Source organism: Solanum dulcamara, chromosome 2, assembly GCF_947179165.1.
Source record: "Solanum dulcamara chromosome 2, daSolDulc1.2, whole genome shotgun sequence".
NCBI classification, from domain to species: domain Eukaryota; kingdom Viridiplantae; phylum Streptophyta; class Magnoliopsida; order Solanales; family Solanaceae; genus Solanum; species Solanum dulcamara.
Genome location: NC_077238.1, coordinates 5,911,674 through 6,055,852, shown reverse-complemented (window position 1 = coordinate 6,055,852; position 144,179 = coordinate 5,911,674). Strand labels below are relative to the sequence as shown.

The 144,179-nt window shown below is 32.6% G+C and overlaps 13 protein-coding genes, 1 non-coding gene and 1 pseudogene across 22 annotated transcripts; 6 read left to right on the top strand and 9 right to left on the bottom strand.

The window, feature by feature from the left end:
- Nucleotides 1-2,329: 2,329 nt before the first annotated feature.
- LOC129880116 (uncharacterized) lies at nucleotides 2,330-9,947 on the bottom strand. 2 transcript variants are annotated; one of them, XM_055953998.1, is made up of 6 exons: nucleotides 9,710-9,947; nucleotides 7,079-7,368; nucleotides 6,769-6,947; nucleotides 5,822-6,030; nucleotides 4,710-5,523; nucleotides 2,330-4,617 (listed from the first exon to the last, which is right to left on the bottom strand). In XM_055953998.1, exons 4-6 carry the CDS (start codon nucleotides 6,026-6,028, stop codon nucleotides 2,417-2,419), a joined length of 3,222 nt encoding a protein of 1,073 aa, XP_055809973.1. In that variant the 5' UTR covers nucleotides 6,029-6,030; nucleotides 6,769-6,947; nucleotides 7,079-7,368; nucleotides 9,710-9,947; the 3' UTR covers nucleotides 2,330-2,416. The 2 variants fall into 2 exon arrangements, with proteins under 2 accessions (XP_055809973.1, XP_055809971.1); XM_055953996.1 differs by lacking the exon at nucleotides 7,079-7,368.
- An 11,146-nt stretch (nucleotides 9,948-21,093) lies between these two features.
- On the top strand, nucleotides 21,094-28,767 carry LOC129880114 (uncharacterized; annotated as a pseudogene).
- Nucleotides 28,768-30,310: 1,543 nt separating this feature from the next.
- Nucleotides 30,311-33,719, bottom strand: LOC129880115 (putative pentatricopeptide repeat-containing protein At1g69350, mitochondrial). Its single transcript, XM_055953995.1, has one exon. The coding sequence runs from the start codon at nucleotides 33,398-33,400 to the stop codon at nucleotides 31,139-31,141; it is 2,262 nt and encodes a 753-aa protein (XP_055809970.1). The 5' UTR covers nucleotides 33,401-33,719; the 3' UTR covers nucleotides 30,311-31,138.
- A 241-nt stretch (nucleotides 33,720-33,960) lies between these two features.
- Nucleotides 33,961-39,244, bottom strand: LOC129880112 (clp protease adapter protein ClpF, chloroplastic). Of its 4 annotated transcripts, none has more exons than XM_055953992.1 (9): nucleotides 39,060-39,244; nucleotides 37,649-38,053; nucleotides 37,484-37,543; nucleotides 37,191-37,285; nucleotides 36,867-37,039; nucleotides 36,208-36,320; nucleotides 35,436-35,481; nucleotides 34,590-34,630; nucleotides 33,961-34,507 (listed from the first exon to the last, which is right to left on the bottom strand). In XM_055953992.1, exons 2-9 carry the CDS (start codon nucleotides 37,973-37,975, stop codon nucleotides 34,352-34,354), a joined length of 1,011 nt encoding a protein of 336 aa, XP_055809967.1. In that variant the 5' UTR covers nucleotides 37,976-38,053; nucleotides 39,060-39,244; the 3' UTR covers nucleotides 33,961-34,351. The 4 variants fall into 4 exon arrangements, with proteins under 4 accessions (XP_055809967.1, XP_055809968.1, XP_055809969.1 ...); XM_055953993.1 differs by having other exon boundaries at nucleotides 37,649-38,034; XM_055953994.1 differs by having other exon boundaries at nucleotides 37,649-38,031.
- Nucleotides 39,245-40,032: 788 nt separating this feature from the next.
- On the bottom strand, nucleotides 40,033-49,340 carry LOC129880111 (uncharacterized). The gene is made up of 15 exons (XM_055953990.1): nucleotides 49,141-49,340; nucleotides 48,283-48,729; nucleotides 47,107-47,184; nucleotides 46,770-46,825; nucleotides 45,258-45,377; nucleotides 45,033-45,103; nucleotides 44,741-44,834; nucleotides 44,429-44,638; nucleotides 43,123-43,374; nucleotides 42,776-42,884; nucleotides 42,580-42,647; nucleotides 41,943-42,012; nucleotides 41,762-41,836; nucleotides 41,551-41,642; nucleotides 40,033-40,350 (listed from the first exon to the last, which is right to left on the bottom strand). The coding sequence occupies exons 2-15, from the start codon at nucleotides 48,580-48,582 to the stop codon at nucleotides 40,275-40,277; spliced, it is 1,671 nt and encodes a 556-aa protein (XP_055809965.1). The 5' UTR covers nucleotides 48,583-48,729; nucleotides 49,141-49,340; the 3' UTR covers nucleotides 40,033-40,274.
- Nucleotides 49,341-49,912: 572 nt separating this feature from the next.
- On the bottom strand, nucleotides 49,913-53,409 carry LOC129880110 (uncharacterized). Its single transcript, XM_055953989.1, has 4 exons — nucleotides 53,101-53,409; nucleotides 51,557-51,646; nucleotides 51,376-51,472; nucleotides 49,913-50,345 (listed from the first exon to the last, which is right to left on the bottom strand). The coding sequence occupies exons 1-4, from the start codon at nucleotides 53,402-53,404 to the stop codon at nucleotides 50,207-50,209; spliced, it is 630 nt and encodes a 209-aa protein (XP_055809964.1). The 5' UTR covers nucleotides 53,405-53,409; the 3' UTR covers nucleotides 49,913-50,206.
- Nucleotides 53,410-60,621: 7,212 nt separating this feature from the next.
- Nucleotides 60,622-64,760, bottom strand: LOC129880109 (uncharacterized). The gene is made up of 5 exons (XM_055953988.1): nucleotides 64,560-64,760; nucleotides 63,472-63,604; nucleotides 62,627-62,751; nucleotides 62,359-62,505; nucleotides 60,622-60,964 (listed from the first exon to the last, which is right to left on the bottom strand). The coding sequence occupies exons 1-5, from the start codon at nucleotides 64,737-64,739 to the stop codon at nucleotides 60,830-60,832; spliced, it is 720 nt and encodes a 239-aa protein (XP_055809963.1). The 5' UTR covers nucleotides 64,740-64,760; the 3' UTR covers nucleotides 60,622-60,829.
- Nucleotides 64,761-76,020: 11,260 nt separating this feature from the next.
- LOC129880108 (nodulin-related protein 2-like) lies at nucleotides 76,021-76,875 on the top strand. The gene has a single exon (XM_055953987.1). The coding sequence runs from the start codon at nucleotides 76,094-76,096 to the stop codon at nucleotides 76,595-76,597; it is 504 nt and encodes a 167-aa protein (XP_055809962.1). The 5' UTR covers nucleotides 76,021-76,093; the 3' UTR covers nucleotides 76,598-76,875.
- Nucleotides 76,876-79,671: 2,796 nt separating this feature from the next.
- LOC129874725 (uncharacterized) lies at nucleotides 79,672-81,722 on the top strand. Its single transcript, XM_055950066.1, has 2 exons — nucleotides 79,672-80,982; nucleotides 81,158-81,722. The coding sequence occupies exons 1-2, from the start codon at nucleotides 80,205-80,207 to the stop codon at nucleotides 81,505-81,507; spliced, it is 1,128 nt and encodes a 375-aa protein (XP_055806041.1). The 5' UTR covers nucleotides 79,672-80,204; the 3' UTR covers nucleotides 81,508-81,722.
- Nucleotides 81,723-84,610: 2,888 nt separating this feature from the next.
- Nucleotides 84,611-87,663, top strand: LOC129880107 (uncharacterized). The gene is made up of 2 exons (XM_055953985.1): nucleotides 84,611-84,763; nucleotides 86,689-87,663. The coding sequence occupies exon 2, from the start codon at nucleotides 86,760-86,762 to the stop codon at nucleotides 87,555-87,557; it is 798 nt and encodes a 265-aa protein (XP_055809960.1). The 5' UTR covers nucleotides 84,611-84,763; nucleotides 86,689-86,759; the 3' UTR covers nucleotides 87,558-87,663.
- Nucleotides 87,664-87,796: 133 nt separating this feature from the next.
- LOC129880106 (remorin-like) lies at nucleotides 87,797-90,040 on the bottom strand. 5 transcript variants are annotated; one of them, XM_055953980.1, is made up of 6 exons: nucleotides 89,906-90,040; nucleotides 89,725-89,825; nucleotides 89,409-89,648; nucleotides 88,549-88,993; nucleotides 88,294-88,375; nucleotides 87,797-88,214 (listed from the first exon to the last, which is right to left on the bottom strand). In XM_055953980.1, the coding sequence occupies exons 1-6, from the start codon at nucleotides 89,926-89,928 to the stop codon at nucleotides 87,987-87,989; spliced, it is 1,119 nt and encodes a 372-aa protein (XP_055809955.1). In that variant the 5' UTR covers nucleotides 89,929-90,040; the 3' UTR covers nucleotides 87,797-87,986. The 5 variants fall into 5 exon arrangements, with proteins under 5 accessions (XP_055809955.1, XP_055809957.1, XP_055809956.1 ...); XM_055953982.1 differs by having other exon boundaries at nucleotides 87,797-88,178; XM_055953981.1 differs by having other exon boundaries at nucleotides 89,728-89,825.
- A 362-nt stretch (nucleotides 90,041-90,402) lies between these two features.
- LOC129880105 (heparanase-like protein 2) lies at nucleotides 90,403-93,916 on the bottom strand. The gene is made up of 9 exons (XM_055953979.1): nucleotides 93,633-93,916; nucleotides 93,393-93,429; nucleotides 92,602-92,785; nucleotides 92,146-92,303; nucleotides 91,806-92,039; nucleotides 91,527-91,716; nucleotides 91,302-91,427; nucleotides 91,111-91,210; nucleotides 90,403-90,908 (listed from the first exon to the last, which is right to left on the bottom strand). Exons 1-9 carry the CDS (start codon nucleotides 93,849-93,851, stop codon nucleotides 90,567-90,569), a joined length of 1,590 nt encoding a protein of 529 aa, XP_055809954.1. The 5' UTR covers nucleotides 93,852-93,916; the 3' UTR covers nucleotides 90,403-90,566.
- A 13,802-nt stretch (nucleotides 93,917-107,718) lies between these two features.
- On the bottom strand, nucleotides 107,719-109,958 carry LOC129874719 (putative SNAP25 homologous protein SNAP30). The gene is made up of 5 exons (XM_055950056.1): nucleotides 109,560-109,958; nucleotides 108,926-109,019; nucleotides 108,603-108,730; nucleotides 108,406-108,503; nucleotides 107,719-107,818 (listed from the first exon to the last, which is right to left on the bottom strand). Exons 1-5 carry the CDS (start codon nucleotides 109,956-109,958, stop codon nucleotides 107,719-107,721), a joined length of 819 nt encoding a protein of 272 aa, XP_055806031.1.
- Nucleotides 109,959-111,944: 1,986 nt separating this feature from the next.
- LOC129879816 (alpha-1,4 glucan phosphorylase L-2 isozyme, chloroplastic/amyloplastic) lies at nucleotides 111,945-119,158 on the top strand. The gene is made up of 14 exons (XM_055953545.1): nucleotides 111,945-112,177; nucleotides 113,188-113,420; nucleotides 113,513-113,614; nucleotides 114,240-114,416; nucleotides 114,760-115,029; nucleotides 115,446-115,720; nucleotides 115,862-115,979; nucleotides 116,154-116,588; nucleotides 116,688-116,840; nucleotides 117,333-117,698; nucleotides 117,852-117,928; nucleotides 118,310-118,496; nucleotides 118,708-118,906; nucleotides 119,040-119,158. The coding sequence occupies exons 1-14, from the start codon at nucleotides 111,979-111,981 to the stop codon at nucleotides 119,156-119,158; spliced, it is 2,910 nt and encodes a 969-aa protein (XP_055809520.1). The 5' UTR covers nucleotides 111,945-111,978.
- LOC129881321 (U4 spliceosomal RNA) lies at nucleotides 113,669-113,817 on the top strand. The gene has a single exon (XR_008765548.1). It is a non-coding gene; the product is annotated as a U4 spliceosomal RNA (small nuclear RNA).
- Nucleotides 119,159-144,179: the final 25,021 nt, after the last annotated feature.

Sequence of the window (144,179 nt, the reverse complement as noted above, 5' to 3'; positions counted from 1 at the left end):
AATTTAATTCACTTTACTCTTGAAAAAAAAACCTAAATTAACGTAGCTTTATGCTTGAATGGATTAAAAGCGTAGACTTTAATAGTTAGCATTTATATTCACTTTTGACTCTTTTGCTTACACAAATTTAGATGTGTATTACACGATGTGATGGGAGAATATCATGATATTTTTTAAAAAATATTAAAAAGACAAATTTTAGAAATTACGAGCAAAACAAAAACATGTTCCAACAGTAAAAAAATGTTGTTCAAAGTACAGAATTTGCCAAAATTCAGAAAATTTGATGCAAATCCCTTGAATATGTACATATAATAAACTTCAGAACTCAAAAATTTTCCATTCAAATTAAAACACGTCTCCACTTAAATATTATTTTTAATTAATTAGCTGCTTTTTTGAGAACTTTTATGATTCCAAATAACCTCTTAGTTGGAACAAGGGGCGGAGATGGAAAATTATATATTATATATATAAAACTAAATTATTCTTTTATATACATGATTGATTTGAATTTTCTGGACCCTTTTTATGCGTTTTTATTTTTTTAATATTTTGAATCCTATTTCAAAATTTTGACTCCTCTATCGATTAAATCCTTCTTTATCTTCTAGAGGGCATGATATGCACATGGAGTATAACATACGTGGAAGCTTCTGTAACGCATAACATTGATACTCATTCCGTCTCTTTTTAGTTGTCAGGATAAGATTTGACATAATTTTTTAAAAAAAATTAATTAGAAGTATTGTTTAACTAATGATCTCTTATTAATTATTTCCTCCGTCCAACGATATTTGTCCACTATTGACTTTTCACAATTCTTAAGAAACTATAAATAAAAAAATAATTTTACCATATCAACCTTTGAATATAATAAATACAAAGTCTTGAAAAATATAATAGGAAAATGACTATTAATTAATGATAAGGGTAAATTAGAAACTAAGTTAAAATTATCTCTTGATTTCGTAAATTGGACATCTATTTTTAGTATAATGAATAAGTAAAGATGAACGGAGAGAGTATTTAATTTTTATCATATATGTACTTTTTAATTCTAGAATAATTAATGCTATAATAAAGTAAAAGGAATTAGACTATTTTCAAACAAATATTTTTAATATACATGATAACTAAAAAGGGACGGAGAGATTATTTAATTAGTTTAAACTATACTATGATAGGGTAAAAGGAATAATCCAAATACCTAAACATTAATTGATAAGTCGTAATCATCAATTAGGTCTGCCTAGTTGTAGGCGTCATTAATTATTTAAAGCTGATTTTCTCAATATTCACGAATCATTCGATATTTTAATTCATGGTTATGAAAATTCAGAGGCAAATTTAAATTATAAGTTTTTGTAGTGATCTCAAAATGTATACATAAAAATTGAGTTTACCGTTAAATATTTATATATATTTAATAATTTTTCAAAATATATAATTTGAACAATTAAAAGAAAATTTTAATCGAATTAATAAAGTTGTGATCATGTGGCTAAAAGGTAACATATTCAAGTGTGAAATAATCACTTGCAAAAATACTAGACCCTTATAATCCGACATATTTCATAGTTTCATGCATAGTAAAAGGTTAATACACTAAATTGTCTTTTTTATTATGCATAGTTTAAACAAGGGAAAAGACTCAAATATACCATCCAATTTTGAGAAAAGGTTCATCGATGCCATCCGCTAAAAGTTTGGCTTATTTATGTCATTTTCGTTTAAGAAAAGGCTTATCCATGCCATTATTTGTTAACTGAAATGACATAAATTAGCAAAACTTTTAACAGATGGCATAGATGAGTCTTATCTCAAAGTTCGATAACATATTTGAACCTTTTCTATTTTAAATAATAATTTAATTAATGATGTGGACGAATAATAATTCACCGCATATACAAAATAATTTTGCAAAACGAAAAATATTTTTAATTTACAAATAATAACATGGATGAACCTTTTCTCATACGAAAATGGCATAAATGAGCCAAATTTTTAACAGATAGCATAGATAACCCTTTTGTCAATGGCATATTTAAGTTTTTTCCCTTTAAACAATAATATTATGTTCACGGTAGATCTGCTTTTGTGGAAACTTCAAGACAAAAGTGTAAATTTAGAAAGGAATCATGTTGTTCCCAGTAGACCCTCGGCCTAAGGTAAAAAAAAAAACAATATGAAACGAAATACCTTAGTGAAAATCTGCAGAGTGAAACCCATCATCATTACTGAATATAGCACAAGACATTATGCAGCATCTTGCTGAATATAAGGTGAGTAAATCCAATGGAAGAAGCACAATAATGGGGGATCCAAATTATGGAGTAAGAACAAAAACATGTAAAATGACACCTGAAATTCATTAACAAAGCTCCCTAAACTCGTTAATCGATTAATGTCATCTCTATAAATGATGAATGGATGAAATTACAGCCTCGCTTTGTCCCTTGTTTAAAGTTAACAGGACAGCCGGAGGATTGCCTGCAGGGCATCTTTGTCTCCGAGGGCGTCTAGGTGTCTTTCCCCACCCTGTTAGGCTTTTAGTATCTTCCAAACTGACTTCAATGTTATTAAGTTGGAGCATTAGTGGAGAGCTCGTCGTTGTTGTGGTCAACACCGGGGTAGGGGTACTGATGTCCACAACTTTTTTCCGCCTTCCCCTAGTACCTCCATTTCTTGTCCCATTCCTTCTTGTCAAACTGGAGTTCCAAGTATGGCCTGTTGCTCTCATCAACCCTCCGAATATCTGAATGTCTTCGGCAACCTCATGCCTTGACAATGAAGCTAGGCCAGGAAGGATATCCCTTTGGAAGTCCCTCCGTTGTCTTCCCCTCCTTGCATTCCCTCTTCGGGGTCGGTTTGTTAGTGAACTGCCCCCTGCATCTTCCACTGTTTGGACTTCAGGGACAACAGGCTTGGGCATGTAATCTTCCTCCTTGGTCTCTGTTAGTTGCAATGTCATTGCTTCAAAGTAATCTATTTCCTTAAAAGCAACCATCATCTTGTTGTTCTTGCCTGAAATTTCTTTACCAGACGGAGTACTATCAAGCTTGGCTGCACAAGAAGAGACCACATCAACAAACCATCGTAGAGATTCCAGAGGATCATCAGACGGATCACTGTGTGTTTCCCCTATTGCGGTGCAATGAGTGGATGATGAGATGGCAACTATTGCTTCTGCTGCAGTCCTGAGAAATTCCTCCTGTGTGCGCTGCGAGGATGCCTCACGTTGCTGGTCATCAGCTTCTCCAGGCAAATTATCTTGTTCAATGTCCATAACTACAGGGGCTTCCAGATCTATATCCAGAATAGTCTTCATATTGGCCTTATCAGTTTCAGAAGAAACTGGTTCTTCATCCTCAGTAATACATGAATTCAAATCAAAGTGATTCCTGATGTTGATAGTTTTTGTCTCCATCACTTTCTCAGTAACGATTTGTTCTGCAGCATCAGGTTCCTCGGGCTCAACCATATCACAAGCCACATTAATGTCGATCACCATACTCCTCTCATGTCTGATAGTCTTTCTCTGTGGAGACGAATGAAGATTAGCAGAGAAGGAAACAAGTGACGATGACGACTCATTTCTGGAAGTAACGGGAATATCGAGGATTGGAACACCAAGAATTTTTCTTACATGTCGCGTCTCGCCCACTTCTTTCGTGGTCTTCATATGGTGATGTTCCAAAGCTGATGGATCACTCTGGCAAAAAGGAGGGTTAGAGTAAGCCTGGACAAAGCCAGAATTTGCTGAAGTTCCATCTATCCTAGTATTGACGCCCTCATTTTTACCATTTGCTTTAGCTTTAAGCCACGGCAACACTGTCACAGGGTCTTGACACTCTCTCTTTCCATTACCAAACTCAATATCTTGCCTGGGAGGTTCCTCGCTGAGTGCACTTGTGGCTAGCACATTTAAGTTGAATCCTTTAGCAGATTTCACATCTGTATTGTTAGAGCTAATGACAAAATTCTCCCAAGCATTATTAGAGGAACGTTCAGATGTAAATCGGTCCCCCTTAATGTAGCTCAAAGAGTCAAAAGGAGCTGAAGGGATATGAATTGGTGATTCTTTTGTCCCAGATGAGGACCCATGGTAGAAACCACTCCGGATGGGTAGCTCACCGGCACAACCTGGATGCAACCTAGAACTGCTGCCATTAGTGTGCCAATAGTCTCCAATTTGGCTCTGAGATGACTGTGAACCCTTACCAACTGCTGCAGATGAGTTGAAGAATGAGCTCGTACGCAAAGAGGATAACCTATGAGTAAAGCTACCATTTGGCTTCTCCCAAGAAGAGACAGAATGTGGCCATGAACTGCTGAATTCGGAGGATCTTGCACATGGATATGGACTAGCCATCTTGGAAGTAACAAATGGTCCCACTTTAGTATAGTTAGACTGCTCACCATTTCTGTGAGACATATCTAAACTATGTCCCGTTCTATCTTTCCAAATGCCATTCTTATTAATATGGTGAACTAGATGAGCTCCCGGAGCTTGATAGGCTCTGTTAATCTTTACCGTTGCTTGATGGGAAGCTGCAGGTATCTTGTCTTCTTCAAGACCTCTTAGTAATGAAGCTGAGCTACCTTTGATGCCACCTGCAATTTGAAGCAACTCAAGATAAGGACAAATGAATTCCGGAAGCTGCTAAACTCGAGTAATATACAAAAGTTTCGGAAGGAACTGCTACCTGTTTCATATAAATATGCTGAAGCCAACCACTCCCTCTCTTTGCCTCTACTACAATCGTACAGGTTGCTTAAAGACTCATTTGGGCCTGCACAATTGGAATTCCAAGGCAAAGCTACAAACGACGGATTTGATTTTGCAGAAGCATTTATGCTTCTAGTCTCTTTATGATTATTACTACCATAACCAAGAAAATCAACAGGATCGGTTGCTTCATCAAGCTGCGCTGGTTCATTTAGGTCAGCCAACCCAATTGAGCTTCTCAAACACGAATTGGATGTTGAAGAATTTTTTCGGTTATCACCCTTTGCACCACCACCAAGAAACAATTTTGTTCCACTCTTTTCAAGAGCTACATAATTTTCATTAGCAGAATAACTGGGATGTAAAAATCCTGAATTATCTTCCCGCAACTGCCCACCTTCTTCTGTATCTATGTATTCATCGGCTGGAAGGTGAAGATCAAACAACTTTTTTCTGACCTTTGAGGGCCTAGCCTCTAAAACATCAGAGGCTTTTGAAGAATCACCATTTTGCATTTGAACTCGACCAGGCTGTACACCATCCAATTTAGAAGAATTAAAGGGAGAATTAACAATTTCAGTTCCAGATGTAGATGGTCTAGTATAACTAGAATTTTCCAAGGGAAAGTTTGTGATGTGCCATTTCCAGACATCCTCAGATGGTACTTGAGATCCTAGGTGACTGGATGAACATGATGGCTCCATTGATGAGCGAAGTTTATGCATTTCCTTCCTACTAAGGTCGTCCATCATGTCCCTTTGAATCCTGTAAAGGCGATGAAGTTCCACCACCTACAAGCAAACCATTGCATAAGTATATTTTTGTAACGTTGTTGACACTAGGCAGAAAAGGGACTATGTGGTTACATGGCAGATGAAGATATTTTGAAGCAGGAGGGTCCAAGAGACCACGGCCTTTAGGCTATGTAGAACCATACGGAAAACCAAAATTTCCAACTAACTTTTCAACAACAACAACATACCCAGTGAAAACCCACAAAATGGGGTCTGGGGAGGGTAGAGTGTACGTAGGCCTTACCACTACCTCTCCGAGGTTCCAACTAACTTCTCCAGAAAAGAAAAGCATTACCTGATCCCTGAATATGGCCTCGTGTTCAAGCATTTTCTGCTTTAGAATGTCCTTATCATATCTTGGATATGCATCAGTTATAGTCCTCGGCGTGAAACCATTACAATATTGCCCGTTTGGTAGGGTCTTATCTCCATAAAATAGAGGCCAACTGCTGCTGTTAGCATCCTCATTAAGGTCCCTCATAGAGTGCACTTGTGTTCCCATTCCTGCCAAGATTTGGCATCAAAGAATTTAATTAAAACCGAACAGTTAATTCTGAATAAACTTCGAAATTGTTCTCAAAAGATGAGATATTCAGAACCTACACATCTATTAACAACATATGATCCCAACACATTACAGCAAACACCAACGGCATTTCAAACTCCTGTAGGCATAATGTAAAGCACATCTATTTTGAGAGGGCCAACATTTCCTTGCACGTTTAGCAAAATGAAGGTTAAGCGAGACTAGACAGGACTTTGGTATCTAAATGCAGATATGCAAATATCTAATTCCAGGAGGATTAAAAGAAAAATTTTATCCAAGAAAAAGGAGACTATAATGATACATGAAAACATACATAGTATCAAAATAGCCATGCAATACAGGAGTGCTATAGGAGCGCCATACAAAGATACTAACAAAGTGAAAGTCAAATTCAACAGAATGACTTCAGAAAAAGATGTTCTGTAGCACACAAAGATGATAAATTGAGGGAACGAGCCTAAGATGGTTTAACAATATCCTACGTAGACCTCCAAATACATTGGTTTACATGTGCAACACCACGATGATTGAAAATAATAAAAAAAGGACTTAGATCTAAATAACATAAAGAAAGTTGTATCAATAGACCTACCATATCTTGAAATGATTGCTGGATTAGCTAAAAAGTAAACACAACAGGTTCGAGAATCGATAGCACAAGTAGATATTTAAGACTAAGTTGCTGTTACACTTACTTAAAGGCCAGTGTTCCTCAAGAGTCTTTTAGTTATGCGTTGAGACCTGTATGTTCGTGTAGAGGTAACTCTGAGAATTAGAGATTCTCTAATTTGAGAGAACTCCTAACTTGCCTTGAAAGACGAATTATTTTTGCCAACTAGTGGATATCTTCATTGACGGTCCCATGGGTTATACCCTAAAACAGAAACAAGAACATCAGGACGTGTTGAAGAATTTTATGAAGAGAAAATCAATTGAAATGATATTGTCATGACGAAGTCTTTTTAGGTTTTTCCCAAAAAGGGGAAACGAAAAGAAAAAAACTACCCTGCTTCAAGTACATCTTTCAAAATCTAACTTCGATGACTTTCCCTTTACACATAAATCAGCAATTAATGCTTTTAAAAGTTCCACGTAACCGGTTGTACAGATCACAAATTAATGATGCCGGATTAGCACGTGCAAGATTATCTCCAGGAGTAGAAGAGTTTGCACACACATGTCTGAACTTGTGAACTTCTCTTTTGCACTCTTTCCTATGTTTAACATGCGACAATTCTTGGATACTGGAGCATGTACTTCGCATCGAAAGACAACTATGTTTAATCCAAATAGACCTGTGAAAAATATTCTTAGAAACCTCACCATCATGATTTTCAAAGGACAAATTGCACCAGAGAAACCCAATTATTGCACGCACTCTGCACGATTCTCATCAGCAATATGGGGAAAAACTCCTCGCTTACATCAAACTACTTAAAAAATAGAATCAAACAATACAACAATGTAATACACAAGTCAGGATAAGAAAGTGGATGATCGAATAACTGACAAATGATACGAGTACTGCTATCTGAAGCTTAGAAACAGAATTTCCAATGATATCTTCCTCCATTTCTTTCTTACCCTATTTCTTTAAAAGTTCTTTTACACAGATAGAGAGAGAGGGCAGAGGAATAGAGGAAAGATGAGAAATAGACTCACAAGATGTAAGACGACTTTCTCTATTTAAAGCCACCATACATGACAACAACCTTCAAAGATGTATCACAATGGAAAATGATAGTTAATGAACTATTCCTTGATTGATTAGTTAATGTAATTCTCTTGAGTCGAATTTAACATGCGATGATTGTTGGATATTGGAGCATGTAGTCAGCATCGAAAGATAATGTGTTTCTACCAAGTAAAACAATTCCAAATAGACCTGCCAAAAATATTCTTAGAAACCTCACCAACGTGATTTTTAATGGACAAATTGTAACAAAGCAACCTAATTATTGCACGCACTCTGCACGATTCTCATCGGCAACAAGGACAAAATAACTCCTAGCTTTTTTTCTCCTAGAGAACACTTTCAAAATCCAATATGTGAGACTTCCGTGGACATTTTGAATTACTGTTTTGTTAAAGTTGTGTTCACACACAACGGCTTCAAGACTTAAAATTAATTGCTCCCTATAGCATGCATACAGTAACAAGGAACCAATTCGCCTTGTCCATCGTTAATTAGAACCACAATGCAGTGCACAAGGATACAAGAGGAAACAAACAAGACAACAGACACGGGTCAAGATTGCAATTAATTTAGAAATTTGTCTCTAAGCAACACCAAATCCAAACTCTCCAATTACCGTAATCTACTAATGAAGACAAACAAGACGCCTCAAAGAATTTTATGAAGAGAAGACTCTTTCAGGATTTTTTTCCCAAAAAGAGGAAACGGTAAAAACTATCCTGCTTCAAGTATATTCTTTCAAAAGCTTAACTTTGACGGCTTTCCCTTTACATAAATCAGTAATTAATGCTTTGTTAACATTTCCATGTAATTGGTTGTATAGATTACAAATTAATGACACCGGATCAGCACATGCAAGATTATCTCCAGTAGTAGAATACTTTGCACGCAACGTGTGGAGTTCTCTTTTGTACTCTTTCCTAAGCTTAACATGTGACAATTCTTAGATACAGGAACATGTAGTCGGCATCGAAAGATAACTGTGTTTCTACCAAGCCCTTGTAAAACAAAATTTAAAAAACTGTGTTTCTACCAAGTATAATAATCCCAAACAGACCTATTAAAAATATTCTTAGAAACATCACCATCATGATTTTCAAAGGACAAATTGCACCAGAGCAGCCCAAGTAATGCACTTACTTTACACGTTTCTCACGACTCACGAGCAACATGTGGAAAAATCCTAACTTTTTTTCTCCTAGAGCGCACATTCAACAACACACGAGACTTTCATGGACATTTTCAGTTACTGTTTTGTTAAAGTTGCGTTCACACGCTCCCTATAGCATACAGTTACGAGAAACCAACTCGTATTGTCCATCATTAATTAGAACCACAATGTAGTGCACAAGGATACAAGAGGAAACAAACAACACAGCGGACAATGGTCGAGATTGCAATTAATCAAGAAATTCATCTCTAAGCCACACGAAAATCCTCGACTCTCTAATTATCATAATCTGCTAATGAAGACAAGCAACCAATCTTGTACGAGCACACAAAATTGGATCTTAATGTACTATTGGATTTTAATAACTAGTATATGTCTTTCTTCTAATAAAGTCTCAATCTTTACTCATGCAATTCAAAGTTTCAACCTTTATCCAAGACAAATCACTTTATAAGCAACAAAGTTCCAATCTTTTTCACTTGATAAGAGTAAATGAAGCAGAAATCATAAACACAAAAGCCAGAAAAAAATATCCCAAATAGAGAGGATCACTAGTAAAATTCAAGAACTTAATCAAATCTGCAAATAACACAAGAAATACTTTATATATCATAAGAAAATGTATAAACACAATTACACATAAAATCCAAAACTTGTTAAACAAAGCCAAAAATAAATAACTAAAAATAGAAATATTCTGCTCTTGGGTCTTTGAAGTCAAATAAGAATAAATCTTTAAAAAAAAGAAGCAAAATATACAAGAATTTACCTCAACCCCACATCTTGTAAACACTTGTTCTCAACACCCTTTTTCATGGATTGAACAATGAACAACACTTGCAGCAATTCAACAAATTCAAGAATCATTAAGAATTGAGTTACCCCAAAAAAGAAGCAGCAGAGGAACAAAAGTGGACAAAGTAATAAATAGTATAATAACAAGTACTCCCTACTTTCCAACTAAATATAAAAATGTGTAATAATAATTAATTAAGAAAGAATTAGATGGAAAGAACAAAAAGGTAGTTTGATAACACCATTGAAGAAGCTCAGATACTCATAAAAATGAAAAAAGATTGGAGATTTCAATATGCTGGGGCCACAAATTCTCAGAAAGAAAGAAAAAAAAGGTTTTTTTTTTTTAGAGAGAGGGGAAAATCAAGAAGAAGAGAGAGAAAGACAGACAGAAGTTCTATGAGACTTCAAAGGTTGTGTTGTTGTACTATATTTATTGTAAAATAGGAAGAAAGAAAAGAGAGCTCCCACATAAGAAAATCTTTCACACAAACAAACGAGGCTTCTATAACAACAGTGACATGAAATTTGTCAACATCATGTCCTCCTTTTTATTCCTTGTATACATCAAATTTCTTTATAACGATATATTTTATTTATGCATATTTGATATCTTAACTGGTCCTCATTATATTAATTGAACATTTTAATTTATAAAAAATTATTTAGATATTTTTAAAATTTATGTATCACATCACATTGAAGTATTCACATAATAAAAACAAATTGAAATATTTAGCTATCGATTGAGTAAATTAAGGTGTCTAGTTATATAAATTCAAAATTGATATAGTTATTTATCAGGTAAATACAAGTTTAAGTTTAAGTGCATGTATTATGATTATAAAAAATTAATTTGAAAAGAAAAGTTAGTCATTATTCTTTCCGATCAAATTTACTCGTCATGTTTTGCTTTTACACCACACATTAAGCAAATCTTAATTAATAAAAAAGGTAATTAACTAATTTTTTCTTATTTATTATTTTATCTAAATTACACTCTCTCTCTAGCTCTACATTCATTGAATAAAGATAAAAATGAAAATTAATAATCAGTTATATAATATTATAAAAAAATAATCTAAAATAATAATTATTTCTAATGAGTTATTTTTAATAAGCACGATAAATAAAATGAATAAAAAATATAATAAATTATTAACTTATTATAGAAAATGAGTTATTTGAGTAGGAATACTCCCCTTTCTCTATCTTTAATGATTTCCTTGTTGTCATTATAAACTATAAATAAATAAAATGTGTGTGTTTTTTAGCAAATGAAAAAGAAATGGACATTTTCTAGATTCTCTCCACCTTCCTTGCTTTTGGTACAGATATTAATGAGAGAAAAACTAAAGATATAATATATAAATATATTTTTAATTTAATTTTATTTATCAAAACATTAAAGCAAATAAAAAAAATAGCGCACAATTATTTTGAATCTTTGAGGAAAAAGTGACTAATTTTTAACTATAATATAGACGTCAAATGTTGAGGAGTTTAGGGTCAGTCGGTCAATTGACTGATTTGCCACCAAAAGTCATTAATTTAATGGAGTTCTCTATTCTATTTATGATAAGATAAAAAAAATTATTCGATGTTTGATATTCATATTGAAGTCTCTATTAATGTAGATTTACCTTGTAAGAATCATTTAACGAAGAAAAAACATTTTATTCACTAATAACTGGCATACTTCCAAACAAGATTTTTTTTATATTCCGAACTTGAATTTGAGACATTTATTGAGGGTAGATAATAGTATGTACTATTTTGCAACTTAAAAAAATGATGGGATTTAATTCAAGTTACTCTTTTAATATTGTACATAATTAATACTTAGATGTTATAGGATATTTTGCATTTTAGTATTTGTACGTTACACTAACTTCAAATTATGAACTTTCTAATTATGCATCTATGTTGTAATGTGCTGGATTGCTCTCACAAATTTAGTGATGTAATTTATGTTGCAAATTTGAGCTTACATATTATAAGAAAAATCCTGTATTGTATCATGTAACAAAAAAATGGGATTTTTTATTTGGTGTTCAATATATTTATGTTGAATTTGATTAATTTGTATTCACGTTGTATAAGATTCATTAAAAAATGAAAATCAATCGCTATCAAAAAAAATATTGTATTAATTTAGAGTTTGAACAAAAGATCTCTAACTTTCCTTTCATATTCAATACATGATTTTTGGCTCCGACTAATCTAAATGCACGTCTCATTAGACTCATTAAAGGAAAAATCATTTTCTTATTGGAAATTTTTCTGTAGCCCAAATTCAAAATTTATGTGCTATGATTAAGACATGAAGGATTTTATCAATCTCACGATAATCTTTTATGATGTGAATGACTAAAATAATCAAGATTATTAGAATGTTAAAAGTTACATTACAAAATTTATCATTAAGTTCATTCTCGCATAACTCCTTAACAAATTGTTAAGACAACCAACTTGATTAACCATCCAAGCTAGTTGGTAATCATAATTTAGAAGAGTAGTAAGTATTTTAAATAATTTAATAATTGTAAGGTATATATAAATGAGGCAAAATATATATATATATATATTTTTGCCATTTTAAGTGTTGTTTTAATTATCTAAATAGAGTACTTAATTTACTAAGAAAATCAGATAAAAATGGGACCCACTGACACTGTGTATAGATGAGGTTTCTATAAAAAGATGTTATTTTTTTATTTTTTATTTTTTCTAGGGCTTAGTATTTTTGCTAAAATAGCCCTCAGCATTTAGGTATATTTACTGAAATAGGGAGAAAAAAATAATATTTTTTTGTGCTTCTGATTGTGTCTGATTGGTTGATACAGTACTGTACTAGTGTAAATAAAAAAATAGAAACAAAGTACTGTACAAAATACCATTAGATTTTAGAAGTATTTTTGTTGCAGCACAAGGACTTGGAAAAAAAAATCCCAACACCACCCCAAAAGGACTTTTTGAAAATAAAAATAAAAACTGTTTGATGAAATTATTTGACTTAAAATAATTTGATGAAATATAAATTGTAACACTAATGGACCCCCTTTTTATATAACTGTATGTATTGTTATTTCTATGGTGTTAAAGATTTTGGTAGAATAGTAAGTACTTTTTCATTCTTAATTAAATATTTTATATTTGAATACTAAATATAAAGTCATCAAATCAGGCTTCAAATCGAGTACCAAATACAAGGTGAGAACTGAAAAAAAAAGTATTGCTATTTTCACGATCAATTCTTTTCTTTTTTTTTGAATATTCTTCTTAATGCGCTTAGTTATTAGTAATTGTTGTAATTTTTGTATTCTGTTTGTTCCAATTTATTTGTTTTACTTTTTTTTAAGTTAGTCTAAAAAAGAATTATTTCTTTCATATTTTGATAATTTTTTTAATTTTATATTTTCACACGACATATTTAAGAATACATAATTAAATAATATTTTAATATATTTTAAATATTTTTAATTTAAAATCATAAAATTCAAAAAAGAATTTACTTTATTAAATCTTATATCAAATTAAATCAAGACAATTAAATTGATCGGAGAAAACGATAATTTTGTGTTTTTTTTTTAAATAAATAGTTCTAGTGTAACTTTCAGATTTAAAACATAATAGATATTGGCGTTGAGTTTCCAACATAAACTTTTGTTTTCTTTTTGGACACGTGGTATAGAATTTGTGACATGTAAGAATATATTTCAGCTCTGTATAATTTCAATTGATAATATTCTGAATTAATCTCGAACTTTATCTTAATGAAAACTTAATTAGTTTTGGAACTAAAGTGGTTGACTTTTGCTATAATTAAATATTTAGATTCTACTTGATCTAATTATAAATAATCATTATTTGATTAATTTTTTCATTTACTTTTTGTTTAGTTGGATGTTTAAAGTTTTCTCTAAATGACTAAAATCTTAGATGGTGACTTTTGACCTAAACTAAAAGACGAAGTTAAAAGTATTCATACATCATATTTGTAGCTTTTTTTTGTCACGACCCAAAATGGACCGTGAGTGGCACCCACACTTAACCTCCTGGGTGGGAGAACCAACGATACAAACCCCAACTAATAAATATAACAATAATGCGGAAGCTTAAATAAATACGTTTTTCCCAAAACCTGAAAGTCATCACATCAAGGACATATAATTCTAAATACTAAGTCTAGAATGTCAAACACTAATATAAAATAAGTGACATAGTTCATGTCCGAACACTAAGGACATCATGTCATGACTAAGAGAATCCATCACGAGCTAGAAGGATAGCTCACCCTTAAATCCGATGAACTTGAGACGGACTAGAGCTGAGATCGAGTCGAAATCTGTGGAACACTCGCTGCACTCCACAAAATAAAACAAAGAAAGATACAAGTAGGGGTCAGTACAGGACAACATGTACTGAGTAGGTATCATCGGCCGACTCAAAATAAGAATCAATATGCAATAAGTAATAGCGGGAAATCAACCGTAACACTTAACAGGTGTCAACCAACAAGATCAAGATCAAGTGACAACACAATGAACCATTTCATAACCAATCAACAATATTAAGATCACACATGAGGACTCAAGCCTCCATATCATACCTTTTTGGAAAATGAGTTATTGGAGATTGGGTAGTATTATGTCATTTTAATTTATTTTCCTTTAATATTACCGTGCCGGAACGTGACACCCGATCCAAATATACCGTGTCGGAACGTGACACCCGATCCAAATATACTGTGTCGGAACGTGACACCCGATCCAAATATACCGTGTCGGAACGTGACACCCGATCCAAATATACCGTGTCGGAACGTGACACCCGATCCAAATATAATTAATTTATCATTCTTCATGATTACATTCCACTTCATTAACAATATTTCATCAAGCCTTCTTTATTCAAGGCACCATTTTTGATAGGGCAAGTTCAAGGTTATGGATTTCATGGCCTCGGGATTTCAGACCAATCATAACAACATATCAACCATTCAAACCACAACAATTAAATGCGTAGTAAATTTCACACATTACTCAATGAATATCAATCACTATTAAGAGTTTATCTATGATATAGAATAAAACCATAACCTACCTCAACCGAAGAACTAAAGTTAAGCAAGCTAATTCACCAATGTTTTTCCCTTCTTCGTAGCCTCACGTTTCCAATCTATCAAATATACAATATTCGTAAGCAGACTAATCCGTAGATGCTAATATTATACATATGTTTAATCTAACCCAACAACTCACCCAACTCTATAATCAATTTCTTAAAACTCAAACTTAGGGTTAAGCCCCAATTCCTCCAATATCATAACTCTAATAATTTTCATATAATACAATACACCTAATATTTAATTATTTATCTCAATATATCATCTACCTAATAAATAAAAATATATCATCTACACCTAATCATTAATTAATGATAGAAACTAAAATTCGGTGCCCTCAGAACACCCAAAACAATTAGAACGTTAAAATAACCATGAAAAGTTTGCACTTTCAATTTCTCATCCACTTCAATTATTAATATAATAATACTATGACCATTTATCCATATATAAAATCATAGGGATTAGGAATTGGTTATATATATATATATATATATATATATATATATATATATATATATTCCTTTACCTGAAGAAGCCTTCAATTGTTCCTAATAAAGAAAACTAAAATTTGTTCCTATCCTAAAACCAAAAACGAGCAGTGACTACTTTAGCACCTAAAATTTCTTAGATTTTTTGTTCCTTTTTCCCTCAAGTCAACAATACAACATACTAATACATCCTTATAACATTACACGGATTTCAGTGGTTACCTTGGGCTGCTTCCGTCGTCCGCAGGTATGTTTCTTCTTCTCTCTTTTCTCGTTTCAGTTTTGTGTAGTAATGAACAATTAAAATATTAAACCTTATTCCACTTTATTTTAAATAAATATAGAATAAGTGGTATAGAGTACTAATTAAATTATCAACTTAGCCCATTAATTAAATTAGTTATTTAAATTTATCCCTTAATTAAATAACCTTAGTTATCAATTAGTCCAAAGTATCCACTAAAAATTTACGGGATGAGTCTTTTATGAAATAAAAAGTCATAGTATACAAAACGACCTAAAGGGTCGTTACATTTTTCTTTTCAGCTAGCAACGTTAGATTTTGTCTGATCGTAAGGCTATTAAAGCAATTGCTTCGGATCTAAATTTTTTAGGGCCTCTAATTTTTTTTAAGGAATATATATATAATATTTATTTACTTTATTTAATGTGAAAGTCGTTGTAATAATTGAGAAATTATAACATTTTTTAAAAGTGGATACCTATTTTATTAACTTATTTATATTTTGTGATTATCATGAACCCACATTACAATTCTTGCATTTACCTTTTTTATTCTCCAGTCAATTTTTATTATCTCATTATTAAATATTTTAATGTCTAACAAAGAGTCAAACCTTTTGCATTATGCAAAATCTATTGTTTTGTGTTTATAAAAAGATCAATTTTTTTTGATGTATTCTTTAAATTTTAAGCACTGCAACAGATTCATTCTAGTATCATTATATAAACTTTTTAAATTTTGAGTCTGATTCTATTATTCTAACTTTATATTATATTTCTTTATTAAATATTTTCATTGTTAACATTCTTATTTCATAAGGTATACGTACATCCTACCTTCTCGGGACTTCACTTGTAGGATTACATTGAGTATGTTATAGTTATTCAATTTACATATGACAACTAAAAGAAAAAGGTCTCTGTATGAAGTTTGGCTTTAGGCTCCCGAACTTGTTGAGACGACCTTGAAGGCCGATACAACTTATCTACACTCGATATTTAAATAAAATTATATGATTTTTCTGTCTCATTTGACGTGAGACTCTTTTCTTTTTAGTCCGTCTCCAAAAAAATCACGTTACTATAATTAGAAATAATTTAATTTTAAAATTTCTCTTTTACAACCATGCAAGTATCTGAGAATTGTTTTAGACCATAAGTTTCAAAAATGATTTTGGCGACAATTAATTAACGTCAATAATTTAATTGTCGTTAAATATATATTTTTAGAGGCAATTAGTATTTTTTCTAAATGTCCATAAAGCCTATAGCGATATTGGATTCAATAACAATTAATTAATATTGGTAAAGGCTTTACCACTTTTGTTAATGTACATATTTACTGCCGCTAAAAGTTGTTTTTGTTGTAATGTTGATTCTTTAATTTAATGGAAAATTTTGGAATTTAATAGAAAAAAACCAACAACATATACTTAGAATCTCGAAAATTGGTTATTCATTTTTTCATCTCTATTTCTGCAAATAATTTAGCAAAGTTTATGTCACGATCCAAAATGGGCCGTGAGTGGCACCCACACTTAACCTCCTAGGTGGGAGAACAAACTATACAAACCCCAACTAATAAATATAACAATAACGCGGAAGCTTAAATAAATACGTTTTCCCCAAAACCTGAAAGTCATCACATGAAGGACATCTAAATTCTAAAACTAGGTCTGAAAATATCAACACCAGAATAAACAAGTAACATAGTGTGTCCGAAGACTAAGGACGTCATGCCATGACAACAGATTCCATCGCCAGCTAGAAAGGTACCTCACCCTACAATCCGATGAACTGGAGACTGACTAGAACTGAAGTCGAGTCGAAGCCGATGGAAGACTCGCTGCACTCCACAAAATTTAATAAGAAAAAATACAAGTAGGGGTCAGTACAGGACAACATGTACTGAGTAGGTATCATCGGCCAACTCAAAATAGAAATTAATATACATAAAATAATAGTGAAAAATCAACAACAACACTTAACAGGTGGCAACCAATGAACAATTACATAACCAATCAATAATATCAAGATCACACATAAGGACTCAAGCCTCCACATCACACTCTTTTGAAATATGAGTTTTTGGAGATTGGGTAGTATTAAGTCATTTTAAATTTATTTCCCTTTAATATTATCGTGTCGGAATATGACACCCGATCCAAATATACCGTATCGGAACGTGATATCCGATCCAAATATAATTAATTTATCATTCCTTATGATTACATTCCACTTCATTAACAATATTTCATCAAGTCTTCTTTATTCAAGGCACCATTTTTGATAGGGCAAGTTCAAGATTATGAATTTCATGGCCTCGGAATTTTAGACCAATCACAACAACATATCAACCATCCAAACCACAACAATTAAATGCGTAGTAAACTTCACACATATTACTCAATGAATATCAATCACTATTCAGAGTCTATCTATGATATAGAATAAAAACCATAACCTACCTCAACCGAAGAACCGAAGTAAAGCAAGCTAATCCACCAATGTCTTTCCTTTCTTCAATGCCTCAGACCAATTTCAATCAATCAATATATAATATTTATAAGTAAACTAATCCGTAAACACCAATATTATATATATGTTTAACCTAGACTCAATAACTCACCTAATTCTATAAATACGTTCCTAATCTTGATGCCACTTAACATGTCAACTCCCATATTTTCTGAATTTCAAAACTAGGGTTAAATCTCAATTAAATTAAATAATCACTTTAAAACTTGAGTTTTTCGTAATTCTTCCGAACGATCAAAATCTGTTCAAATACATAATCTTCATAAAAATACGAATCCAATGACACCCATATAGCTATATTTATTTTCGGATCAAAAATTGGGTCAAAAAGTCGTTCCGAGTCATTGAAGTCAAATCTGAAATTTTCTTTCCGATTATGTTCACTCATGATAAAATAAATTCACATGTCAAATTTCAGCTAAAACGGATCGTTATTCGACCCCCAAATCAAGATTTTATGTGAAGAACCCTAAGGTCATATTTCCTTATTTTAGCATTATTTCTCCACCAATATACCCTAAAAATATATTCATAATCACATAAAAATTTAATCGAAAGGATGAGAATAATTACCTTGACGCTTTGGAATGAAAATTTCTATTTTTCTCTTCTCCTTTATTTTTCTTTTCCCCTTTCTTTTCTTTCTTCCTCCGTATTTTTTTTTCTTCTTCTAGTTTCTGCGTTTTCTCGTTTTCTCGTTACATCTGATGGTGCCATCAGATTTTATATATATAATATATATATTTTTCTTTTCTTTTTCTATTTTTCTCTTCTTTTTTTTCTTTTCTGAATCAAAATTAATAAACCATATCCTTTTTCTTTAATAATTGGTATAAAATATTAAGTAAAATACCAACTTAGCCCACTAATTAAATTAGTTATTTAAATTTACCCCTCAACTAAATAAATATGGTTATCGAATAGTCTAAAGTACTCATAAAAATATACGGAATGCGTCTTTTATGAAATAAAAAGCTCTATTTCTCAAAACGACATAATGGGTCGTTACAGTTTATGATAAATTATGACATGCTAAGAATATGGAATTAATAGTAATTTATACAAGCAAGACGTACTAAATTCACTGAATGTGACACCTCTAGGTATCTCACCCACAAGTTGTATAACAATTAAGAAAGGACGAATAAATAAATCAACAAAAGGAAAAATGAAAAAAAAACTAGCACTTTTATTTTTTTTAAAATCAAAATGAAAAAAAAGAAAACTTGATCAAATAGTTCATATCGAAAACTTTCTAGCTTAAGTAGTATTAGTCTATTTATAACTTGTTTTGCTATTGCTGGGTACTGCTTGAAGTACGAGAATTAGTCAAATTATGCTTCGGAGTCAATTGACAAAACAGGGGAGAAATGGCTGAGATTCTGTCTCGCCCTTTCCCGCTTTGGCAAGCCCGCCTTAGAGGAATCAACGGTGAAGCCAGGATTCTAAATAAGAGGATTCAAAATCTGAATAAGTAGACATACAGACAAGTCGAAGGGAATTCGATATCTATTTTATATACATTAAAAAATATTTTAACCACATATATATAATATAATTTTTTGCCGAAGAAGATTCGAATGAACCCACTCGACATAAGGTGGCTCCGTCACTGGGCGGGGTAATCCAGCCATAGGAGTGAACACGAGATCAATTTCCAAGAGTACTTTTTTGGGAGTGCTTCATGTTTCTAAAGTTCTTTATTGACCCCTAGAGTCATGATTTAGTTCAAATTTGATTCCCCTAACGGAATTTCAACGAGTTCTATCTCAGAGTCGAACCCAACACTACACATTCAAATAGCTTTCCTCCTGTTATCTTGGCACAACAACCAATACACTTCATACACCATATGCCTACTGATCACTGGGGGAAAACAAGTCACAAGACAGGTCTAAGGAATCATTTAGAATAATTTATTTGGAAAATGCCCATTTATTTTTCATTTCCTAAAAAACACACACATATTTTATTTATTTATAATGACAATAAGGAAATCATTAAAGATAGTATTCCTACTCCAATAACTCATTTTCTATAATAGGTTAATATTTATATATTATTTTATTTATTTTAATTATCGTGCTTATAAAAATAATTCATTAAAATAATAATTATTTTAGAAAATATTATATAATTAATTATTAATTTACATCTTTATCTTTATTAATAAATGTAGAGAGAGAGAGAGTAATATAATTAAAAAAAGAATAATAATAAATTTAGATAAAATAATAAATAAGAAAAAATTAGTTAATTACCTTTTTAATTAAGATTTGCTTAAAGGCATTGGTGTAAAAGGAAAACATGGCAAGTAAATTTGATCGGAAAGAGTAATGACTAACTTTTTATAAGCATAATACACATATTTAGAGCCCGTTTGGATAGATTTAAGTTGCTAATAAGTTATTTTTAATTTTTTTAAGTGTTTGACTGGTCAACTTAAAGTCATTTTGTGCTTAAAATAAACTCAAAAAAATAATTGGATCTGTTTGACTTAGCTTATCTAAAATAATTTATAAAATGAAAATAAATTCTAAGCCAAAAAAATAAGTTGGGCTATCCCAACTTAATTTTTTCTTGGTTTATAAAACTCTTTAAATAAGTTTAGTCAAACATACACTTAAATTTGTCTTCAGCTGGTAAATAACTGTCTCAATTTTGAGATTGTATATCTTGACACATCAATTTACTCAACCGACAATTAAATACTTCAACTTATTTTTACTATTTTTTGTGAATACTTCACGTTGATGTGACAAAAAATTTTAAAATATTTAACCGATTATTTTGTAAGTTAAAATGCTCAACTGATATAATAAGGATGAATTAAGGTATCTCCGAGGGAATTGGCTGGAATATAAATGGAAAAAAAAGAAGAAAAAAGCAGAGGAATAAAAGAGGACCGGATGTTGACAAATTTCATGTCACTGTTGTTAAGAAGCCTCTTTTGTTTGTGTGAAGAAAATCTGGGATCTCTCTTTTACAAAAAAATATAGAACTTCTCTCTCTCTCTCTTCTTGATTTTCCCCTCTCTCTAAAAAAAAGCTCTTTTTTTTTTCTCTCTTTCTGAGAATTTGTGGCCCCAGCAGATTGAAATCTCCAATCTTTTTTCAGTTTTATGAGTATCTGAGCTTCTTCAATGGTGTTATCAAACTACCCTCTTTTTTTTATACTATTTATTATTACTTTGTCCTCTTTTGTTCCTCTGCTTCTTGCTTTTCGGGGTCACTTAATTCTCCATGATTCTTGAATTTGCTGAATTGCTGCAAGTGTTGTTCATTGTTCAATCCATGAAAAAGGGTGTTGAGAACAAGTGTTTACAAGGGGTTGAGGTAAATTCTTGTATATTTTTTTTTAAGATTTATTCTTATTTGACTTCAAAGACCCAAGAACAGAATATTTCTATTCGTTTATTTTTGGCTTTGTTTAACAAGTTTTGGATTTTATGGGTAATTGTGTTTATACATTCTCTTATGGTAAAGGTTTAAACTTTGAATTGCATGAGTAAAGATTGAGACTTTATTAGAAGAAAGACATATACTAGTTATTAAAATCCAATAGTACATTAAGATCCAATTTTGTGTGCTCGTACAAGATTGGTTGCTTGTCTTCATTAGCAGATTGTGATAATTAGAGAGTCGAGGATTTTCGTGTGGCTTAGAGATGAATTTCTTGATTAATTGCAATCTCGACCATTGTCCGTTGTGTTGTTTGTTTCCTCTTGTATCCTTGTGCACTACATTGTGGTTCTAATTCATGATGGACAATACAAGTTGGTTTCTTGTTACTGTATGCTATAGGGAGCGTGTGAACGCAACTTTAACAAAACAGTAATTGAAAATGTCCACGAAAGTCTCGTGTTGTTGAATGTGCTCTAGGAGACAAAAAGGTTAGGATTTTTTCCACATGTTGCTCGTGAGTCGTGAGAATCGTGTAAAGTGCGTGCATTACTTGGGCTTCTCAGGTGCAATTTGTCCTTTGAAAATCATGATGGCGAGGTTTCTAAGAATATTTTTAATAGGTCCATTTGGGATTATTTTACTTGGTAGAAACACAGTTATCTTTCGATGCTGACTACATGTTCCCGTATCTAAGCATTGTCACATGTTAAGCTTAGGAAAGAGTACAAAAGAGAACTCCACACGTTCGCACGTTGGGTGCAAAGTCTTCTACTACTGGAGATAATCTTGCATGTGCTCATCCGGTGTCATTAATTTGTAATCTATACAACCAATTACATGGAAATGTTAACAAAGCATTAGTTACTGAGTTACGTAAAGGGAAAGCTGTCAAAGTTAAGCTTTTGAAAGAATATACTTGAAGCAGGATAGTTTTTACCATTTCCTCTTTTTGGGAAAAAATCCTGAAAGAGTCTTCTCTTTGTAAAATTCTTTGAGGCGTCTTGTTTCTGTCTTCATTAGTAGATTACGGTAATTGGAGCGTTTGGATTTTGGTGCTGCTTAGAGACAAATTTCCAAATTAATTGCAATCTTGACCGGTGTCCGTTGTCTTGTTTGTTTCCTCTTGTATCCTTGGGCACTACATTGTGGTTCTAATTAACAATGGACAAGACGAGTTGGTTCCTCGTTACTCTATGCTATAGGGAGCAATTAATTTTAAGTCTTGAAGCCGTTGTGTGTGAACACAACTTTAACAAAACTGTAATTCAAAATGTCCACGGAAGTCTCACATATTGGATTTTGAAAGTGTTCTCTTGGAGAAAAAAGCTAGGAGTTTTTTTTGTCCTTGTTGCCGATGAGAATCGTGCAGAGTGGGTGCAATAATTAGGTTGCTTTGGTACAATTTGTCCATTGAAAATCACATCGGTGAGGTTTCTAAGAATATTTTTGGCTGGTCTACTTGGAATTGTTTTACTTGGTAGAAACACATTTATCTTTCGATGCTGACTACATGCTCCAATATCCAACAATCATCGCATGTTAAACTCGACGCAAGAGAAGTACATTAACTAATCAATCAAGTAAGGAATAGTTCATTAACTATCATTTTCCATTGTGATACATCTCTATAGGTTGTTGTCATGTATGGTGGCTTTAAATAGAGAAAGTCGTCTTACATCTTGTGAGTCTATTTCTCATCTTTCCTCTATTCCTCCGCCCCCTCTCTCTATCTGTGTAAAAGAACTTTTAAAGAAATAGGGTAAGAAAGAAATGGAGGAAGATATCATTGGAGATTCTGTTTCTAAGCTTCAGATAGCAGTACTCGTATCATTTGTCAGTTATTCGATCATTCACTTTCTTATCCTGACTTGTGTATTACATTGTTGTATTGTTTGATTCTATTTTTTAAGTAGTTTGATGTAAGCGAGGAGTTTTTCCCCATATTGCTGATGAGAATCGTGCAGAGTGCGTGCAATAATTGGGTTTCTCTGGTGCAATTTGTCCTTTGAAAATCCTGATGGTGAGGTTTCTAAGAATATTTTTAACAGGTCTATTTGGATTGTTTTACTTGGTATAAACATAGTTGTCTTTTGATGCTGAGTACATGCTCCAGTATCCAAGAATTGTCGCATGTTAAACATAGGAAAGAGTGCAAAAGAGAAGTTCACAAGTTCAGAAATGTGCGTGCAAACTCTTCTACTCCTGGAGATAATCTTGCATGTGCTAATCGCATCATTAATTTGTAATCTGTACAACCGGTTACATGGAACTTTTAATAAAGCATTAATTGCTGATTTATGTGTTAAGGGAAAGTCATCGAAGTTAGATTTTGAAAGATGTACTTGAAGCAGAATAGTTTTTCTTTCCGTTTCCTCTTTTTGGGAAAAACCTAAAAAGACTTCGTCATGACAGTATCTGTTCAATTGATTTTCTCTTCATAAAATTCAACAAAACGTTCTGTTGTTCTTGTTTCTGTTTTAGGGTATAACCCATGGGACCGTCAATGAAGATATCCACTAGATGGCAAAAATAATTTGTCTTTCTAGGCAAGTTAGGAGTTCTTCTCAAATTAGAGAATCTCTCATTCTCATAGTTACCCCTACACGAACATACAAGTCTCAACGCATAACTAAAAGTCTCTTGAGGAACACCGGCCTTTAAGTAAGTGTAACAGCAACTTAGTCTTAAATCTCTACTCGTGCTATCGATTATCGAACATGTTGTGTTTACTTTTTAGCTAACTGCGCAATCATTTCAAGATACGGTATGTCTATTGATACAACTTTCTTTAGGTTATTTAGATCTAAGTCCTTTTTAATTATTTTCAATCATCATGGTTTTGCACCTGTAAACCGATGCATATGTAGGTCTACGTAGGATATAGTTAAACCATCTTTGGCTAGTTCCCTCAATTTATCATCTTTGTGTGCTACAGAACATCTTTTTTTGAAGTCATTCTGTTGCATTTGACTCACTTTGTTAGTATCTTTGTATGGCGCTTCCATAGCACTCCTCTATTGCACGGCTATTTTGATACTATGTATGTTTTCATGTATCATGTTAGTCTCCTTTTTCTTGTATAAAATTTGTCTTTTAATCCTCCTGGAATTAGATATTTGAATTATCTGCATTTAGATACCAAAGTCCTGTCTAGTCTCGCTTAACCTTCATTTTGCTAAACGTGTAAGGATATGTTGGTCCTCTCAAAATAGATGTGCTTTACATTATGCCTACAGGAGTTTGAAATGCCGTTAGTGTTTGCTGTAATGTGTTGGGATCATATGTTTGTTAGTAGATATGTAGGTTCTGAATATCTCATCTTTTAAGAACAGTTTCAAAGTTTATTCAGAATAAACTGTTTGGTTTTAATTAAATTCTTTGATGCCAAATCTTGGCAGGAATGGTAACACAAGTGCACTCTATGAGGGACCTTAATGAGGATGCTAACAGCAGCAGTTGGCCCCTATTTTATGGAGATAAGACCTTACCAAACGGGCAATATTGTAATGGTTTCACGCCGAGGACTATAACTGATGCATATCCAGGATATGATAAGGACATTCTAAAGCAGAAAATGCTTGAACACGAGGCCATATTCAGGAATCAGGTAATGCTTTTCTTTTCTGGAGAAGTTAGTTGGAACCTCGGAGAGGTAGTGGTAAGGCCTGCGTACAATCTACCCTCCCCAGACCCCATTTTGTGGGTTTTCACTGGGTATGTTGTTGTTGTTGAAAAGTTAGTTGGAATTTTTGGTTTTCCGTATTGTTCTACATATCCTAAAAGGCCACGGTCTCTTGGACCCTCCTGCTTCAAAATATCTTCATCTGCCATGTAACCACATAGTCCCTTTTTCTGCCTAGTGTCAACAACGTTACAAAAATTTACTTATGCAATGGTTTGCTTGTAGGTGGTGGAACTTCATCGCCTTTACAGAATTCAAAGGGACATGATGGACGAATTTAGAAGGAAGGAAATGCATAAACTTCGCTCATCAATGGAGCCATCATGTTCATCCAGTCACCTAGGATCTCAAGTACCATCTGAGGATGTCCGGAAATGGCACATCACAAACTTTCCCTTGGAAAATTGTAGTTATACTAGACCATCTACATCTGGTACTGAAATTGTTAATTCTCCCTTTAGTTCTTCAAAAGGGGATGGTGTACAGCCTGGTCGAGTTCAAATGCAAAATGATTATTCTTCAAAAGCCTCTGATGTTTTGGAGGCTAGGCCCTCAAAGGTGAGAAAAAAGTTGTTTGATCTTCACCTTCCAGCCGATGATCACATAGATACAGAAGAAGGTGGGCAGTTGCGAGAGGATAATGCAGGATCCTTACATCCCAGTTATTCTGCTAATGGAAATTATGTAGCTCTTCAAGAGAGTGGAACAAAATTGTTTCTTCGTGGTGGTGCAAAGGGTGATAACCGAAAAGATGCTTCAACATCCAATTCGTGTTTGAGAAGCTCAATTGGGTTGGCTGACCTAAATGAACCAGCGCAGCTTGATGAAGCAACCGATCCTGTTGATTTTCTTGGTTATGGTAGTAATAATCATAAAGAGACTAGAAGCATAAATGCTTCTGCAAAATCAGATCCATCGTTTGTGGCTTTGCCTTGGAATTCCAATTGTGCAGGCCCAAATGAGTCTTTAAGTAACGTGTACGATTGTAGTAGAGGCAAAGAGAGGGAGTGGTTGGCTTCGGCATATGAAATAGGTAGTAGTTCCTTCAGAAACTTTTGTATATTACTCGAGTTTAGTAGCTTCCGGAATTCATTTGTCCTTATCTTGAGTTGCTTCAATTTGCAGGTAACATCAAAGGTAGCTCAGCTTCATTACCAAGAGGTCTTGAAGAAGACAAGATACCTTCAGCTTCCCATCAAGCACCAGTAATGATTAGCAAAGCCTATCAAGCTCCGGGAGCTCATCTAGTTCACCATATTAAGAATGGCATTTGGAAAGATAGAACGGGACATAGTTTAGATATGTCTCACAGAAATGGTGAGCAGTCTAACTATACTCAAGTGGGACCATTTGTCACTTCCAAGATGGCTAGTCCATATCCATATGCAAGTTCCTCCGAATTCAGCAGTTCGTGGCCACATTCTGTCTCTTCTTGGGAGAAGCCAAATGGTAGCTTTACTCAGAGATTATCCTCGTTGCATACAAACTCATTCTTCAACTCATCTGCAGCAGTTGGTAAGGGTTCACAGTCATTTCAGAGCCAAATTGGAGACTATTGGCACACTAATGGTGGCAGTTCTAGGTTGCGTCCAGGTTGTGCCGGTGAGCTACCCATCCGGAGTGGTTTCTACCATGGGTCCTCATCTGGGACAAAAGAATCACCAATTCACATCCCTTCAGCTGCTTTTAACTCTTTGAGCTACATTAAGGGGGGCCATTTTACATCTGAACGTTCCTCTAATAGTGCTTGCAAGAATTTTCTCATTAGCTCTAACAATACGGATGTGAAATCTGCTAAAGGCTTCGACTTAAATGTGCTAGCAACGAGTGCACTCAGCGAGGAACCTCCCAGGCGAGATATTGAGTTTGGTAATGAAAAAAGAGAGCGTCAAGACCCTGTGACAGTGTTACCGTGGCTCAAAGCTAAAGCAAGTGGTAAAAATGAGGGCGTCAACACTAGGATAGGTGGAACTTCAGCAAATTCTGGCTTTGTCCAGGCTTACTCAAACCCTCCTTTATGCCGGAGTGATCCATCAGCTTTGGAACATCACCATATGAAGATCACAAAAGAAGTGGGCGAGACACGACATGTAAGAAAAATTCTTGGTGTTCCAATCCTCGATATTCCCGTTGCTTCCAGAAATGAGTCGTCATCATCACTTGTTTCCGCTTCTGCTAATCTTCATTCCTCTCCTGAAAGAAAGACTATCAGACATGAGAGGAGTATGGTGATCGACATTAATGTGGCTTGTGATATGGTTGAGCCCGAGGAACCTGATGCTGTAGAACATATTGTTGCTGAGAAAGTGATGGAGACAAAAGCTATCAACATCAGGAATCAGTTTGATTTGAATTCATGTATTACTGAGGATGAAGAACCAGTTTCTTCTGAAACTGATAAGGCCAATGTGAAGACTATTCTGGATATAGATCTGGAAGCCCCTGTAGTTATGGACAGTGAACAAGATAATTTGCCTAGAGAAGATGATGACAAGCAATGTGAGGCATCTTCGCAGCACACACAGGAGGAATTACTCAGGACTGCAGCAGAAGCAATAGTTGCCATCTCATCATCCACTCATTGCACCGAAATAGGGGAAACACACAGTGATGTGTCTGATGATCCTCTGGAATCTCTACGATGGTTTGTTGATGTGGTCTCTTCTTGTGCAGCCGAGCTTGATAGTACTCCATCTGGTAAAGAAATTACAGGCAAGAACAACAAGATGATGGTTGCTTTTAAGGAAATAGATTACTTTGAAGCAATGACATTGCAACTAACAGAGACCAAGGAGGTAGATTACATGCCCAAGCCTGTTGTCCCTGAAGTCCAAACAGTGGAAGATGCAGGGGGCAGTTCACTAACAAACCGACCCCGAAGAGGGAATGCAAGGAGGGGAAGACAACGGAGGGACTTCCAAAGGGATATCCTTCCCGGTCTAGCTTCATTGTCAAGGCATGAGGTGACCGAAGACATTCAGATATTCGGAGGGTTGATGAGAGCAACAGGCCATACTTGGAACACCAGTTTGACAAGAAGGAATGGGACAAGAAATGGAGGTAGTAGGGGAAGGCGGAAAAAAGTTGTGGACACCAGTATCCCTGCCCCGGTGTTGACCACAACAACGACGAGCTCTCCACTAATGCACCAACTTAATAACATTGAAGTCAGTCTGGAAGACAATAAAAGCCTAACAGGGTGGGGAAAGACACCTAGACGCCCTCGGAGACAAAGATGCCCTGCAGGAATCCTCCGGCTGTCCTGTTAACTTAAAACACAGGACAAAACGAGGCTGTAATTTCATCCATTCATCATTTATAGAGATGACATTAACCGATTAACGAGTTTAGGGAGCTTTGTTAATGAATTTCAGGAGTGAATTTTTAGCTACATGGGGATTGTCATTGTACATGTCTTTGTTCTTACTCCATAATTTGGAGCCCCCATTATTGTGCCTCTTCCATTGGATTTACTGACCTTATATTCAGCAAGATGCTGCATAATGTCTTGTGCTATTAGCATTTATTAATGCTATTCAGTGATGATGTTGGGTTTCATTCTGCATATTTTCACTAAGGTATTTTCTTTCCATATTTTCTTTTTACTTAGGCCGGGGGTTTATTGGAAATAACTTGTTTACCTTCACAAGATAAAGCTGCTTATACACCATTCTCCCTAAACTCTACTTGCAGAACTGCACAGTGTATGTGGTTGTATTCATGATAAGTGGAAATTCAATAGTAACCAGAGAATATTTGTGGAGGCTAAAACAATTGTTTGTTTGAATAGTATATATTACCAGTGGTACAAAAATTTACGGTCCGATTAAATTGACTTACGATAACAAGCAACTTATTTTATACAATAATAACATATCTAGTGTAATTTTATAAGTGGGGTCAGAGAAGGGTAGAGAGTCTGCCAAACCTTACCCCTTCCTCGTAAAGGTAGAGAGGTTGTTTCTGAAAGAACCCAACTCAAGTAATACATAACAAAGAGAGGTTGTTTCTGAAAGAACCTCAGCTCAAGTAACACATAACAAATCAGTTGGAAAAGGAAAAATACAAAGGTTAAGTGGATACATCAATTAGCATACAAAGCTTTCAAAAAACAAGAACAATAACAATAGTCAAATAATGCGATAACTGAAACACATGAGATGATATAAAATACAACAATTATAGGATAAGGAACTACGAGAATAATGTTATTAGTGCTATGAACAAAGATGTTACTAACTCTATAGTTGGAAGAATAATAGGATGGAGTAAACTAAGACTAACATGATCAGTAAAAATTAGCCGAAAGATCACCTATTTATTTTATTTCCTTTCTTGTTTTTGTTATTGCAATGAATAAACAATGACAACACCTTGTTTAAAAGTCTTGTTGAAAAGATTTCATGTTTGGGCCTACCAAACAAACTATGTTATTCCACAAAATTGGACATTTCGGATTCAACAGATATGTCGAAACTTGCCACGAAGGCTGTTTCGACAATACGTGGCCTCACGCCCAAGGCTCCATTTTAGACTCGGTTGGACTATGTACTCTCACGTTCTGTCCATTGTTTGGTTCTACACTCACACTTAATTCCCATCACAAGAAGAATAAAATAATATGATCGTGCTCGATCAGTGACAGAATCAGAAATTTAAATAAAAAAATTTTAAATAATAAAATTATGCCTAAAGGATTCAACAAGTTGTATATTTGCAAGAAAATTTATTTTTATCCTATTTACCTATTTTAAATTTTAACGAGAAGTGTTCAATTGAACTCCCTTACACCCTTCTGCTTCCTATGGGACCACAAAAGTCTCTTTCTATAGAATATTTTTCACATGGAAAAATATATATATTTTTTATAATAATAATAATAATACAATGTTTTGATGAAACCTTGAGTACTAGAAAATAATAACAATGTCTAAGTATTAGTTGGAAGGAGTACTATGAATTTAAAAGTTTAAGATATTTAACAAAAAATGACATTATCATAGAAATGTTTTCTTGTAAAATGATTTCAGAATCAAACTTAGAGAATTGTGTAATAATTTACATATATAACTTCAATTTGATACTCCTTCCATATTAGATTAGATTAGTTCAATATTTAAAATCTAAAATCTAGATAATGAAACTTATTTATCCTCAAAACACCTAGCATTTCATGTCGCTAACATTGGCTTCACACTTGCAGCAACTAGTTGGAAGACACAGCAAGGTTGTGTTTAGTCAGGTTTTCTCAATGCTTCAAGTAAAAAAGTTAGCATAGTGCTGTCTGAAGTCCAAGGCAAGTTGGAGCTGAAAAGTGGGCTCTGTATCGAGTTTTTGCTCTATCCATGAGACTAGCTACTTGACAGAAAGAGAATGCCAGTATCGAGCTCCATAGCAGACATAATTCAGCGTTGAGTGGCCGTTGGAGAAAACTTTCTGATGAACCAGAAACAGCTATGTATCCTCTCTTAGGAGAAAACATTCCGATGAACCAGAAACAGCTATGTATCCTCTCTTAGCCAGTTTTTGGCGGATCAGCAATCATTTCCAGTTCAGGGCCTGTAAAGGCAGCCCGGTGCACTAAGTTCCCGCTATGGGTGGGCTCTAGGGAAGGGTCGGGCTATAAGGGTCTATTATACAAAAATCTTACCTGCATTTCTGCAAAAGGTTGTTTTCACATCTTGAATTTGTGACCTCCTAGTTACATGACAACAACTTTACCGGTTACACAAAGGCTCCCCTTCCCCATTCAGAGCCTGTATGAAATGGATATTGCATATTCCCAGGCTAATCAGTTCTTTTGAGTCCAAAACAATGGAAGCAGCTACTTCCAATAACAGAACATCAATCCCAATGCAATAACCAGCCAAATCTAGGAACTTCTCTTTTATGCAAATGAAGTATTGAGTCATTTGCTTTACGCTGGTATTCTTTTCTCAACTTCAATCATACTATAGCCATCGACCTTTTTTAAACCTAAATTTCGCATCTTTGACCTCACCATTCTAGATTCATTCCATTCTTCCCCTTCTGCATATATGTTGGATAATAAGGTATAGTATCCAGTATCATCTGTTTGCATGTTTTCAAGCCTTTTTCGAATCATCCTGATAATATCCATTCTTTTGTGAATTCTACATCCATTTACTAGGGCACCCCAAATGCTAACATCTGCAGGAAATGGCATTGAAGTGATGACTTCATATGCTTTATCAATATCGCCAGCTCGACTAAGAAGATCAACTAGACATGCAAAGTGTTCAGGTTTGGGCTCAATGCTCAAGCTAATCATCAAGTTAAAGAAATATTTCCCTTCGTTCAGATAACCAGAATGACTGCAAGCAGACAGAATATTTGTTAAAATGATGTCATTTGGTTTTATTCCACTATTTACCATTTCATGAAAGAGTGAGATGGCATCATTGATTTGACCGTGCATTCCATAACCACCAATCATGGCACTCCAAGATATAATGCTCCTTTCCAACATACTATCAAAAACTCTTCGAGCCGTCCCGAGATCTCCACATTTAGCATACATATCTGTCAGAGCAGTATCGATATACATTTCACGCCTCACACCAAAAATGGTTAACTTGTGGTGAACCCATTTTCCCTTCTCCAGCCATCCTATAGTCGAGCATGCTTGAATTGCAGCCAAGAAGGTCACTTCATCCATTTTGCTCATGTTTGAGTATATCTCATCAAAGAGACTGATAGCTTCACGAGATAAACCATTTTGGATAAGTCCACACATCATTGAATTCCAAGTCACAACACTTCTTTCTTGTGTATCCTTGAATATCATGAGTGCATAGTCCACGAGTCCACATTTACTGTACATGTCAATCAGGGAATTCTGGACAAACTCCGTTGAAAAGCCAGTCCTAATAACGTGGCTATGAATTTGATACCCAAATTCAGAAAACCCAACATCTCCAGAAGCTGAGAGGACACTTGCCAGAGTATATGAGTCTGGCAATATTCCTTTTCTTACCATATCCACAAAAAGCGTCAATGCCTTATCAGAAAATCCTTCCTGCATATAACCTGATATAAGCATATTCCACGAGACGATATGTCTGTCTTGAGATGAACCAAATACCTTGTGGCAATCCCTTAGCTTGCCACAGTTAGCATACAAGTCAACCAAGGCTGAGCCTAGAAGATCACTGCCACAATCAAAAGCATTTCTAACTATAAAACCATGTATCGACTTCCCTTCCTTTAGCCAACCTAACCTAGCACAAGAACATAAAACAGCCATAAGAGTAACTTCATTGTATTCCACATCAGACTCAGGCATCTTAACAAACAGCGCCAACGCTTCATTATAGCAACCATTTTGATTGTAGCAGGACATCATTGCTGTCCAAGTATAAGTACTCTTATCAACAACATTATGGAAAATCAATTCTGCACTACACGTATCACCACATTTTCCATACATCGCAACAAGCGAGTTTATCAAAGACCCATCACTCTGAATATTCTTTCTCAATATATAACCATGAATAGATTTCCCTACTCTCCATACACCTAACTCACCACAACCCTCAACTGCACTAAGCAAAGCCACTGAATCAATTTCAACACCTTCCTTAACCAAATCCCCAAAAATCTCCAATCCTTCCTTAACTTGCCCATTACGTACATAGCTCGAAATAATCGAACTCCATGAAACAATATCCTTCACAGACATTTCATCAAACACTTTCCTTGCATAAATTGTCCACCCAAGTTCACCATACATACTCAACAACGCGGTCTCAACAACAGAATCCGACTCAAACCCACATTTCAAAATCCTCCCATGAACCTTTCGACCGACACCCAGATCACCAATTGCAGAAATAGCCCTCAAGACCGAAGGATAAATGAAACTACTGATTTCAGATAGTTGACAAAGCATACTGTGGTAAAGAAAAATGGATTCTTGAAAGCAGCTATTCCAAACATGGCATTTGATTATGACACCCCACATGAAAGAATCTGGATTTGGGAATGTGTCAAAGACGAGTCTTGAAGTTTTGAGGGAACTCATTTGGGCATAGGACTCTATAAGCTTGGTGGAGGCAAGTGGGTCTTTGCGGAGACCATTGATGATGAGATGTGCGTGGAGTTGTGCTACTGATCTTGAGTTTGAAAATGATCTGAACAGTGGCATATACTGTATCATTCTTGAATTTTAGTTCTTGAAGGTCGATGAGTTTCATTTTTGGTTAGAGTTTTGGGGGAACATATGTGAGCTTATATAAGAGCGGTTCATTATCTTCAACACTAATTTGTGTCGCCACAGCCTCTTGGCAAGTTGGGCATGCATCATCTCGTCCACAACCTCTTCGGTAAGTTGTCATGTCTCGTCTAATCACCTTTCTCTCCTTGAATGCTTCTTCAATCTCCCTCTCCTAAAACTATCAATAGCCACCCCGAATGCTTCTTCACTCTTCCTCCCCCTCTCCTAAAACTATCAATAGCCAAACTCTGGCGCCTCCATGCTGGGAAGCATTCATATATCTCCTCTTTACATACCCAAATGTAGCTTGTCCTTGACTAAATCCAAACCACCTCATCCCGAATATTTTTTACCCCTCTCTCCTAGAATTAAAAATTGCCGGTTAAACTCTTAAGTGGGGATTAATAATTTGATTTAAATTATTGAAATTTATTAATGCTAATTTAACTTTTAAAAATTCATATTTGGTTCAAACTTCATCAAATGTAATTTGCGTCGTTCATTTCCAATCAACAACACTAAATAGAGTTGACAATTTGGTATCACTCTCAACATGAACACTTGGGAGTTTGGACTTCATTATTGAAAGATTTTCATCTGTTGTACTTGAGATGAAATTTTTTTTAATAAAAAAAAAGGAAAATATAAAGGAGAATTGAAGTAAAACATCAATATACATTGACCATTTTCTGTTGAAACTGGCTGACAATAACAGAAGCCCCATCTAGTTTGGTCATGGTCATCCAAAATCTCCAGAACTATACAAGAGCCTCCACAATTGTATTCTGTATTCTGAGGATATTGTGCAGTCTTTCAAAATGAGGTAAACCCCACCATAATGGAATTTCTCATATATTCAAATCTTGCCTATAGGAGAACATCTCCTGGTCACATCTAGGAACTTTCTCCACTCTTCCCGTTGTCCGGATCGTAAGGCACCTCATGCCGAGGTTTGTTGTACTTCTCGCGCAGCTGCTTGATTGGTATGAAATCTCCGGCAGTATCCACCCCATAAAATAAGAATGAGGCGTAGGGATGATCAAATCGATCCTACAAAAAATTGCATTTTTCACCAAGTTAGAGATTGAATGACGAGTTTTGAGTTGTAATTTTAGATTATTTGTATACATACCTTATCTGGTTCGTTAGGCACCACTAAACTTTCCTCGGGTACTGCATGATGAACAATTATCAGATTAATGAGTCACAATCAGCAAAGAAAATTTGCAAAAAGTTCTAAGAAGTGATATAGAGCCCGTTTGGATTGACTTTAAGTTGGTCAAAACCAACTTAAAGTCCCTTTTTAGCTTTTGGACGTGTTTGCCTAATGCTGACTTTAAGCCATAAAGTTCTTAAAGTCAGTCAAAAATGAAAAGTTAGGATTCCTAACTTTTTTTTCCAAAGTGCTTAAAGTCATTTTCTTTGACCATGAAAATTACTTTTATATCCCTTATATTTTAACTAAATTCTCAAACTACTTTTTTTTATTCTTTTAACCCTAAAATTCTCATCATAAGCACTTTTATCCAAACACTCAACTGCTTATTTATAAAAATAACTTTCAGCACTTCAAAGTTCTAAAAGCACTTCATACATAAAAGCTACTTTTTTTAAGCCCATCCAAACGGGCTCATAGTATGATTCCACACAGTATATATGACCTTCCTTAGGTCACACTAGATTATCTAGTTACTCCCTCCGTTTCAAATAGTTTATCTTTTCTTTTTAGTCCATTTCAAAAGAATGCCTCTTTTCCTTTCAGCAACTCTTTAATTCCAACTTCTCCACAGGACATGTTTAAGACCACAAGATTAAAGGGTATTTTGGTACATTCTACACATCTTTAGTTTAAGACCACAATATTCAAAAGTCTTCTTTACTTTCTTAAACTCTGTGTCAAGTCAAAATTAGACAAATAAATTGAAACGGAGGGAGGGAGTGTTAGAAATGCTTATTCATGGTCGCAAATTTCACTTACCATATGCTACTAACAGATTGGGATCTGCTTGTACATCCACCAGCACCTGAAAATATATTTCCATTTAGTCAAACTAAAAAGATCAGAAGTAATAACTAAAGAAATATCACTTGGAGCAGGCACCACTTTCAGTCCTCTAATGCAGCAGAAATGAGAGCTGAAGTTTGAAATATGGGATTAAAATCAGGAACTTGCACAGCATGCATAAGAAGTTCACCAAACAATTCTTTTGATTATATCAGGAAAATGTTTCTTAGATGAAGCTCATACAGTCATTTGCTCTGGAGGTCCTCATTCTTGCACCTAACTCTAAAAGACAGCAAATTTCTACACCATTTAGGATCGTTCTTTGAGCTTGTATATTTTTGCTAAAATGAGGGCCTAGAGGTAACTGTACTTTCCTGTGTTTGTAAACGGGTTGAAAAAATGTCATGTATACTCAAGGCTACAGTAGCTATTTGATAAGTAGTTGCTAGAGGACCACATTGAAGTTTGATAAATTATCAGGTCAATGCACAGTACATATGCAAGATTTCGCCAGGAAGTGGAACTCTACAGTATAAGCAGTAAATTTCAGATATAAGGAGGATAGGGGACTACAAAAAGTAGTTGACAATTTGACATATACAGCTAGAAAATTATTTGGTCCTTCTCTGGGACGTGGGTGCAAGGCATTACTGTTGATACCAGACCATGTTCAGATAGATAAATTGAATTATTCTTTGTTTGCAATAGATGAAACCTATTTTTATGTTACAAGATCCAGAAAAACCTGATAAAATGGTTGATCAGAACCACGAGTCAACTTTTCTACTCGAGCATTTTCCATCCATGAATTTGATTCACAACATATTGGGTCCATCCCACATATAACACCACGATATCCTGAAGTCACAAGATAAGGTTCAATACTATAAATAACTTGAGTAACATTTACTAATCCAGCTAAATCTAGGGGTTCCATGAATGTCAGTCAAGGGAATGTATTTTCCCAAAAGGAAGCAATGTATCAGGAAGAATAGTTATGTCATTCGATACATTGAGCCACAAGATGTCCATTCAAGGTACAGCACATCACCAAAAGAAAGATATTGAAGGCACTTCCTGATTATGTATCCTCATTAAGTCAACACCAGAAATAAGCAAGGGTTGATCACTCAGTGAGGTTCAGTCAAGTAGTTCATGTAGTTACAATGTAAAAACTTCTGCCATCAATGACTGCGAATTAATCAAATCATCAAGATTTGACAATCCTACCAGGAAACTTCATAAAGGCTCTCAAATTTATATATCACTTTTAACTGCAACTTAATTATATGGAGAACATATGCGGATTTGTGTATCTGGTTTTTGGTTTTTACATTTGGTTATCTTTTAAATTAGACCGAGGCTGTTCCTTCCACTCCAAACAATTAGTTAAAGGCTCCATACCAAAATTCTTGTGCTTCACTTTCTGGCCTAATCGAAATGCATATTGAGCATTTTCATATGCCTGAGCTCTTATTGATGCAGTCAGAGATTCTGCCTCTATCTTGGAAATTTCATCTCGTAATTTAGCTGCCAAATCATAATTTTCACTCTGAACTGCATTCTGCAGGTCTGCACTGAATGAAGCAAAAGCTGATCAGAGGTGCTTCAAAGGTGCCTTTGGAACATACTAAAGGTAGAATCTTTATAATCAATTCAAGAAATAGCTTGATATTCAGCACTCAAAGCTCATGACAAAAAGAACAAAAAGAATGTGAGTATGCTTACCGTAGACGCAAGATGCTTATAGCCATATCTTGAGCTTCACTCTTTGAGGCTGATCCCCTTCTGGATTCCTGCTGCCTCAAAACCTCTGATTCCACCTTCATTAGCATATAAGAAGCACGCTGATTCTAGTCAGTAAACAATTCTCATCTATCTATTGAGCTTGTTCAATTTCGGAGAACCAAAATCCAATAAAATCACAAGAAGAATAGTGGCAACAGTTGCTTGAAGTTAATAATGGAAAATAAGTAAAAGATGAGATGAAAACAGGACATTTAATATCTCCATAAACTAACCTCAGTGAGCTTCTCTCTTAGTTGTTGTGCAATTTCATACTGCTCCACATTCAAAGCATACTGTGTATAAAGCAGGATAGACAACTCGTAAAGCAATGATTGCGTAAAGCAATGATTGAAGGTATAGCAAATAAACTACAGTAAATAACAGAGCTAGATGGCAACCTGCACGCGTGTAGCCAGGTCCAGCTGGAAAAAGAACATCAATATATCTTCATTGGCATTCTCGCTACGCTCAATGCTTGCTTCTGAGCTTTGGTCACCTCCTTTAAACAACCATCCAGCTTGAACTCTCAAATTCCTCGGCTTTAGCATATCAATGTGGGTTGCAAAGGACAAGCTTTTCCGATGATCATTCCAAACAAATTGACTTTCCCCAAAACCTATCGTGGTTTCTTTTATTTGTCCAAACTGCCTCCTCAAACAGGTGTATCCACAAACTCCGCAATATCTAGAAGTTGCAAGAGTGCTCATTGACATACTTTGCACCATGGCTACTGTTCAGGACAACCCCTCCTTCAAAGAACCTATTTTCCTTTCCGTTCAATCTACTTCTGAAATAAAGTTAATCTTTTCAAAATTTTCAACTTCATCATCTCTGTAGTCAATTCAGGGAACTTAAATTTGTATACTGACTTTTAGAAAGGTTCAAAAAAGAAAATAAAGGAAAAAAACCTTGTCAAAACTTCACAAAACCCCTAAATGTTTACCATTTAAACTACAAAATACTTTGGGTAGACTACATGAATCCTTTATATCCATACCCTGCTATTTGGGTTCATTTAATCCAACATCTAAATGTTTATTGCAGTTCCAAACATAACTAAATTCACATTCATTGAGCAAATTCAAGCCAAAGAAAGAACTTCTAGATTGCAATTCGAGCATTTCTGCAATCACTTCCAATAACAACATACCGGTGCAATCCCACAAGTGGGCTCTGGGGAGGGTAGCATGTCCTTATTCTTACCTTTGCAAGGTAGAGAGACTATTTTCGATAGACTCTTGGCTCAAAAGAAAACCAGATAAAAAGTAAATGAAGCAACAGATAGTAATAAACACTTAGGAACAAAGAAACTATGTAATTCCTAAATAATAATACTAATAAGGACAAACGGAGAGGAGCCTAGCCCCCTGCCTCTCCCACATGAATGAAGTGCACAAACACTCTGCTGCCTACTAACCTCCAATGTCTTCCTATCTAGGGTCATGCCCTTATTAAGCTGAAAACTGTGTCAAATCCTACTAATCACCTCCCCAGTTCTTCAAAACTCCTAGAAGGAAATAAATGTATGGTCTCATCTTCACAACTAAGAAACTAGAGCTAATTCGCCTGTAAACCAGACAATCCCGTCAAAAATTAATACTACACAGGAATTTCTCATTTTCTAATTCCAATTCACCTTTTGATTATTTAGTTTCGAATCATATTAATTTGCTCAGGATGCTCTCTTTATTCTATAATTAAACATGAACTTCCAATATAATGCAAATCCTATAACTCGCATTTCTAGTAATTGATTTTGAAATATACGTAAGTGTATTAATATATAAAACTGAGTAAAAGCGTACTCACTTGCAGAAATATCACCGGAGAAGAAGATCGGAGTTTTACGGACGCACCGGAAAGTTGTGTTTTCTGCCGGACGGTGGTCACTGGTCACTGTTGATTGATAAATAGTGTCCACTAATTTTTCATTCTACCCACCATTGATATTTTGCTTTCTTTTTGTTTTTTTGTGTGATTTTATAGTTCACTGCCACTTGACAATTTCAATTCGAATCAAGGGATTTGACAATTTCAATTCGAATTGACTAAATTGAATTCTTATTATTGTGTGATTAGAAAGTCATGTGTTCAAACAATCTTCGATAAAAATGTAAAATAAAACCACTACAATAGGCCTTTATGGCCAGATTTCTTCTCTTAATCCTGCACATTACGAAAAGTTTCATACATAGACTGTTCTTATATTCTTCACGAAGAAACTTTCTACTTATGAATCGGGTATAGAACCAATGATGCTCACAATTTTTGATTCCATTATTATATGTAGGTACTTATTAAGCATTTGAAGAAAAATAAATATGAAATTTCATGTCCACTTCGTTTTTTTTTTCCTTCTTCACTATCTCAACAAAGTATTCCTGAAGCGCAACAGAAAACAAAGAAAGTATTCCTCAACAAATTATTTTGAGTTTCCTTTTGATCCAAAGAGGATAATATGCTAAAACTTTTTAGTAAAAGTATTTGAAAGAATGTGAAATAAAAAAGTCCCACGTTCACACAGGGTCAAGGAAGGACCGCATCCCAAAAGATGTAATGTAAACAGTCTATCGTAATACAACAACAACAATATGCACAGTGAAATTCCACAAATGAGATCTGAGGAGCGTGGAATGTACGCAGACCTTACTACTTTTCCAAGATAGAGAGACTGTTTCGGAAAGACCCTTGACTCAAGAAAAGGTCTACCGTAATGCAAGTATTAATGACCCCGAAATATTAAATCAAATTCTAAAAATAAATACATACATTACATGGAAAATGTTACAGAGGGGAACATTTTATTGCCACAGAGAGACGAGAAAACATTGTCTGCACAAATAAATAAACAAATAAAATTACAAAGTAAAAGAGAAATAAACAAATGCCACTAAAATAACAACCAATTACTACCTCATGATTAGACATTAAAATAAGAGATTAACAAGCTTCATTATCTTGCAACTTGCTCCCAAGTAGCTTTAACTGATGAATCTTGAATTGAAGCTCTCATGGATATGGACACTAAGGTCTCTGATAAACATATTTTGTTCTAGGATCAACGATTAGGCCCTTTCCTCCATTCACTTCCAAATCATGCCTGCAAGCACAAGATGACAAGTAGTTCAAGTACATGTTACATGAAGGGAACCGAGATGACCATTGCTACAAAGGCAGATTCATGATTTAAACTGGTGATGAGTTCTTATCTTTATGTAAGTAGTTCAAGTACACGTTACATGAATGGAGATGACTGTTGCTACAGAGACAAATCTAAGATTTAAGCTGGTAGGTTTTATCTTTATGTAAAATAGTTCAATCACACGTTACACAAAGGGAGATGACCGTAACTCTTTCTAGTATGCTTCCTCTATAAGAACACTGAACGCCCAGCTTCGCAGAGCAGCTATCTCCCCAGCCCACAGCATAGTGTGGAATCTGGATTTCCTTTACTGCCTATGCTCACGAAAGACAAAGCCACTCACACGAATCCATGGACCCCTTACTGCTGGCTTTGAGCTTTCTTGCTTGCTATCCGCCAGCTAGAGGAAGACTTTACCGAATGCGCCAACTAACCTCTGGTGGCAACTCCAATAGAGGCAGATGGGTTCTATCTTTATGTAAGTAGTTCAAGTATACGTTACAAGAAGGGAGATTACTGTTGCTACAGAGAGAAAACCAGGATTTAAACTTGATGAGTTCCATCTTTATGTCCTTACCACTCGGGTCGTTTGGTATGCAGGATGGGATAAGCAAGGATATCCCACCGGATTATTTTCTTGAGCTGTTTTTTTTGGGTCACTGATGTAAATCTTTTTGGTGGTTGCCAGCATACCCTTATTGCTGAGGAATACAACTTTACCTTTTGTCAAAAAAAAAAATGGGACAAAATTAATCCTAAATTTTATCCCATAATTATAATCCTTATCCCATGTAGGAAACGATTTAATACATTGCATGACTGAGATTATGGGTTTGGAATATAATATTTAATGAAGTTTTAGTGATTATGCACGTATATATCTAAGCTCCGTGTCGGATATGTTAGGTTCAGCTGAACCCATGGAACCATATTGCATCTGCCTCTGAGTTGCAACATGTGAAAGCGTCAAAACTCGAGAAGAAATCCAGACTATAATGAGACAGTAGACAGCCTAAAATCAAGACAAGCAAGTAGGAACTATTATCTTCCCACCCAATAGAGCGAAATTATGGACAACGCCAAGTAATATGACATGTTGCTCTCAACTCTCAGACATTCTGACATGATAAATGAAGGATTGTGGTATGATAACTTAACTGGAATACAAAATCTGGAATGGTTAGTTGTTCACGAGGAACATAGCGGAATAGCTGTAGAAGACGATCAAGATATACTACTTTTTTCCACACCTGCAGGTTAGTTACCCAAAGAGAAGGATTCATCAGAGAAAATGGACTGGAGTTTGTTTACAAGTAATAATGGGATTAGATAAAAAGAAAAAAAAGGAAGGTGCTAAGAAAATAGGTACCACATTATCGACGAAGAGTTGCAAAGCAAAAATTGCAGACTTCAGTCCAAAGGTAGGGTGAAGCACATATATTGCCTGCTCACAGAAAAATGAGATTTAGAAAAACCAAAGAAACGGGAATAATGTCCAGCTTTGGGAAACATTGCAGAGGACAAGAAAAATGGGTGAAGGCATTGCATACATGAAGATTACGCTGGTGTTTCCGTCCAAGTATTTGTTCTAATCTCTTCATCCATCCCAGATCTGGTTGCCTGTTTTTATACAATGAAACAAAGTCCAGAAGCATCTAAGAAAAAATATTGCCAAATTTGAGGTACAAAAAAACCCAGTGACACCAAAAGTAAGGAACACATTTTGCATGTCAACTTCCCCTGATCTGATTTTGGTCAAACACAACTGAACCACCAAAGTAAAACAAAACAAAAGTTTATTAATCAGCATTATAAAGGATTCTTTCAGTGACTCAACCGCATTGAATCAAAAGAAAAAGGTGGAGTGGATCTATTTTGTATATTTCATGATCTTCATCAATCATATGGACACGGAGAGCTGTAGATAAAAGGATCCTCAAAGCAAAATGACTCAGAAAGGAAAATAATGATGTCCGGCAATGTATACAAATTAGCTCTGGAGCTCATTCAAGATGTTTTGGAGATAGTGAAGATCTTCTATCATTCTGATCAGAGAAAGATCTAAATCCAAATTATTGATTATTTTCACTTATACTAATCAACAAACTTCATCACGAGCTCTATGACGAGGTCTATCCATCATAAGGACATGAGCCAATGAAAATACGGCCAGAAGATAAAACTTACATCTGTAAAGACGCTGCAGAATGAAAATACACTATTGAGTAAGGCTTCTGAATCACAGGCTCGAACTCCTGAAATGTGACAAGCAGAATAACTATTTACTGCCAAATCATGCAGGAAAAATTTGAAATAAAACAAACTATGAATCATACAATTGCTACGGATAGATCTCATGCAATCTAGCAAAAATTATCACTACCTTTATTACGTACAGAATAAATCTCTCAAGATCAAGACATCTTAGCAGGAAATGTGCTCCCACAACTACCATAACTGGACGACCCTCACTATCAACCCCTCCTCGGTAACTGAAAACACAGCCAATGAGAAACATAAGTTTAACATAAACGAGGTGAAGCGAGGCTTATTCATGGATATGTTGATAACAATTCAGTTATCTAGTAGTCATGTTAATTTAACAAATCACTCTATTCAAGTGCATATCTGAGGCTCCAAACACTTGGATGCAGGTATTCTCATTCATATGACAAGAGCATGGACCAAAAACAATGAAAGCAAAGACATAATTTAAAGAAAGATTCTTACACGATTTTCATTTCCGCAATTTCTGAAAGATTCAAAGAATTTGCTTTTGCAAGATATCTAGAATGAAGGGTATATTCTTCTGCAGCTGATAAAGCAGGTCCCCCAAGGTCACCATATCCAAGCATTTTAAAGCAGTTCCAACTATTTTGTGCTTGGGCTGTTTTTTCCCATTGTTCTCTACGTCGCTGATCTGGGTCTTTGATCAGGGACATAAAAGCAGGATCCAAAAATGCACCCAAGTAGGATGAACTCCTGTTTAAGAAAACTTTTTCAGTCTGGCTTAACGATATATAATCAAAAGTCATATGCTACACAAATATGACTTCAACATGTAGAAACTAGATAAGAAACAACAATATTGGAACTATTAATCAAATAATATTACAATATAAAAGTAACAGGAAGTATCTTTCTTAATGTAATCTCCTCTTGATTACAATTTACAACCAGAGTTCACTGCAGCAATATGATCAGAAATAGCATGAAAACCAAAAAATTCCTGGACTATTTGTTAAGAATAATAAATTATGGTTTTCATTAATGAGCAAACAGAATGATGAGCTGTAAGTACAAAAGTGCTTTAGTTTGACTCTTATACTGGCATGGAAACACATGAATGTGGAGTGATCTCCAAAGTCCTTAATAATGGAAGCTGATACCATCTGGACAAAAATGTACTTAAAGATAGTCAATTAAGATATATAACCTAATCTTTTTGTTTAGCGATCATGCTTTATTTCTTTTTCAAGGCCAAGAGAGAGAAGAACTTCCACCATCAAAGGATTCAATCAAGTGGAATGCAAGCTAAATTTCCAGCAAAACAATGGTGGAGAAGTTCATCCAACTAAAACTCATAGAATGCAGCACTATGTTCAACCACAAAATTGTTTAATCACACCTAAATAAGGCTTCCTTCAGAAGGCCCTTCTTATTACACAGGTATAATGGAATCATAAAAAAAAACATGTCAGTTGTTTTAGCATCTTCGCTTTTGAAAGGTCTGGTCATAAACCTTGAGCGCTAATTAATTTGTTTCAAATAGGACACTCAAAGTCGAATGGTAGTGATATTATAAAGCGACAGCAAAAAGCTTGGGGCTACCAGGGGCTATTCTTTATGTAAACAATAATTTCCTTTGTCGATTTCGTTCTACTGTAATACACATAGATTAAAAAAGTCGGGGGGAGATATGAGCATTGAAACCAGTTTTCAAGTTCTAACTAACTTTAACACTTCAAACTGTATCCTGCAAGCCCACTGTTCACATGATATTTATTGTGAATGAACTGCTTAATTCAACACTAACCTTCTGGACAAACCAAGATTACTGATAGATAGATCAACAGAGGCTTGGGGGGTCCTTGGACTAGAAACTTTTGCATTTGGCAATGGTTTTATTCTTATTTTACGTTCAGCTGTAGTTGTCTCTCCATTCTCATCCCCAACATCTGCAGGAAGTTTTAACCGGGCAATTTGCTCCTCATGATTATCCCGAGGGAAGTAGAGAGGAAGCAATCTGCAAAATTAAAGATACTGTGAATTTTAACAGCAAAAACAATATACACAGAATTCTTGCTTCCTCTCAAGTATATGTCAGAAAACAATGTACCGAGTATACCTTTTATATATCTCCGTATCGGATGACGTAGTTGTACAGAATACGATTGCCTCTATTTTATCTTTTTGTTTCTCAAGAAACCGCCGTACAGTTCCTAATCAAAGCAACAATAGATGGAGTTACATTCAACAACTGGCAGATAGAACATTTAAACAAATATAGTAAATATACGGAATCTTTCTGATGGAGATGTCAGTTCTTTTCAGTCTCAGCACAGAAAGAATTATCTTTATCTTTAATTTGAAAATCAAATAACGAACAAATAAGCACTTGATTAAGAAAACAGACTCACTTATTGCAACATGAGCAGCTGGTTCTCGCGGATAATTTTTGGCTTCGGTATAGATACAGCCCATCGCAATGCTGCACTACATAAATCAACATTGTAAGTAGCGTTTTAAATATTTGAAACCCTAAAATAAAAAGGAAATTAAGGGACTGGCTATCCCTTTTTCCTTTTAATAAACAAAATCACGACATTAATAACAAACTGCAGAATATATGACCATTAGACAACCTCTGCAGTCCATTTTCTATAAGAAGTTCAAGGCAAGAGCGATAGCAATGACTTAGAGCATTCTCGGCAGCAGTGTGGTATTTTACCGCATACTTCGGACCAACAGTATGAATGACCCTCCTGCACATGAAATTCAATCAGCAGTACGTCAAAGGCTTATGATTATGCTGCATTTGTTCCCATGCTAAAATTGTGATGAAATATCATGAACTAAGTTCAAAGGGGAAGAGATTATTGAATATTTCTTTTTCTTTTTTCATACCTTAATTAACTGTAATTTATTTATTTCTTTTTTTAAAAAAAATAGTTTTAATTTACTATTAACAAAATATGATGATATAGGAATGCATTTACTACTACTACTGTTCAACAGTCAACACCCTGCCATCACCATTCAAATAAAAATTGTTAAGCGGCATGACGATTTAACTTATTTGGAAAGTGTAAAAAGTAAGATATAGGAGCTTGATGACTTCAGCTCTCATCAGTTGCTCTGGAAAAAACATTATAGTTAGGCTAATGGCATTGAATTGAGATATGTCGTACTGCCTCCTAACCATGATGTCAACGAACAAGATTGAATATTTGTTTAGACTCTCACATTATCGGATCATTATTTAGATAATCCAACACAAATACGATCACATTGTTCGTGATCATGAAACAACTTATCATTATGCCAGAATATAATTGCAACCTGGCTTCATATAGCAATTCCATAACCAACTCATACACCATGTATTATGAGATTTCGGTGAATTAGACAAGGTCATGGATATCCCTCAGTGGTATACAGGTCATACTTCAAAATACATATGCTCTTTTTTTTCCTACTGAAGACCAGCTTAGCTGTTCACAGATACCACCCCTATTTCTTTTACTGTGTGAATATACTCGAAAAGTGGATAAACAGCTAAATTTCTTATGGAGAGCTCCAAATATGCTGGTCGATAGGTGTTTTCTCTTTTGGATAAGGACACCGGTCCATAGGTGTGATACCATGATCATTGAAGGTATTAAAAAAGGGCCAAAAATCACATGAAGGAAAGTTGTCTCAAAAGACATAATTTCTTTGAATTCTTGCAGATTTAGCGAATAATAGAACACAATGAAAGCAAAGCATCCGTATAGGCAACCCCAACCAGTTGCAGTTAAGGTTAGTTGTAGTTGGTGCATTTACACAGAGCCCGATTTTTTGCAGAAATCGTTTAAGTTTGGTTCAGACCATATGACGATGCAGGGACAGATGTGAGATTGAGAAAATCACTAATTTTTAAGAATCCATGATTTATCCTATAAGACAAATAATTGAGTACTGAATGAACTATGCCTTAATGGAGTAGAATAGATGTAGGGTATTCACATAGCTGACTTTGACTAGTTTGGGATTTACTAGTGATCGTTATTGCATATGTAAAGATAAGGTATTGCTAATCAACTAAAAAGGGAGTCAGTTACAAACATACTCAACAATAATGCACAAAGTTTATAAAAATAACCCGAATCACCCACCTAGCAGGAAGATCATAAGCATTGGTAACTTTTGCCATTCCTGTCCGGCATCCTCCCTATGAAACAACGTAAACCATACATAAATCTTTCTAGTGTCACCATCATAGGTTGAATACAAAGGGTAAACAGTTGGAAAAGGAGTTATATAGAATCCTTAAGCTGGAACAAACAGAAAATACAGAAATAAATGGAAAGAAACTGCTCCCATAAAAAATGTAAGGAAACTGTTTGAGGTTAAATTGGTTGCCACAAGTTATGCTTCTGACCCTATTTGTGAACCCGCCGGGAATTAAGTTATGAAAAGTCTGGAAAACATATGACACATTGAGGAACATACGAGAGTGGCACACTCCTCTGCAAGTCCAGGTCCAGCAGCAGCATGCAATCCAGGGCTGCTGTGTGCTTCATCTAAATTCTGTAGAACACAAAATTGGAGTATAATTGTCAAAAATTCCATTGACAGAAAAGTGTTTTCTTGATGTAGTTCCTTGCAACAATCAAATTAGCACTGGAGAACATTCTTACTGAAATTGCACAAATAAAACAAGCGCAGACATATCTTAAATGGATGGTATGTATGGAAACAATTCAATCATCACACTGGTCGACCTTATAATCTTTTGGGAAGATGTCAAGTAAAACACATATCGCCCGGAAAAACAGACGATATTATCCAACAGCCTACATATACATGCTTCAGTTTCTAGGTACTTCCCGATTATGATATACTTGCAAAGTAGAAATAGAATGCAAATTTGAATAGATCTTCCTCCTTCCATTGTTTGTGGAATCAAAATACTTCCACTTATACCACTTTTTATGGATAAAGTACCCCAACCACACTTACCCCGTCCCTTAAAAGAAATAGAAACAGGATTGAAATATATTCTACCTTTGTGGATTTTTAAAGTCGTCTTCTCCCCGTCCCTTAGGAGTAAGGTCTGCGTACATTCTACCCTCCCCAGACCCCATGTTGTGGGATTTCACTGGGTTGTTGTTGTTGTTGTTGTTGTTCTTTTTTTTATAACAGTGGAGTCCGGGACAACTACACGCACCTCAACTATTCCACCGTGTACCTGCTACCTCCCCCCAATATATATATAAGGTAACTCTACCCACCAAGGCTTAGGTAGATGACAGGAGATCATCCAGGGTTTTTTGTATTTGAGTTTTGAACCCACTTCATTGACCATGATCACTAGCTCAAGAGTAAGCATATAACTTGAAGCATCCCCTATTCCCCACTGTATTTACTTGAGTCAGACCAAAAAATACGCTACTTGGAACTCAATATTTTCAATGAAAAATTTGTTGGCTACAAGTTCATGTTTCTGCCACCATCTCAGATGAACCGATGCAAGCACACATACTATTTAATCTCTTACACTCCACACTTAAAAACAAAATATGCACATTGTTGATCCACACAAGAAGCAAATAACGCATGTCAAGAAACCAAATAATCAAAAAAACAAAGAGCACAACATAGAATTATCTAGAAGTTACTTCTTACCTCATTTGTAGAGTTAACAACAGCATCTACCTCGAGATTCCAGGGGTCTCCTCTCCACAGGTATATCCTGGAGTTAATCTCATGATCCACAGGAAACTTAGAAACGATACCATTTGCATTTCCCTCAGACCCTGAAGCAGATGACAAAGGATCTGCATAGTCGGAATTAGGATCTTCATTCTCATACAAGTACCTAACGTCAGAATCAATCCAACGCGGAACTTGGTCTAATGTCACAACAGAATCTCCACTATCCGTAGGTACCCCGCCTCGGGTAGTAATTGCTACAGGACGATACATAATTTGCTTCTCTTAACTCCGAATTTCACTTCCTATTCCTTCATAAAGAATAGAACATTCTCCTTTTATCGATTACAGCTAAAGTCAAACACATACTGAAGAAATTTCAGTAACCCCACGTTTATTCCGCCAAAAGAATCGAATTCCCTGAAAAGAACACAAAGTACTACAAAACTTTATACACAGGAGAAAACACCACAAAAATTAGGCTGGAAATAAGTATATTTCCCAATAAAAATCGAATCTTTACATCTAAAACTGCTCATCATACTGAACTAATCCTCAATACCCACAAATTCAATTGAGAAATACATCATTATTACAACATCAAAATCAACAACCAAAAAGCAATCCCATTTAAAAAAATTAAACCAAGAAACTATATCATTCATCAAACTTTGCAAAACCCAATTCAGAAGTTCTTCACCCGGATTTAAGAATCACATTTCCATAACCCCACCAAGAAAAAAGACAAAAAAAAACTAAAATACCAACAAAATCATCAACAAAAACACATAAAATAAATGTACCCTTTTCAGAATTCTTCAAGAAAATTACCTGTAAATCGATGTGAAATTTCAAGAAAACAACAAGCTAGGTTGGCAATACGAGGGAATTGTGCTGGATGGGGTGGGGAGTGGGGGTGGGGTCTTAATAAGCTATAGCCAATATCGAGACTCCCTTAGAGGAGATGGGGGAGTGGATTTTAGAATTTGTGGAATTTTTTTAGCTTTAACTTATCATTGTGGGTTGTTTTGTCATTTTCTGTTCTTTGTAATCTGTGTGAAATAATTTTTCTTTAATTTGTCAGGTGCCCTCTGAATTCTTGTCAGAGTTTTAAATAAGGACCTTTGTGAATATTTCTCCTTTTGTTTTTTATTTTATTTTATTTTTTGGGTAGATGAAAGAGAGAATTTCATAAATGACTTAGTTTAGAGTGCAATTACGAAATATAGTTACAATTTGATAATCAATGTATCATATGAAAGAGTTGTATCACATAGGTAACAATTGTATGTTGTATTCAGGTGGCGGATATTAACTATATTAGCCGGATGTTAGTTGTATGAGTCGAAAACGCACGCGAAAGAGTTTTGTCGACACGTGGATAGTCTATTTGCTCTAAGATTCAAAATATAGTTATGTTTAGTAACTTTTTTGAAATTATAACTATGCATCATAAATACAATCCAAATATTTATCACGTCGTGTATTTTTTCCTAGATTTAGATTATAATCATAATCATATCATTCATCACAAAATACATTCCATATATGCATGTGAGTGTTGGTAAATACGGACAGCAAAATTAGTAAAGATAACCACAAGTAAAAGTGCAAAAACTTCACTATTAATATCAATATGCCACTGTCAAGCTCATTTTACTAATGCAGTGTATTTACAAGCTATAGAACAATGGAAGAATGGCCCTTGAAATGTTCTGCTGCTTATACTAAAAGCTTCTAATGTCTTGGAGATTCAATCAAACTCCACGTCTGATAACGCGAACTTTCACCATTAATGTTCAATCTTCACTCTTTGCATCATCCATTTGCATTCTTGAAAGTTCGATGAGTGAAAATTGGAACCAACATTGGTGATAAAGGTTACATAGTTGCGCGTTCATTCTACACCAGCCTTCTGCTTCAACATGGCAATGAAGCTGTCTCTATCTTCTTGTGTCATTCCTGCTGTAGAACAATCTCCAACTCCCCACTCAGCTCCTCGTAAACAATACTTGTCTTCAATTGATTTTTTGTTCCTGAAAAATACGCGAACAATTACCATTTGGTTGATGCTTGATGTGATCCAAGTCAGTTCTTTTTATATATACTTCAAGAAACTGAAAGGACAACACATGCAACCTTACGAGACAGGATGAAAGCGGACAATCAACTTTCACTTCTCACCAAGGGTGGAGCTATATAGGTATCCCTTTATCGAAAAATTATACTGCAGAAATTCTCTTGACATAATCACGGAAGAATGAATCGTTAAAAAACTTATGACTGCACTAACTACAAGAAAAGACCTTACTTTTCGCTCCACGTTCAAACCCCACATTGACTTTTTTCTGAATCCCTTTGTTAGAATACCTAGTTCCTCTTCTGCCTATACTGCTTAAATTACCACAAGACATGGAAATGTATAGAAGTTAGTAACCCCCCCCCCCCCTCCAAAGCAAACTCATCAAATGACTAGTAGAAACAAAGGTACAGGGGCGGAGGGAGAGAGTCTGATCTGATCTTTTCTTTCCTGGGTGTGGACTGAAAGAAGACTTCCATCTCCAAGTTTAACTCAGACGTAGCTCCCTTCTTTTTTGGGGGATGTGAAGCAGTGTCAAACCAAAATACCCTACAAGCATTAGCTCTCCCTGAAAAGGAGGTGATCCAGCCGCACCTTCCAGTACGGCTACGGAAGTGTCTATTCTACCAAACCACGGGACGGAGCTCCCTTAACTCTTCTTCTGGGATGTTTCAAGTTTCGATCGATATTTGCGGAGTTGATCATCCCTCTCGAAAACAAAGATTTGAAGTACAGGTTCAGACGAATCCAATAACTTTTGTTAAGACTTTGTATTTGTCTAGGAAATTCATTAATTATGAACCTAGTAACTATGATGACTATGAGTTCGGTTGTAAGTTCAGAAACGAAAGTCTCCAAGTTTAACCATTATGCTGAAATAAGCATATTGTAATAATATTAGCATATAAAATATGAGAAATGTAATATAATCTATTAACCAAAAAGCTAATCATTCTGAAGGATAGTCAATGCAAGGATGATATTACTTCTCTTTGTTTTGCTTGGATTTCTCAAGTAACTGTTTAAGCAAAGGCGACTCTTTGAATTTTGCATCAAGTTCTGCATACTTTTTCTGATTATCATCTGCAAAAAAGAGCCAATCTTCACATATTATCTTACTGCATAATGACTGCAGAAACTTTTTTACAATGTTATTTGTGAACATACCGTTCCAGCGATTAAGAAAATCAATCTTAGGTAATTCAGGGCCAGGAACTGATTCTATTCCATTTGAACCCGAAAGAAATCCAGCATTAGCTGCAATTGAAGCACAATAACATCTTTATTAGCATTCAAGCATTGACAATTGAAGAAACAAAAGGATCATGTAAATTCGTTATCACGAGTCACGTTCTATTGAAATACTATCCAACAAAAACTAAGAGAATCGATTGAAGCAACAAAACAGTTTATCAACTGTCAAACAAGGTGTGTAGATTTTGACATGGTTCGAGATATTCTATATGTCAATAGGAATTCGATGACTTAAACTTCCATTGCATCTCAAGCTTATACCAGTTCATTTTGCTAAACTTTTACACTTCCTAATTTAGCAAAATTTCGTAGTAACTTCTTGAAAGTCAAGTGATGTTCAATATCATTTAGCTAACAGCCATTAGCTGAAGTTTCTAGTGTTGATGCAATATCTTCAAGGACAACTAGTAAAGGAAAACAAACTAAACATTCAAAACAAAGCCCTTTTCACTCACCGCTATACGTGCTTCCATTGTTTTCATACACAGAAAAATCACATCATAGTACATGAAGGTAAAATCATAGAAACAAAAGAGGCTAATTAAGTTATTTAATGTGATTTTCTAAAACAAGCTAAACATATACAGTTGGTGGAAGATATTAGGACTATATAATTTGGATTCCATAGTAGGCCTGTGTCACTTCATTTATTGGTGTGAGTTGGCAGTAAACCCTTGTACTAGACTAAAAAAACTGTTTTGGAGAGGCTCTAAATCTATAAATATATGTTAGGTCTCTGTTATGATCCTATTGCAAGGTATGAGACTTGAGTCCTACTTTGGTTTAATTGGTAGTTGATGCGGAGCTTATATAGCTTTGGCCCCTCTCACCTCAATAGCTAGCTTTTGGGGTGTGGTTCTCCCTGTTTTGTACCAATGGTATCAGAGACGCCCACCGCTCTTCGTGTCTGTCCTGTCTTGGATGGTGACGTTGGTATTGCAGAGTTGGCCCAGGGCTAGAAATGGTCTAATACTAATACAAAGCTATCGAGGACGACAGATGCGAAACGTGGTGATTTGTTATGATCCTATTGCAAGGTATGAGACTTGAGTCCCACATTGGTTTAATGTGGAGCTAGTGTGGGCTTATATAACCTCAGGCTCTCCCACCTCAATAACTCCTATAAACTTATTATCCAAACGCTTCTAAGTATAATCATTCAGAAGGTGCTCTTAACCTATGCACGCGTGAATATGTATTAACCAAGTAGTTTTAAGTTTAGACTATGATGACTGGCATCCTCATTTACGCAACGAGAATCCATACCAACAATGCAGCAAAGGGAACATTATATATACAAAAATTAAATTCAGAATGAAGTTACTAACATTTAAGATCAGCGTCCTAAAATTCAAATTCTAGATCCGCATCTGGTTATCATAGGTCACAGATATAACTTCAAACTATGTAAACAACAATAGCACCATAACAAAAAAGATTGATCAAGATAATAGTACCAGGAGAGGACCATAGAAGAATAGCAAGGCAAGCAGAAACTGGAACAAATTTCTGTAAACTGAAGTTTTGAGAAGGGAATTTTGCAGTAATTGAAATTAGTGGTGGTTTTCTTTGAAATCCATGGAAGACTGATGGAAATGGCTGAAGAAGATTGAAGGTATTTGAAGGGAATTGTTTCATTGATGCCATTGGAGAAATATGAGTAGTAGTAGCCATAGTCATATTTTCTGCTTTTGCTCTGCTTCTACTCAGACCAAAAAGTAGAACAAGATAGGGAAGCTGAAGAAAACAAATGGCCATCATTTAATTTCAACCAAATGGAAGTGGTAGTTATTTTGTTGGGCTTTGGGCCATCATTTGTTAGTTGGACCAATTCAAACAAGAACAAACGCATTTACTTGAGTCTATCAAAAACAACCAATCTCTCTACCTGGTTGCACAAAGTAAATGTAAAGTCGGCTTACACTCTATCTTCTCCACAATCCACCTATGAGATTACACTGAATATGAACCACTTTTTTTTTTTAATTATTTTCTCTCTACTTTGCTTCCATTTGGTCTTTAATATATAAACATGATCAGAATTTGATATCCAACATTCTAATACCAATCTTATTAAGTTTCAATGGATAAGTTCAACTCAAACCTTCAAAAAATAATAGATCCACTTTATATACTTCAACAACTTTTTTAAAGCTCCACAAATTTAGATGTGTACACTTATAATTTTATAGCAAAAAGAGGAGGAGAAGAAAAAGGTCAAGTTCTAGCAGGTATGTAGAGCCAAGGCTATTATCGTACAAATTATTTTAACAGGGATAAATTTGTGCAATAAGACAAATCAACATATAGTTTCCTAAAAAGTAAACAAGTTGATAATGTAATATAAAACCTCTCTCCAGAAAGCCCTAAAAACATGCCCCTTTTCTGAACCCTAACAAATTATGGCCGCTTTGGCCGCCGGCCAACCATCACCGGCGGCTACACCGCTAACTACGAACCATATGAACTTCCCCCTCCTCACTCAAACTCTTCGTGATACTCAACCATCTCTATCATCCACTTCTTCCTCACCAAACTTCGCCCAGATCCTTATGCATGGAATCTCTCCTAAAGCCAAAGGTCCTTCCATACCAATTAAAGAGGTATCGTACCTTGAGGGTACCCCGGTGGTGCGCTGGACAACCACAGAAGTGTTAAGAATGGAGCAGATGGAAAATCTACAAAATGCTATAGTGGGTAAGTTTTCTTATGGATGGCCGGAGTTGCAAGAGTTGAGAACAATCATCCCTCAACAGTGTGGAGTGAAGGGAAAGTGTGATATCGGTCTCTTGAGAGACAGACACTTACTGATAAGATTTTCTCTAATGGAGGACTTCATCAATATTTCCTCGAAGGGTGCCTATTGGTTGAAATCTAAGGATGGTTCTACATATCAAATGAGGCCATTAATTTATACTTCTACCTTTAAGGTTGAGGAAGAAACATCAATAGCCATGGCCTGGATCTCTTTCCCGAATTTACTCCCAACATATTTTGGGAAAGAATCGTTATTTACTTTGGCATCTGCAGTTGGGAAACCTCTAATTTTGGATATGGCTACCATAAATAAAACTAGATCCAACTGCGCAAGGGTAAAGGTCCAGGTAGATTTGCTATCTGATCTACCTAAGTTTGTGCTGATGGAAATTGAAGATGAGAAGACTAAGGACATTAGAGTTGAAAAGGTGAGAATACAATATGACCATTTGCCAAAATATTGCACACAATGCATGTTACAAGGACATTCAATTGATGACTGTCGAGTCCTGCATCCTGACCTGGTGGCAAACACGGCAAACATCAATGAAGCTGCAAAGAAGAAGGGGAAGGAACATGAGAAGGGATACGATTCAAAAAGCAGAAGACAACAGGGATGGACACGCCCCTACCAAATATATGTTCCTAAAGTTCTATCAAGTGGAAAAGTTGTTACTTATCCAGGAAAAAAGGAAAAAGGAATAAACAACAATAAGAAACATGGTAAGTTGGGGAGTGTGGTTTCGACCCATAATAATTTTGCTGAGTTAGGAACAATCTTGGAAGAAGAAGCTGATAATGTAGAAGTCAAGGGAGCAGATGATAAGATCAAGGAGGAAACAAGGCAGATACTAAAAAATGGGCACGAAAGTGAGAGTGAGGTGACTGATGAAGGTCTCTGTGTTATTAATGAAACAGATCCTAACAAGAAAGAAATTGAATCGACTGATCTTTCTAAGAATTTTGAAGAAACAAGAGCAGATTTACAACAAGTAAATAAAGATGGTATCAGTACTAATGAGGAGGACATACTTTCTGAAAATGGACACAACTCAGGATTTAATTTGGAGCAGACAGAAATGATCCCAGTCAATGAAATGCAGGGGATAGAAACAAGTGGGAATGATATACAGATTTCAACAATAGGCAAGAAGGAGTTGGAGATTGAGGAAAACCAGACTTCAAAGCTTGCACATTTGGATCACAACCACGAATTCTATCCTAATGATACAATGACAGATGGAGATCTGAGCATCTCAATTGACAATGAAATAGGCTCATTTCCTCCTCAAAGGGAAGTGAGTATGGATTTAGCAGTGGCACAAGTGAAAATGAACAACTCTCAGTCATCAATCCACCAAAGAAAATCTTCTCCTTTGAAGGAACTGCATGATGTGATCTCTCATCACATACATGAGGCCATTGAGGTGCAAAATGTAGACGACATTTTCTCTAAAAGTGAAGAAGAGCATTCAGTGGAGCAAATTTTAAGCATTGTGGTCAAAGAAGTAGATCTTTCACCAAGGTCTAAGCAACAAAGTCTCAAGAAAGGAAAGAAACAAGTAAACATAGATACTATTCCCATGAGAGTGGTGCCAAGGAGAGGTTGTAAGCCAATTTTTAAATGATGATGAAGACACTATTTTGGAATATCAGATCTGTGAAAACACAAAAAGCTTTTCACAGAGTTCAAATGTTACACAGACATCACAAATTTTCCATTATAGCTTTAATGGAACCTTTTCAACACTATAGGCATATTCAGGCATTCAGAAGAAGATTAGGCATGACACATGCCCACTACAACTGCAATGGTAAAATATGGTTCTTTGTAAATGAAAATATAAATGTGGAAATTATACAGGATCAGGAACAACAGATTACTGTAAAGCTTTTTTTCCAGGAATTGGAAAAATCACTTATGGTAACAATGATCTATGCAAAGTGTGATCATCTTGATAGAATCAGTTTATGGGGTAGTCTATACAGTCTGGCTGATCAAATGGAACTACCATGGTTGGTAGGTGGAGATTTTAATGTCATTATGAATGAAGATGAGAAGATTGGTGGATTGCCTGTTTTCCCACATGAATATGAGGATTTTGCATTTTGTATCAACTCATGTGAACTTCTTGAAATAAATTATAAGGGCAGCATATTCACTTGGTGGAATGGGAGGACAGGTAGTGACTGTATATTCAAAAGGCTGGATAGGATGATTGCAAACTCAAAATTACAAGATTGGTTTGCACACCTGGAAGTGCAACATCTATCCAGAACTGGCTCAGACCATGCTCATTTACTACTTACTTGTGGTGAATTTGCACAACACATAAGAAAGCCTTTCAGATTTTTAAAATTCTGGACAGAACATGACACATTCTTGGAAGCTGTTAAACAAGCATGGATGACAGATTTTGAAGGAAATGATTTTGTCAGTTTCAAACTGAAATTGAAAAATGTGAAATCTGCTTTAACTCATTGGAGTAGGGCCACTTTTGGTGATATATTTAAACAAATAACAGTAAGAGAAGAGGTGGTTAGAATTAAAGAGCAATGTTTTGAAGATGATCCTACTCCTGAGAATAGGATGGTACTACAACAAGCACAAGCGGCTTTAAAAAAATACCTGCATTATGAGGAAGAATTCTGGAGGCAAAAGTCACATATGACTAGTTTTGCAGAGGGTGACAGGAACACAAGATATTTTCATAATATTGTGAAAGGTAGGAGGAAGAGATTACAAATCAGAAGGATTAAAAATCAACAAGGTGCTTGGCTAGAAGGGGATTCACTAATAGCAGAAGAAGCTTGCATTTTCTACCAACAACAATTCTCACAAGAAGCTACCATTCTTGATTTCAATCTGCTAAAACATGTTCCCAATATGGTGGATCAGGGAACTAATGATCAACTGGTAAGCATACCAACTTTAGAGGAGGTGAAGAAGGCTGTTTTTGCATTATCTCCAGATAGTACTGCTGGTCCAGATGGGATGACTGGTACCTTTTATCAGGTGTGTTGGGACATAGTAGGTATTGACGTGCACAGAATGGTGAAAGCCTTTTGTGATGGCCAAACTCTTCCTAAATCAGTAACACATACCAACCTGGTTCTGATACCAAAGAAGAACAACATTGAAACTTTTGCTGATATGAGACCAATCAGTCTCAGCAATTTTATCAATAAGGTCATTTCTAGAGTGGTTCAGGATAAACTGGAAGGCATCCTACCTTCTATAATATCTCCTAACCAGTCTGGATTTGTCAAAGGCAGAAGTATCATTGAAAATGTCCTCCTAACTCAAGAAGTAGTGACGGACATTAGACTAAGAGGAAAACCAGCCAATGTGGTACTCAAGCTTGATATGGCCAAAGCATATGACAAAGTGTCATGGAGTTACTTAATCAGAGTTTTAAGGAAGATGGGATTTGCAGAAATCTTCATAGACATGATTTGGAGGTTGATAGCAAACAACTGGTACTCTGTACTAGTTAATGGTCAAACACATGGGTTCTTCCACTCCACCAGGGGGGTGAAACAAGGAGACCCTCTCTCTCCTACTCTATTCATCTTATCTAATGAAGTTCTATCAAGATCATTAAACTCTTTATTTGAGCATAATGAATTTAGAAGCTATGGAATGCCTAAATGGAGGGAAAATCTGAATCATCTAGCTTATGCAGATGATACAATAATTTTTTCTTCTGCTAATGCTACTTCTTTAAAATTAATTATGCAGGTGCTACAAGCATATGAGCAATTGTCAGGTCAGCTCATAAATAAAAACAAGAGCTCCTTCTATGTGCACAGTAAAGTGTCTACTGATCTGATACAACAGATGGAGAATATTACTGGCTTCAAAAAAGGTACTTTTCCTTTCATATACTTGGGTTGCCCTATCACTCACTCAAGAAAAAGGAAGGCTTACTACAATGATCTGATCAAGAAAATCAAAACGAAGCTGCAGAATTGGAGAGGAAGATTACTATCATTTGGAGGAAAGGTTGTCCTGATCAATAATGTATTAATGAGTATACCAATACATCTGTTATCAGCCATCAAACCTCCAAAGTGTGTTATCACTGACATGCACAAAATCTTTGCAAAATTCTTCTGGAACAATAGTGAGGAAGGCAGAAGAAGACACTGGGCATCTTGGATACATCTGTGTAAGCCAAAAGAAGAAGGAGGAATAGGATTTAGATCTTTATTTGATGTATCAAAAGCATTATGTGCAAAATTGTGGTGGAAATTCAGAACAACAAATACACTATGGGAAAATTACTTGTGGATCAAATATTGCAAAAGAGACAACCCTCAGACTGTGCAGTGGAAGGGGGGTTCTCAAGTATGGAAGGCTATGATAGAGGCTAGAGACAACATAGAGCATGAAATATGGTGGGAACCAAGGAGTGGAACTGCAAATATATGGTTTGACAACTGGACAAAATTAAGGGCTCTTTACTACATCATCCCACAAGATTTTGTAATAGATGAGAGTGTTCAAGATGTAAAGCAAATTATGTTGCAGGGTGGTTGGAATATACAAAAAATGCATCAATTGTTTCCTACTGATATTGTGGATCATATACTACAAGACTTGCAATTTCATGAATTAAATGAAGATTGGGATAAACCAAGATGGATGATGACAGCATCAGGTAAATTCAGTTTAGGTACTGCATGGGAGTTACTGAGGAGCAAAGCAACCAAATCAAATGAATATAAAAATATATGGATACCAGGGGTACCTTTTAAGATATCTTTCTTTGTATGGAGGTTGTGGAAATATAAAATACCAGTTGGAGAGGTTGTAAGAAGGATAGGGATCACTACAGAGGCATCATGCTTTTGCTGTGATCAAAGACAATATGAAACTGTGGATCATCTTTTTGTTACAGGAAATTTTGCAAAAAAAGTTTGGAACTATGTTAAAAATGCTGCAGGCATCACAGCACAGTTCCAACAATTCAAGCAACTACTACAAATCTGGTGGAACACAGAGTATCCCTCAAAGTTCAGAAACATTTTTAAAGCTATTCCTTTGGTTACATTGTGGCAGATATAGAAGTGGAGGAACACAGTTATACATGGAGGGAAGATGTCCATCAACAAGGTGCTATATGAGATAAACATGATCATCTATTATTTGTGCAGAATGAGGTTCCCAGGGCAACAAAATTTACCAAGATGCATACCTTAAATTCTTCAATCTTTTGAAGAATACAGGCCTAGAATTATAAGCAAAATAGTGAAATGGGTCTTTCCTAAACAAGGATGGTATAAATGTAACACTGATGGAGCCTCCAAAGGAAATCCTGGACCAAGTTCTCTAGCATTTTGCATTAGGAATGCTACAGGTGATCTCCAGTATGAAGCAGCAAAAAGAATACCAGATGGTTCGAGCTTGGTTGCAGAGGCAAGAGCAATACGTGCAGGGCTCCAATACTGTGTTACACACACATTGCTGCCATTAGTGTTGGAAATTGACTCTTTGACTATGAAAATGATCTTAACAGAACAGTGGGAGGCTCCATGGAGTATATCAATGATCATAAATGACATCTCAAAGCAGAGGAGGGATAAGGAAGTGAGGGTGGAGCATGTTTTGAGAGAAGGAAATGGACTGACTGATTTTTTAACTAACTATGCTTTTGATTTTGTAGGAGATCATCACTTTGACAACTTTACTTCACTCCCTGCGAAAGCAAAGAGAATTTTAAACACAGAGAAACTACTCATACCATACATGAGGATTAGACCAGCCAAAGATCATCACATATATGTTTCTTAGCAAATGTGAAGACCAACAACAACACACAACATCTGCATAATAGCAGATAAACTACGGAGCTGCGACAATGGATAATATTTCAATTCTTTCCAAGATGTTTGCAATTACATCACAAGGAATATGGAGAATTTCTACTCCATCCTGGAAGTCTGAATAAATATTCTTTTGACTTGGAACCATAGCACCTGGTGAGAGTTTATAGGTGTCGAAAATGGTAAAAAGTCAAGGCCAGAGGATCTGCAGCAGGATACTCTCCATACTACTACATTGGATGTAATACCTTCATCACCTTCTGTAATTTTCATATTAGGATAGTTATTTTGAACTTTCTTTTCTTTTACCTTATGTACTGATATATTCCTTTTCTAATATACTACCAAAAATTTTCTTTGGTAGCCAAAAAAAAAAAAAAAAAAAAAACATATAGTTTCCTCAAGGAGTGAACATATTTGTTAAAGATAGTTGAAAACAATACAGTAAATTAGTCAGAACAACATTTAGATTTCCTCCCATACAACTAAAAAAGTTTCAGAAAGATATTCATCGGTCTGTATCTAGCTGAGCACGCTTCATATTGAACATTTACAGAGTTGGATTGTGTCTTTTGATAGGCTACTATAAGCTCATGGAGTTTATCCTTCAAGCATCATCTTTGCAGCATCGACTAATACTGGACGAAGATCATTAGGAGCTCGACCAAGCACAGTGTATCCTTCCTTGTCCTCAATGTCAACATCTGCTCCATGTCTTATGAGGAGCAAAGCTACCTGTCAATAAAACGTAATAACAATGTGTGTTACTGTTTGTCCCGTAATGTAGTAATAATTCTAAGGAAGTTTTGGCTCCTTAAACATGTTATCTACAACCAAAAAGTTTTTGCAATAATAGGAAGCACAATATTATGAATCAAACAAAAGTTATGGAAAAAACGATGGTCTACTAGGCGTTTCCACTTCACTGACCAACCAGGTCACAACCCTTGGTGTGTCTTTTTGTTTTTGCACATTGGTAATACGAATAGAATCAAAGCTTCACTTAACTAAACGTAGCATGAATATTAAAGGTATCATTAGTATCCACCTGCTGCAATTACATTCCCGTGTAACTAAATGTAGCATGAATAAATTGGATGATTTTGGGTGAGCTTTTCAGAGGACAACTTCATAGGTGAGTAACGCAGAGTTTCATACCGAGTTTCTGAGGAAACAACTTTGTTTAGATATAACTTGGTTTCAGTGATTTGACCTCAGGCATAACAAAGAAAGGAGAGAAAAGGATGGAACTGTTATTTCTTGGGACAATTTCAAATATATACAATAAACTAATTAGTTTACAACAAATATAGTCATGTTTTATTTAAATAAAAAATAGCCAAAAATCATAGAAAATATACAGTGTATATGTAAATATACATGATTTAAACCCTGAATATACATTATGATACACTCTATACATGAAATATACACTGGGTATATATGAATATACACCGAATGACCCTTTTTTTTGGTAATTAATATGACCGAATGGCCCATCTACTGTAATTAGCCCTTATTTCTTTTCCAAATGGGAAAGTGGGCTGAAGTAGTAGAATAACGAGAAAGGAGCCGCATAAGATGAAGGGTCCTTCCACAGACCAAATGAAAAGGTGTAATTACTTAGAAAGGGCAGCACGAGATTTCTGATACTTAACATGCTTAAGTATTCAAGAAAAGAAGAACGACGATCTCCCTTATCACCCAAAAAAAAAAAAAAACTGCACTGTTCACTTGTCAGATATCTATGAGGCCGTTTGGATTTGGCTTATAAGCTGCTTATAAGTTATTTTCAGCTTTTTTTGAGTGTTTGGCTGGCCAACTTAAAGTCATTTTGTGCTTAAAATAAGCCCCAATAAATAGTTGGGTTTATTTGGATGAACTTATTTTAAGCAATTTATAAGTTGAAAACAGCTTATAAGTCAAAAAAAAAAAGTTGGCCTGCACCTACTTTTTTTTTTAACTTATAAGCAGTTTTCAACTTATAAGCTGTTTAAAAATAAGTCAATCCAAACAGGCTATATGAGCCATGTGAAATCATATATTTAAGACCCTTCCGATCTATATAGCTCATGAACAATATTTGAGACATTTAACCCGTGTAAAGGAAATAACTTCTGCATAATTACCTCCTTATTGCCGCATACAACAGCAGTCATCAACGGTGTTTCCCCTGCCTTGTCAACTTCATCAACTTCAGCGCCTTCCTCAATTAATAGTTCGCACAGCTCAGAGTTCCCAGTGCTAGCTGCACGATGCAATGGGGTGCATCCTACCTATATCACATGTTAATAAAACCAACAGCAAGAAGTTATCAACACCCTAACTTTCAAATATATTTTTAACCATAATAAGCTTTTCAAGAAGATTAGTAGTCCAAAGCATAAGATTACAAGCCTTGTCTTTTGCATTGATCTTAGCACCATGTGAAATCAAAAGTTCAGCTATTTTCGCTCGACCCTTGCTAGCAGCATAGTGAAGAGCAGTGCGACCACCATCATTTTTCAGATTTACATCAGCACCTATTTACAAATATATTCACATTTACTATCACAAATTCATGGCTCAACCATTAAATGAGTGAACTAAATTCATTGAAACTGTTTAAACAATGCTGACCAAAGCAGGTACACTTTCACAGGTCACTCCTTCAGTGCAACAGCAACAAAGTCCTCATAGGATACACGAGATTAAAGGTAACAAAAACATATTTCTGATATAAGGATAACTTATTTCATCTTACAAAACTGCAATGCAATAGATTTTGTGAGAACATGGAATCCTATCTGAATATTGGAGAAATAGTGAAATACACGAACGCATAGATGGATTGGCACAGACTATTACAATTCAGTTTCTGCTGTGAATCATTTGATTACTAGATGCTGACCCCCGTAATGTCAGGTAGGCAAAATGCAAAAGATTTGTATATAAGTGAACTGTACAAATTCAATAATGCTATTTTTTTTACTGTACAGCCATGATCCATCTGTGTTTAGCACATCAATTCAATTTCTTCTACTCCTTAAAATCCACAAGTCAATGGAATTACTGCACACAGATTAATTAAATTCCAAAAGGCTGATAATTCTTTAGAAAACCATTCTCTTAAATGCATAGAAATCTTTTCGGATCTTTATTTTCATTTTACATATCATTTCAGTTTGTAGAAATAAAATCTCTATATGGCATAGATCAAGTGTTCAGCTTAGTAAAACACAGCAAATTGTTATACTACTCACCTCTTCTTAGCAAAATCTTCACAATTTCCACATTACCACTGCTTGCTGCAGAGTGCAACGGCACCCAACCTTCTTCATCACCACTATTTATACCACTCACTGAGGGATCAGCAGCTGCAAGAATCTTCACCACCTAAATGCCATTACCAAAACCCAAATTCCACAAAGTTATTACGTCAACCCCGATATTCAACATTGTAAACATCACATTCAGGAATTAGATACAATTTGTACACACTCTCTCTCTCCCTCCCCAATTTGTTTTGACTCCATTTCTACTTGGAGAATCAAACATAAAATTCTTTTACTATGACTTTTCACATGTCGAAAAAAATGTGATTTATATCAGTCCCCCTTTTATCCAAATAAATTTTTTAACACTTTCCCTTATTGAAAATCGATTAGACTAACTTCCACAAATAGATATGGCTAGACTAATTTATTTTTTACTAAAACAAAAGTACAATAAGCTACAATTCTCTGTATCAAATTGGTAATATGATACATGGGCCTATTCCTATTTCGGTTCTTATACATGTTGCTACTATGGTAGCAGCAGGAATTTTTCTTGTAGCTCCGCTTCTTCCTCTTTTTCAGAGTTATACCACATTTTAAAACAAGAGTATTAGTTTTAGCGTCCGTACACTCGCTGACTGCCACCATTATTTAGGGAAGACAGATGCATTTCAATCCTGCCCTTTTACCACTACAGATTGCTTCATTTGCTTTGTTTATCTTGCTATTTTGTTGTTGTTATTTTCCTTTCAATCCTACTTTGATTACACTTCTTTTGACCCGAGGCCTGCTTTGAAACAATCTCCCCCCTCCCCCCACAACAAAGGTAGGGTAAGGTGTGCGTACAGATGCATTTCAAAATATTGGTTAAAGTCCACAAAGTTTAAATCTTGGACAGGGAAACACATCAAACATGTAGATAACAGGAGAGTCCTAATTTCAAAATGCTTAAATTTATAAGATTAAGAAAGTAACAAAATCCCAGTGGCGGAACCAGTATTTTCGTCAAGGGATTTTCTAAAATATGAAGAAGTAAATACACGAAGAAACCATTGAGTTGAGATTGAAGGAACCTCAGTGTGTCCAGAAGAGACGGCAACGTGAAGGAGAGAACGAGCATCTTCATTACGGAGAGCGAGGGATTTGAGGAGCTGTTCTTCAGGAAGTGATTTGAAGAGCGATGAATCACCAGATTCAGCAGCTTTGAACAAATCCTTGTCTTTGATTGGAGATGAGGGTTTTTCCGAATCCATTTTCGCCGGTATTTGTACGGACAGTCAGCCGTCAGTAGGATTTTAGCTGGCGACGGTGGGGTTTGAGACTGATACTGTGAATTCGCCGATGTCAGTAGTTTTGAGATGACGTGGAGGGTAATATGGGAATTTAAATTCCTACTCACAAGTCAAGAAAGAAATTACAAAATATAAATAAAAAAAAGAAAATGCTACGCTAGTATTTCATTTTTTTCCAATTATTTGTTACCAGAGATCTATGAATATTAATTTTAATTAATCGAACTATAAAATATTAGAATTCAAAAACTACTTCCCTCTCGACTCTATAATCTCACCTTTGGAATATCCAACAAAATAAGAATTTATAGAATAAATCAAACCATCGTACCAATCGTTGAATCATGAGTAAAAAAATTTTTTTAATTTTTTTTCATTTCGATTTAATATTAGTATATCATTCTCAAATGAACAAATTAATAAAGTGAACACAACTAAATGTTTCTTTGACAAAGGCAGAATATGAAGATACGTCCCAATAACTTTTTCAATTTGCATATGATATATGAATAAGTTATTATAAGTATAAAACTTAGAAATTTTTAGTTACAAGATGATAATACCTTGATCGATCGAGTAGCATTCAGGACAATCATAAAAAGAGTAGAAAATCTCACAATCTATAATTGTTGAATGATGAATACACATGTATTTAAATAATGGCGAAATTCATTGGTGGCCCTCTAAAGTTGGCACCAACTTTCACTTAGACACCTCAACTAGGCTTTGTTCATTTTAGACACCTCAAGTAAGGCTCCGATGTGTCATTTTGACACTTTTTTGACAATCACCAAAATATATTAAGTGTGTGTAATGCACTGCCTGATCAGGGGCGGACCCAGCATGTATCCAGGGATTCATCCGAACCCCCTTCGGCGAAAAATTATACTATTTATACATGATTAAAATATTTTTTATGTATAAATAGTAGATGTCGAATCCCCTTCGACTAGTTCGTGTGTCTACTTTTTTAGATTTTGAACCCCCTTATTAAAAATCCTGATTCCGTCACTGAGTCTGACGTGTCAAAAGCAGCAAATTAAATAAAGACACGTGACACATATATATATATTATATCAAAAATAATTATCAAATAATGACTTTTGAATAGAAAAAATGACTAATAATTTAATGGCACGTGCCATTTTTTTTATCCAAATAATAATTTAAAAAAAAAATAAAAATTAACAACTATTAACCCCCACCCCCACACCCTATCAATGGTCTTCCAACACCACCCACCCGCCGTCGTCTTCCAACACCACCTTTTTTCATTCCATATACAAATGAACATACATACATCCTCAATTTCATCTCCATCATTGTCTTTTTTAAGAAAAATATTATTTCTTTTTTACCCTTAATTTTCACTAATTTGGTAAATTCACATTGGATTTCTATTGATTTCTTCATTGTCCAGCAAAAACGAAAGTAAAGGGTGTCCAAAACTGTAAATACTGAAAGCAGGGGCCGGCGACGAAGCAACAATCGGAGGAGCCACCCACCGCCACCATCTCAACCGGAGATAAACATAAAATTACTAATAAACATAAAAACCCCACAAATGAAAGCACATTAAACAAGAAAAATTACTAAAATCCAGAACCGATTTGTGAGATAGTAAAATGAAAGGTTAATTGATAAGTAGGAGGTATGATTGACAAAAATAGAGGTAAATAATCAAAACAAAATCGTGCTAATTGATTTTGCAAAAGAAGAACAACAAATGAAGAAGAAGAATGCTAAAAAATGAAGAAGAAGAACAAAAAAAAATTATGAAAAAACACTCTTCACGCGCTTAAAATGGGTGCAGCACACGCAATATGCCAAATCAGCACAAAGTGTCAAAATGACACATCGGAGCCTTACTTGAGGTGTCTAGGTGAAAGTTGGTGCCAATTTTAGAGAGTCACCAATAAGTTTCGCCTTAAATAATTATTATTCTGTAAAATTAAAATACGATTAAAAAAACAACAACAACAAGGTGACCTCAAAGGGGTGACCTGAGAAGACAAGTATATTTGGTCCATCAATTGCAAAAATATAAGGACCAAAATGCACCTGTGTTCCCATGCACACTCCTCTGGGGATTCACCATTGTTCATTATCATTCACAATATAATGAGAAGCCATTGACATATGTTTGGAATTTATTTATAATGTTTATTGTGAACTAATTGGAACATCACAATGTGGTCATTCTATCAACACAAGGAGAATATATGGATACTATGTTGTCATTTTTATGAAATCATTACTGTAATAATAACCTATAGTTTAATATTCTTAAAACTGCCCTAATTATTAGCTTAATAAACAAACGCTACAATAACATAGTGACCGTTAGATAAATGGGGGAGCTAATAGGCGAAAAGGGTTCATTCGAATCTCTCTCGCCTGAAAAGCACGTTATTTCATACTGACATACACACATAGAGAGAGAGATAGGGTCGTTTGGTGTTAGCTGATGAAAAATAATTGATATTCTATCCATTTTAAAATAATTGTCACAATTTTATTTTTAAGAGCAAAAGATATGAATTTTGATTAATATTTAAGATGTATTTTTTTGTCATATTGATATGAGAAAAATTACAATTTATAGTATTTTTCGTATAGTTTTTGAATGTCTAAATTTTAATTATAAAATATTAAATTAAATTATTAACCTAAATCTAATTTAGTTTTAAAAATTAATTAAATTAACTCTCGAGAATTGAAAAATGAGAATCATTTGGAACGAGGGAGTAATTAAGTATTAAAATTAATTATAAAAATAAGCAATTATGTGTTTGGTTAAAAGGTGACGATAAGCATTTTTCTGCAATTTCTTTGAATCTACTTTTTCTAAAAAAAAATATTAATTTAAAAACAATTTCACATTGAAAAGGACAAATGATGAAAAAAAAAAAAGGAGAAGAATATTAGGAAGAGTACAAAAGATGTAAAACTGTAGAAAGTTTGATCAAATCAAAAGTTTGTATAAATTATAAAATTATAAGTTAGAGATAATCAATTTATAATTTTTGATTGATCATTTAGCTTATCGATATTTTTAATGCTCGCCAATTATTAAATAAACAAAAACAAATATTTACATAATGTATGTTAGCCAAACATTTTCATAATAAATACGAAATTTTCTTAATAAAAATTTTGATTTCGCCTCTAAATATACCATTGCTTTAACTCAGTATATGATACAATAAGTACAATTTAAAATGTCCCTTTTAAACCATCAACCTCTCACTCAAATTGATTGCTTCTCCTTTTTTTTTTCTTGATTTGTTTTGTTTAGTGACTCATCTTTCATTACTTGTTCCAATTAAATATATCATGGTTCTTTTGTCATTGTCATATGCTCCACCTCCAAATTCTCTTTTGGAAAAGTTATAATTGGACCTCATGTTTACAACTTTTCTGTTTTGCAGCGTTTATCCATCTGTCAGATTAATATTCAGTCGATTAAGCGATATTAAATTAAAATATAAGTATTTAAAATATATTAATCACTAATCAAAATCATATAAAATTTGATATTATTAAAAAAAAATGATCGTGGTATCCCTTTATGATTAATATTTTTGAATTATGATAAAATTCAATATAATTAATTCATAATCTAGCATGTACGACATACCTACAAAATTCTCAATTTTACGAGAATTTTTATGAAAGTCTTTATTTCCTTCTCTTTGATAGATGTTTAATCCACATATAAAAAAATCGAAGATATAAAAAAACATATAGGACACGTAATCATGATCCATCAATTCATTCTTAATTGTTAAAAAAACATATAGGACACGTAATCATGATCCATCAATTCATTCTTAATTCAAGAATAATATTTTTAATAAATTTATTGAAGTGTGTGATTATTTTATTTTAAAAATTAAATTATTAAAGAGAAAATATTTTTATTTATTAATTATATGCTCAACATCTTTTTGAGCCACATATGTTTTGTATTATAGGAGTGACACTTGTGACTAAACTTGGCAACTTGTATTTAAGGTCCTTTTCAAGAGTATTAGCCTGTTTGAATTGACTTATTTTTAAGTAGCTTATAAGTTAAAAATTGCTTATAAATTTAAAAAAAAAAAAAAAAGGTGCAGGTCAACTTTTTTTTTTAACTTATAAGCTGTTTTCAACTTATAAACTGCTTAAAATAAGTTCATCCAAATAAACTCAACTATTTATTGGGGCTTATTTTAAGCACAAAATAATTTTAAGTTGGCTAGTCAAACACTCACAAAAAAGCTGAAAACAGCTTTTAAGCCAATTCAAACGGCCTCTATGAGTAAGTTCTTAGTGCACACTTTTATATTTTAAAACTAAACATTTACACTTTCTACATTCTGGAAATCCTACTTATACCTCTTATGAGATATATCCAAAATTAAATATATTAAAATATAATTAAAAATTCTTTTATAAATTTAGGCATAATATTTATTTGGATATTGTCTTGAATTTAATGTAGTCTAAATTATTTTATGAATTTGAATTCAATAAAATTTAAATGCTTACAGAAATATAGAAAACTTAGGCAAATTTTTTTTAAAAAAAAAATCTCCACTGATTGAATTTTCAGATGAACAATCATTAATTCAACATATCAAAGAAAAGAAAAACAAAAAAGCTTGACTACATAAGATCCTAAATATCCATCAAATACTTTTGAAACACATTATCTTGGAAAGAACTTAATATGGGTTGTGGGGGAATTAAGGATGATTGACATTCTTTTGCTCCGAATTAAATATTTCAGATTTGAGTTACTGAAATTAGAAATAATCTTGTTGGGAGTGTCGCCTCTAAAAATGTATCTACAATGCGTGAATTCAAATTTAATCAGACTTCATTATGAATACTGAATATCGAATACCGAATAAAAAAGTAGAAGATATTAGAGTTCAACACTATAAGGCAACAACATAACTAACGGGGTCATTGTGTCACAAGTTGTGATTAAAGGTGGCAATTTCAGCCCATATAAATGAAAGAAGTTAGTAAAAATTTACAAAAAGTACCTCGATCGAGTAGCATTGAAAGATGATTGTAAGTAGAGTAAAAATCTCACGATCTATATAATTATTGTGATACATTAAAACTAACTAACTAACTAAATAAATAACAAGGTGTCCCCAAAGGGGTGACCTGGGAACACAAATATATTTTGGGTCCAAAATTTGGAGGGAAAAAAAAAGACCAAAATGCACTTGTGTTCCCATGCACACTCCTTTAGGATTCACCATTGTTCATCATCATATCTTCAATAATATGAATACATCAACATATTTTATGGCCTTTTTTATACTGCTATTTTGTGAAACGAATTGGAGCATCACAATGTGGTCATTCCATAAAAAGAAAACAAAAAAAAAAGATGTGGTCATTCTACCAACACAAGGAGAATATAGTGTTGTCATATCTGTGAAAAAACATAGTAGTAATTAATGAAGTATAGAATTAATACTATAAAATTGCACTCAATTTAATAAGAGAATTTCGCATTATGATTCTGTTATTGAATAACATAGTAATAAGAGCATTTTGAAAAAAATATAATAATTATATTTTCTATTCAAATTTAGAAAAATTTAAGCAAATATTTCCAGATCCCACGTCGTGGGATCAAACTGGATTGTTGTTGTTGTATCTAAGCAAATATAGCTACTATATAGTACATAATTCCAATTTAAAAATATTACCTAACATAGCCTAGCAGTGATATGTGTCTCACTTATACAATACTTAGGCCTCATTTATTTGTACTTAATGAAAATATTAATCTTAATAATTCAAATCTTAGTCATTAAGTCTGTTTGTTTTCAAAATTTGAATCTTAAGCATTCATATCTTAGACATTAAGTCTGTTTGTTTTCAAAATCTGAATCTTAAGCATTAAGTGTGTTTGTTATTCTTATTTTACAACCACTTAATGGGTGTGAATGATTAAGATATATAATAAAATCTTAATATCATTAAGATATCTATTTAAGAATTTCTACAAAAATGACAGTTTACCGCTACTCCATCTATTTTCACCACCACTATTTCAGCCATAACTACAACCACTGTCAATCATCACCACCTACCATTCACAACCACCATCCTCGGCCCAATTACCACTATCGTCAGTCACCAAAATAAATCATCACCATCGTCGTCATTATCCATCATTTGCAATCATCACCACCAACCAATATCACATCTACTAATTATTATCAATAATTTCATAATTAGTCAATATTATATATTTCTAATTGTCATATATCATCATTCACCATCGACATTAACTATCAATAACATTCCACTACTAATTATCAGTTTTCAACACAAACAACCACAGTTAATCACTATATATTGTCAACCACTATACCATAAGATATTACTCATAACTAGGGGTGCTCACGGTTCGGTTTGGATCGGTTTTTATTTAAAAAATAACCAAACCAATTGAGTCGGTTTTTTAAATTGTCAAATCAAACCAAACCAAACGATATCGGTTTTTACTATTCGGTTTTTGTCGGTTTTTATCGGTTTTTCAGTTTTTTCGGTTTTTGTCGGTTTTTAAAATACCTTGTAGTCACTATTTGAATAAACAGAAAATAAATTTCAAAAGTATTTTCTTATTATAAATTTCATTGTAGCCAGTAGCTACTAGCCAAAATTGACGCATACATGTTTAATAATAGAGAATGACTCACCTAAAGTTTTATTATTTGTAATTGTGAGTAGCTTTTCTGTGTATGAAGTCTATATTTTATTTATTTTTACTTTATTTAGTATAATTCAAAAGAATGGCTCAAGATCAAAAATATAAAAAATCAATATAAATTGTATTTTTTTCATAAAAATATTAAAATACACACACATATATATACAAATTTAATTTTTAAAATATGTATATATAAAGTCGGTTTGATTCCGTTTTTTCGGTTTTTTTAGACTTGAAACCAAAACCAAACCAAATATAGTCGGTTTTTAAATTTAAAAACCAAACCAAATCAAACCAAATAAATGTCGGTTTTTTTTTCCGATTTGATTTGGTTATCGGTTTGGTTCGGTTTTTTGATTTTTCGTGTTCAGCCCTACTCATAACCACCATCATCGGCAAAACATCATCCCAAATCGACGCACAATCACTATCGTTAGTCATCACCGTCAATTGCCAAATAAAAAATTTAAAATAGTTTATAGATATAACATTATTATCATTTTATTTTTATTATTTTTAAACAAAGGTAACTTTTATACATTTAAATCTTGAGAAAACAATCAGTCTTAAATATTTAGTATTCAGATCTTAATGAAACATCTTAATATTTAGATGTGTATTCAGATTCAAACTTCTCAATCTTGATGTATATCTTAATATTCAAATATTCATTCAGATTTAGACCTCTAAATATTAATGCACATCTTAATAATCATACGTGCATTAAGATTCAAGCGTCTTAATCTTAAGGAAAACTAATAAGACCTTAAAAAGTTTGATAAAATATACTAATGATACATGTATCAGGTTTGTTAAACATAATAATTGTGCATAGAGTTGAAACACAGATACATGTATCACATTTGAGTAAGTATCAACTTGTATGCATCGACTACACCATGTGTTAGATTGTATTTGTTGAACAGGTATTCGTCAAATGTAGCATCTCTTTCGGATCTCATTCGTATCTCTCCTCCATCTAATTACATGTATTTATCAAATGTAGTTTGTATCAGGTTGTATTCGTTAATATAATTTATATTTGCCGAATACATTTTATATCTAGCATCTCTACTCTCTCTCTCTTTCAATCTCGCTCGCCTTTCTCATCTCTTAAATTGTTGCTATAAATTATAGTTATGCAAACCATATCTACTACTCTCTTCATTCCATATTAAGTGAATTTTTGAGAGATTTTTCAGTGTTCAAAATAATTGAATTGTTCAAAGTTCAAAATAAACGTTTGAAACTTTTTCCATATTTGTCCTTTCATTTATTGAAGGTTTATATTTTCTAGGAGATAAATCATACTACTTGCAAAGTTATATTTATGATTTTACAAAGGACAATAGTGGAAAGTATGATTCAAATTATGTCCTTGAATGTTTTTCTTTATATATGTGCATTGCCTCACAAATTCACTTAATATGGAATGGAGGGAGTAATAATTAATAGTTATGATTCAAATTATACCTGGGATTATTTTTTTTCAAATGTCATTTAGCAAAGTTGATATTTATAGTGCTACACTCATTGCCTAAAAAAATTAAAAAGAAAAGAAGTATGACAACTCGATAATATATAAGATCCTAAAAATCCATCAAATACTTCTAAAGTCCTCTATGACAATTCGATGTGATACATTTTTTAAAATCAAGAATACAATTTTATATTTAAAAATATATTTTTATACTCTTAATAAGACTATTTATAATCACATAAAAAATATATATATATATATATATATATATATATATATAAATTTCATTATCACCCAAACAAGACAATATAAGGTGTTGCCTATTATTATTTTTAATGTAAAAAGACGAATCCTTCATTTTTGGAGTCAAATTGAAATAACGTATCCTAAGGGCAACCTTGCTAAGCAATAAGTATGGGGCCATTGTGTCACAGTGTCGACCCCTTCCTTTTTTTTCAAGTTGAAGTTCAATATTTGTATTAGTATTTCGATTAAAATTTATTTTTAAAAATATATATTTTATAATAAAAAGTTTTTTTTATAAATAAGACATAGACTTGAATTTTTAATTAAGGATGAAAGACGGAATAAATCGGATCCATCGTGTCACATTTGTAGTTTATACATGATGCTATATAACTTTAAACCACGGCGAAATTTTGTAGCATCGTTATGGTATATTCTGCCGACAGAAACTTTATATATATATATTTGTCTATTTATTTTTATATAAAAAAATAAACTATCCTTCAATTCTTTGTCATCTGGAGTACCTTTTTGCCATCATCACATTTAATTGTTTGTTCTTTTAAATTTTCTGCCGTGCCATGCTATCACTACATATATTATTAGTAAAGAAAGAACTATAACTTCTGACAGAAGCGTCATTTTTGAATGAGCTCTGCATTGTATGTTTTGAATTTTGTTGAAATTTTAATACGGACTTTTGATATGAGGTAAAAAATAAAATAAAAAAAATATTATAATAATAACAATAATATATTTAATGTAATTTTATAAATATATTCAGTATGTATTTCTGCGTGCACACTATTTTTCTTAAATTTTACTTATAAAATTACACGAGATACCCAATTGTTGTTGGATGAGGTGAAAAAGTAATTTTGTAGTAGTTGTAGACTTGAAGTGTAGTAGATAGATAATTAAATGGCTTTCAACGAACATTAAATTTGTAACTCTATTTGACACTTGATTTTTAATTTTAATTTTTTTTTGTTTTCCCACTTGGTGTATGGTATTCACATTGAAGTCCGATTAAATCCAAATTAACGCTCACGTTGAGAGGTAAAGTGTTCCGTTCCGTATTCAAGGGAACTCAAATCCAAAATTTCTTGATTAAAAATGAAGAAATACTTACCACTCCACCCTAATTGTCGATGGTTATTTGGCACTTTATTAGTTGAAAGCAATTGAATTATTTGAAGAAAAGTTGCGTATGATATGTGTGGCCGACACATCTTTTTGATTTGGATGGGTCACGTTAATGGGCTCCACCACAAGAGTGGGGGGCCATTAGACACGTTCACACAGTTCATATCACCATAAAAGCCCAAGAAAAATCTTCATGAAATCTCTATTTGATTTATAGTGAAAATGCTTGGTGCACATAAATATAATATTAATATTATTATTGTTGATTTATTGAACTAGTAAAATTTTATGAAATTATTTTGCGGAATAACTAGCTATCATTCTGTAGGTTTGTTGAATCATTGAAATTTTTATAAAATTATATGTTTGAAAATTTGTGATAACATTTTCACATTTATAGAAGATATATAAATTAAAAAAGAGAAAATTACACCTAATAGATCAATTGTGAAACTATTTATTTAAATTGAACTCAATCCAAACTATTTATTCTTAATAGACTCATGACTCAATATATTTATCCTCTTACCTCACTTTTTTTCTTTTAATTTCGCGCATGACATCATGCTGACGTCAGCATCACTATTCATCTTTGATACCATCATAGTATATATATACTCTCATGGTATCAAACGTATATTTATGTCAGTGCTCCTTTCCTTGTTTGATACCATCAGAGTATATTACATACTCTAATGGTATTAAATGCGCGAAATAGTTTAAAATAAGGGGTATAAAAATAATGGAATATTCAATTATAAATAATTTTCTTTTTTCGTGTATAACAATAATTATCTCATTTAAAAACTCAAATACATATCCAAATAACTTTTAACTTCAAATTAACTTAATTTTGTATCACGAATTTTAAATTGTGGTCAAATGACTTTTAATCGAATTTCAGTGACGAAAATGCAATTTGCTATTTTGCTCTAGTTAAAGCAGTGAACCGAATTGGGAAACCTCATCATTTATTGGTCGGTGTATCAATAATTGAACTTTATTTAAATGCTACTTTCTCAATTTTAAAATATTTGTCATAATATATATAATTTTTTTTTTTAAAATCAAATGATTAAAATTTTGAATAATCTTTTAAGATGTATTGGAGAGAGATGATAAAGATAAAACATGACGTAACTTCAAATTATCGAGGATATAACTTAAGATAGAAGTGTGTGAAGAATATGTATTGGGATAGAAAATTAGTAAATAACTTAATATTGTCTTGCTTGGAATGACATGTGTTTGTGATTGTACTAATTGTATTATTGTAATTTTTAACCATTATTTATTATTATTTTTATTAACATATCCTCATATGTTATTTATCATATAATTTTATTATTGTTTCGACTCTTATGTAATAGTCTTTGCATTGATTCCTTATTATTTTCTATATTCTCTTCATTATCTTTTTTTTTTTACACTAAATTTGTTGCGTCGATGATCTTTAGAAATAATTTCTCTATCTTACTTAGTGTAAAATTTCTGTATATTTTATTCTTTTCAAACGTTGGATGTCACTAAATATTATATTTTTATATAATTTTTAATATTTTCACAATTGAATTTCAAAAAATAAAATGTGATAAAGTATTTTGGGACGGAGTCGGTACTGACTCTATATAATATGAACCTTCTCACTATTCAAACCAAAATTACTACACTTACAAACACACAATTAATTCTTCTTCCTCACAAGAGAAAGAAATCATGAATTTTATCTCATCTTTCGCTAAGACCGCCGGCGGCGAATCCACCGACGAGACAAAAAAAGCCGGCGGCGAGGAATCTGGTTCCACAACAGAGCTTTTCGCCAGTGCAAAAGTGTTAGCAGACGCTGCTCAAAGCCAATTCAACAAAGATTCCGGCAAAATCGATAACAAAAAAGTGGCCGAAGCAGCTGCTGATGTGCTCGACGCGGCACAGAAATACGGAAAGTTAGACGAAACTCAAGGAATTGGACAGTACGTTGAAAAAGCCGAAACTTATCTCCACAAGTACGGTTCCGATGCTCCGGCCGCTGTCTCCGTCGATAAACCTCCAGCCGCCGCACCGGATGCTGAAGAAGCAAAAGTAACAGCTCCTGCTTCGGAATCGGCTCCGGCACCAGCTCCGGCATCGGAACCGGCACCGGCACCGGCACCGGAGGAAGACAAAAAGAGTGGAGGAGCAGATTATCTTAAGATGGCTGGTGATTTCTTAGGCAAAAAGTAATTTAGAGTCTAATTAGCTTTTTAATTATGGCCTGTGCTTTTAATTATGGCTAATGTTATATTCCAGTTGTTTTTTCTCTTTTCTGAATTCGCAACTGTTCCACTGCTGGCGGGCGAAGATATGAGTTTTCTTCGCCGCTGGAGTTGGATTTATGGGAATATGTATGTAAGTTGGCCATTCTCCGCATAGCGGAGCTTTACTGCCCGCCCTGTATGTAAGTTGTGTGTATGTATGTGTAATTCAGTGTGATTTTAACGTGTATTTTGTGTTTGTTTGGATTTATTAGCCTGATCTTCGTGTCTAAAAAGTCAAAAATTATATGAATATGATAATACTATAATTGATGTGAAGCTTTATATTTTCATCCAGCCAAACATATAAATACACTAGTAATAAGATAGATTTTTAACTATTTACTAACCTTTAAATTTGTCACGATTCGAATGACACTCATCTCAATCCACCGAGATAAGTCAGTTTTATACCCAATGAAAAGTAGATGCGGAAGAAAAAGAAAAGAATCAAAATTTAACTTAAGCGAAAACACGTAAAAGAAACTCAACATCCCCAAGATTGGTTGTCACGTGTATAAGTCACTAATTTATTATCGAAGTACAAAAAGAAATACAGTCACAATGTCTTTGTCTCTAGAATAGGACTAAAACATAAGAAAAGAGCAAGAAATATCCGCTAGATAGATGTAACAGCTACCTCGACACTCGGAATGATAGCCTCGGATATAGTAGAAAATGCTAGAAGATCAAGCAGGTCTGGGCTCACAACCTACACAAGTGTGGAAGCAATGGGTGAGTACCAAACAACACGGTACTCAGCAAGTGGATAGCTAAAACTAAGCAAAGCTTAATAGATATAAGTACTCCTGTCCTCCCAACCGAACCTCCTTAACTACAACCTGCATAAAATCAGTCCAACTCTACACTTGTACAATAACAACAGTAATACAGTCCACAAATACTCATCAATAGTCTCGTCAATGAATCATACCAAGACAAGTTCAGCACACACAGAGCAATATGGGGATAAGCATAAATTCACAAATATCAAAAAGGTGCAATGCAGTGCAATGAAATGATGCATGTCTGTCCTATCGGTACATATCCGCTGAATCACAGTCCAGAACCCATGGGGGACATTTCTGTCCATGTAACCTGCCACGAAACGTGTGGCCCGTCCCCTCAACATATATATCTTGCCACATAGCGTGTGGCCCGACCCCTTTTATTTCATAATACTTGCCACGGAGAGTGTGGTCCGACCCCTTTGTTTCATATCATTTTCAGTCTCAACACAATATGTCAGAACCAATGCAATTAATTCATGTTCATATAATTCACGATAATAAAATGACAACAACAATAATTTTTCCTATCTCACACCAACATAGTCATTTCATATATCCAAAATAAACTCACTATCACAACATATCAATTCCACCAATACATGTCATTAAATCACTATTTTATACCCCTCATCTCCATTTTTAAGGCCAATCATACAGTCAATAATCAGTCCAATTCTCATTACTTCCCAGTACACATAACATGGAAATACAAGCATCTACAAGCTTAAACTGAGGTTTAGAAATTCACTTGTCTTAATTAATCAAGCAATCACTCCGGAACTTGAGTCTTCCCTTTTTGTTGGGCCTCCAAATAAGTATTATCTAATCAAATAAATAACCACAATAAGATTTCGAAACTAACAACACTCATATTATTATATGTCTAGCCTAGACCCAATACTCACACAAATTTATAATCAAGTTCCCAAATCTTGATGTCAATTAATAAATCAAATATTATATTTTCTAAATTTCAAGCCTAGGTTAAGTCTCAATTTCTCTAAATACACCAATACACATATTTAATATGGATAAATAAATTCGGAGCACCTAAACAATTTTAACCCCATTCAAAATTATGATAGAAAAATAAAGAGATCTCAGAACCAATAACCTGTATAGATTCGCATAAACCCAAGATTTCCCCAATTCTTTGTTTGTGGTGGCATAGCATTAATATTTAATTGACAGTGAGTATGGAATTTACGGACAGAACAAAGAAGTGAAAAAGAAAGACTCAAAACTTATAATCTTTCTATAAGAATGTCAACTTTATCAATCATTACCTACAGGCAATCATGAAACTTCTATCCATTAATATACCACTACTAATTGCTAAAAAAAATTAATATGGAAAGAGATATCCCAAGGTACCTGAAGCTATTTTCTCAATGAGACCCTTAGGGCTTTGCTTCCGTCGGTCTCTTTCTCGTTTTTTTTTTCTTCTCAAATTATATTCTAAATAAATGTTACATTCACCAACTTAACTTAATTTATATGAGCAAAATAGAATAGGGTCTTAAAAAAAATATCAATTTAGCCCACCAATTAAATTAATTCTCTAAAATTATCCCTTAACTAATTAACCGAAGTTACCGAAAGGTCTAAAATTTTCAACTTAAATTTACGAAAAGGGTCTTCTATGAAAGGAGGAGAATCCGTTCTCAAAATGATCTAACGGGTCATTACAAAATTTTATTTGCGATTTTCATACTCACTTATTTTGGATCATATCCCCGTGAGATAAGTTAAAAATGCGTTAAATTTTCTTAATCATAACTCTCCAATACTTTTTTAATGTACATCTGCCTTTTCTTGATTGATTATATTCAATCTCTCATACCTTTTTATTGAAGCATTCGTGCATTTTTTCTTCACGTGCTCATTTTATTTTGAATATGATCATCTCTAATAATCTTTTATCGTTTTTGTATGGCCACATTATCTTATGTTAATTGGTTTACGATCCGATTTATTCATTTACAAAATATATTTGAACTTGTTTAAGGCATCTTAAGATTTATTGATTTCTTTTTGGCCTTAAAAGGGAGTAAATTGTAAATTTAGAAGAAAATTTATTTTCTCTATCTGTCAAACTTTTACAAAAGCAAAATCTAGCGTTGACAAGAGTCATTATATCTTAGCGCTTTTCTATAAAAATGTTGTCGGTTTATTTATAGAAACTTTTTTTTTTCTTGGACTATTTTAATACACATCTAATTATGACTGGTGAAAATTAATTTTAATTTGAATACTTTCAATATTCTAGATGCAATAATTTGTACGTTTCAAGTTAATGAGTTCTATCAAATTTTCGAGTTTCGCCCTTGCTAACCAGAATCAATTATTAAACTCCTATATTGCGTATTACTATGTAGTAAAAATTTAAGTTAATTTAATTAATTTTTAATTGTGCTATCTTATTGAAAAAAGATAGAAAAAAAGAAAGCAAATTAGCAATATTTTAATTATGCGTATTAATTAATTGTGAGATTGTCCGTTTTTTATTCTATTTATATGAAGAAGTGGCCTTAGTATTATGCGGAAAATAATCGTTGTTCACTTGTATTAAGCTTTACTCTACAACCATAAAATTTCGAAACTTTTGTGTAACGTCACATTTTTTAGTAAAAATCTCTAAAGCTTCTATATAAATTTTCACATTTACCATTTTTATTCATTTGAATCACATTTATTTCCTTCAATGTACTAATTTTCTTATTAATTATCCAAACAAAAAAAAATATGGACGCCCTTTTTGCTAAAGGAAAGGAATTTCTCAGTTCCAAAAATGATGACAAAGAAACTTCCAATCGTCGTGAAAGAACAAAACATGATGATGACGTGGATAATTCCGATGACCGCCTTGAGAGGAAACCTTCCGACAGGTCCGACGATGAAAATGATGGAGGGAGGCCCGACGGCACCGGACGAGGTGGCGGCAAGACAGGCGGGGACGGAAGTGGTGGCCGTAAAATGGCGGCAAGCGGTGGTGCCGGCCGCGGTGCTCATGATCCAAATGAGCACAAACAACCAACAACCTCTGAGCTAATGGCTAGCGCGAAGCTGGTGGCTGCAGCTGCGCAATCCCAATTAGGTGGCGGTGTCGAGGGCAAACCAAAAGAAGAGTTGGACACCGGAAAGCTTGCCGGAGCCGCCGCCGATCTTCTTTCCGCCGCTTCACATTACGGGAAACTTGGTGATGAAGGAATTGGTAAGTATATCGGACAAGCTGAGGATTATCTCCACGGCTACGAGCTTAATAATTCGAAACCCAACAAAGCTGCTGGTGATATCGGTACTGGTACCACTACCGGACCCAAAAAAAGTACTTCTAGTACATCACCCAAGAACTCATCGGAGCTCCGTCCAAGGGGCAATGTCAAAGAAGATGATGATAATAATGATAATGATGAGCACGGAGAGACTATGAGGAAAGAAAAGAAGATGATGCCGTCAAAGAAACAATCCAGTGACAATTACGACCATGATCGTGATGAAGGTGATGATGATCGTGCTAGAGGTGAGTATTTGGATCATGCAATTGTTATATTATAACTTTTTTTCTCGACCAAACACATGATTTTTTTTTAACTTTTTGAGTGACGATGAGATTTGAAAAGAGACCATCGATCCAATTTTACAAATTTAAGGTGAGATCATATTTTTAATTATTTCTTAATCTCATGTTATAATAGGACGCGACGATCATGAACGTTTTGAGGAAAGTGATGATTATCACAGAGGTGGACACGATGAAATTGAAGGAATGCGCAGGAAAAAATCTGACAGTCATAGCCACGAACATGCAGATGAAGACGATGGTCGTTCTGGAGGTGGATATGGTGATTACATCAAAAAAGCTCAAGGAATATTCAAGGAAAAAGACAATGATGATCCAGAGAAAGATGATGGTAAATCCGGTGAAGGGTATGACGATTATATAAAAAAAGCTCAATGTATGTTCAAGAAAGATTCTGGCGATTCTGCTAAGGACGATGAGAACAAAACAGATTATCTTAAAATGGCTGGAAGTTTCTTCAAGTAATTAATAATAATTAAGAAGTGTGAAATTATACTAAGTATTAAGTATGTTATTATTGTTGTTGTAATAATAAGAACAAAGAAGCATAGACTAATTGTAACATAGAATATCATCATCTGTTGATCAATTCTTTTGTTAATTTGATTTCTTTCCTAAAGTTTTATTTAGAATTTTTAGCTATAGTTTTATTTGAATTGTAATAATGGAAACAAGTACAGCGTGGCTATGAGTTGCCATGCAAATATTAATGTACATGTCAAAAAGAATACATATATATATAACTTTTATTTGATTAAAATTTTTTGTGGGCTAGCTTTTTTTTTTTAAATGAAAAAATTAAATAAAATATTTATTAAATTAATTTTTTTTATTCAAAGTAATTTACTAATTATTAATTATTACCTAAAATGGCCAGAATTTTCATTTTTTTTGTTGTTACCTCTTGGGCCTTGGCGGTGTGATATAGCTATTTTAGGGCAAATAACCAAAAAAAACTAGTTACCTCTCGTTGCCCTCTCTGCCTCACATAATATTTTCTTCATATCTCTCTCTTTGAATCATTTTTATTTTAAATTTTGTGTGACATATTATTTTATCCATTTTGAAAATAATCTTATATATTTATATTTGAAATTAATTTAATTTTTAAAATTCGACCTATCACAAACGTGAATCGTTTCAATGAGTGATATATTAAAATGAACTCATATATAAAATTTGAAATTGCTTAGAGAAAATTTGAGTTGATCAGAATTAAAAAGATTTAATTCCTATAAACATTGACTATTTTTAACATAGAAAACCTAAGTGAAGAGCACATACACATATTTTAATATTGTATTGCTTAAATTAACTCTCTTTTTAGTTATTGGAGAGTTATTAAAAAGAGAATATTTATTGAAGATTGATTAAGATTCTACATGATTAAAACTACTCCCTCTAGTCCATATTAGTGAATCATTAGAAATTTTTTTATAATTCAAAATAAGTGAATTTTTCAAAGTTAAAAGAAAATAACTTTTTTTTCTTCATATTTATCCTTTAGTTAGTGAAGTTCTTAACTACTTTACATTTTCTAATAGAACAATTTGAGAGTAACCAAAATGATAATAGGGGTGTACAAGCGCCCCCCCTCCCCCCAAACAATTCACTTAATATGACTTAGGGAGAAATAAATGATATAATAGTTAAAACACATAATTTCTCAAAGAGAGTATACATAAAAAAATGCGACAAGAAAAATAGTTACGTTCTTTTTTTTTTCATACATTTTTTCTTGTCCAATATTAACTTGACACACTTCTTAAGAAGTAATAAATAAAACGACAATTTTAATTTATCACTTTTTGAATTTAATAAATTCAATAATATATTAAAAATAATTATAATTAATAATAAAAATAAATTAAAACTAAGTGATAATTATTCCTGATTTTTTTTTATATTGTACAAGTAAACGAATATATACATTCAAACATTTTGCATTTTTATTGTATGAAGTTGTGGACTGCCAATGAAGTTCTTGCTTAGTCCAAATTCTGATATTTACACCTCTTTTCCTCTTGATCTGCTTGATGTTAAAAAAGTGAAGAGCTTTGAAGTCAACATTTTAGAATTTGATCTTCCGTAAATGTGAATCGTTTCAAGCAAATAACATATTAAAAAATGTAAAATATTGAGATAAGTTCAATTTAAATTTTGAGATTGGTTAGAATAAATTTGAGTTGATTGGGATTGGGAAAGAAAATTCAGCTCATTAAGGAAGTTGAACTACTGCAATGTATAAATATTGTATAATAGTATATATTATACATATTTAATGCACAGTTATACATAATACATACATGATTTTACATTATTTATATAATATCAAGACATTACATATACATATGACCATTTTAGATGAAAATAACTTAACACCAATCCAATCGTGACACTTTTTTGCAATTACGAAAACTACAACAAACTCCCTGAACAAATGTTTTGTCCGTTAACTTATAGCACTTCTAGAATTGAAAAAAACAACAAATCATTCTTAATTGTCCAGTACGTCACTCTTTATTTTTTCTATCTCAAAGGAGTTCAGTCCCCAAGAATGAACAAGCAAGACTACAAAGCTACCTTCCTTTCTTATAAATATCGCATCATAATATACGCTTGCTGAAACATAAAATGCCTATCGTACAATAAGATATATGACATAAATCCATACATATCAATTTGTTGCTTTAAATAGTATGTATCTATGAAAATATATGACGAAAAGATATTTTCTGGTCCCCTAAGTCGGGCATGCTTGTGTGTTGGGGGGGGGGGGGGTAGTAATGGAGTGTTGCCACGAAGAAATAAGAAAATAAAAGACCGTTTACTTATAGCACTTTTAGAATGAAAAAAACAGGTCATTTTTAGTTGTCCAGTACGCCACTCTTTGTTTTTCCTATCTCAAGGGAGTTCAGTCCCTAAGAATGAACAAACAAGACTACAAAGCTACCTTTCTTGCCTATAAATATCGCATCATAGTATACGCTTGCTGAAACATAAAATGCCTATTGTAAAATAAGGTGAATGACATAAATCTATACATATCAATTTGTCGCTTTAAATAGCATGAATCTATGAAACTATATGACGAAAAGATATTTTTTGGTCCCCTAAGCTGGGAGATGCTTGTGTGAATGGGGGTAGGAGTGGAGTGTTGCCACGAAGAAATAAGAAAATAAAAAATCGCTTTGCGTTGGATGCTCTTTAACTTTTCCACAAATATATAGACATTATTCGTATAATATCGATATATTACATAAATATGCAGTTATAAAATTAAAAAAATTTGATGACATATTTGTCCCCGCATTTAGTTCTTCTAATTTTTTCAACCTCACATTTAATAAAGTTAGCCGTCAAAGTTGATATATTAATTTCATCTAGCAAGAATTCATTCTTCAACAAATTCGCAAAATAGCAACACAAGAAAAAATGGTACTCCTACACCTACAATTTCCTAACAATTTTTTTTTTATTAAAAATAATAATAATAAAATAATAAAAACATTAAACATTCCACTTGTCTATCTGGTATAATACAGTATAGTCCAACGTAAAATCTCCTCACAGTTTTCTCCGAATACAAACAGAAGAGAAAGAAAAAAGAGAGAGACCTATACAAAAAAAAATCCAATTTTATTTGCTTTGGTCTCTCTCTTTTTCTTCTCTTTATGTATAAAATTTTCTGGCAATTTTTGAAATCACCCTTTAATTTAAAGTAAGTTCATCTTTTCTTGAATCTTTCATTTCTGATTCTGCAAAAAAAATAATCTTGTTTTGATGGTGATTAGGTTTCAAGATTGGATTTTTATGAACTTTGTGGATTTCTTGTGTTTTGTAATTGTTATTACATGTTAGATGGATGAATCTGTTTGTGGGGTTGGATTTTTTGTGGGTATTTTGTGATTGATGTAATGCTTATTGATTTGTCAAGTACTGTGGAAATTGGAATTCAAGATTCTAGCTTTTTAACCCCTTTTTGGGGTTTGGAGCTTTCTTGTTTTTTTTTTACTCTTGTTTTGTGTATTTAATTTTAGTTTGAAAAGGAAGAGTTGGAGAAAAGTTTTGATTTTTGAAACTTTGCTGATGTGATTGTAATGGTATGCATTTGTTAATGATTGTTTGAATCAGTACTTGTCATTAGATCAGTAAATTTTGGGTGTGTGAATTGAACTAGAGTGGTGTAAGGTGTCATAGTTAGGCTCCGGTGCGAAAGGACATTGTTTCAGATCCCACAGTTGTCATCAACAATGACAACAACATATCTGGTGTAATCCCATAAGTGGGGTCTGGGGAGGGTGGTGTATATGCAGTTTTACTCCTACAACTGTCGTCATTTGTAAAATTAATGTGCAGTTGTACAAAATTAGACATGATCAGAAATGATCATGTTCGGCAGAAATGCAAGTTGTACATGTAAAGAGTGAAATGAAAGAAGGTCGCTTGAGATGATTAGTCATGTACATCGACCTCTTAATGCACCGGCATATAGGTGTGACACTACGGCGATGGAATATGTTAAAGGGGATGAGTTAATCCTAAAATCTTAAAAAAGAAGTTGTCTAGAAAGATTTACTATCTCTTGAAAGGCATGTAAATTTAGCGCATAAAGGGATACAATAGGAAAAAAAGATCTATATAGGCTGTATGAATTTGTTGGAATTAAGGTTTAGTCATGTTGATATATTAGGTCCAATTTTTGCTAGGAGTCTTTTACTCTTTTAGCCTTGTTAGAGATCTGCATGGTAGTAGAGAATGTAGAGAACTATAGTGTTAGAGAATCTAAATTTTACACATTGAATTTATACGGGTCTGAATGGAGTTCTATAATTGTGAGGAGACATATACCATACCCCGACTAACTTGCGATAGCGACATCATCGTTGTTGTTATAATAAAATGAGCTAGAGTGACCAAGGTCGGTTTTTCCTTCTTTAAGAGTGTTTGGTCGATACTGGACTGATTGAAGGAGTACCCTAGAGCTGAGTCTTTAGTGTCAAGTTATCTCTCTTTGAACATTATCTGATCTCCAAGCATAATCTTGTAGTGAAGGAATTATTCTAACTACATACCTGAGGAGTACATTGATGTATGCATATCCGGTGGCTTTCCATTATTAATTGCAACAATTGTGAAATTAGAACTGAATTATGATTACAAATTATATGGTTGAAATTTAGAGAACGATGGCACTCATTTCTTAGATGAAGACATACTATGTGAAATTAAAATAGGATGACTGAATGGAGGATTGCTACAGGAGTGTTATATGGTAAGATGATATCCGCCGAAATGAATGGCAAGTTCTATAGAATGTTGTGAACCCATGATGTTTTATAGGAGTTAAGCACTAAAATATCCATAGGATTATTGTTGTAAAGATTTGATTGTTAAGATGAATGATCGAATGTGCAGTCAAGTTGTTTATGATTTGTTTTTCTAGTGATTTAGAGAATATTAAAAATAATTCCTTCTTGCTGATGCATAATGATATGAAGTTATTCATTATTTCTATTGAAAACTATTTGAGAGGGCTGTGATTGCAGTTTATGAGGTATGCAAACATCAGCTCTTCTCTTTCTCATAATTGTTTGCTTAGGGATGGCTGACAAATGCCGCATTTTTTTTAACTCTATATTTCAGGTTCAAAAGAGGTGCTTCAAATTGAACAAGTGTTTTCTGTCAGATCCTTATTGTACTAGTTGCGCTGTGCTATGTGGAAATCCATTTCAAATGTCATCACAAGTTTTGGTCAGAAGAAGGATTCTGCTGTGCCGAGTCAAACTTGTCACGAATACTCAGACGATGATGATATCTGTTCTAATGAAAGCACCGAGGAAGGACTAGAATGCCCAATATGTTGGGAATCATTTAACATTGTTGAGAATGTTCCCTATGTATTGTGGTGTGGCCACTCTCTTTGTAAGAATTGTCTGTTGGGACTTAAATCAGCTTCCATGAAGATATCCACTCAACAAGTCCAGATTCCATTGTTCGTTTCCTGCCCATGGTGTAATTTGCTGACTCTTCGATTGTTTTACCAGGGAAATCTCAAATTTCCTAGAAAGAACTTCTTCCTCCTCTGGATGGTGGAGAGCAGAAATGGTGACAGGACGAAGTCTCCGTCTACCATATACAGGGATCAACTAATGTGCTCCTCCCCTTGTACTTCAAATACCAGGAACCCGAGTTCTGTCACGAACTGCAGGAGGGCTCATCGTATAGGCTCTTCAGGGTCTGGCACTAGTGGTCCTAACAATACAAATGAAACCCCTACAATGCAACGGGCCCAGTTTTCTCTTCAGAAGTCCCTTGATTTCTTTTTCCGGTTGACATCCAAATTTCCGTTGGTTGTTGTACTTCTTCTGGTTGTTATATTTGTGATACCTTCCAGTGTGGGCATCTTGATTCTATACCTGGTGATCACAATTCTCTTTGGACTTCCATCTTTGCTAGTTATATACTTCGCTTATCCTGCTCTAGATTGGCTGGTGAGAGAGATTACTGCTTGAAGTGTTTCCGTTCAATTTGTTTGAGAATTATTTGTTATGAGTTTCGAGAATGTAATACATAGTTCTATTTTGCACTAGTAAACAATGTCTCATCAGTTTGATCTTAGTTTTCATATCAAGAGATGGTGTAAATAGTTGTTGATTTTCGTGGAAGTTAATGTTAATATTCCTTCAAAGTTTGTATCTGCTGTTGTTAATGGATGAATGATATCACGGGGTTTCTCTTTCTACTATAACTGTGTTGAGATAGATTTGTTTTCCTCCAAGGGATTACAACTTGACATCACTATTGTTTTATGATGTTCTTATGAAATATTATATATGGCAAGTATTGTGCCTCAGTATATTTTCATGTTTTTCCAACAAATGAAGTAAAAGTTGGATCCACCAATTTACAATTTTTACAGTTTTCTTATAAATGGTGCTTATTTAAAAGCATGAACATGTTGATGGCATTTTTCCAGTTCTTCTGATCTTATTTGCCTTCTCTATCACCTTTAGCTCTTCGTTTTTTCGATGTTGATCAGCTTGTTCTTTGGCTCCTCCTGCAATGCTTTCAATCCTTCCAACCTCATTGTTGAAATGTCTCCTTGCTTTTGCCCTACGCCTGTCTAATTCAGCCTGTAATTTCATTTTTTCATTTGATAATAGTTCAGCCTGTAATATTCAGTATGTAGTAGGTAAATAAATGAATTCCAGAAGATCAACTATAAGAAAAATTTAAGATAGAATCAACCTCAACTCTCTCCAAGTCGCGCTTTGCTTTCTTCTTCTTCTTAGTCTCCCATTCCGCAATTTCTTTTATGAGCTTCTTGTACCTAAAACTTCTCTTCTTAGTAAAAGGGTAACAAGTAGTTCATATAATAGAACAATGAAATGTAATTTTCAATATGCAGTCATATCACTTTCTCTGTCCTTTTCGGATGAAAAGAGTATAAGTGAAGGTTTTCTAGTGTGATGGCAATTGAAAGGCATCAGTTTAGCAACGTACCTTTCTCTGATCTTCTCCATTTCTTCTTTCTCCCAAATATCTGCCTTAGAATATCCACTTGGTGGCTTTATTGTATTTAGCGGTTTAGTTATGTCTGGTTGTGATAAAGATTGTCTAGTTGGCTGAACAGCAGGAGCGGAAACAGGAACCTCAGGAGCTTTGGGAGTTCTGATATCGATGCTTTTGTCTGGAAATGTAGATGTTTTCTTCATAGATGGAGCTCTTTTGGCCTTTTCAACAACTTCACTTTCAGATTTGCTATCTCCAAACGTTGGCGTCTTCTTAATGGATGGAGCTTGTTTGGCCTTTTCAACAACTTCACTTTCAGGTTTGCTATCTCCAAAAGTCGGTTTCTTCTTAATAGATGGCGCAGATTTAACTGGTTCTGGATTGAATGTTGCTGACCTTATCGGTACACTTTTATATGGATCTTTTGTAGCTTCATCTTATATAAGTCAATGTTAAGAAGAACAGGGGAAACAGATTAGGATGACAAATGAAATGACTAGTCCTTATTATTTAACTAAGAAATCCAATGGTTCAAACTATTTCTTGATTTCACTGTTTATTCATTTCACAATTTTGAAATTCAATTTTTCGATGTCTAAGTGGCCTTTGGATAGAAATCACGAGGATGTGTATTTGTTCTGGAATCTGTTATTGAGAGGAAAAGGGTCGATTTTCCTACCCCCAGAGGGTAAGGTATTTTCATTTTGGACCAGTTGTAAGAGAGGAGGGATTCAAACCCCTGACATCATGGTTCGTAGCCACGTTGTCTAATCCTCATTCCATCTACAGCTCGTTTATTATGATTCTTATGAACTAAGAAAGACGACGGAACATTGCAAATTTCTTCCTACCTGAGAGCTTTTCCGGTTTCTTAGCAATATCCTCTGCTTTATTTTTATTCTTTGTCGAAGGTTTATCACCTCTGCTATTTGTCCTTCTGTGGTCATATTCACTCTTTTCTTCGATTGATGTTACAGCAAATGCAGCTGCAGCCACCGCAGCTGGATAGTCAACACTATCACTGGAATCATAATCACGACTCATTGTTCTTATAAACTGTCTGTGCAACCAGCTAGGTGTTTTTTTCGTGTCTGCCAAAACAAAAAACAAACTTTTAGAATGTTCTTGTTTTCCTATGATTTAGATTTTGAGTCTTGAGTTACTTACTACCTTTAAAAGGTTGAGTTTTCTGTGGTGGTATTGTTCTATCTCTTGTACTGCTGCTGCTGCCACCTTTCTCTTCTTCACCTGTACCGGAAAATCTCACCCTAGAACAGTTGTGTTAATTGCAACACGACGAAAAAACTTATTTCTTATGCTAGAATTTGAAGTTGACGGTCTACGTTACCTCATTTGCTTTAGCATATCCATTCTTCTTTTGTGTAATGGAGCCTTATTTTGAAGCTATTTCAAAGATCAGATATAAAAATGAAACTTTATTTGAAGAAGCGCAAGAAAAAAGGAAGCCTTTTTGTCAGGTATAAAAGCTTTGCTGCTTTTGAAGGAATTTTAAGGACTAAGCTAAGGTATCTTTGCATGTAAGGCTTGGTTTTGGATCTGGAAACAAACTTATCAAACATTCTTTTCTTGTGCTAAATGGTTTGCTTTCTCTTGAAGAGATTCAAATTCCTTTTACAGTTAATGGTTAAAAACACACCTAAGGTATCCCTTTTTTTCGAGTTTCATACCTGAACTTTTACCAACTAGGCGACTCGCACACCAGATAGTTTAGGTATGAAATTTGAAAAAATCGGGATATCCAGAAAGTTGAGAAAGTAGTAGAATCTTTAGTTCTTTTCAGGTTATATAGATGTGAATTCCTTAATCAGAAACCAATAGAAGAAATAAAGAAAGCAAAACTGACAATGTAGTATAAAGCAACTTTTAAACCAATAAAACAAACTAGTATAAGTTTAATCTGAAACTTCTCTCAACATGTTGATAAGAAGGACCTAATGTATTTATCCTAACATAAAAACTAAACTAATAAGTTGAACTTTGTGATGTATCTATGCACAAGCAGGAGCTTGAAACCCTCTCAAGGTAGCAAAGACGATAGATTGAGGAGCAACACTGATGGGCAACGTTGGATCAACGAGCTTAGGATTCATTTCCGGGATGTCCAATGATGAAGTGAGCTTCAATGGAGTTCCATTTAGCAACAACACATCACTTTGAATGTTGCCATCTTTTGGAGTCAAATGGTACTCTTCTCTTTGATGTATAGACTCAACACTATCAGGATATATATTTATAGAGACAACACTATCAGGGTATATATTCAAGTCATCCACCACAGAGACATCAAAGGTAGTTGACTTATCCATGTTAATTAGTAGTACTGTAATACCCTGAAAGACAAAAACAAGGATTTTTCAGATAGCATTAAACATCATACAACAACAACAACAACATACCCAGTGTAATCTCACAGGGTTTGGGGAGGGTAGAGTATATGCAGACCGTACCTCTACCTCGTGGAGGTAGAGAGGCTTTTTCCTTGATAAAGATCATAGTAAAGTTGAAATCTTTGATAGTGTTCTTGTTACTTACACTTGTCTTTGAGCAATGTGCGTAAGTGCGGATGTAGGGAGAGCCTTCATGAGTAACAGAAAGGACATTCTTTCCCATAAGCTTATGCCATAGAAGAGCACTACAAAAATCATCAAAAAACTTGGTAAAATACCTAAACTTTAGCATGAAAGGAGGACATTTGAGATCACGAGAATCGCGTTTTTAAGTACCCGTAGTAATCTGGATTTGGGATGAAAGTAGTTGTGTTGAGAAGACCATAGTTTCCTCCAATTAAGGATTGTCTACAGTATACCTTATGGTTGAAAGTTGATGTCATTCCCAATTGATCCAAGTACCTACAACAACACCAAGACTTGACATAAGACACATTCTATCCCATGATCGATGAAAAAAGATTTGTTTTACGTGTTATCAGACTTGATATGAAGAGTTACCAGAAACCGTTGACGAAGGTGTGTGAAGTGGTTTTGCCACCACTATTATAAGCTCCACCAGATTCACCAACCCAAGGTCCAGTTGATGGTGAAAACAACTTAGCATCATTTTCAACATTCTTAAATGTTTGAGCTATTTGACTTAGGTAAAATGGATTCTGAAGTTTGTCAATCAGAGTTGGATCAACACCTGCAATGTATACCAATACAAACATTCTTCAACACAGAGTTTAAATCCTGGATCTGCCTCGAAATGCAACAACATACATTGTTATATACCTTCTCCAAGGTTGTAAATATGATGTGTCAATCCATCGACGATGCCCGGACCGGTTGTTTGAAGGAACTCTTGGAACCATTTTTTATCATAAAATCCACCAGGAGCCAAGATTTTTGGTCTATTAGCAGGGTTAGGATACATATGTGTGACAAGTTTCTTCAATTTCTTGACATCATTACCATATTGTTGAGCATTTATTCTTGCAGCAACTCCACTTCCACAAAGCTCATTACCTAACAAAAATTAATGTTGGTATTTTTTTTATAAACAAGTTTTAACAAAAAAAAAAAGAAAGAATTTAACGAATTTTTGCTGTTTAGCGATAAAATTTCATTAGACCTAATTCATATGAGTCAATTTTGTATCCCTTTTTGATAGTGTATTTCATCAATGATTTTGCATTGAATTGATTCCAATCTCCAACCCAAAGAGTTGTATGTTCTTCCTCTGATGGTATTCTTCCAATTAAAGCATTAAATGAAAATGTTATTGCAGCCCTGCATAAATTTTCACACACAAAAAAATTTGAAATATTATTAACTTAGGTTTAGGAGTTGCAATAAGAAAATAATGTAATTACATCATAACTTGATACACCATTTAGTTAGTCTTATTACCACATAAATAATTCATGCATAACTTATTCTTGAATCGACTGAAGGAGAGTCTTAGAGCAACAATAATTTTTGTGTGACTTATACGTTACGAATTACGTTATATCAGTTGAGGTGTGGGAAGGAGACTCTACGTGAACACGAGATGCGTGGTACGAGGTCAAGAATTCAATGAGCTTACCCTGTTTTGTTGAACATATCATGCAATTCATCCCATCTATTCATGTGGAGACAGCCATCACCAAATCCAAAAAGTCCATCAGATTTTTTCTCAAAATTTGAGCATTTTTTGGGGTATTTTCCAACTTTGTAGTATACTTGATCTTGCAATGAACCTCCTATTCTGATTCTTAGTGGATTGAATGCTGCAATTTTATTTTATTTTAAAAAAAAATTAAGATAATAAAATATTATTTACAAGCTAAAAAAACAAAAAGAACAAAAAAAACTGCAAATATAACGTATTTCAACCAAGAAGTTTATTTTAGACAATAAAAACAAGATTGGGCATGAAAACTATGAGAACAGCTAAAGTAAAAGACAAATTTCCATAATTAAACTCTACTTTTAAGAAAAAAAAGTTAGAATTATGTTTACATTATTATAATTCTCTCTTTTCTATTTCGTTCTTATGCAATAATACAGAGGTAGACTCGAAATTTAAATTACTCAAAATTTAAACTTGATAAGTTTGATTTATAAGATACAAATTCACTAAATTTATAGTACAATTAAAATTATAAGTTCAGATCTAATATTTGTTAAGAATTTAATGAATTATTATACATAAATCTATATTTCATATTAAAAATACTGAATTTAAATGAATAATTTCTTGTTCAAAGAAACAAATTAATATTATATTCAAATGGCCTATATTTACCCATACCTTATTTTTTTTAAATGATTATTTACATGCACGCACACACATATAATAAAGAAATTAAAGCAATAAACTATGGTACCACTAACCTTTAACAGCATTTGCAAGAATCCTGTTTTTCAAGTCCTGCATAAATATATTTTTTATAAAATCAATCAATAAAAAATCTCTTAATATTTTTTTTTCTCTTCAAGAAATAATTATACAACAACATAATCAGCGTAGTCGCAGACCTTACCTCCATCTTTATGAGGTAGAGAGACTATTTTCGATAAATCTTAGTTATAAAACTTGAAGAGATAATCAAAATAATTTTTTTTTTCTTTTACCAGATTAAGGAGACCGACTTTTTCCCATGGACATTGATTATAATCACATTTATTTTCTGGCCACCAATCTAAAGTTGCACATATGAAATTATCATCTGTTTGGGCTATAGATGTAACTCCTTTCACCATAACTTTTAATTCATCTGAATTAGACAAATTAAGAAAACATGATGACACTAAAAGAACAAAACAAAACAACTTAGTTGTTCTTGAATCCATGTTTTATTTTTTATTGATTAATCAATAAAAAATTGAGAGAGAAAGAGGAAGAATGTAATAAAAATTTTGTAGGTTGATACGTTTGTATAGAAAAAAAATATATAGTGGGCTAAGGACTATAAATCCTAGTTGGCTACTATTACAAAATTAAATGTTGTACTAAATCAAATATGATTTTATTAAGAAAAAAATTAATTATCCTTTTTTTTATTCTAGATATTAAGAGAGCAAATTTTGTGAGGACTCAACAAAATAAAGATAAATTTCTTCTTGCTATTACAAGTAGGATTTTGAGTTTATGTAATACTGACAAAATAAAAAATTACTACACTACCAATTATTTTGACCTGTAATAAAAGGTAACTCTTTAAAAATTAGCCTATGACAATGTCAATTAAGAAAAACTGCACGTGGACAATAAGGAGAATTAAATAAAATTTTCAATAGTTAATTAAAGGATAGATTCTAGGAAAGTTATTTCTAATGAAGTTTGGTAAGAAAATAATTGGCATTCCTCCAAAATAAATTAAAACATTATCTCAAATATAAATTTTTTACTACACCAATTTCAATATTGATGTGGATAATCTTCTTTTTTCCGAGAATTCAATTTTGAAATTTCCCGAAATTCAAAAAACTTTCTATTTTCACTTCAAATTACTCATAAAAATTCAGAAATAATTTCAATTTGTACTCATATACAAACATAACTCCAATTTTCAAATACCATTTTTCAACTAGAAAACAAATACTAAAGTACTTTTTTTTCCCTTTCAAATTTCACAATTTTTAGATCCAAATACTCACTAAACATAATCTTAATTATATTTCAGATGACCGCTTTGTTGGATATTTTGTGATAAATTGCATGGTAATTTCAAGTGCCATAGAACATAATTTTGAATCTACAATTTACATCTTTAACATCATCATCAATTTTTTCTTGCTCAAGCAGAAGCATAGTCAAAATTTTAGATTTTCAAAATTACTGAATTCTAAATTAAAATTTAATATATTTTTAAATATAAATATAATATTAGAATTAAATTATTGATTCAACTTCAATCAAACTCGTAATTGAAACGCTAGTTCCACTATTGTGTTCAAGGTTAAAAGAACCACGAGTAAAAAATGTTTGTAGTAAAAGTTTTCCTTAAAAAAAAGCAGCACAAGTGAACATCATGCTTCACCTTTGCACAAGAAACTTTGCTGCTTGTCACATGACTAATGCATTTTATGATCCTCATAGCATGGTAAAAACACCCACAAAAAAACAAATAATTAATTATGTTGCACTAGAATGAGATAAACATAATATATGAGCTCATTAAAAGCAATTCAAAAAAAAAAAAAGTAAACAATACAAATCTTACTACTTTAAGGTAATTATATGTCTTCATTTTAGTTTTTGAAATTATTTTTCGTACCATATTTACTTTATGACTAGATTCATGCTAGATATATATATTTGTCACACTCAGATACATATATCTTAAATACATATGAATCATATTAATTAGGTGTAATTTGTTCCAAATATACTATATCCTAGCGTGATTCACGTGTATCTGAGATACACCAACTTTCTTGCTCGCATTTTTTCTATCTCAATCGTCTCTTTCCCTATGTATCTATATTTCAGAATGTATCTGATATCAAATATACATGTATCTATCAAAACATACATGTTGACTCTCTCTCTCTCACCTCTCTCCTCTCTCACGTACGTCTCTCCCTATGTATCTGTATTTCAGAATGTAACTAGTATTTTTAATTTGATATATGTATCTGACTTGAAATTTGAAGGAGTGGTGCATCTGATATGAAATCTGATACAAAATTATTAATTAGTGAAACAATATGTAATTATTTTAAACTATAGAATAGATTAATATTTTTGATAGAAATATTTGTATAATTAAGTAGTTTTTTCAAAAATAAAAAATAATGACCATTCCCTCGGTTAAATTGGGGCAGGAGTAACAAAAGAGTTTGGCATAAAATTGTCTCTATAAATATTATCATATGATGGTCAGACTTTGCAAGAAAATAGATAGAAAGATGGTGCAATTGGATATTTTCAATCATCACTTTGAACTAGCAAAATGCATGAAGTTATTACTAGCTTTGAGTGACTTGTAACCAACAACTAGTGTTTAAGAAAAAAGAGTATAAAATATCTTTGAATTATTGAAATTGGTATAAAAATATTCTCCATTGACTTATTGACTCCATAATACTCTTGGCGCCAATCTTTACGGCCCTATAATCCCTTAATACCAACGGCCCCATTAGCAAATATAATTAGAATTTTCATTTAACATGTGGCACCATTTGATTCGTCAGAAATTTAATTAATTAACCTAAACGAATTAAATCTCAACCCAAATCCGGATCCACGTATTATTCCATACTCGCCCCATCTAAAAGCTCTATTTTTTTTTGTCTGTAGAAGAAACATTGATTCAAGGTCGGAATTCGATAACAATCATAAAGAACCTAATGGTCACTTTCTACCTCGCAGAGAAATTCTCAATCATGGGTTCTCTAAGAAGTCTCTGAAGTAAGCATAGTCGCGAAATTGGGTCGATTGATCTGGACATGAATGTGGGTATTGACACTTCAATTCAACAACTATACAATATAATGTGTATAAAATGCAAGGCTCAAATTATTCACCTTTAAGGCGGAACTTTCTATCGTATGGTGAGGAATCGAGAATTAATTCAGAGCTAAGGTACTTTACATATCTTGATTTTGGTGGAATGGATATTAAGAAAGTGGTTTCTGAAGAAAACTAAGTATACAATGATGAGAAGTTTGGAAACTAATTAATAAAACATATCCTGCAAGTTCCAAAAATATTCGGAAGCAATTCTCTTCTCAATTATCTAACAAGCCACCATATCAATGAGCGTGTCTTTTTATGAAATGCCTTCTCCAAAAAATTTGAGAATTTGAAAAAGCTTAATGTAGCTTCATGTCCATGAAGAATGAGAAGAAGAATTCTCCATTAAAGAAGGAAAAAGAAAATGAATCTGGTTTATGGGTTTTGCCTCTTTAGATAATGGGCTTTCTAGTTGGGGCGGCTAGAGTTTATGGATCCAGGTTTGGATTGAGATTTAATTTGCTTAGGTTAATTTAATTTCTAACGAATCAAATGGTGCCACGTATTACATTAAAATTTTAATTATATTTGTTAATGGGATCGTTTGTAATAAAGGTATTATAGGACCGTAAAGATTGACGATAAAGGTATTATGGAACCAATAGGTTAACGAAGGGTATTTTTGTACCAATTCTTATAGCTCAAGGGTATTTTAGATCCTTTTCCAAAAAACAACAACATACTTTTTATAATACATTAAAAATATAATCTTAATAGTTATATGTTAAATTAAAAATATAACACTTAAAAGCGTGATCAAGTGACAAATCCATCAGGAATTCAGGATGATACATGGATTGCATTTATGAATTATGAATACGATAATAATTACATATTCAGTAAAATCGGAAAGAAATAATACGTACGTAGCTTTATCTAAAACTTAAAGAAAAAGATACATGTAAATATCGCCGTGGGTCAACGACACAATTGTCCATAGGTTAAACAGCTTAATTATATTCGTTAAACAAAACTAGAATTATCGGTTACTTGTTTGACTATAATTTTTTCTTGTTAGCTTTCCTACAAATTGATTAACATTATGGGTATGTTTCGGTACAGAGGTAAATATTTTCAAGAAAATAAGTGAATTTTAAAATTATTTTTTATATATATTTTAATGGGTAAACAAAAAAAATATTATTTTAAAAGCAGTTATATATTATTCAGACAAATATTATAAAAGATGGGAGTGCGGAGTAGTGGGAATGAGGACTAGGGGTGGGAGTGAATTTGAAGTATATCGGAGGGTGCAGAGGACACAGTCGTGAAATTTATTTTTTCTACTTTCATTACAAAAGTCATTTTATTAATTTTTAATAAGGAACTTGCTAGAAAAAATATTTTTCCAAATAATTGATCAACCGAACATAAAAAAATTAAAGAAAATTATTGAACACACCATACAAATCAATGAACTTCTTCAAATTACAACTAGGGGTCGTTCGTTAGCTGATTTGAAAATAAGTTGTGGAGGTATTAAATTCTGCATATATAATACCACGTTTGATAGTTAGTTAGGAGGTAAGTTATTCATGTATAAAATAAATATAATTTTAATTAGCAATAGAAATTCACATAACTAATACACATTTATAAATTATGAGTGAATCTATATATTATTTTATATCAAATATAAATAAATAATATATGAATAAATAAATCCGACATACTTAATTCTTGTATAAAAAGTATCTTGTGAAAACCAATTCATAAATGCTTAATACCTAGGAATCCCATGCACTGCATGACTTCTTTTTTTCACAGATACATTAATTAATTTCTCTATACATTTTATTTTCTTTTTCTTTATGCCACACCAAAACCATAAGAATAAATGAATAACCAATAACAGACATTCATACATCATAATAAGAAAAGTATTGAGAATATCCTAAACTCAACATGAATTATTAATTTTATTTTTAAGTTATTGACAGTTTTAAAAATATTTTTTTAATTAGCTAATCAAATTTAAACACATACCTGATTTTGCAATATAAGTGAAATACACTCCTAAATTCTTGCCATGTTTAGGGGTGATTTCAATACTTCTCTCGATTTTTTATTAAAAACACCGTACTCCTACAAGAGTTTTAGGCTACTTGCTATGCCATGTGACAGATCGAAGATACATCTAAAGTTAATTTAATTAGTTAAGTAAATGAATATTTTTAAGTCAGTCAATAATTCGATGACAAAACTAATAATTTGCATCAAATTCAGACGTGTTTTCTGAAGAAAGAAAAAACAAAGTAAACACACAATTGGGAAATAAAAACTTAGAAGTAAGATTAAATTGAAGTTGAATAATACAGGTCATGAAGAAACTATATTTACATGACTATATTTAATGTAGCTAGCTAGCTAGTAGTAGTTACTACCTCAAAATTTAATGTAACTCATGGACTTCTCTTGAATATAACTTCAAATTGACCACATTAATAATAACGTCATCAATATGAACATATCGACTATTGCTAGGTCCTATAACTCGAATACACATTAATTCTCGAGCCCTCGCTACATTTAAAATCATAACTATTTCCAGACTTGTTTTTGCTGCTTTTTTTTCTGGTAAGACACCAATACTCTGTTTTTTTCAGGTCTAAAAACAAAAAGGGAAATAGTAATTCTCTTGAATACAAACAAAACAAGAACTAAAAGACTTACACTTAGTATATAGTAATGACAGAAACAAAAATGACATAAGTGGATTGGTTTCCTCCTCCTCCTTCTTCTTCTTGGTCGACGATTTTTTCTACTGTAAAATTCAAGAAAAAGGGTGATGCTCTGTTTTTTTTTTTTCCTTCAGTTATGCAGGGGATTGGGACCAGAAGGGACTAATCTTTTTTCCACACCATATCTTGGGTCAATTTCATCAAGTGATGAAGATGGAGTTGATGGAGGTGGTGTAAATGGTGGACAATGGCGAATTCTTTGGAGTTGATAGCATATAACAGAAGAATGAAGATGATATTCTTGATCATGTTTTTTGGTTGAATGGGGAATTGGGAATTTTTGGTTTTGTGTTGAAACCATTGAAGAAAAGGAAAAAACGATCAAATAAGCAAGAAATATACACTTACATGCCATTCTTGAACTTGAGGAAGATGAAAAAGGTGCTGCTTTCATGGTGATTTCTGAAAATTTTAGAGTCAAAAATAAAGAAAGAGAGAGAGAGAGAGAGAAACAGAGTATATATATAAAGAGAGAGAGAGAGAGGAGAGAGGGGGTGCGTGGGGGATTTTGTATATGGTGGAGAAATTTTATATATATGGAGAAAAGGGGAAAGAGTTTGAGAAATAATACATAGCTAAAGGTAAAATTTAAAAGGCTAATTTATACAAATATCCTTTTTTTAGGCCAACTGAATCATTTGTAATTAAGAAGGATAAAATTTTGAGAAGAAACGCGTAGCCAAAGACGAAAATTAAAAGGAAAATTCACGCAAACATCTCCTTTTAGTCTAACATTCAGATTTTATTTATATTCAAAAAGTGAAATTTTCATATCAGAATGAATGCGCCAACTAACTGTCAACTGAATTATCTGTAATATATGGGAGATAGTTTTGAGAATGAACACATAGCTAGAGACATAATTTAAAAGGAAAATTTACGCAAACATCCCTTTATAGGTCAACATTAACATTATACAGCTGAATTGTCTATAAGTTTTGAGAACTAACATGTAGCCAAAGGTTGAATTTAAAAGGCTAATTTATGCAAATATCTCATTTTGAGGTCAACATTCAAAAGGAAAAACCAAACGCAAGATAAAATAGTCTTGAATTATTATATTTTATACCTCAGATCAAACGATTCCTAAGCTGCCACTTCTTCCGGTAACCAGCATAATCAATATCCCTATTTGAACGTGGTATCATAGTTACATTAATGACGATTGATTAGAGTAATTTGAGTTAACAACATTACTTCTCTTCTTAATTCACTTCAAAATTAAAAAGAAAAAACAATTTGATGAGAAATTATAAGATATTTAAAATTATTCATAAAAATTATTGATTTTCCCTTCTTTATTTTTTTTAAAATTAAAACAAAAACTACTTCGGTTTTTAAAAATTTAAAACTAAACCAACCCAAAAATGTATCAATTTGGATAGTTTTTAACCAAACCATGGACACCCCATAACACTCTGTTTGGATTGTTTACGTAATGTTTCATAATATATCGTATTGCATAATATTATATTGTAATAATGAGTACAATGTTTGAATAAATTATATTCTTCTTCGTCGTTACATAATGTCACACATCAATAATTTAAAGGCATCATAGATAAACATATTCTTTAACTTGGTTTCTATGCCCTCCAATTTTGGATGTACACAAGTAGACATTTATACTTGTATAAAATTAAACAAGTAGACATACATGGCATAATACACATAGGACGACACGTAGGACACAAAATTGTCTTGTAAGATGTTATGTAGTATGAAAGTGTCTATTTGTTCAAGTTTTGAATAGTTAAAGTGTCTCTTATGCAGTAGTAAAGTTAGATGTTATAATTGCTAGTTGAAGCCAAATTAAGAGTCATATTTATATATTATGTCTAATTTAAAAGATAAATCTATCAAAGTAGAGCACAAGAGAGAGCTAAAAGCCATCCAAACAAGGAGTAAGAGCCCGTTTGGATGGGCTTTAAGTTGGTTAAAACTAACTTAAAGCCCTTTTTTAGCTTTTGAACGTGTTTGCCTAATGCTAACTTTAAGCCATAAAGTTCTTAAAGTCAGTCAAAAATGAAAAGTTAGGATTCCTAATTTTTTTTTCTAAGTGCTTAAAGTCATTTTCTTTGACCATGGAAATTACTTTTATATCCCTTATATTTTAACTAAATTCCCAAACTACCATTTTTATTCTTTTAACCCTAAAATTCACATCATTTTCCTCATTTAAGCACTTTTATCCAAACACTCAACTGCTTATTTATAAAAATAACTTTCAGCACTTCAAAGTTCTAAAAACACTTCATACATAAAAGTTACTTTTTTTAAGCCCATCCAAACGAGCTCTAACTCATTCCATCAATCTGGTCGTCAACTATCCTCATTTGAGTTCTGCTTATCAAACATTTATTCTCTTTCTCTCGTCACATTGAACAATATTCTACCTATTCTGAAGCAATTAAAGATGACAGATGAGTTCAAGCAATGAAATTAGAGATTGAAATGATGATTGTTAGCTCTTATGATTCAAATATACATCAATTCTCGAGCCTCGTTGTTATGTGCTATATTTAAAAACATAACTATTTCCAGGTTTGTTTTTGCTGCTTTTTCAAAGTTTCAGTAACTCTTCTTTTCCTCCTCCTTATTTTTTATTTTGCTATTAATGTGCCATGAAATGCAGATCCAAAAACAAAAAAGGAAATAACAATCTCTGAATACAAACTAAACAAGAACTAAAGACTTATAAGAAAATGTTTTCCACCGAAAATGATTTTCTAGAAAAACAAAGGTGTGTTTTACTTATTTTTTAATGTTTGATTAATAAACAAAAAAAAATTACTCCATGAACATTTAAATGTTATCTAGCAAAACACTTTAGAGGAAGTGGGCGTTTGGGGGTGACAGGGTGAGATGGTAAGGGGTGAGAGTTTGGAGAATTGAGTGAGTGGAGGAAAACAAAAAACTTGAAATGTCACTTATACAATTTATTTTTTCTACTTCCATTAGAAAAGTCATGTTGATGGACACGAACCCGATCAAAATTGGGATGGGGGAATGAGATTTGGAATGAGATGGTCTCATGAAAAATCTCAGTTGGCCCGGCCTCATTGAACCTGATTTGGTTCAGTTCCAATCAATTTTCGATTTTTTTTTAAAAATAAATAAATAACATGAACAACATTTGGCAGAAATATAAGGTAAGACTGCATACAATAGATCCTTGTGGTCGGGCCCTTCCTCAGACCCTGCGCATAGCGGAAGTTTTAGTGCACCGGACTGTCCTTTTATGGTCGTCGGGCTATTGGCCAAACGGCAAGTGGATCCCCAAACGACTCTTTTACCATCTCCTACCCCCTAAACACACTCATAATTATTTTTTTAATCTCAAATTTTAATATACATCTACACTATAAATACCCCTCCACTCTTTCACTATTTTTTTTTACAAATTCTCTATTCTGTAATTCTCTCGTTTACTATCAGAGTCTCTCAAATCCAATTTATTTGTATTAATATCTATGCAATCAAGTTTCAAGAATTGATTTAGAGCAAATATCAAGTGTCAAATTTCAACATTAATTTTTATTTTTTAGTTATAGCCATCTCCTTTTATGCAAGCGTTTAGTACATTCATTCCATTTCTAATTTATTTAATATTTTGCATTTAATTTTCATGTTGTATTTCTGTTAATTACATTTCATATATACATATACAACAACAACAACAATAACAACCTAGTGAAATGCCACAACGTGGATTTGGGGAAGGTAAAGTATATGAAGACCTTACTCCTACCAAGGTAGGACGGCTGTTTTCGAGAGACCCTCCGCTCAATAGAAGCATAAAAAGAGGTCAGATAAGGCTAAGAAGTTCAAAGCGATATGAGAAATCAAATAACAAAAGCGACACAGATAAATTAGAGTAATCAACGTACATAAAGTAATAGATAATAATAAAAATCAGAGCACAGGAAATTATAGTGCGCTAATGCGCCTACTAATATGGAAGAATAACGAGACTATGTACTAGCCTTCTACCCTAATATGGATCCTCCACATCCTCCTATCTAAGGTCATGTTCTCGGTAAGCTGTAACTGCGCCATGATTTCATATATACATATATTAAAATAAATATTTAGCGTGATTATCCCTAATATATTGACTTTTTCTAGAAAAAAATAGTAAGGGTGATAGTTTTTCTAAATCAAGTTAAGTTAGAGATAATATAAAAGATTTTACGCATGTTGATGACACTTTTTTCTTCCGTTCCATTCATACTAATTCAGATACTCAGCTAGACCATGAAATTTTACAAAGATGTTATGGTAAAATGATCGCTTTTTGTAATTTGCCTTTTTTCCTTCATACCCCGATGTTATTTCATATATATAAGAAACGTATAATCTTTCTTTCCATGATTTTTCAAGAAATACAGTTAAAAAAAAATAGATTTCAAAAATGTTAAAATCTAGACTTTGTCCAATTGATAATGATTTTTTTCTTCATATTAGATGTACGGCACATATATATAATTTGTTTACAAGAGGTGATATTACATTATTTAATTGTGGTTATTTAATGATTGAATATGCTTGTTGTTGAATATTTCGAACTTATAAATGTATTAGGATTCGTGAATATAAAAAACATTGTGTATTATGTGAACTTTCACGATGAAAAATTTCAAAATAAATTAAAATTAGATGAAATTCTATATATGAAATGCTTGTAGTTGCTTATGATTATCAAAGGCTTTATACAAATGATGTTTCATGCCCATAATGCTGATTCATTTGATCGAGTTATTGAACTCGATTGGGAATAAGTAAATGAACTTATTTAATTTTATTTTCTAAAATTTATATCCAACAATTTTTCAGTCTTATTAAATATTTATGCTATTTCATTTTAATTAATGAATATAAAAAAATTGAAAAGTTTAAATCAATTATTGAAAATATGGTTAAGAAATTTAAACAATATTCTTTTTATTCCTAAAATTTATTTGATTGCTATTCTATATAATTCTAAATATAAATTATTAAGAGCATAAACATTTAAATTCGATTTTTAATCAAACCATAAACACCCCTAACTCATCCAATCAATCTACCTAATCCGAAGGTATTAAAGATGACAGATAAATTCAACCAATGAAATTAGAAATTGAGGTTCTTGAATTCATCAGAAATACGACGATTACAGGCTCTTATGATTCGAATACACATCAATTCTCGAGCATCGCTATTATCTGCTACATTTAATAACATAACTAAATAATATCATAATACAAACAAAACAAGAACTAAAAACTTAAACTTAGTATATAGTATTGACAAAAATATAAAATCTCTGATGATATAAGCGAATCGGTTTCGTCTTCTTCTTCTTCAACTTTTTCTACTGTGAAATCCAAAAGGGTATCTGTGACCAAGAATTGAAGTAATGGTGGATGCTCTGTTTTTTTCCCCATGAAAAATGGTGGATGCTCTGTTTTTTCCCCATGAAAAATGGTGGATGCTCTGTTTTTTTCCCCATGAAAATGTAGATGCTCTGTTTTTTTTAGTTGTGCAGAGGATTGGGACCAGAAGGAACTAATCTTTTCTCCACATTATATCTTGGGTCAATTTCATCCAGAGATGAAGACGACGACGATGATGATGATGATGACGGTGGTGAAAGTGGCGGAGGAAATGGTGGACAGTGGCGAATTCTTTGGAATTGATAGCAGATTACATAAGCTGATGAATGAAGATGATCTTGATCTTGATCATGTTTTTTGGTTGAATTGAGAATTGGGAATTTTTGGGTTTGTGTTGAAGCCATTGTAGAGAAGGAAAAAAAGATCAAATAAGCAAGAAATATACGCTTATACGCCATTCTTGAATTCGAAGAAGAAGAGAAAAGGTTACTTTCATGGCGATTTCTGAATGTTTTTAGAGGCAAAACAAAAAAACAGAGATGTACAGAGAAAGAGGGGATTTTGTATATGGCGGTGAAGTTTTTTATATATGAATTTTTTTAAAAAAATTATTCAAAAAATGTCGATTTTGTTCCTGTTTAAAAATTATTTCACCGAAACATTAAGCTCGAGTCTAATGTTTATTTATATATTACTTCCTTCGTTTATGCTTGATTTGGCGTATTTCTTGAAAAAACGATAAATAAAATAATAATGCTACTATATTATCTCTAATTATTATAAGTCATAATTAAGCATTAATCACATAGGTAAAAAGAGGTACAAAATTATCTCTTATTTTTTCAAACTGAACAAGTAAAATGAACGTTTATTTTTTGTAAGGTGAACAAGTAAAATTGAATGAAGGGAGTATTCTCTTCTTCCGAAATCTCAATTTATGTGAATGTGTTACTATATTGGGAATCGTATAATTTTTTTTTTTGACTGTAATATTCTGAAACTTCCTAAGATTATTTTGAATTATTAGCTATGTTGACTTGTAGTATTTTTCTTGTAGTTTTTAAATATGTAAATTTTATTTTAAAATATTTAAAGAATCTATTTCAAAATTTTATGGTCAGAATTAAGTGTTTTTACTGTCATACTTCAAGCACTTTAGCACTAATTAAGACAAATAGAATATTTAATTTTATAGATGAAATATTAGGCTATCATATGGTTTTTTGCTAACTTACAAAATTTAGATCATAACTTAATATTTTTTCATAGGATTTTCAGCTCATAAGACATCTTCCAATCATAATCTGAAAGACATAAGTTACAAAAAAATAAAATTAAACAGTTATTCCAAAAAAAACAATCTACGAAAATTTCATTAAAAAAGTTTTATTTTATCACATGAGTGACGCAATTTTCGAGTTGAGTTTAATTTTTTGGTACACTTTGTTTTTTTTAGATGTAAACTCATTTAATAACTTTTATAAGATGTTGAAAAATATCCTCTTATTTATAGTGACTTAAAAATGACATGTATTTAAAGATGTGGGGTTAACATGAGAGTTGTCATTTGTCAAAGCCTAATGATAGAAAATAAAGATTATTTATAATCTTTTGTAATGAAGTTTGATTTAATATTTTCCCAATTTTCTTTCTCTTAAAATGATTAATATGTGGTGGGTGTTCATTCTAGGGATTTTCAAATTTAGAAATGGTATTTATTGTGATAGCTGTTGTTGTCAAAGCTTTTAAGAGATCCAATATTACAAATTGGAGTTCAATTGAATTATAGGACAAAATATATGAACGAATTCTTAAATTTGTCAGCGTATTTTATTTTAGATATCAAAATTATATTATTGTTTATATTACTTGAGCATATGAAGATATGATGATGTATTCCTATTAGATACTTACGGTTCAAATTCTGAAAATACTTAAAATATCAATTGCGTAGATAAGTTAATTACTTATAATATGTCATCATTTTAATAATACACATCAACTTCAATAACAAAGGAGGTGACGCATTTTATAGTTAACTTATTTACGTAATGGTCATTTAAGAAATCGTGCAAAAAAAATTCATAAGTTAGAGTCAGAGTGTCTAATATGAACACTTTATCCTGTGATTAGGTGCTCAAATAAAATAAACGATAATTCGAATATCTAAATAAAATATACGGATGTAAAATCGCCAATGATTGCCGCCTTTTAAGTGTACACTTTCCCCCCCCAAAAAACTTTTTCAACTTTTATCAATTTATTTAACTTTACTACTTAAAAATCCCAAATAATTGGTATATATTTAGTTTTAAGATATTTTAATTGCCACATATAGTGTTACCTGACACATTTTTTGTTAATTTGGAGCGTGAACCAATTGCACTCCCACATATTTGACCAGGTTTTTTTAAATTAAAGAAGATTATAGTTTAGATATGAAATATGCAAATAATGTTTTGGGAGTGAATATTGTAAATACATGCGGTGAATCAGTTATAAATATATCATCCTCAAAGATTTTGGTCAAAACGACTAAATTCAAATATTTTAATAATATCTAGAGGAGTAGGTTGGTCCCTAGAATATTTTCTCATCGGTTACATCGATAATCAGACCATTAAAAATCGCTATAACCGATAATGAATAGCTTGTTAATTCAATTACCAATTAATCATATTTACAAATAAATAGCAGATTAACTGAACCAATAACGTATTAAACGAATTGAACTGAACCGAAAGATAATCAATAAACTAATCATGAAAAGGCCTATTTGATTATTTTATCACAAATGAACAAATAAACAATGAAACAATCTAGTAAAACTTGGAATGAAAAAATGTAATCTTAATGATTAAAAATTGAATGAAAAAAAAAGTTTAAAAAAAAAAACAACCAAAACTTCCAATAGACCTTGAAGCCAAAAATGCCACAAACTTTCAGTAAATCTGATGTTGAATGTAGCTGGGTGAGTGTCGGATCCTCCAAAAGTCATGCATTTTGGAGGATATGACACTGGTGCAGCAACAATTTTGGAGAGTCCGAGCAACATAGGAAAATCAAGAGTGCTCTTCTTTTCACTTCCCAACTATTTGACGTGCACGTCGATTTGCACCTTTAACTCGAGAGTTTAATTCATCTACATCTTTGTCAAGATCATCAATGGCTTTGTTTTGCCTGCATTTATCACATTTCAATAACATGTGTTATTTAGAAAAAATGACCCAAAACAGCAAATGGTGCCATAAGGTAGTTCTGTCGATAATAAGTGAAATTAGTTACCTGCAAAATGAAGCAGACGACATGCTATAACATGTTAAATTTAACTAATAGTGTAATAGTTCTTTGTATTGTCAGTGTATAACTTTTTCATGTTTGATCACCAAGACTTTGAGCTAAACGTTCATCATCATCAACAACAACAATATATCCAGTGTAATCCCACATGTGGGTTTGGGGAACGTAGAATGTACTTAGACCTTACTCCTACCCCTGTGGGGTAGAGAGGTTGTGAGCTACATATTCATGAATGTACAACTTATACTACAATGCTCGACTACCTATTACCCTTACCATCGACCTCCAAATGTGAGCTACACATTCATCAAATGCTATAATTTAGTTATCAGTCACTTCATGACTTACCTTTTGGAACACATTTTAACTTCAGAAAACTATGACTTATGAATTTGTTACAAGTAATTAGCAAGAGTAACAAAGAAGAAGAATATCATGTAATGTTAGTGAAGTTCGACGAAATTTACTTGTCAAGTTCAGATCCCATGTCAACAGCCATGCCTTTAAGATCCCCCAATATGTTGCTCAAATCCGAAAGTGCATCATCTTGCTTCGCCTTCTCGGCCTGGTTAAATATAAACATAGTTGTTTGACATAGGAAAGAATATAACATAAGTTAAAAACCACAAATAGCTAGATTGTTTTTTGTGTATACAAAATGTACCTCAACTTGCTGCATAGCGTTCATCGATTCAGGAGGAGGTGTGCTGGAGGCTGATTTCCCCTTTTTACCATTAGATAAACCTAATTTTTCCCTTTCATTTGCACTACCTTTCCCTTTATGATTATCATCTAACAGAAGGCAGAGAAGATGAAAGTCAATAAACTTGATTTACACTTAATTGAGGGATAGTCACGATCGATAATGCAACTACTTACAATTACAAGTAACTTGTAAGTACTATATATATATATCAACTTTTTAAGGCGATTGTAATTGCAGAAAGAAGAAGATTAATGAACATGATATGGAGGATAACACGAAACCTTTTGAAGTTCGAGGCCCTTTAATCTCATGAGCCTTCTTTGGCTTCCAAGGCATAGCAAACATGCCACCAAGATTGTTTAATAATTTCTCCCCCTGGAATACAGAAGAAATATTCAGTATTGTCTATGAATTACATGTCATACGGACCATTCTTTTTTATTATACCAAATGATAAACATATCGAACGAGCAAAACAAATTAAGCCACACCCCTCAACTTTAAATGGCTGCAAGATACAAATTGTCTGACTTGAAAATCCTGAACTGAGAAATTGAACTTGTAGAGAAGACAAAGTAAAAGGAACTCATTGCGACTAAACAACAACAACATGCCCAATGTAGTCCCACGCAATGGGGTCTATGGAGGGTAGAGTGTACGCAGACTTTATCCATATCTCGAGGTACAGAGGTTGTCTCTGATAGACCCTCAAGAAAAAACAGTCTAAAGCAGTTCAGAAAAGAAAGTACAAGAAACAACAGATAGTAACAGAACAGAACAATATTACAACATGAAGTTGAACAAGCAACTAAAGAAACATGAAAAGAATGCAAAAGACTTATAAGTTGAACAAGATAAAGCTACTTTCCAATGAAAAAAAAAAAGTTCAATAGTAATTGAAATGATATTCCACACCTTGCTCAAATCGCGGTCCATATCAACAGCCATCATATGAGTACGATGAATTTGCTCGCCTTGCTTATGCAAGGTATCGAGGGTCTGAGCACCTTCCTGTCTAATATCTTCAGCTATCTTCAAACAGTTATTCACCGAGCTCGTGGTCTCCTTAGCTTGGTCTACAGCATATCCCTCCAATTCTTGCATAGACATGTTATCAAAGTCCTCTGTCTTGCTTTTATGTTTGTTCCTTGTCCCTGATGACGATGATGTTCCAAGAACATCGTCATCTGGTGTGACAAGAACTGGCTCGGAGGAAGTTCTCCGACCAGTTTTAGTTCCATGTTTTTCATTAGAATGTGAAGGAGTTGTATTTGTAGTAGCAGAGTCTGGTTTAGGTTTCCTGAAGCCAAACATTTTTGGAAAACTAAAGGGATTTTTTTACTTAATAGGATCACCTGAAATGCAAACAATTTCAAGATTATAAGCCAAAAGTCTCATATTTGGTTGTAAACACACAGAAAAAACAATAAAGAACAAATTACTAGATTTCAAGCTACATATACAATAGCTTTCTGGCGAGTTAATAGTCAGTCAACTAATAGTTATTATCTCATAAATTCATTTTGAAGAAATGTGACTTTCTGAGAAAATAACTATTAGTTGACTGACCATCTTGAGAAATCAACCCCGGTTTTGCTAAATGAATAATTGGACATATATACCAAAATGTTGATGTAGAAGGGACATAATTAATCAATTGAGAAAGGCAACATCAATGTCAATGAAAAAACGAAAAAGGAGTAAAGGGTTGTATCGAAAATTCAAGAAAAATTAATCCAAAAGATGCAGAATTCATAGATTAATTACAATGTGACCAATATGAGAAGAAATGCACCATAATATGAATTCATATGAGAAAAAACTCATTAAAATTTATAACCAGATGGAGAGGCGTACCTAGAATTTAAGTTTAACGGAATCAGCCTTTAAGGTATTTATATTCCGTTTGACGATGGATTTTGAAGTTGAAAGTTGAAACTTTGAGTTTTTGAAGTTCTGTTTGGATATGCATTTTACTTGAAAAAATTTGAAGTTCTGTGAGCGGAAGTGTACTTTTTCCCACATATTAGTTTTTGGGAACTTAAAAATATTTGAAGATTGAACTTTTAAAATTTGATCAAATTTCATGTCCAAACAAATATTGAAATATAATTTTTCAAAATCTAATAAAAAACTATGACTAAATGCTAGCTTAACATCATATTTTTCAAAGTTATGAATTCATATCTATTACTTGTTGCAATTTTTCGTAAACTTTTATAGATACAAATTTATGTTCTGCGTCGAAAATACTCTAACAAGAAGCCAATCTCAACAAAAACAAAAAACAAAGGAGAAAAAGGTAGTACCCAAGATTGAAGAAAACAATGAAAAAATTGGAATGAAATAATTAATTTACCTATGAATGATTAAAGAATGAGATCTATTTATGAAGAGGGAATTAAGAGGAAGAAATATTGACTTTTACAGAAATTTCTTCCTCTCAGAAAATGGAATTACAATGAAAGTTTTTCAATGGATCAAATATATTAAGGATAAAAAAAAATGGAAGGTTCCCCTCAAAACTAGTTGTTCTACACTTTCTTGACCGTTATTGGCAATTTTACCCATTTTCCAAATATTCAGCAGTCGTTTTGTACGTGTAATAAAGATAATAATCTCGACATAAATTTGAGATTAATTTTATTCCATGCTTGAATTGAGGTATTAGTATCTTGCTATTTGTACTAAAATGGTGTTACTAAGTTGGTATATCCTTGGTTATTTCATCCCGCATATCAAGTTGTGTTGTCCTCCTACCTCACATTTTTAGCTTTTTTTTTTGTTTCCAATCTGATGTTTAGATCCCGACTAATTTGAATTCATATTAAAAATCTCAAATTGAGGCAAAACAATATTTTCGACTGAAAATGACTATATTCCCCGAGCTCAAACTCTTAACAATGGAGGGGTGCAGATGTGACAGAGCTAAAATTTGAAACTTGTGGGTTCATAATTCTAGTTTTAAATTTTATATATTCAAGGATTTCTTAAAACAAATAAAATTTGGATAAAAGTTATTGAATTGGACCGAATCCATAACTAACACTGATCGACTCCGCCTCTATAATACTTACCACTCATTACAACTTTTGATGGTTTTTAGCTTGACTTTTTCCTTTTAAATTCCTATATGATTTTTAATTCGTTACGTTAGCTATTCAACCAACTGAGCTAGTGTCCGCACATTCCAAAAAATATCAAAATCAAAAGAAAACGACAAATTACATGTTGCTCTACTCATTTTCAACATGCACAGCAATTATTTTGGTTAATTTTATATCTGAAAATTGTGAAAAAAACTTAGCATTTTGAAATTCAGTTCAGAGACATCATGATGACAACTTATGTAGTCTCTGGATTGAACTCAATTTCAAGCATTTCTAGTTTTAATGACAATTTTAGAAGCAAAAACTCAAATATTTTGTTGAGTAGGAGGATTTTATTGTTCAATTTAAGAAGAAGAAGTTTCTATGTCAGCAATGTTGCTATTGATCAAAAGCTGAAGACAAAGGATTCTTCCTCTGATGAAGGTACTTGAATTATTTTCCTTCTCATGTACTCTGTGAGTTTCAATTTATTTATCTGGTTTTGACCTGATATGAAATTTAAGAAAGTAAATAAGACTTTTGAATCTTCTTATTTTAAATTAAGAATTTGTTGAATGTATCAAAATGACCTTTAATGTTATGATGTTAAATGTACCACGTGGAAAACTAGAATTAAAGAGTTGTCACAAAAAAGAAGGATGCATTCTTTTTTAAACAGACTAAAAAGTAGAGTAAAACAAACAAATTGAAATGGAGAGAGTATTAAAAGTTTTGCGCTTTTCGGTTCGTGTGTTAGAACTTCGAGTCTAACATTAGTTAAAGAAATGAGTTGATTCCTGTATGGTTTTGGGCAATGCTCACGCCGTTAACTAGTTTTGAGATTGAATTAGGTCCTAGATCTACTAATTTACTTAACATGGTAATGGAAAGACAACAACAACATACCAAATGTAATCTCATTAGTGGGGTTTGGAAATGTTGTTGTGTACATAAACTTTACTCCTATCTTATGAAGATAGAGAGATTGTTTCTGATAGACCTTCGGCTCCATACCCAAACCAGTATAGGGTGTCTAGAGTCTTGCATTGGTGGAGGGAATAAGTTGTTATTTTCATGTATGATTTTGGACTATTCTTAATTCATGAGCTAGAATTTGGGGTTTGTCTTCTTATATGATTTTGGACAATTGTCATCTCACGTGCTAGCTCTTCTCTGTAATGTTACAAATACTATTGATTCAAATTCCATTCTACAGCATTGTAAATCATACTAATGAATGCAGACAGGGTACACTAGCGAATTTCGCTATAAATTGAACTTCACTCTCTTTCATGAGCTAAGTTGTGTGTTTGTTTAGAATGGTGGAATCTGAAAAATTCGAATAATGTTCTCACTCCTTAGTGGCTATTAACATAGAGGAAGTAGAAAAACCAAAGACATTGGAGATCAGCAATTCCAATACTTCTTACAGTGTTTATTTTCGGTATTTTCAGGATTCACATTGGATGATTTTCAGCCAGACTCCACATCTGTTTTATCAAGTATAAAGTATCACGCAGAGTTTATGCCATCATTCTCTCCTGAGAAGTTTGAACTTCCCAAGGCATACTATGCAACTGCAGAGAGTGTTCGAGATATGCTCATTATCAATTGGAATGCCACATACGATTTCTACGAAAAGATGAATGTAAAGCAGGCGTATTACTTGTCTATGGTGTTCCTTCAGGTTAGATTAGCTATGCTTCCCCTTCATTTGGAGTAAAACTACAGAGGTCGTTCGTTGGAGTGAGTTGCTTTAATATGCTTTGGTGCTTGTAGGGAAGAGCTTTACTCAATGCTATTGGTAATTTGGGGCTAACCGGACCTTATGGAGATGCTTTAACTAAGCTTGGATACAGTTTAGAAGATGTAGCCAGGCAGGTCGGGTTTCTGTAGAAACTTATTCTTGTTTCAATTTCTTCGTCCATATATTTGTTATTCATGCTAGGGCAATGACACAGCTATTGAGGTTCTAACTGAGGCACGTCTATTGCTGGTTGAAAACTATTTCCAAGAAATATTTGTTATTCATGCTTATAATTATTAATCTTGAACTACACATACATATTTGTACTTTTTCTCTATTTGCGCCTTTTTCATTAAAGCACACACTTTATTTGCGCTTAAAGCCCCAACGGACCTTAGCGCTTTTTTGTGCTTTTCGCCTTTAATAACACTGATCTTACTAGTACTGACACTTAAACTCTGTTCTGAAATGAGAAATGTTGAATTCGACTAGCTCCCGTTTCTAGATTGCACAAGTTCTTGATTGATATGCTTTTCCAAAATGATTTAATAACACTTCAACATAGTCAAACTATCCTGCTCTCATCACCACTGTTCTGACATTGTGATATAAAGGATGTGTACCTTCCACTTAGGTCTATCTCATGGTAATTATGTCAATTGATGTTTGATCAAAATCACCAGTGACCTATAGTTTAATTTACTCGGGGATAGTAGTGCATTGTAATTAGCTTAAGCTGTTTAGTGTAATGACTGACAGGAACCAGATGCAGCTTTAGGGAATGGAGGCTTAGGAAGACTTGTTTCTTGCTTTCTTGACTCAATGGCGACGCTAAACTACCCTGCATGGGGTTATGGACTTAGATACCGATATGGCCTTTTCAAACAGCTTATTACAAAAGATGGCCAGGAGGAAGTTGCTGAAAATTGGCTTGAGGTATGATATGCCGATCTTTCATGCTTGTGGTATTTTCAAACACTTATTAAGATTGTTGGAGCCTTGGAGTAACTGGTAAAGTTGCTGCCATGTGACCAGGAGGTCACGGGTTCAAGCCTTGGAAATAGCCTCTGGCAGAAATGCAAGGTAAGGCTGCGTACAATAGACCCTTGCGGTCGGACCCTTCCCCGAACCCTGCGCATAGCGGGTTTAGTGCACCGGACTTCCCTTATTAAGATTGTTGGAGGACTCTGATGCTACTGACTGCATGTTTTCGTATATTTCAATAGCTTTTATATGTTCTTTTCTATGCCCCAAAGTAATAGGACTGTTATTTTCTCAGATGGGAAATCCATGGGAAATTGTCAGGAATGATATTTCGTATCCCGTAAAATTCTATGGGAAGGTCATTGAAGGAGCTGATGGGAGGAAGGAATGGGTTGGTGGAGAAGATATAACTGCTGTTGCATATGATGTCCCAATACCAGGATATAAAACAAAAACAACGATTAACCTTCGACTGTGGTTAACAAAGCTAGCTGCAGAAGCTTTTGATCTACAAAGCTTTTCATCTACGCGCATGGAGACCATGCCAAAGCATATGAAGCCCAGAAAAAGGCAGAAAAGATGTACTTTTTTCTTTAGCTTAATCGAGAAATTATAAAATACTCATTCCGTTTCAATTTGTTTGTCTTACTTTTCATTGTAGTCTGTTTCTAAAAAAAAGTCTCTTTCCTATTCCGACGACTCTTTAATTCTAATTTTTCATCAGACCATCACATGGGCACGTTTAAGACCACAAGATTAAAAGAAATTTTGGTACATCTTTACATATCTGTAGCTTAAGACAAACAAGATTCAAAAGTCTTCTTTACTTTCTTAAACTCCGCCAAGTCAAAACTAACCAAACAAATTGAAACGGAGGGAGTACAATTGCAAAGCATGAATGCTGCGGATTTACTGCAAAATTCAGGTTATTCACCACAAGAAGAGGATCAACCTAATGTTGTGTCTTGTTGTATTTTGGATCAGATTTGCTATGTCTTATATCCAGGTGACGAGTCACTTGAGGGAAAGACGCTTAGGTTAAAGCAACAATACACGCTATGTTCTGCTTCTCTTCATGACATTATTGCACGGTTCAAGAGGAGATCAGGGAATGCAGTGAACTGGGATCAGTTCCCTGAAAAGGTTGCAGTACAGATGAATGACAGTCATCCAACACTTTGCATACCAGAACTTTTAAGGATATTGATGGATGTTAAAGGTTTGAGCTGGAAGCAGGCATGGGAAATTACTCAAAGGTTCTTTCTTTCGTTATTGCATCCGATAAATGTCTAATTTTTCTAGCAAGTTTAAGATACGAGCGTAGATGATTCTTCCCTTGTTTATTCATGTACATTCAGTAGCTCTACTCCTGTGACACTTTTGTTATATCTTGCCAGAACGGTCGCATACACTAACCACGCTGTTCTACCTGAGGCTCTCGAGAAATGGAGCTTCACACTTCTTGGGGAACTGCTTCCTCGGCACGTGGAGATCATAGCAATGATAGATGAGGAGGTAAAAAATGAAACTTTGTTTCTGTTCTAGGATTAAGTTGAGATTTTTGCATTTTGAACCGTAGCTATTATATAATCAACGTCAACCCCACGTCCTAAGGTCGAATTTGTTGCTTCTCAGCATATTACTTTTGCTTCATTCTTTCTGAGAACTACTTCCTGTGGATCTTTTCAGCTCTTGCATACTATACTTGCTGAATATGGTACTGAAGATCTTGACTTGTTGCAAGAAAAGCTAAACCAAATGAGGATTTTGGATAATGTTGAAATACCAAGTTCTGTTTTGGAGTTGCTTATAAAATTCGAAGAAAATGCCGTTGATGTGGAAAAAGCAGAAGAACAAGAAGAAGAAGGTAAGGATGACAGTAAAGTTGAGGAAACTGAGGCTGTAAAAGCAGAAACTACGAACGAAGAGGAGGAAACTGAGGTTGAGAAGGTTGTGGTGGAGGATACTCAAGCAAAAATAAAACGCATATTCGGGACACATCCAAATAGACCTCAGGTGGTTCACATGGCAAATCTATGTGTAGTTAGCGGACATACAGTTAACGGTGTTGCTGAGATTCATAGTGAAATAGTTAAAGAAGACGTTTTCAATGAATTTTACAAGGTATGAAGATTATCACACGGCTAGAAGTAGCAGATATCATTTTCAGTTCTCCTCTTTCAATGTTGTTTTGATTGATTCAAACTCTTTGTTCCTCGGCAGTTATGGCCAGAGAAATTCCAAAACAAGACAAATGGTGTGACACCAAGAAGATGGTTAAGTTTCTATAACCCAGAGTTGAGTGAAATTATAACCAAGTGGGCAGGATCTAATGATTGGTTAGTAAACACTGAAAAATTGGCTGAGCTTAGAAAGGTAAGGAGTTGTATCTGTCTTGTGATCTTATTGATTCCTAAGCGGTCGTCAACAGCTTTCTTGAAGGTATTATTTCTTTTGGTTCTTCTATGTGGAAACAGATCTTTATAAACATCATAAGACTCTATTCTTTAATTCTCTCTGTTTCAGTCTTTTTGTCCTATTTTGACTTGACGCGTAATTTAAGATAGTAAAGAAGACTTTTGAACCTTGTGGTCATAAACTAAAGATATATCAAATGCAATCACTTATACTGAATTTGAAGAGGAGCGTTGGCGTAACTGGTAAAGTTGTTGCTATGTGATCTGAAGGTCAGATTCGAACCGTAGAAACAGCCTCTTGCAGATGCAGGGTAAGACTGCGTACAATATACCTTTGTGGTCCGACCCTTCCCATACCCCCTGCATAGCAGGAGCTTGGGCTGCCCTTTTACTTATATTGAATATACATGAAAGGATTATGTACTAACTTCAGGCATTTAACTATCAACAGTTTGCTGATAATGAAGAACTCCAGTCAGAGTGGAGGAAGGCAAAAGGAAATAACAAAATGAAGATTGTCTCTCTCATTAAAGAAAAAACTGGATACGTGATCAGTCCTGATGCAATGTTTGATGTTCAAATCAAGGGCATCCATGAGTATAAGAGGCAGCTATTGAATATATTCGGAATTGTTTATCGCTATAAGAAGATGAAAGAAATGAGCCCTGAAGAACGAAAAGAGAAGTTTGTTCCTCGTGTTTGCATATTTGGTGGGAAAGCATTTGCTACATATGTTCAGGCCAAGAGGATTGTAAAATTTATCACTGACGTGGGGGCAACAGTGAACCATGATCCTGAGATTGGTGATCTTTTGAAGGTATGATTTCGACGAGTCAAAACCAATGTATGCTTAAAGATTTTCAAAGATGTTACTAACCAATCTATTAACTAGTAATCAATCCTCTGGTTATACCTGTTATAAGTCCAAGATGGTGCATTAGATTTGAAAATTTATCGGCTCGGATTGCAGATTGTCTTTGTCCCTGATTACAATGTCAGTGTAGCAGAAGTGCTAATTCCTGGAAGTGAGCTGTCTCAACATATTAGGTACTTAATTTCGTTAATCTATATGCATATTTACGTTGTATCTCAAATTTAATGGTTGAAATTTTGAATATACGGAGTATTTGAGACTATGTTCAACTTTCCGTTTCTCTTTGTGCAATCGTACATGTGTCTATACTTCATAACGAGCAACTGATAGTTGAGGTGTGTTTCGATAAATAGTTGTGATAGTTCAGGTAGGAAACTCGCACACCTGATAGTTCAGTACTAATTAATCTCATTCTATAGAATAGTATGCAATTGCACATCCAAATTGGTTAGCATTTGATAATATGCAAAGAGAGTGTATCTAGGACTTATGTTGAGGTTTGCATAGCATAACATGTCGTATATCTGTCTGACATCTCGATATTGTTTCAATAGTACTGCTGGTATGGAGGCTAGTGGAACCAGCAACATGAAATTTTCAATGAATGGCTGCATCCTCATTGGGACGTTAGATGGTGCCAACGTTGAAATAAGAGAGGAAGTCGGAGAGGACAATTTCTTTCTTTTCGGAGCTCAGGCTCATGAAATTGCTGGCCTACAAAAGGAAAGAGCCGAGGGAAAGGTGAGATTAACCAAGAAGCATAATTTTTCTTTCTTTTTTCTACAAACTATGTTGCACTAGCACAAACTCATAACAAAACTACTCCCTCCGTTTCAATTCTTTTGTCTGACTTTCCTTTTTAGTCTGTTTCAAAAAGAACGTGTCTTTCCTTTTTTGACAACTCTTTAATCCTAATCTTCCAAATGACTTACCTTATCTTTTCTTCATGTAGTTTATCCCGGACCCAAGATTTGAAGAAGTAAAGGCATTTATTAGGACAGGCGTCTTTGGCCCTTACAACTATGAAGAACTCATGGGATCCTTGGAAGGAAACGAAGGCTATGGTCGTGCTGACTATTTTCTTGTAGGAAAGGAATTCCCTGATTATATAGAGTGCCAAGATAAGGTTGATGAAGCATATCGAGACCAGAAGGAATACTTTTTCTCGTAGTACTCACATTCCCATTGGACGATCTCTTTAACCATATCTTTCTCTGTTTCATATTAGTCGCGCACAACAATTGGTATTGTTTCTAAAACATCTTATCTTTTGAAAATGAATGCAGAAATGGACCAAAATGTCGATCTTAAACACAGCTGGATCGTTCAAGTTTAGCAGTGATCGAACAGTTCATCAATATGCAAGAGACATATGGAGAATTGAACCTGTTGAATTACCTTAAAAAGTTAGCCAGTTAAAGAGTTTCTCCCATAACATTATTAGTAAATCTTGTCAATTGTTGTTAATGAAATGTAATCATAGATAAGAGAAGATTTGAATATTATTGTCAATATAATACATTTGATTCCATTTGAAAGTAATGCAAAATGTTTTGAACAGTTCTAGTAGCGCCTGTGGAGTGTAGAGTGTAGAAAGACTGTTTTTGAAAGACTTCAGCTCGAGTAACACACATCAAAGCAGTTTAAAAAGGAAAAATACAAAAGTAAAGAGGACATAGCAAATAGTAGGAAAAGCATTACATACCATTCAACAAATAAGGAACAACAACAATAGTCCAATAGTGCAATAATCGAAATACAAGGTTTTTAACTGTTTCTTTACTACCCAAAGAAAACGTTTACTAGTTCTAGTAAGAAAAACAAACATGAAACACAATTAAAAAAAAAGGGAAAGTTATGGATATATATCGTTCGGTCAACTAATTTATCAACATGACCATGTATATTATATGTATAATATACATAAATTTAGCATAAAGTATACACAATCTATACACTTAACATATATTTTGTAAACTAATGGACGAATGGCTCAGACTCATACTTATCGCTAAAAAAATTTATAAACTTTTTCTGCAAGAATTACAGAAAATACTGTAGAATTTTTTCAAATGGTATAAAATTGAAGACTGCTTAGTTGAGGTTTTGATTCTCATGAATTTGGGCTGCCAAATCAAACTGTAATGAGCATTTTGATGGGCCCAATTGTGTCAATTGATGAGCAGCTCCTGGCCCATTGGGTCTGGGCTCGAAAGGGCCTTTTTCCTAATTGAGAAGGTTAATTTTGGGGTAAATGGGAAAATTACCACTTTTTGAACCTCTAAAAAAGTTCTAATAATCATTCAATAATTAATTAGGGTAACTTATAGAAATTCCATTGATTGAAGAGTTAATTATTTAGATACACACTAGTTTATATTATTACGAATCTTACCAGATATTGGTGCTCAGATTCATCCAGATACATGTATCTCGGGATACATGAGGTCAAAATTTGGTGTAATTTATTATAGATACACTGTATCCAAGTGGATTTGCATGTATCTGAGATACATAGACAAATCTCACTTGCCTCCCTCTCATCTTGCTTTCCATTCTCCCATCTCTCTCACGTATCTTATATCTCAAATACATGTGAATCACACCAGTATATACAGATACATATATCTAGTGTGTATATAGTGTGATTCGCATGTATCTGGGATGCATAGAACAAATCTCATTCGTCTCTCTCTCTATTTCAGTGTATCCTGTAGCAAAAAACATGTATCTAGATTCATCTGACTTGAAATGTGCTATAACTTATTAATTAGCTAGTGATGTAAAATGTAATTATTTCAAACGATATGAAAAAATAATAAATATGATAAAAATATACGTGTAATTAGGTAGTTTCTCCAATTAATTAAACTTTAGCCACTTGTTAATATCAAAAACATCATTTGAACGATTATACCCTAGACTAAAACACAAATACCTTCTAAAACATCAGCAAAACTTGAAATACAAGGACTCCAGGAAATGTTTATAGAGTTAGAAATATGGAATTCAACCTTTAAAAATATAATCATGGAGTTTCAACGTTTATCTATTCAAATTATAGGAATTTTTAATGGAGTTTGAGTTCATTTTTATAGTTTGAAACTTTAGCATTCTTTTCTAGACTTTACGATAGAGTCTTGGCGTTCGAACAGGTCTGGCTATAATAATATTTTTCATATAATCACCCATTGTACCTCAATAACTAGCTTTTAGGGTGTATTTCACCTTGAGTTGTATCAATCATATCAGAGTCACCCACCATCCTCCATGCTCACCGTGTCATGGATCATGATGTCACTATTCTAGTGTTCGCCTAGGGCTAGCAATATCTAACGCACAACTAGTTGTGTGTGTGTTTGGGCACCCAACTCAAAATGGCTATATGAGAAAGGCCTACCTACTTATGGTAAAGCGAAAGCTATTCAATGTGGAGTCGTCGCGGATAATTATAATTCATTGTAATGTATGAAATTTAAGTCCACATCAGTACTTTAACACTTTGTTTGGATAATTGTTACATATTATTTCATAAAGTATCGTATTGTATTGTATTGTTTTGTATTGTATCGTACTATATTGTTTTAATGAATACAGTGTTTGGATATATTGTATCGTTCTCCATCGTTACATAATGTCACACATTCATGATTTGAATGATAAACTTACAAGAAAAGTAGGGTACGAGATAGAGCTTCTATGAAAAAGTAGGGTAAAGGATAAAATATAATTATTAAATAAAAAATAGAGACAAAATGAGAAGAAAATATCAAGGTAACGACGCGATCACACCACATCGGTCGTTACATAAAATGGGTCTTTGCGTCGTTACCTAATAATGGTTTAAACGATACGATACAATAGAATTTAAGTAACAATCAAAACAAACATTATATTTAAACAAACAATACAATACATGAATATAATACAACGGGTAACAACCATCCAAACAAGATGTAATAAACTGATGCGGGGTTTATATAGTCTTGTATTCTTCACTTCAACTATTAAAATGAAAGATCCAAGACTATATATTTCCATGATCGCACTAACATTGAATTTTAACGAAATAATAAATAAGATGAATTATGAAATCTTAAACATGGGGCCACAGGGGACTCTATTTCTATAAAGGTTTGTTATTACTTGGACCATTTCAGCACTTCTTCATTTTATTAAGGGTAAAGGCCTCATTTATTTCTGAACTTTATGATATGGAGCTGATATATTCTTTGTTTAAAAATTAGCTTATATATATCCTTGTTATTATTGAAATGACACATATATACCCCCTTGTTATAAATTATTTTTTACTAAATTAGAAATACATTTTTTTACTAATCTATATATAATCTTTTTCACAAATGAGTTATTTTTGAAAAAATATATATACCCATACATATACACTTTTCTTCTAACGGAAGTGAAAAAAAAAAATTCAAAAATATTTTTTAAAGTTTTTTATTAAAAAAAATAATACATATAGGGATATATTTGATCTTTCTCACACATAATTTATTTTTTTGATTCAACGGGTAATTTGAATTTATTATTTAGATGGTCAAATTTATTTTTCTTACTATTTTAATTGTAAAATTTATTATATATGCCCCAATTTTTTTTATAGATACAAAAACTAAATTATAATATAGCATCAAAACAAATTAATTTAAATTATAATATAGCTGCAAAATAGTTATTTTTTTCTTATTTTTTTGTCTTTTTTTCATTCACACTTTTTTTATTTCTCTTATATTTACACCAAAAAATGAAAAAATAAAAATAAAATAAGAATTAGAAACTCAAATAATAATAATTAAAGAAATCAAAAAAAAATTATGTGTGAAAAAGATTATATATACCCCTAAACTTGCAATTTTTTTTTTTACATGTATGGGTATATAAATTTTATTTTTTTTATTTTTTTACTTTCTCAAAAAAGATATATACCCATACATGAATTTTTTAAAAATTAAAAATGAAAGAATTAATTTTTTCACTTCCTTAAGATGAAAGGGTATATGTGAGCTATTTTTAATTTGTAACGGTGGGGGTATATATGTGTCATTTCAATAACGGCAGGGGTATATATGAGTTAGTTTTTAAACGGAGGGTATATCAGTTCCATATCATAAAGTTCAGCGATAAATCATGCTTTTGCCCTTTATTAATAATGAAGATATTAACTCGTTCAAATCAATAACGTGTAAATTATATATCATATCAAGAAATCTTGATCGGAGTTTAAATAATATATATTGATAATATAAATAATTTATATTATATTTTAAAGATTTTAATTTTTACATTTTGAAGACTTACCTCTAAATATTTTTTAATAAATGAAATAATATAAAAAAAATTATTTATACGGACAATATATAAAAGTTAAAGTCTATTCATTTTTGATACAGTTTAGTCCCACTAGACACGCATAAAAGTGGAATCATGAAAACTTTACACTTTTGGGTGTGGAATTTTGTACCAGAAGAGATGTCAAAAAGCCAAAAGGGGATTATCAATGAAAGTCTCTTGGTAAATAAAAAATAAATAAATGAAAGTCTGTCATTACTCATTTTTTCTCAATTAAGTCAAGAGAATTATAGAAAAATGTACAAAAAGGAACTCCAACATTTTATAACGCTGACAATGTAGTTATTTTTTTAATCACTACTGACCTAATTTAACTGGTTATAAAAAAAAATTTGTTGGGAGCACCATTTCCAAATAGGCCCCATAGTGTGTGATTCGGAGTTAGTCGAAGCTCTACGGACTCCGGAAAAAGAGTGGGAAACCAAAACAAAAACTTATTGTGCTTTTAGGTTAGTATAAATTGTTATAAGTTATTTTGACTTGATAATGTGAAAAAACAAACAAAAAAACTACACTTACTACTTCTTTAAAAAGGAGAATGGAGAGGATTTTATGAAAATGGTGATGGAAAACAAGTAATTTGATGCACTTTTTTTTTCAAATTTGGAATTCAACTCCAAGTTGAATTTGAAAATTTTATAACAAAATATTAGTTTTGAAATAAAGTGAAAAATTCTTCCAAAAAATAATAATGCAATTCTCATCTAAACGGCTCCTTAATCCTTAAGCTCTTTATGAATTTGCTACTACTTCATAAATGAAACTAAGTTTGAACTCTAAAATCTTTTACTCTCTCAGTCAAAGGGCGAAATTACAAGTTTGAGTACAGATTCAATTGAATTCAGTAATTTTTGTTCAAATAATGTATTTGTATTAAAATACTTATCAAATGTGTACAAAAATTTAGAACCTAATTATTAATACTTGAAATCATTATTATAAAATTCAGAACTCATAAAATTAAAATTTTGATTTCGCCCTCGCCTCACTCAAGCCCTTCATTATTTTCTTTGACAAAACTAAAAACTTGTCCAAGAAAATGACTAGCAAGTTGCTAAAATCTAGATTATAGGTAGTCATTTTCAATATTTAATTTTGACTAAGACCTATATGAGGTTCCATTAAAGGTTCATTCACAATTTTCAGCCATAACATTCGTTGACCCAAGAAAAAGGACAATATTGAACCAATTAATGACCATCCAGTTGAAGAAGGAAAAAATAATGTGAAAAAGATACTAGCTAATATATACATTATAATCCAACAAAACACATGCAAACAAATAACAATAGCAAGTCAACTACAATAAAAGGAAGCAAAATATAATGTTCATAATGAGATTTGTTTTTGTTGATGGTGGAAGACCCTTTTTGTTTTTTTCAACTAGTGCCCTTTTTTTTTTATCTGTATATATATTAAAATCTCGATTAAATTTAAATTGTATATTGTAAGGTATTATTTTAGGATATGCTCTTAATAAAAAAAAATTCATTTTCAAAAATTCGAATTTGAAAGCTCTAATTAAAGATGGAGCAATCTCAACAACTATCTCATTATATGTGTATAACAAATATTTTTTTAGAGTAATATTTTCTTACAGGAAATTTTTATTTTTTATACACATAAAAGATCTGAAAATTACCAATCGATCAAATGAATGGTTGATAGTACTATATTTTGGTGATTATTATATCATCCAAGGTTCAATGTTTCTAGCTTATGGGACCATTATTTTTCGATGCCCCCACCTATGTATTTTTTCTTCTTTTTATTTGAATTCGATACTTATATTGAGATTGACTAAATTTGAATCCATATATTATAGTTTTAATCTATATATAGTGTACTTTTATCTTTCATTTGTTAGCTATTTGTTTTTTTAGCTTGTAGAGCTTCAGCTTGTTCTAGCTATTTTTCACTCGCAATTTTATTTTACACACACACACACACACACACACACACACACACACATATATATATATATATATATATATATATATATATGTATATATAACCCTTTAAACTATATTAATAGTGTAAAAAGATATTCAGATTATTAATGTGTACAAGTTAAATCTTGTACATCCTTACGCTTATTATTAACCATTTTGAGAGGAATGTTATTACTTCTAGGAAAAATTATCTAAATACATAACTTATTTTGTCATATTTTCTAAAATTTTCTATCATTTGAAAAAATTACAAAAATTCCTACTCTCTCCTAGCTATTTTCGGATACATTACTTTACGTAATGTATCGATCAGATATATCACTTTACATGATATATCGGGATGTTGGTGATGTATCCAAAATTAAAATGCGATATTTCGAGACCTTGAGGAATATATTCGAAATTAAAATGCAATGTATCGGGACATTTTGAAATGTATTTGAATTCCACCAAATTTAAGGTTTGACTATCATAAACTTTGGGCTCCTTAGCTCAACTTTGCGAACATTTTCTGGGCTCAAGAATGGGCTTCTTTCATTAAGATGCCACATTTTCTCAATATTATTAGAGGAGGATTACACAAATTTCATAGTATTAAGAGTTAATTACATTTTATCCTTATTTTTTTTTAAATTACAAAAAAAAAATTAAATTTGATGGAATCCAGATACATCACAAAACATCCTATTACATCACATGAAGTGATGTATCGGACTGATACATCGCGTAAAGTGATGTATCTAACGTCTAGATATATCTCGTAAAATGATGTATTCGACCGATACATCACGTAAAGTGGTGTATCTGAAAATATGAGAGAGTAGGAATTTTTATATTTTTTTCAAATGATAGAAAATTTTAGTGAATATGATAAAATAAGGTGTGTACTTAGATAATTTTTCCTATTATTATTCTCCTAAATAAGTTTTGATGATATGTTATTTTATACATTTAGTTACGAATTTGAATAGAATAAAATAATCTTATAGAGATCTCTTATGTACTACTATGCTCGTTGATCATAAAATCGTTTTTCCTGAATTTTTTCTTATGAACTCTTATGCTCATTTATTATAGTTTGAACAGAAGGAAATGAGTTTGTAATAATTTTTTATGTTTTATTTATAAATTTATCGTGTTATTATTATTTATTTTTTAAAAATCGAGGGGTGTATAAGCTGGATCCTTTGTTCCAGTTTGCAGCCAACGACTGCTTGCAAAAAATAAAGCATAGATAAATAATACTAAATATTACCTAAATTCCATAGTGATTCTTTTCAATTACACTCTATTTCTACGCTTTTAAAAATTATCTGAATCCCTTCTTTTTGATCACTTTCGGATACATCATGTACATCCTGATACATCACGTAAAGTGATGTATCCGATTGATATATCACATAAAGTGATGTATCCAGCGTTTTGATACATCACGTAAATGATGTATCCGACGTCATATAAAGTGATGTATCTGACCGATACATCGCATACAGTGATGTATCATAGAATAGTAGGAATTTTTATAATTTTTTCAAATTATAATTTTTTTTAGAAACTATAATAAAATAAGTTATATATTTAAGTAATTTTTCCTAAATATTATACAAATGTTGCACAAATATACAAGCTCAGCATCTCAACTAGATCACTTCTATATATATATATATATATAAAAAAAATCTTTCTTTATTTACGTCGAAAGGACTTTATTTGTATGAGTCAAATTCATAAAATTCAATAACCATCGATGAAAAATGAGCATGTGTTATAATTCCCAAGAGACACGCATAAAGTGGCCATCATTGGAAATATTACTCACTTTTTTGTCTGTTGAAATATGTACAAGAAAAGATATTAAAAGGGGATTATGGTTGTCATTAGTGGGAAGATTAAACTTTAATTATTAGATTTTTGGGTTAGTGCAAAAACTCATGTGACAACATTGGAAAATCACTCAACCAATCTATTTTACTTGTCATGATTATAAAAATTAATCAGTCTAAAATATATTTTGTTTAAAAAATTTAAGATAAAATTAGTTATTTTTCCACTTGTACACTGATAAATGTAGAGAGAGATTAATATGTTACTCCCTCCGTCTATTTTTACTTGTCCACTATATTAAAAATAGATGTCCAACAATATTTGTTTAATTTATGAAATTAAGAGATAATTTTAATTTAGTTCCTAATTTACCCTTATCATTAATTAGTTGTCATTTCCCTATTACATTTTACAAGACATTGTATTTATTATATTTAAAGGGTGCTATGGTAAAATTATCCTTCTATTTATAGTTTCTTAAGAATCAAAGTCAATAGTGGACAAGTATTGTTGGACAGAGAGAGTAAAAGGAAAAAATAGCACTCATTATTAGATTAATAAATATAATTTAGATAAGTAATCCTTTAAATTAATGTGTTCTTAATGGACGAGTAAAAGACTAACATGAAAAGAAAAATATATAGAAAGAAATACTAACTAAAGGATTTAAATTGTATATAATGAAAATTGTAAAGGAGTCAGTTGAACAGGTCGAGTTTCATCCAACAATTCTTGCATTGTTAATTAGAGTCTTATGTTTTGAGTGTTGAGAAATTTTTAATAAAGAATGTTTTTCGTCTTAATGACTCATGATCTGGCCTGGTCGATCCAATCATGATATTGAAGGAAGGGATCTTTGGCCCATGACCATGTTTACTTCATCTTTCATCCTACACGACAACGTAAATTTAAATTAATTGAATCTCAAATGAATATCGAACAAAAGAGATGTTATTGTGCTTTAAAGACAACCCTAAATATACTTTGATGTTGATTCATTCATTCTAATTATCAATGCCGACTCCATAACAAGATCACAATCGATATCATTGATTTCATGGATTATGAAATGCTAAAACTCAATCATAAATGAAGTTTTAAACTCTAAAATCATGATCTTATGAGTCATGATATATTATCTACCTAATTCCTTCACTCTCATTCAAACCCTTCTTTAATTTTCTTTCCAATACTAAAAACCATGTCCAAGAAAATGATTAGAAAGTTGCAAAAGTCCAAGGTTAGGTATCGTCAATTTGAACTTTCAAAATTCAAATCTTGACTAAAAGTCCAAAAAATTATCTTGTAAGAGACTAAAAGGGTCATCAAGATTTAAAACCAAAATATTCTTTGACCCCTCAAAAGGACAATGACCATCTAGTTAAAGACCAAAAAGTGAAAGACAACTTAGAATATTGTCATCCAACAAACCACATGCAAATATAAAAAAAAGTTTATTCATATTCAATATTTATATTATATTAATAAATAGATACATGATATATTTTACCCTTTTTTGTTTTGATAGAATTCATCCACTCAGGCTATTACCTCCTGTGGTAGATTTTAGCAAAAGAATACAAGAAGGAAATCAAATCTTACCTTTAGTGACAAGGGAGTGCAAAGGGGAGGGAGGGAAGCAATAAGATACATGATATGTTTTGTTACATAATTTTTAATCGTATAATCAATAATTTATCGGTATAGATTTCACTTCGTTATATTATTTAATCGTGATAAGTATAATTTGATACAAACATTCTATACGAATTAAAACTAATGAAATTGGATTTGGGGGCCATTAACATTGTTCGTTGGAATTAATTTTTTTGTAACTCGGATATAATATTGTGAGTTTTTCAATATAATTTTTATTTGAGGCATGTAATTACATCGACCACTAATGAAACAAATTAAATATAAAAAATTCTTAGATATTTTTTTGTTCTCCATTCTTATTTTTTCCTTAACGAATATCAATTTTCTAAATTAGCCAATGACAATAATTACCTTATTCATTCAATGAAAAAAAATATATGAAACTTTTGACATCTATTTGGTCCAATCTTATTTAAACTTTCTAGAGTTGCCCTTTTTGCTTGAATATACAGTGATTTCTTTCGGGGTATATAAAGTTGATGGAATTATTTTAATATTTAATAACTCTTGCATAATTATTGGCTTTTTCTCAATTCTCAAGTATCATGATGTGTGTGCACCATACTAAGTTTATTTTTTTTCAAAAAAAAAAAAGAAGAAGGTGTGTATGAACACGTTTCACATTAGGGTATCTTGACAATTAAAATTATTTTTTTTTTGTTGAAAATAAACGGTAAAAATGATAAGATATGAAACTTGAAAGTCTAGAATAATGACAAGTTTTAAATAAAATTTGTTCTCGTAATAATTTATTAAATTTTTTAAATAAGATAATCACACATTTCAACTTAATTAATTTCAAAACAAGCAAAAGGTCATGTATTTTTATTTTACCTACACTCGTAATTAAAAAAAATTTTGTTTGACCTGATAAAAGTTCATTGGAGATCGCTCGAAATGAAAGATATGTCAAAAATATATTGAATAATAAATAAAATATAAATATGATGCTCTCGCTAATAAGTAATAACTGTTTTAACATTTAGATATGTAGATGATATGATTATACATTTTTAATATTAAAATGATTTTAAAAAATATGTAATTATACGATTCTTTGGCGTGCAAAATGACAACTAAAGTGTCATTTTCAGAAATACTGAAATCTGTTTTCCCTCCAGAATCATGACAATTAGCACCACTAACCGTATAATGACAAAATATTACTTCTATTACCAAGAAAATATATATATTACTTGTACTTTCTTTGTCTCAGATTATCTTTTACGATTTTAAAAAAAAAGTTATTTAAAATTATTTATCAATTTAAAAAGTTCAAGCTAAACCTATTTTTTTCATTTTATCCTTAGCAGTAATTTTTTTTTTAAAAAAACAACAAACATATCAATAAAGTAAACATTAATGAAGAACATTTATATTTTAAAACATAATGAGGGTAAAACAGTAAAAAAACCCTCCTAACTAATATTTTCTTAAAAACGTGTCAAAGAAAAACACGATAAATAATTTAAGACAGAGAGAATACTAATCTTACTTACTCTTTTCGTTTACTTTTACTTGTTCAATATATTAAAAATATGTTCTCACTTTTACTTGTCAATGTTTTTAACATATCAAGAGAAAAATATATTTATTTAACCGCCAATATTAATTATTTATTCTTTAAAAAATAATTCAAGATTTAAGATTAAACATCAATTATTATAGATATTCTGATTAAAAAAATTTATTTCAATTATTATTTTTAAGAAGTATATAAAATTAAAAATGGGGTAAGTAAAACTAAAAAAAAATACACAAAAAACAAAGAGAGTGAGATGAAATAATTAATGTATGATCATAATATAGTACTAAATGAATTGTTATATCATTAATTAAGACTCACTGTTCCTACCTTTGGTACCATTATTTTTCCATACCCCACATATCTTAATTGCTAATTAATCTTTCATTTACTAAATTGTTTTTTCTTCTTTTTTTTTTGTGAGTGTCGGCTGGAGATTTTCATCCATTGATTTGTCACTTTAATTTAATTTAATTTTCACTGTTGGATAGTATTTATTTGGTAATTAATTAATCTTATATATTTGTAGTTGTCAGCTTAATTATTTTTTATTTTATTTTCGGTTGGATTTGATTTAATTATTTTCATTTTCTATTTAGTACTTGCATATTATCTTATTACTTTCCTGGGTAGGTTTTCGTAATTCGAGTGATATTGTTATGGCGTCTTATTTTAGTTGCTTTGTACTTTTTTTAGTCTATATTAAATAAATTATTGGGGTATGACATATTTTTAAAAAAAATATTAAGGACATAAATTAAAGACTAATTTTTACTATTATTTTTTTAATTATTTTTAAACTTAAAAGATGTGATGTAGTTAATAACCTCATTAAATAAAGAATGAATTTATTTTTAGAAATAGTTCAACAATTCTCTTGAATTTTAAATAATTTGCTTATTTAGAAATTTGAACTATGAAAAAAATTCTAGCAATTCACTGGATATGGATCAGAGGGAGTATATTTTGCTAGTGTTTTGTCAGAATTTTTCTTGCAATTTGCTTCAATTTCCATACTTTTGAGTTGAGAACTTATCGCACATAACTTCTCCGCCCCATAAAAATAAGATTAAAATTTGTGTATATTTCATTCTTTATAAATTTCGTTTCTAAATAGTCTGTTCAAAGATCATGAATCGAGGACATCGTAATAGTATACTTCCTCCATTTTAAAATAAATAAATTGTTGAGCTTTTTATTTTTAGTTTAAAATAAGTGAATTGTTCAAAATTCAAGAAAGCTGTTAGAAAATTTCTTTCATTTTTGCCTCTCATTTACATTTTTTAGGTGACAATTTCAAGAGAGTTAATTATTCATATTAATGATTTTACTTTGAATTATTTATATTTTCAAGAATAGTCTGATACTCCCTCCGTCTCATATTAGATGGACATTTTATTAAAAATATTTGTCTCATATTACTTGATCACTTACTAAATCAAGATAGAATTTATTAAATTTTTTCTATTTTACCCCTATAATTAATATGACATTTTGAATGTGAACAATTCTCAATACTAGCTATTTCTATACTCTATGCATATTGCATTGATATGAATAAAGAACAAAACAGTAAAGTTAATCAATCTATTAATGATTTTTTAATCACCGTGTAAAATATAAAATGTCCATTTAATATGGGACGGAGAGAGTAATAACTAAAAGGGAAAAAATGGAAAGTGGTTTTCAATTTATATCCTACACATTCTTTTTCTTAATGAATATATATTGTCTCGACAATTCACTTATTTTAAAACAAAGGGAGTATAATTTTTGAACCATTACAAAGTGTTACTTAATTTTAGAATGTCAAATATAAGTGTTCCACTGAATAATTTTAATACTAATAAATATCCTTATCAGTGCATTAAATTGCTGCAATTTTTGTACCTTAGAGTAAATAATATCTTTAATCAGAGCTATAAATTGCTGCAATTATTTTGTATACTACCAGAATAATTTGAGACGGACGTTTCTGTGGGAATTCTTCGAAAAATTAAGTATATAAAAATAGATCAAAATAAATATTATTAACGTCTGACCAACCATCAAACAATTCGTTAGTAAAATATATTTTGTCCTTGGTTCATAATTAACATAGAAACATTAGGTAAATTGATTTTGTCCTTTTTATCCCCATACGTAAAGGGCATTCCACAGAAAAATAAGTTGGAAAATTAATAGCAATAATACAATTAGTCTGATTTAGCTCACATGGTGGCCAATTCATGTTTCACATATTTACAAAATTCTTTTGAGTTCAATCAACTCAATAACACTAGTTTTCAAACCACATAAAAAATAAATAAATGTAAACATGATAAAGCTCCAAAGAATCATTTTCTTTTTTATTTGTGAAAGAATCTCTCATTGATTTCCATAAATCTTCTACAAGATACATAAAGTTTTAGAGTGAAGGAAATGGGGGGAGCCCCCACCCAACTTGCTAAAAGTACTATTAGAGAATGTTGTATTTGTTTCTCATATTTTTATTTTAAGGTGAGGCGCAAATATTTCGCTTTAAGAAAATTTAAGTTTATTGTATAATTTTTTTTATTTAGTAGTATAACTTTTTTTGTTTTTTTTACTAATCAAATTTTGATTTGGCATATCTATTAAGAAAATAATAATTGGTATAGTGAGTTTACCATTTTATTCTTATTAATTAATAGAGTTTTAAACATATTTACTCACTATATTTTTCAAAAATATTAACTCAATTTTAATAAATTGAGGATATAATAGGAAGAAAAAAATTGTCCTTTCTTGATTTGTCACAATTGATAAATAAAAAGAGAAATCAAATTAGAAAATATTTGACAAGTAAATAGGAACATAAGGAGTATATAATAGTTTGACAATTCCGTATGACTTGAAGAAATTTTGGAGTTATTAAGTCCAAAAATTATGGAAGAAATTATGACCATTATTATCTCAAATTTATATTCACTAAATTATAAAAAGTCACATTTTAATATTACCTTTCTACTGTTAAAATGTATATGTTGTTGGTGTAATATACCATAAATATAATAAATTACAGTTGAAAATAAAATGACAAAAATGAATTAAAAAAAAAACTCAGGATGAGGCGCGGATATTTCGCTCTCTTTAAGGAGATTTAAACCCACTGTGGTATAATTTACACCGATCCAACAGTAACAGCCCAACAACGACGTACAACTCAATCAACTCCAGATTAGTTGAAGAGTCCAAAACTCCAAAAAAAAAAGAACACCTTCTTTCAACTTATAATTACTCTCTTTTATATATAGTAAATATAGTTGAAGACTTAGAATATTTTCTTTGTTTCAACTTCTCTTTCACTACTACATTCTACAATATATTTTTTCACACTTAATATATTTCATCTCCTACCCAACACAAAGGAAGATGCACCATAATTATGATAGATGTTATATAAATTATAAGAAACTAATGGTGATATAAATTACAAAAAACTAATGACCACGAGAGTTACAAGAACTAACGGTCAAATAAGTTGCAAGAAACTAATGACCATGAGAGTTACCAGAACTAATGATCGAATAAATTACAAGAGCTAATAGGCATCTTCTTCCACAATTTATACTACTCTAACATATGCATTTAATATTTTATTTTAATAATAAAATGCATATACACCAATAGAATCTCTTACCATTTATCTTATAATAAGGTATGAAATAATGAAATTGGATGGTCAAGTTCTTTTAGATGGTATCAATTAGTCAAATTTTGATAAGTCCATTTGTACAATCGTGTTCTCTTGTTTATACTTAGATCAATTTGACATCTCCCTATTCACTACAAAAACAAACTTATTACTTTTGTATTGAACGTCTCGTCAGAATTTGATTCGTTAAAAAGGATTTCCAATGAAAAAGTTGTTTGAAATATTACTGACAAATCGAATTATGTTAAAACTTAAGATATATTTTTTTAGAGCACTTGATTCAGCTCATCGCGCCATTAACATTATTTTAACCTAACTCATTTGTTTCTTGAGCCTAATATGTTTATTATCTCCTCTTGTGTATCTTCTCTCTCTGCTTAAAAATGAAAATTTAAAACAAAATTTACATGTAAATTCTATAATCGACTTACACGTATGGCAGATAGTTTGAAAATTTTGTACTTATAAAATAATTAAATTTGCCAGCGATGTGAAAGAAATAGCCTTGAATCTTGAGAATAAGCGTATTTTTTTTATTAGTCACATAAGAGTTTTCAAAGTAATTTATATAACTTTAGGTTACTCCACACATTTCTTTAAAATTTTGTATTGAATGTTCAATTTTTTTTTTTAACTATATAGTTCGACATTCTTTTGTGTGTTTGTCGAATATCAAATAATTGTCTATATGTATGACAACTTTTGTGTGTTTATAATAATTTATGTTCTTTAGATTTCCAAACACATGGGACTACAAACACCAAAGCACAAAAAACACCATGGAAAAGGATGGCTTATATATATATATGGAAGACATTAAGGTTCCTATATATGCTCATATGTAGGGTTATTTGCATACATATATATTGGCTTATAAACACAAGTACTTCAAACAAATTTCATCTTTGAATAATCAATTATTACAGCAATGTTCCCTTGTCATAGTGATATGTGCTTCTTTTTTCTTTTCTTTTTATCAAAATTGAGGGTACGAAAAGGGGAAATGGAGATGGATCGGGGTAATCGGCATTCTTTAATTAGTGGGGGAAATCTTTGGCTCTATCGAACATATATGGAATTGGAGGTAGCATTCTATCAATGTCAAGTCATAGACTGATTTCCTCAGCCCTTTTTTTATGTGTTGGTGTTCTATATGACCGACATAAGACTCGACTTGTTAGAAATTAAGGAGGTTCAGTGAGCACCATGTCGAATCTCTCTACCATTTTCTTCTCTTCCATCTTGACAAATATGAGCTCACCTGGAGGAGGTTATCAGGTGGGAAATGGAACTCTTATCAGCAAGTGAAAGTTCATACTGATAAGTATGTGCTATGTAGTTGTTGAGCCATATTTTGTACTCACTCTATTTCAATTTATCAATTGATATTTGATTTGATTTGAAGTTTAAAAAGGGAACAAAAGTTAAATATATATTTATGTAACTATAAATTATTTTATTAAAAGTGTTGGCATGAAATAAAATATCTTTCAGAAAATGATTCCCAATTTTACAATGTTTATCGAGTGAACATGTTTTTTTTTAAAAAAAAATAGAAAAAATATGTTACTTAAAAATTAGAAAAATTAATAGGAACATGGGGTAAGCAAGTTTCATACATAAATGACATTTCACATAAATTATTTCTTCCCTACTTCCAACACCTGTCAAGCTCGTCACGTTGATTGTTTCTTCCCTACTCTCCAACACCCTATCTAGCTCGCCCCTACCCCGCACACCTATAACTCCACAACAACTCCGTTTCTGCCCCCATCTCCACCACCCCTATTCCACCCCTCCAACCCCATCATCACCACCCCCTAGGCTATATATAAATATTGTTCGAGACATTATTTTTTGCTTACTTATTAAATATAAAAAAAATAAGTAATTTTTTCCTTTTTTTGAAACACCTTTTTGTGATTTTTTTCCTTATTGACAAACATACTTTAAAAGAAAAATAAGAATTAACTTAAAGTCAAATTATTTCGAAATTTAAGAAGATAATATTATTCCTTTTTTTTCCTGCATTACTCATAGCTCCACCATATAAATAATTAAAGTGATATTAGTCAATTAAGCACTGATGAAGGAAAGGGTCATGTGAAATCAAGAACGAAAATGACAGGGATATCTTAATTGATATAATAAGTATTCATTATCAATAATCAACTAATTAGGCCAAATTTAGGGGATCTTAATTATGGGGTCCCCTAATATAAAATTTTGCAAATTTATTCTAATTAATTATAAATTGTTTAACCACTAAATTACATATTGAATTCATTTTCTGGTTTGCAGGTTATGTTTGACCACTAACAAGAGGTCACTCTATGATATATATGTATTTTAAAAATAATTAATCAATAATCATATCAGTCCATAGTGACAATTTTTTTCTTCAATATTTTAGGCTTTAGTGACTTAATATATTGTTCATGAAACGTCTACTTGTGGGTTGGTAGGGTGCAAATCCATCCTTAATAATGAATGCACAATAGAATATTAGAAAAAAATAACAATTTGGTACATAAAGCATTCTGCAAAAATATGTGATACGAATAGTTTATTCTAATATAAATATTAATAGCTGTTTTCATCAGTCCATTTCGTAATCTCTAAATCACACAAAAATAATTTTATCGTTATTTCAAAACTATTCGCGAGAAATGCATGCAACATGAGAATTCCCAAGGAGTTGCCCATAGTGTCATTAGCAAAACTTGAATTAATTGACTTTGATTTCTTTTCTTTCCATTTCTCTTTCTTTTAGCTTATTTTTAATGTCTAATTTCACCAATTTATTATGGAACAACTTAATAAACTCATTAAATTAAGCATAAAAGAAGAAGAAAAAAACTGTTTGGACCACAATTTGCTTGTTACTATGATTAATTTGTTTAGTGGTGTTGTCATTGTTTCAGATGTGAATTACTACCTACCATATCCTCAAACCCAAACTTATTAATTAATTAATATCTACTTTTGACTACAATTAATATTTTTACTTATGGTCATCTAGCCATTAAACTTTCCTTGAATTAATGGATTTAGATATACCCCTAACTACTAGCTAGTTTGATCTTCGATTCTACGAGATAAGTTCAATTCAGTTTCAAACTTTAAGGTTTGTTAAGTATTTTGCAGATAATTTCACTCTAAATTTTAATTCACGTCTATATATATAAAGGAACACATATTTTTATGAAAAGACAACTCAAATATCTAAAAATATTAATAATTTATAAACTCTTGGATATTCACAAAAAATCAAGACATCAAATATTATCTTTCTTAAAGCCGAAGAGAGCAAGTGGAGTCATTAATATGCTACTAGATAACGACCCTCAGATCACAGAAAAAATTTATGAGAGAAGAATCAAGAAAATATATACATATTTATACTCACAATTTTGTTGAATAAATCATTATTTATTTATTATTATTCTTGAGAAAATTTGTTTCAAACACTATAATCAAAATATATGATATTCTTTTATTTAGAAAAGAATAGATATATTTAGGAAACACAAAAGTTCTTTCTACTTCTTTTTTTTTGTGGATGGATAGTATAATACCACGTCACAAAAGATTATTCACGAGAACAATATGTCTAAAGATTCCTATTATGAAATTAAAAATCGTCTACTTATTTTGAACCACTCCTTTTCCATTATATTGCGCATCTATGATTCAATTTAACCAACACTTATTAATTTCTCACATGTAGCAAAAAAATTCTTTTCACGTGATCAAGAAAATGTTGTCATTTTGGTTTCCTATTCTTTGCATATATTTAATTTTCGTTTCCGTAGTATTTGGATATGATAAAATCCTTTCATTTTATTGTGAAAAGAATCAACCTCTTCTTTTTTTTTTTAGAAACTCGCAACGCGCTACTACTTTTTGAATGTACATTGAATAAGGCTGTTCTTGTGCTGATTGAGAAAAGGACCAAGTGAGGGATATCCCCTAGCACTCCTTTTAAAAATACCACACTCATTGCACCAAATTCAACCAGTCTTATGCAATAACTCGTAAAATCACACAGAAAATGTATATCATATGAGTCAAGTCCATTACACAGGTAAATTCGGTGCGATGAACTTGAGTGAGAAAGGGACCAAGTGGGGGGACATCCCCTAGCACCCCTTGTTGGAATACCACACTCATTGCACCAAACTCAATCACTCCTATGCAACAGCTCACAAAATCACAAAGAAAATATAAATCGTACCAGATAAGTCCACCACACTAAAAAAATTGGTGGAATGAGCTTGAGTGAGAAAGTGACCAAGTGGGGCACATACCCTAGCACCCCTTTTTGAAATACCACACTCGGTGCACTAAATTCAGTCGATTGAAAAAGAATCAAGTGGAATTAGATCTCTGATCTCCCTAGTAGAATATCCTTACTGCGCCAACACAATTACTTTTTCAGATTAAAAGAATCAAAATTACTCCTCAACTCTATATATATAAAAAATGACTATACCTTTTGTTTGATTTTGATCTCTAAAAAGTCCTCATCGCTAATACATCGGCTCACGGTGAGGAGGGCAATTGCGAGCTAATGTAATAAAACTGAGGACTTTTGTTGAAATCAAAATCAAATAGAAGGGATAATTATTCTATTTTCAATAGTTGAGAGACAAATTTAGCCTTCATATCTTTAATTTTTAAAGTGATAAATCTCATACCTATTTATGTTATTAGATAGTATTAGCTTTATTACATTATCGATTATTATTTATTATTGACATTTATTCATAATTATCTAATTATATAAATGATCTTTTACATTGCTAATACCTATATAGATTACCCTTCTTCTATAAGCTCCCTCTCAAAAGCAAAACGATCGATTATGTATAGCTGAAGCTGAAACTTTATTTTGTATCTCACACAACTATACGTCATATTTTAAATCAATCCACAAAACAAAAATAAATCTCACATTAGCTTTATTACATTATCGATTACTATTTATTATTGACATTTATTCATAATTATCTAATTATATAAATGATCTTTTACACTGTTAATACCTATATATATTACCCTTCTTCCATAAGCTCCCTCTCAAAAGCAAAACGATCGATTATGTATAGTTGAAGCTGAAACTTTATTTTGTACATCACACAAATGCGGCATATTTTAAATCAATCCACAAAACAAAAATAAATCTCACATAATTTATATTAATTATTAAATATAATATTATTTGTGAAGACATAGTTTGCACCATACTGAAAATAGCTGGAGAGCACTTATAAGAATTAATTAAAATGTGGAGTAACAGATATAACCTTTCGTGTGATGAAAAGTCATTGGTGAAACTAAATTAACTTTTAGGATGACAAGATTAATGATAATCAATGTTACTCTATTTCTAAAAATAGGAAAATATTTCATGCATTAGTTAATTCTAATTCATCACTAAAAAACACGATTTCAACTGTTTGGCTACAATTAAATCAAAGACTAAAACTTATGGTGCGTTATGAAAGAAAGGTGGTGGATGTTCCACTTTCTTTATGGAACCCACTTAATTGATTGATGTAAATATTTTTTTTTTTTCTACATAGAAGTTCGGCTATAAATAGCCTATTTGTTTTGTGTAATTAAACACACCGAATAAGCATATTACTCCTCTGCCTCTTTTTTTCACCGCCACTTTTTCTCTTCATTTCTTTCTTTAATTTTAATAGTTTGTTTTATACTATGTTATCAGCACGAGACTCCATCACTTTGAGCGATTTTAAACAGGTAACAAAAGGGTAAGAATTTATTTTCTTAAAATGTCTAATATCTCTAAACTTGAATTTGTTGCTCTTGATATATCTGAAAAAGACTACTCATCATGGACACTAAATGCCGAAATACACCTAGAATCGATGAGTCTGACAGACACCATCAAAGATGACAATAAGGCATCTAGTCAAGACCGTGCCAAAGCCATGATATTTCTCCGCCACTATCTTGACGAGGGGTTAAAATTACATTACCTCATATTAAAAGACCCTCTTAAACTGAGGAAGAATCTAAAAGAGAGATATGACCACCTGAAGTTGGTCATCCTTTCACAGGCACGTCATGATTGGCTAAATTTGATATTAATGAATTTTAAAAATATAACTGGATATAATTCTACCTTGTTTAGAATTATAGTACAGTTAAATTTATGCAAAGAAGAAATCACTAAGTAAAACAAATTTGAAAAAATATACTTCATATTTTCACCAGCGAATATGCTCCTGCAGCAGCAATATCGTGAAAAGAGTTTTAAAAAATATTCTAAATTACTTTCTCACCTTCTTATTGCTGAACGACATAACAAACTTTTAATGAAAAATCATGATAGTCAGCTCATTGGTTTTTTGCCACTCCCTGAAGTGAATCAGACAAACTATAACCAACGAGAAAGAGGTCATGATCCCAGTCGTGGTCGTGATCGTGGTCGAACAAAAAAATTTTAATCATGATGTTCGTCTAGCACCGAAAAATGATCAGCAATATAAAAAGAAGAGTGAAAAGAAAGAAGCTATACCAAAGAAAAATTCAAAAAGTATATGTCATAGATGTGGAGGTATGAAGCATTGGTCACGGACCTGCTGGTCATCAAAATATCTGGTTTAGCTATATCAGGCATTCTTAAAAAGAGCAGAAAATAATCTAGAGACAACTTTATCTCTGAATACAATATTGAGTCTATGCTTCTGGATGTAGCTGATTTCTTCAATTTTTCAGAAGGAAAATATGGATATTGATAAGCCTGATAATATTTAAATAATTTTCTTTTTATTTGTCTGTACTAAATAATATGTTTATATTTTTCTAATCTATGTAAATAAATAAAATTTGTATAATGAGTCATGCTTTAATTATAATGTTTACATTATTTCTTTTTGAAGAAAAATATGAATATGCCTCAAATTTTATTTGGATCAATAATCAAACACGAGGATATTTGTGTAATTGATAGTGGAATGACTCATGCCATTTTTAAGGACGAGAAATATTTTTCCTACTTGCTTAGAAGAAAAGCAAATGTTACTACAATTTCTGATAATTCGAAATGATTAAAGGCCCCAGAAGAGCTACTATATTTCTGCCTAAGGGGACAAAGATTGTTATAGAAAATGCAATGTTATAGAAGATCCACGTACCCGCACATATGAGCAGGAGGTCCAGAAGATCATCTACTTACAGAAAATAACAAATCAAATGCAGATGCATTTACTGATTTGAAACGGATATCTAAGTCACATATCTCTGCAATGAATGTGCTCATCCGGATTGATGTCCCAAAAGGACCATCCACTAGTATCATACCTTCTGAATACCAAACACGCGTGAAGCGTGGTAGACCATTGGGTTGAAAGGATAAAAATTCCAAAAAAAAATATGAGAAATAATAAAGATGATACTACAAAAAATTCTCCTGAAGAAGGTCAAAGTTTGAGTAATCTTGATATTTCTGAAGAAACCAGTGAACTCGAGACTCAAATTAATGAAAAACTTTCAATAAGTTCTACAAGTGATGAGATAAATTTAGATCGATCAAAAATTACGATGGATAATGCTTTTGCATATAATGTTGCACTTAACCTCATGTAAGATAGTGAAAGTTTTGACCCTAAATCCGTCGAAGAATGTCGACGTAAATATGATTGGCCAGAATGACAAATGACAATTCAATCAGAATTAGACTCACTTACTAAACGTGAGGTTTTGGATCTGTAGTCCAAACCCTTAAAGGTGTAAAATCAGTTGGCTATAAATGGATTTTTGTGCAAAAACGAAATGAGAGAAATGAAATTATAAGATACAAGGTACGCCTTGTTGCACAAGAATTCTCTCAAAGATCCGGGGTCAACTATGAAGAAATATATTTACCTGTTGTGGATTGAATAACTTTTCGATATCTCATCAGTTTAGCTGTACATAAAAATCTTAAAATACATCTAATGGATGTAGTTACAGCTTACATTTATGGTTCACTTGATAATGAAATTTACATGAAAATCCCCAAAAGATTAAAATTTCCCTGAAACATGTACTAAGTCTAGGGAGATATACTCAATCAAATTACAAAGATCACTATATGGTCTAAAATAATCAGAGCGTATGTGGTATAATCGCCTTAAGAGAGTACTTGATAGATGAAGGTTATATAAATGATGTCATTTTTCCATGTGTTTTTATTAAGAAAACGGAATCAGAGTTTGTTATACTCGTCATTTATGTTAATGACATAAATCTCATTGGAACCTCTGAAGAGATCCAAAAGGCGATTGAATATCTAAAGAAAGAATTTGAGATGAAAGATTTTGAAAAGACAAAACTTTGTCTAGGTCTGCAAATTAAACATTTAGCAGACGGAGTCTTTGTCCACCAATTTGCCTACACTAAGAAAATCTTTAAAATATTTTACATGGACAAAGCACATCTATTAAGTACTCCAATGATTGTTTGATCACTTGAAGTGGATAAAGATCCATTTCGATCTATAGAAGAGAATGAAGAATTTGTTGGTCCTAAAGTACCATATCTCAGTGCTATTGGTGCACTTATGTGACTTGCTAATGCAACGAAGTCTGATATAACATTTTATGTTAATTTGATGGCAAGGTATAGTTCATCCCCAACACGAAGACATTGAAACGTTATCAAGCATATTTTGCGATAAAGAGTACCATTGTTATGGGTTTGTTTTATACTAACAAAGGCTGTGCAGACCTTATTGGTTATGCAGATACAAGTTATTTATCAAACCCACATAAAGTTTGATCTCAAATAGGCTATTTATTTACATACGGAGGAACTGCTATATCATAGCGATCTACAAAGCAGTCTATTGTTGCTACTTCTTCAAATCATGCTGAAATAATAGCAATTCATGAAGCAAGTAGAGAATGTGTGTGGTTGAGATCGATGATACAGTACATCAAAGAAAGATGCGACCTGGAAAATAATGTCAAAGTACCCACAGTTATATTCGAAGATAATGTTGCGTGCATTGCTCAATTGAAAGGTGACTTCATAAAAGAAGACAGAACGAAACATATTTCACAAAAATTATTCTTCACACATGATCTACATAAGAATGGTGATATTGATGTAGAACAAGTTCATTCGAGTGATAATTTTACAGATTTATTCACAAAGGCATTACCAACATCAATTTTTGAGAAGCTAAGATATAAGATTGGAATACGTCATCTCCAAAATATCAAATGAAGTTTTCATCAGAGGGAGTAAAATATGCGTTGTACTCTTTTTCCCGAAGATTTTGTCCCACTGAGTTTTCCTGGTAAGGTTATTAATGAGGCAACACTCAATGCGTATTACCAGATATGTGTGCTCTTTTTTCTTCACTAGGTTTTTGCCCATTGAGTTTTTCCTAATAAGGTTTTAACGAGACACAATATCTATGGATGTTCAGGATAACTATGTATATTGTTTCTTGTAAAGTTTTTAATAAGACACATTACATGTGGACATCCAAGGGGGAGTGTTATGAAAGAAAGGTAGTGGATGTTCCACTTTCTTTATGGGACCCACTAAATAAGCATATTACTCCTCTACCTCTTTCTTCCGCTGCCACTTCTCTTCTGCATTTCCTTCTTTAGTTTTAATAGTTTGTTTTATATTTTTGTGGAGATTAAATTTCTAAAGATAACAATGTAAATAGTAGTTATTGATATTTTTTAGTCTAAACCAAGTTAAATCAGCTATATAATTTAGAATTTAAAGTTTATTAGTCCATAGATATCAACCTCAAGTTAACATACATTAAAAGTTACTGAATTCATGTGGATTCATAGACTTAAATGCTTAGGACTAGATCCGCTCATGAAGTTGATATTTGTATTAAGAAATTGATTAGGTATAAATAAATATTATATTTAAAACTCAATTAGTAGTAGTTGAGGTAGATTTACCATAATTGAAATTCATAAAATTTGAATCTTGAATCAGCATTATATTGTTCATATTGATTTGTTTAAGCATATATATATTCTACATTGAGAGTGTTCATCATAACTTATTAGTATTACACTGATTGCTAAACTTGCGTAACCTTTTTTCTAAATATCCAGACTTGAGATTGATAATTTTAGCTACATCACTCTAACAGAGCACATCACACATTATACACTTTTATTATACACTTTTGTCATTATAACTAACTATATAAGAAATTTCAAAAACTAATAAAATATACTTTGTAGTATAACATTTTAAAGATTAAGATAGATCTTTTCAGAATTTATCTAGGATTTAAGTAATTTATTTAGTGTAATTTTATAAATAAATTTGAAGAAGGTAAAATTCATATAAACTTTATTCCTACCTTAGAAGGTGAAGAGTTTGTCTCTAATAAATTCTTGACTCAAGGAAAAGCGAAA

Excerpts from the sequence above, each read along its gene's own strand:
- LOC129880115 (XM_055953995.1), bottom strand. The coding sequence starts at position 33,400 with ATGATACAGTATATGCCACTGTTCAGATCATTTTCAAACTCAAGATCA.
- LOC129880106 (XM_055953980.1), bottom strand. The coding sequence starts at position 89,928 with ATGGATATGCTAAAGCAAATGAG. Across the intron at positions 89,649-89,724 it reads AACTCAACCTTTTAAAGGTA|ACACGAAAAAAACACCTAGC; the intron begins GTAAGTAACTCA and ends TTGTTTTGGCAG. Across the intron at positions 88,994-89,408 it reads GAAACCGGAAAAGCTCTCAG|ATGAAGCTACAAAAGATCCA; the intron begins GTAGGAAGAAAT and ends GACTTATATAAG.
- LOC129874719 (XM_055950056.1), bottom strand. The coding sequence starts at position 109,958 with ATGTTTGGCTTCAGGAAACCTAAACCAGACTCTGCTACTACAAATACA. Across the intron at positions 109,020-109,559 it reads TGGACCGCGATTTGAGCAAG|GGGGAGAAATTATTAAACAA; the intron begins GTGTGGAATATC and ends TCTGTATTCCAG. Across the intron at positions 108,504-108,602 it reads ACGCTATGCAGCAAGTTGAG|GCCGAGAAGGCGAAGCAAGA; the intron begins GTACATTTTGTA and ends ATATTTAACCAG.
- LOC129880112 (XM_055953992.1), bottom strand. The coding sequence starts at position 37,975 with ATGGTGCAAAGTATGTCAATGAGCACTCTTGCAACTTCTAGATATTGC. Across the intron at positions 37,544-37,648 it reads ACCTGGCTACACGCGTGCAG|TATGCTTTGAATGTGGAGCA; the intron begins GTTGCCATCTAG and ends CTTTATACACAG. Across the intron at positions 37,286-37,483 it reads TAAGAGAGAAGCTCACTGAG|GTGGAATCAGAGGTTTTGAG; the intron begins GTTAGTTTATGG and ends ATGCTAATGAAG.
- LOC129880105 (XM_055953979.1), bottom strand. The coding sequence starts at position 93,851 with ATGGATTCAAGAACAACTAAGTTGTTTTGTTTTGTTCTTTTAGTGTCA. Across the intron at positions 92,304-92,601 it reads GATATGTTCAACAAAACAGG|GGCTGCAATAACATTTTCAT; the intron begins GTAAGCTCATTG and ends AAATTTATGCAG. Across the intron at positions 92,040-92,145 it reads AATTGACTCATATGAATTAG|GTAATGAGCTTTGTGGAAGT; the intron begins GTCTAATGAAAT and ends AATTTTTGTTAG.
- LOC129879816 (XM_055953545.1), top strand. The coding sequence starts at position 111,979 with ATGATGACAACTTATGTAGTCTCTGGATTGAACTCAATTTCAAGCATT. Across the intron at positions 115,721-115,861 it reads GCATGGGAAATTACTCAAAG|AACGGTCGCATACACTAACC; the intron begins GTTCTTTCTTTC and ends ATATCTTGCCAG. Across the intron at positions 118,907-119,039 it reads TGAAGCATATCGAGACCAGA|AGAAATGGACCAAAATGTCG; the intron begins AGGAATACTTTT and ends GAAAATGAATGC.
- LOC129880108 (XM_055953987.1), top strand. The coding sequence starts at position 76,094 with ATGAATTTTATCTCATCTTTCGCTAAGACCGCCGGCGGCGAATCCACC.
- LOC129880107 (XM_055953985.1), top strand. The coding sequence starts at position 86,760 with ATGTGGAAATCCATTTCAAATGTCATCACAAGTTTTGGTCAGAAGAAG.
- LOC129874725 (XM_055950066.1), top strand. The coding sequence starts at position 80,205 with ATGGACGCCCTTTTTGCTAAAGGAAAGGAATTTCTCAGTTCCAAAAAT. Across the intron at positions 80,983-81,157 it reads TGATGATGATCGTGCTAGAG|GACGCGACGATCATGAACGT; the intron begins GTGAGTATTTGG and ends ATGTTATAATAG.
- LOC129880109 (XM_055953988.1), bottom strand. The coding sequence starts at position 64,739 with ATGGATTCGGAAAAACCCTCATCTCCAATCAAAGACAAGGATTTGTTC. Across the intron at positions 62,752-63,471 it reads GAAGATTTTGCTAAGAAGAG|GTGCTGATGTAAATCTGAAA; the intron begins GTGAGTAGTATA and ends ATTTGTAAATAG. Across the intron at positions 60,965-62,358 it reads TTGTATGCGGCAATAAGGAG|GTAGCTTTGCTCCTCATAAG; the intron begins GTAATTATGCAG and ends TTTTATTGACAG.
- LOC129880116 (XM_055953998.1), bottom strand. The coding sequence starts at position 6,028 with ATGGGAACACAAGTGCACTCTATGAGGGACCTTAATGAGGATGCTAAC. Across the intron at positions 5,524-5,821 it reads AGGCCATATTCAGGGATCAG|GTGGTGGAACTTCATCGCCT; the intron begins GTAATGCTTTTC and ends GTTTGCTTGTAG. Across the intron at positions 4,618-4,709 it reads AGCATATTTATATGAAACAG|GTGGCATCAAAGGTAGCTCA; the intron begins GTAGCAGTTCCT and ends TTCAAATTGCAG.
- LOC129880111 (XM_055953990.1), bottom strand. The coding sequence starts at position 48,582 with ATGTATCGTCCTGTAGCAATTACTACCCGAGGCGGGGTACCTACGGAT. Across the intron at positions 42,648-42,775 it reads TTATTCTGTACGTAATAAAG|GAGTTCGAGCCTGTGATTCA; the intron begins GTAGTGATAATT and ends GTCACATTTCAG. Across the intron at positions 42,013-42,579 it reads TCTGCAGCGTCTTTACAGAT|GCAACCAGATCTGGGATGGA; the intron begins GTAAGTTTTATC and ends GTATAAAAACAG.
- LOC129880110 (XM_055953989.1), bottom strand. The coding sequence starts at position 53,404 with ATGATGGCCATTTGTTTTCTTCAGCTTCCCTATCTTGTTCTACTTTTT. Across the intron at positions 51,647-53,100 it reads TCTTCTATGGTCCTCTCCTG|CTAATGCTGGATTTCTTTCG; the intron begins GTACTATTATCT and ends CTTCAATTGCAG. Across the intron at positions 51,473-51,556 it reads TTTTCTTAATCGCTGGAACG|ATGATAATCAGAAAAAGTAT; the intron begins GTATGTTCACAA and ends TCTTTTTTGCAG.